Genomic DNA, 142,065 nt, shown 5'->3' with positions numbered 1-142,065 from the left:
GGGGAATTGCCACAGTCCAATAATCCTTTGAGTTTTCCTTTTCTGTATTTCCTTGGGTTCTGAATATCCTTTTTGAGAAAGAAGGTGGCGGGACAACGGAGGAATGGACTGTGAAGATGGCAGAATTAGCAGAGATGGCAAAATTGACCTGTTTGGTCAGGGACAAAATAATAAGTCCTTTTTGGAAACCTTCTATGGACATTTTGCTGAAAATGGAAAGAAGTGAAATGGTGATTTCTGGATTTGACAATTGAGAAAAGATGGAATAAGGGGATGGAGGGATTATTGTAATGTTAAGGAGGGAGGAGTGATAATGAGAAGGGAGGAGGGATAATGAGAAGAAAGGTGGAAGTCACTTCTCTAACTACCTTTTCCCCCCTTCTTTAATTGTATTCTTTTCTGCACTTTTTCTTTTCTCTTTTTCTTTCTTTTCTTTAAATGTTTTTGTATTTGTCTTTTAGCTATGTACAAGCTTGTAATAAAAATTAAGTTTTTAAAAAAAGAGGAAGAAGGAGGGGGGTATCTCCTGGGCTGGATTTAAGCCTATAGCATCACTCTGGTTTCGTGAGACTTGTTAGCTGGATCGTGGCTATCCAGAAGTCGGCTGCTGATCTGTACAGGATAAGAGGATTGAAATCCTATTCTGGAATGGGGAACAAGAACCCAGAGAAGTGACAAGTTGAGAGGATGAAGAAATCCAGCCTCTGGGAAGGGAGCTTGTATTTATCAATGGCAGATAAATGCAATAAGAAAAAGGTATTTCCTCAAAGCAAAAGATGGATTAACCAGAAAGCAAAACAACACAAGGAAGGGCCTTGCAGCCAATTTAAAGAATAAGCAACTAATCATAGTATAAGCATTGTGGATTGTGGTCCACATTGTGGATAATGGTCCACTCTATCAAGTAGGATGGAGTGATGGAAGAAACAGAAAGGTAGGCAACCTGGATTATCTCCTTCTCCCTAGCTTTGTGATTTGAAAATACGTTTCTCCGGTTGGTCTGTACCTTCAAAACCCTTAGATGCCCACACCAAAGCCTTTCCAAATGGGGTAGTCATTTTTAATTATAATTTTTAATTATAATTGCCATTTTTCATGTGGCAGGAGGGAGACATTATCCAAGAGCAGAGATGTAGCTCCCTGGCTGGGTTTGATTTGGTTTGGAGTAGTTTAAACCAAATTCAGTTGGAGGCCATTGTCTTCTCCAGCCTGGCCCCACCTGCTTTCTGCACAGGGATCCCTAAGCAGGCCTTCTCCAAGATCAAGGACCCCTAGAATGAAAGAGGTGGCACACCCCTGGTTACACCTGATGCTCAGAGAAGGTTGGGATGTGGTCTCCTCCTTAGTTGCAGATGTTGTCCTTTCCTTTTGCAGCCTGAACTTCAGCCTGTTCTTCATCCAACTGTGTGTCCCTGACAACTCCTTCTCATGACAGAAGTTGGGATGTGGACATCCTGTACCTCCCATTGCTGGGTTGATTGGCTGATTAGGTTTATAGCTACTCCAATCCCCTGCTGATCCTTTCTTCTTCTGGAATCCCTTATTACCTGCAGCATCTAAGGCCCACAACAACTGTGAGGTTGTACCCAAGGTAGATTTGAACCTGAGTGTCCCCAGGCCTAGTTCAACACCCTTGATCACCACCCTGCAATACCTGAACTACTGTTAGTTCTACCTGAATCTCAGGCTAGGCCGTTAAAGAAACCCAACAACATTTCTACCCAGAACAGGTAATTTAATGTCCTCCAGATACCTTGGGGGACAACTTCCATCAGGTGGAAAGATGCCGGGACCTATGGTTTGGAAACATTTGGAAGAGAATCAGTGGTACTCTCTTCTGCTTAGCTACTTTGGAACTGGGTTCACATGTCACCCTAAACCACTATGGGGGTCTTGGCTGAGCATGTCCTGGGGCTTAGCTGACAAAGAATGGTTTCAAATCATGGTTGGAGCTTGGCGTGAAATGCTCAAGGTCTCAGGCAGATATCTACACAGAAGCTTTTTCTTAATTCCCGGGATCTTGTCAATGTAAGCAGGCTTCTGATGCAGAGTTTGGGTGCCTTGCCAAGGGACCATATGTTCCCTGATGAATTTCAATGTTCAGAAGGAAAAGCCAACCCACTGGCCAGGCTGGCATTCAGCAGAAGGCCTTTCTTTCTGAATCAGAGCTAACAAAGGGCAGGCAAAGGAAGAGAAAGTGAGTGACAGGCTTCAGACTTCCCTTTCACTTCCTAAGACAAACGGCGCTTTGTCTGGGGGTCCAGAAAGTAGAAACCAAAAGGCTGTTGTCTTGCAATTTCTCCCTGGCCCTGAGACATGGCCCCAGGAAAAGACCAGCACCCAACAGGGTTGTGAGAAGCCCAGAAATGGCATGCAAATGCCAGGAAGACGTTGCCCAGCTTGATGTAATTGTGATGCTCGGGCTAATGTAAGTGGGGAGGGGGGTTCTTTCTGCAGTGTGAAAATGCTTCATTTGTTGTTTTGGCTTTGGGAGGTGCACATACATCCTAGAATTTTAGCATCTTAGCATCTTAGAATCCTAGCAACCTAGAATTGGAAGAGACCCTAGTCTAACTAGGAATGGGGCTGCTTGGTTCAGAAATGATCTGATGCATTTTGCTCCTGTAAGCATCCTTCAGACGTTTGGTTCTCCTGAAGGGGAAGATGCATATGAGAGAGACACATCCCAGCCTCTTCCGTTGGAGAAATGTTGGATTTCAACTCCTGCAGCCAAGTTAGAGTGTTGTTCCATGTTGTCATTTGCTGGCATGGGCTGAGCCTATCACATGAACTCAACCACTGTGGTTTATAAATCCTGGTTTCTCGTTCGGTGTGTGGTGTGCACCTTGCTCACCAAGCTCAGTCCAGACCCCACAGTTAAAGGCAACATGGCTTAGCATGATGGGTAAACTCAGCCATTGTTCGCTGTCCTGGGATGTGGCCTCAAGATGGTGGGGAGGGGGCTGAAAGCAGGAGGAGGACATGCCTCTGTTTTTTTCATTGCTATTTGGTGGCTCAAGGTGACATGAATCCGGTTCTGTCCACGATCAGACCGGACTCACCTACCTTCCCCTTAGTTATTAAACTGAAATGGTTCCCATGTGTTTCTCTGGCAACTGTGACGTCACCCTGCAGCTTTGAATGCAGGACATGCAGTAGGGACCCCTGCCCCACCCCGCCACCCCAAAGAGGCGAGAAGGCCCTGGAATTGAGGAGAGGGCTGGGTGGTTGCTTGGCAACCCGTCCTGGGGAATAATGCTCCCTTGTCTGCAAGAGACTTGCAGCTGGTGAATCGAAATGTGCAAATCCAACCTCAAGGCCGAGAGGGAAGCCCGCCAGCCCAAAGTCTCTTTGTTAACTGGGATCGAGATGCGGGGAGGAGAAGCCGGAGGCTGATGCTTTAATAAATAGACTTTTAGTTTCACTGGGGCGTAAATTCATCGACTCTTTCTGCCTTCGCTTCAGCTGGGGCAAGAATTCCCTGGGAAAGTTTCTAGGCCTGTGAAATTTACAAGACGCTCCAAGGGACTAATCCATCCATCCTTTCGAAAACAAAAACAAACCAAAAAAAACCATGCATGTTAAACCAAATGAAAAAAAACGTCTTATTCCAGGAGAGAAGCATGCCAGAAGCCTTGAAGCTAATTTCCCAGAATGAGGGTGGTGGAGACCGTCCTAGGCATTGGGATGTCATCAAGCTGGGGAAGAATGTGTTGAGATATAACACCTGGAGGGAAATATCTGGTGGTATATATTGCTGTATATCTGTATAGCATCACTGAGTCACTGCAAAATGAGGTTATTAACTTAATTTTTAACACGTGCATTGTGATCAAAGCATCATCAAACAGCTCTGGCAGAGCCCTTCAGTTGCAGATCGTAGTGAGTTGATGGACTCTCCCTGCTTCTGTCTCTGTATACTGCTTAATAATAATAATAATAATAAAAAATTAAACTTGTATGCCGCCCGACTCTCCACTCACAGCAACAGTAAAATTTACATTTATTGCTGACTGGAAACTCTTTATAGACTTTTTGCATGAAACAGGGAAAAAAAAAGAACTTAACGATTTGTGGTTTTGATGATTAGAAAAAAACTGGATAATCAAAAGAGAGCTTTTCTTTTGTAACCATGGAGTAAGAGATAATTTTGTAATCACACCTGTATTTGCTGCAAAGAAAATCGGAAGCTTCTTCCTTCCATTTCTTCTTTATCTTTTCTTTTTGCCCTTGGTCTTTTCTTTTTCCTCTCTTTTCCTTTCTTCTCTTCTTTTGCATTAGTTTTTGTTAGTTTTTTATCTTCTTTTTAAAACTCGTAATAAAATTTATATGAGGGAAAAAACAATAGTAAAACCTGCACCTTCCTTACACAATTTACCATCTCCATTCCAATAATGCACGAGAGAGATCAGGAGGAAGAAAGGCAAGATACGGGAGCTTACAGCAATGTTTCCTAACCTTGACAACTTTAAGATGGGTGGACTTCAACTCCCAGAATTCCCCAGCCAGCATGGCTTACAGGCACCTAGACGGCATTTTGGCTGTGGAACCGAGAGCCTTAAGGGCTGCATAATTTAGCTATCCCAGCAGGACATGCAGATTAATTAATAAACTTATTTTTTATTAAAGAAACCAGCAATTCATAACGGCAGCTGGCAAATCACTTCCTGGATGAACAGCCTTCCCCCCAAAATCAATTTCATTACGGTCCAGGAAAAACCTTTCTTCACAGCCTGGCATTATTAATAGTTGTTTCTGCTGCTTCAAACCATCTCTAGGTGAAGTTTCCCATCGTCCCGGGCATGGCTTGAAGACTAAGGATAACTGTGGGAGGGTGTGCGTGTAGCTGTAGCATCACTGCAAAATGAGGTTATTAACTTAATTTTTAACACGTGCATTGTGATCAAAGCATCGCCTAACAGCTCTGGCAGGTCTCTTCAGTTGCAGATCGTAGTGAGTTGACGGACTCTTCCTGCTTCTGTCTCTCGTTCAAGGTTTATGAATCAGAGGGTCCCACCCAACCGAAGGTACCAACCAACGGAGTACGAACATGCAGCCAACTGTGCCACCCACGCGGTGAGTTACACATGTGTCCTCCAGGGAGCATTCTGGCGGGATGAAACAAGGGGTCAGGTGGTCCTCAGTGCCCAAGTGGGACCTGGCAATCCATGATGTCTTTCTTCTCCAACCTGGTCACAGAACATTCTCCTTTCCTTCTCTCTTCTAGTTCTGGATTGTTCCAAGCATCCTAGGTAGTTCAGTTCTCCACATCCTGTCCGACAATCAGTGGAAGACAATTTCCGCATGGATCTATGGCTTTGGCTTATCAGGACTCTTCATCGTGTCCACCACTTTTCACACAATCTCTTGGAAGAAACGGCACTTAAGGTAATTCTCCTTAAATGAGGGTGGCAGCAAGGAAAGCTGATTGTCAGAGGAAGCCACATCCGATGCTCGGCCCATCTGGTTTGATTAGAGCTGCCAGAGTTGGGCTGCAGAAGTCTAGATAGCCGCCAGAGGGCAGCCAATAGATAAACCTCAGCTGTCTTCTCCTGATGATCTAGATCTGTTTGCAGCGTCATCTGATGGTGTTGGTTTAATGATGCTCTATGCTACTTGGCCTAAGTTCTTTGGGGTTTCATCCAGGGATTTTTTTCCACCTGCCAAGGACTGAGTCTCCCTATTGTCATATCTTCTCTGTCACGGAGCCCAGGGATTTATAACCTTGGGGTGGGCAACTTGAGATCCCAGCACCACTTGGTCCCGTAAGAACCCTTATATTGGAATTGGCAGCATATCTACCTTCCAGAACCTTTGAGGCAGGAAACATACCAGCAATATAGCGTGCCCTAAAATAGTCTCCAGGCAAACGTCTCCCAAGCTGAGCTTGACTCCTGGTGACTCCAAGGACACGTCCATGGAGTTTTCCTGCCAAGAGGAAGCAAGCTCTTCTCCGTGGCATTCTTTGGGATTCATTGGTGGACCACCAAGCCTTTGAGCACCAAGAGAAGAAGGGCTCTCCTGTCCAGTTCTAACCAGCGCTGGTCCTGCTTAGTCTTTTGAGATTCAGAGGTCAACCAAACAACACATCTCCCCTTCCCAAAGTCCAAGAAAAGAGCAGGAAACTCCAGCCAGGCCCAGCCTGGCTAACACAACCCTCCGGCAAGGTCTTGTGGGCCACGGCCATCTTCCTTGTGCATGTTGGAATTGCTTTGCCAGGGTGGAGGTGCAAAGTTTCAGGGGCAAAACGAATGAACTCCCCCATCCCCACAAACCTTGCCATTCCACAAAAGAAAATGAAACTGAACAAACCCAGGCTTTCTCCCCATACATATTTTGCAGGACTGTAGAACACTGCCTACACATGTTCGACAGAATGGTAATTTATTTCTTCATTGCAGCTTCCTACGCTCCTTGGTGAGTCCCATCAAACTGTGCATGGCCCTCCACTTTTCAGCAGGGCAATTGTCAGACTGCTGTCGTTCACCCCAGTGGCTCTCTTTGTGTGAGTGTCTGTGTGAGTGAGAAGGACCTGGGGTGAAGCTAGCTTTTCCATGTTTTTGTAGTATTTCAAGCAGCAGGTGAAACAATCTAAAACCACAGGATGGTGACAAGACTTGTGTACAGTAAAATTTGGATCTAACAGGCTCACAGTGCGGGGGAAGAAGTGCCTGTTAAATCCAAAACAGGCAGTCCTTGCTTAACAACCATCCGTTTAGTGACATTTTGGACTTAAGACGCTGCTGGAAAAAAGGATTTACAGCCGGTCCTCACACTTACAACCATCGCAGTGTCCCCAAAGTCACACGAACACAGTTTGGGTGCTTGGCAACCGGTTTGCATTTATGACCGCCATTTTCAACCTTCCCAGCTGGCTTCTGGCAGGCAAAATCAATGGGAAACTGCATGATTCACTTAATGACCACCTGGTTCGCTTAACACCTGCAATGATTCACTTAATGGCCACTGCAAAGACTGTCATAAATGTGAAAAGGTCACAAAATTGGATCAGATTCATTTAATTACCATTTCACTTAGCAACCGAAATTCCAGTCCCAATTGTGGTTGTTAAGCGAGGACTACCTGTATGGCACCACTGATGTGACTGATCTCATTTGTACAATCACTTAATTGATGTTTTTAAGTCATCTTGGTTGCCTGCATGCATTTCTAGCTGCTGTTTCTCTCCGTGACTCAATGTCCCCATTGTGCTCCCAGGCTCAACCTGCGGGAGTTGGGTCCCTGGGCATCCCACATGCGCTGGATCATCTGGATCATGGCCTCGGTTGGGACTGTCTACGTCTTCTTTTTCCATGAGCGGTGAGTGTGGGACCCTTGGCAGAAACCGATCATTCTGCTTGGAATGGAGCTATATCTTTTATTGGTATATACCGCCCTCTTGCGGAATATAATATATCACAGGGACAGTTCCTTTTTGTTTGTTTTTCATCCTTTATCATGCTTTGGTTATTGACAAAAGATAAAAATGTAATTTGAAAATCATGAACAGAGGGAACGAAGGCTTGCCCCACAACTCATGGCCCCAAGTTGCTCAGACAGACGAAGAGATCCCCCTACATAGCTGCACGTGTTGATTGCACTGAGGGAGGGTTGGCTTATGGGGCAGTGTGTCTTGTGACTCCCAACCCCTGTGGTTTAGAAACTATGGGTTATGGCTTCCTGAGGGATGTGAGCCCAGACAACTGGGATTAATTCAGCAGTTGGTTAAGCAGATCATGGCTTAGCTTGAGATGCAAACTACATCAGGGCTTCTCAAACTTGGCTTGGCTTTTCTTTTCCCAGGTACAAGCTGGTGGAACTCCTTTGTTACCTGGTAATGGGCTTTTTCCCTGCTGTGGTCATTCTCTCCATGGTAAGTGACCCAATGGAAGTGCAGAGTGGGACAATGTCCATAGAAGTGTCTCCCTCCTGGAAGAATCAGAAGCTACCTGATTTTCATGGATATTGGGGCGTCTTCTACCAACCCACTGACTCCCTCCTCTGCTTATCCTGGTTATTGCAGCCCAACACTGAAGGTCTGGTGGAGCTGGTGGCTGGTGGCATTTTCTACTGCTTGGGTACAATCTTCTTCAAAAGCGATGGACGCATCCCCTTTGCCCACGCCATCTGGCACCTCTTTGTAGCTTTTGGAGCTGGTACTCATTATTATGCTATTTGGCGGTACCTCTATCGGCCAGATGCTGTGGAGTCTAAAATCTCCAGATAGACAGTTGCCTTCAGGATACAAAGATGAAGGGATCAGGGAAAGGAGATCCTCCCTTCCCTCTTTTTGTCTCTTCTGAAAGGTTGATCTTGCTCTTCCATGTTCTTCAGGACTTCCAAGGGGAGATGGTAGTGGTTTTTAGAATGGACTCCTTCCCCAGTCTTGCCAAGGACCAAAACCCTGAAGGTGCAGAAGAACTGTGACCATGCTTATTGTTTTTCGATGAAGGTTTTGTTACACCATGGACAGTTAATGGGTCTTAGCGAAAAGGAAAGTTGGGAAACAACCACTTTTCCAAAAAAGTTGGAAACATCTGGTAAGTCTCAAGAGCCCAAGAACTCAACTGAGAAGCAAGAAATGATGCAAGAGGTTAGTAGGAGAGACATTGTAATATTAGCTAACAGAGGGTCCATCTGTTCAAGGGTTGTGTTCCCATTCTCCCTCCTACCACAAGAGAAGTGATCTGCTGGCCTTCTACTCTACCTCTCATGACACAGTTATCTGTTCCTCTCTAAGCAATTGCAAACAGATTGTGGAAGGACAACGGTCATGGTCTTGCTATCTGCCATTGGTTTAGCTTCTGTGAGGTCACAGATGGTACCGTCAAAGAGCCTTTAGAGATTGCTAAAACGGACGCTGTCTGGATCTCATGGACTTTTGCAGGAACCCCACGGTGGTGTCCTTGGGCAACGTCCAAGCATTTTGAAGGAACGACGACGGTGTTCCATTGCTGCTTACGACAAATAGCATCTGGATTAGATCTGAAGATTTAGGGATGAATAATACCTAGACTGTGAAATAGTCCTTGGTTGGTTTCTACAGCTTCCTGACACGTGATGCAAGCAGAGGATGAGCTGATAGATACGTTTTTCAGCTTTGCCATGGAGGATGACAAGCGAGAATTAAGACACGACAGTGCTGGTCCCAAAAAATCCCACCCAAGCAGATGCAAATCGATTGCCTCTGTGAGAGTGGGACCTTCATTTTTATTTCAGTCCCCTCTCTCCTGCCAAACTCTTCCCTTCGTACTCTTCAGGCTGGCAATGCAAAACTCTAGGGGGAATTTCAGCTCAGAGATACAGTACTTGCTTTGCGTGTAAAAAAAAGTCCAGGCGTAATTCCCAGGATTTCCAGCAAAAAGAAGAATGCGACCAAAGGTAAGAGCAGGAGACTGCCTGAGATTCTGGACTGTGAAGAAGTTCCTGGACCTTGGCTGCCGTTTCTCCGAAAGACCCCAAAGCAGAGCTTATTTTGTACAAAACAAACGAAATTATATGTAAAAACAATTTAAACCAAGGAACGTTGGTTTCTTAGCTTCCAAAAGCATCAGTGCTTGTCATTAGTTTCACCAGCCATTGGCAAAGCCAGGTTAACCATGGAGCAGGCCAGACAGAGTTCCAACATCTAACCTTCCTTTGGTTCTGTTGCCGTTCCTTGGGTTAGACTGTTCCCTGCAGAGAAATAAATGAAAATGCACTCCAATGCACTTTAGTGCTGGTCACTGAACTGCAATGCACTTTGAATCAAGCCACGCAAACATCTGCGTCATGGATTTGAAGCAATGGTGTCCAGAAGTGATTTTTGCTATAAAAAGACTCTTTCGTAGTGATGCCAACAAGTTCTTACCTTCTCTTCTATTCCTCATCCTAAGCAGATAGCACTGAAATTTCAGCCATGTTTCACATTTGGCCAAATCCATGTTCAACTGATTGCATTCCTGGTCATGCGTGCGGCTGAGAGGTGTTTTTAAACCACCTCCTTGCAACTGATGCAAACATTCTCTTGATGATGAAATAGAAGGTAAGACTGTAAGAGATCAGGATGCATTAAAAATGGGGTCATCAAACCAATTCTGAAGACCTCTGAGCATGTCACGCTGAAGAGTTACGGTGAGACGGTAGAAGGGTTCCTTCAGGATGAGATGGTAGAAGAGACCATGTTGCTTTCTATTCTCTTTTTCACATTCCCTATGTGTAAAAATTCCTCACAAATCCCAACTGGCAGTGTAAGCACTGAGCAGGCTCTGAATTTCGCTCTTGGTCTCTCTGTCAATGTTTACTTGCTGGGAAAAGGCAAAAATGGTCAACTGTCCCAATGTTCTGCAACAGTCCAGGGCATGACCCACCCCACAATTATGACTACCTCATGATGCTTCAAGGATAGACTGGGCTAGTGTTTCTCAACCTTGGCAACTTTAAGATATGTGGACTCCAACTCCCAGAATTCCCCAGTCAGGCATGCTGGCTGGGGAATTCTGGGAGCTGAAGTCCACATATCTTAAAGTTGCCAAGGTTGAGAAACACTGGACTAGACCTTTTGTATTGTCATAGACTTAAGGGTTCTTGAAGGCTGTTCGTACCTCTGGTGAGCCTGCTGGGTGTAACTGGCTACATAAGAGTTAGTATTCACCCCTGAATCACTGGCAGTTATGATTTAAGTCTTCCTCCCAAGGAGATTAACAGCCAGTTAAAAACTGGGTCCCTAATGTATGGCTTTCCCATTCATGAAAGGCAAAGGGGACTCTCCATCACGTCTAGTTCACTTCTGGTGGCTTCCTGTAGTTTTCCTGACAGCAATATGGAAGCTGTCTGCACTGCCTTCTTCCAGGATGGGTTTTCAAATTTCTACTCTAGCCTACAGCACTGGGATTCTCTAGTGGTCTCCCATCCAAATATTAACCAGGCCTGACCCTGCTTAGCTTCCAGGCTTCAAAGAGGCTAGCCAGGTACTCTCCCTTGCTGAGAATTCCTTTATCAACCCTTCATCCAAACAAACGTGGATTTCTTGAAATATCTGTTTTTGGCTATTTCTTATATGCTTTCGGTTTTGTGACCATTTTGTACTCTATAATCAGAGGAAAGGATGGGTTATACTGATTGTCCTAGTGTTTTGTACTAACTTTTCATGACTTTGTAACTTTAGATGAATGTCAGCGGGTTAAACCTTCTGAATGATTTTTTTGAAAAAGAAGTCCTGTATTTTAAACCATTTGTCTCTTGTTTAAAATAAGTATTTTATATTCAGCGCAGTATTATTTAATGCCAGTTGTAATAAAATCACAGTAGTGAAGATGGTTTCTTGTGGAATAAGATTTAAAGAATAAAAAAATAACTTCTTTGTGTTTGTATTTATTGTTACTGAGAATGGGGAGTAAGAGTTCTCTTGGGAAATTTTATAAAAGGGAGGCCATCATCAGCATGTTGATGATACTCAGTTTTATAAGTCATGGACCACTAACAATTAATTCTCATAAATCTCATGTAGAATTCAATTCTAACTGGAAACCATTGTTGGACCCTAACCATTCTTGTTCCATATTCAAAATTTGGGTTTCTCTACATACAGAACTTACATTTTAACTGTACGGCAAATTAAATTTCTACTACCGATTTAATGTATTTTAGTTAGGGATGTATACTGTGTTAACAAGATGTCTTTACTATAAAGACCTGGATTTTGTTTTTTTTTTAAACTGACATGTTATAATATCATAAGGAATTAACAACAATTGGAAAATAGTAGCCTCTATGATTTTTATAAAGGGACGCGGTGGTGCTGTGGGTTAAACAGCTGAGCTGCTGGGCTTGCCAATCGGAAGGTCGGTGGTTCGAATCCACTTGACAGGGTGAGCTCCCGTGGCTAGTCCCAGCTCCTGCCAACCTAGCAGTTCGAAAACATGCAAATGTGAGTTGATTAATAGGCACCGCTTCGGTGGGCAGGTAACAGCGTTCCATTTAGTCATGCCGGCCACATGACCACAGAGGAAGTGTCTATGGACAAACGCTGGCTCTTTGGCTTTGAAATGGAGATGAGCACCGCCCCTTAGAGTCGGACGCGACTGGACTTCATGTCAAGGGAAACCTTTACCTTTACTATGATTTTTATAACAGTTCATTCTCTGTCTCCACAGAAGGACCCATGTTGTATAAAAATCTTCTACTGCAGTTGATGTGTTTAACTCTCATTGTGGATGAATCTTGAATAGGTTTCCTCAAGAGTTTAACCATACAGTATATTTCTCTACCCTTCTAAATGTGATGGCTTCTTTTTTTATGCTAAAAGCTTCTGTATCTGATATGCTTCGTGGTTAAGGCATCAGGCTAGAAACCAGCAGACTATGAGTTCTAATCTCGCCTTAGGCACGAAGCCAGCTGGGAAACCTTGGGCCAGTCACTCCCCCCCAGCCCTAGGAAGCAAGCAATGGCAAACAAATTCCAAAAAACCTTGCCAAGAAAACCGCAGGGACTTGTCCAGGTGGTCTCCGAGAATTGGACATGATTTAACAGATCTTTAAAAAAGCTTCTTTACCTTTTTAATGTGATGGCTTACGTTTTTGTGCTAAAAGCATCTGCATCTGATGTGCCTTCCAGTGTTTTTATTGATTTTTTAAAAAAATTGTACGTTGCAACTCGCCTAGAGGTGGGTTAATAAGCAGCAGCACAGAATTTCTAAGCAAATAGGTCACACAAAGGTTATTAGAAGGGAAGATCGCTTCAGAGTCAGCTTTAAGGGTGATGTGACATTTATAAGCAGAGCGAAGTGACATCACCAGGGTGAAACAGTTAAGGCATGCCAGAAGGATGACACACCAAATGCCATGGGTATTTTATAGTTACTTGCTAGAGATTGGTCTAAATTTCTGCTTTTCCAGCTGCCCAAACACAGCTCCGCCTTAGAAATTTCAATTCCCTTTCAACAGCACCCAAACATGAGATCAAGTAAGGAAATCTCCACTGCTGTCTAATCCATACATAGGAAAGATCCAAGTTCCCACCACCTTGGAGAAAAGTTGGACGGGACCATTCAAATATCTCCAGGAAGGGTCCAGACAGGAAGGAAACCAATTCAGGGGAAAGATGAAGAAAAAGGCCTTTACAGAGATATGGAAAAAATTAGGAAACTGGAAAGTGTTGCGGTCTGCGTCTAAAAACATACCAACCCGGTTAATTAAATCTGCGTTAATACGAATTAACCCAGCTGGTCGGTTTCCCCTAAAGCAGCTGAGTAGGAAGTCAAAAGCGCCTGTGGGTCCAAGCGAAAAAAGTTGGCTGTCAACATTAAAAGGGGAGGAGGAGGAGGAGGAAGCCAGAAAGGGGAAGCGCACTTACCGACGTGCAACAACGCCTTTGGGGTCCACCGACGCTCCCCCAAATCACCAGCCTTCGGGCCACCGGCTTCATCGCCGGCCGCTTGTAGAGCTGCGGTACTCCCGGCGCACGTCTGAACGGGACCCTCGCTCGTGCAACTCGTGCCTCGTTGGGCTCCGGGAGAGAAAGCCAGCCCGGGGAAGGGGCGGAAGGAGGCGACAGCCCGGGAAGGCGGGCTGGCGCCTCCGGGGGGCCAACGCGCCCACGGCCGCCGCGCACCGCCCGCAACAACCGTCCGCACCACCAACGCGTGGCTGGGGCGCGTCCTGGAGCGCGGCGGTCGCCAGGCGGCGCTCCTCCGCTCCGCTGCCGGGACGTGCCGAGAACGAGCCGAGGCTCGGCTTGGCTTAATTCGGCTCGGCTTCGCTGGCTCGCCCGGAGCCGCCACGGCGCCGAACGGGGACGATGCCCGCCGGGCGGTGGCGGAGACCCCGGCGGAGAAGGTGAGTGGGAAGTTGCCGCACTTTGCCAATCCGGATCGGGGGGGAGGGAGGGAAGCGGAGGCGCGCCCCCTCCCCGTTCAAAGTGGGAGGCTGGGGTCGGTTTCCCTGGAATCGGATTCGGGGGAAGGGGGGGGAGGGAGAGCCACAGATAGGACGCATTGATAGGCCGGTCCTAGCCCTCCCCCCGCCCCCCTCCTCCAATTGGCACCCCGAACGGTTGCAGAACGATTGGGAGCGCTCCGCTTCGCCCTCCGAAGGGGCCGGAGCGCCGGGAAGGAGAGCGGCCACGAATTGGGGCAGACGGAACCGGAGCGGAAGACCTTTGGGGAGCGAAATCCCGGGGAATGGGGCGGGGGGCAGACTGCGGGGTCCCCCAAAGTGAAGTCACAAAGGGAAGCGAGTGGCTGGTGGGTGGAGGGGGAAGGAGGGGTACCGGGGAGATCAACCCAAGTGCCGAGCCCTCAAGGAAAAGTGGGGGGGGGGGTTGCCAAGGTCTGTGCCCAAGGCGGCCTGGAAGCCCTTTAAAGCCGATTTAAAAGGATTAGCACCTACTAGGATACTTGGCTGGCGCTGAAGGCTGCTTCGCGGCCACCTCGGATGTGCTGGAAGACGCTCCTGTCGGTCAATCAGAGCTTGGGGTTTTGTTTAGATGGAACTGGATCTGAGTTTGGAAGTTGGACGCCGGCTGTCATTCTGGTGCAACTGGTGCAAGGACACAGGGCAAAATGCACCCCATGTGGGAAGGCAGGCCTTGAAGCAGAGGAGGGCAGCTCTGGCAAGGCCCACCTGCCACTCTTCTGAAAGTTGGGTTGGGGCCCTTGTGTCCGTACCATCTGGGATGCGAACGGTTTCCCTAGAACCCAGCCCGGCACCTCCTATGCGCCATTGGGTTACGGCTGTAGCCCGTCCCCACAGAAGGACGCGTGGACAGTTGGGTGGGGACTGCAGGCGAGAGGGGCTTCTGCTTTGCTTCCTTCCAGGCTTGGGAACTTGCTCTGAAGGCTACCTGTGCAGAATTGTCTGGTCAGAAAGGTCCATGTTTGTTGGACAATTTTCAAGGCATCCTGTTCCTTCGGGGTAGACCTCATGGAGCAATAGGGAAAGACCTGTTCTGACATTATTGAGTTGGGGGGTGGCTTTTATTTCTGCAGTTTTGTTCCTCAGCTCATGGGTGTCTAGAGGAAATCGCACTGGGGCAAACCTATAATATGGTTACTCTCAAGGTCTCCCCATGGTGGACAAGAGGTAACCCAAGAAGTACCATGATGGTTGCATTTGAGAAGTGATGGGTGGAGAGGTCAAGATCCATCCCGAGTAGGTAGCAGTATCCAGCTGACTGTGGTTGATTATAGAAAGCTAAGCAAGGTCAGATCTGGTTTGTGTTTGGATGGGATCTCCAGGACTGTAGGCTAAATGAGGAGAGAAGACAACAGCAATAGGAAACTACTTCTATGCGTTTGCCAAAGAAAAATATATGGTCTGTCCATGTATTCACCAGAACTTCAATGTGACTTGAGATGATCTTTACCTTACCTCTTTAAATCCAAGATTTCATTCTGTATCTGCAGCTGGAATTGCTGGGTAGCTCCTCCTTTTGAGGGGAAGTGAAGAACTTCTGCCTGGAAACCTAGAAAACTATTAACAGTCTTCCCCATACAGGTAGCCCTCATTTAGTGACTGCCTCATTTAGTGACTGTTCGCAGTTATGACGGTGATGAAAAAGTAACGTTATGACCAGTCCTCGCATTTATGACCTTCTCAGGTCTGCAAAGCAAAGGAAAGCTGAAATAAGATCATAAGTACAGTTTCGGTTTCACTTAGTGACCACTTTGCTTAATGAGCGAGTTGCCAGTCCCAAGTGTGGTCGCCAAATGAGGATTACCTGTATCACCATGGTAGACTGGCTTTCTTCATGTCACAAGGCTGTAGAGGGCTTGGACTACAGCTCCTATCGTCCTCCAGCCACATGACCAAAGATCTGACCTTGAACAGGGATGACTTCCTATATTATTGTCTTCTCTCAGGTCTGCTGTATGGTCTTGGTTTTAAGAAGGAACGTTGCTATGAAGGATTAGTGGCATTATGAGAACAGGCCCTCAGTGTCAGTGCTGGGTGGGGTGGTGGTGTTAGGGTGGCTTCTGTGAAGTTGCCCAGGAATTCCACCCAGATCTTTTACATCCCCATGATTGCATAATCCTGCCTGCTCCAAAGGGACTGATCTGCAGAGAAGAAGTGGGACCCTGAAATTGGCCAATGTGTGGTGAATTGAGCAGGCAGGAAGATTGTGCAGGTGGTTAGCGGCAAAGCTGAGCAGGCAGATCCTCTGCAGCCGTGGTTCTCAACCTTGACAATTTTAAGACGTGTGGACTTCAACTCCCAGAACTCCCCAAGCAGCCATGCTGGCTGGGGAATTCTGGGAGCTGAAGTCCTCACGTCTTAAACTTGCCGAGGTTGAGAAACGCTGCTGTACAGACAGGATGAAACGAAGATGGGAATGAAGGTGGGAATCACAAGAGGAAAGCCCACATTGGAACATAATCGGAGAATGACATTTTCTGTGGGAAGTGAGCATGTGATGCAAGCGTTGCAGAGATTAGGAGGCACAAGGAGAGAAGATTTTCTTGCAGGCGTAAGCCATGCAAATGCGATTCTCTTCCCTTCTTTCTTTTTTGGTTCTTTCCCCAAAAATACGCACTCCACAAGAAGAGGCACAAGCCATTTGTTTATTTTTTGTGTTCATGGAAAGTGCAGCTAGGAACCCACACCCACCCACCCACACATGCACGCAAAGGAGCAAGTAGAAGCTTGTCTGGTTGTCATTGGTGACCCAACTTGGCTTAGCTGTGCTGGTGAGACTCTCAACGAGAACTTTCCTGCTGTCAGTTGGATCTAACTTGTGCCCTGGGACAGCGGGGGTGAACCAGACCATTGCTTGTCCTCCCCAAATGCTTGGACGGGGTCCTTCAGCTGGATCTAGATCGACGGTTGGGAGGTGACCATCCACATCTTCTGACTGTTTTCTCAGCGTTGGCTTTTATGCTGCAGTTTGACTCACGTTCAACAGGGGGAACTCTACCTCTCGCGCGGCTGCGCCCCGCAGACACAAGCACTCTGGTCAAGCCAGGATGGGGTGTTTGGGGAGGGGGGGGCAGAAACAAAAACCTCACTGGTGTTGCAGTGAATTTTCTCTTCCTTGGCTTTTTTGGTTTCTGAGAGGTTTCAAAACCAGAAGAGGCCGCTTGAGAAAAATGAAGTCCGAGGAAGGACTGGCGTCCGTTTTACGTGTTGGGGGCTTTGCAAGAAGCCAGTATGAGAACTGGTGCTTTGGGGGGCACGCGGCATCCCTTGGGCCAGGCCTGGGGGGCCGGCGCAGTGGCAGGTTCCATGGGACTATCCGTTCCCAGCGCTCTGTGCGATTGTGTAATTATTATGGCCGTAATTAAGCCTTCATTAAGCAGCCTTCAGAGACCGTGGTGTTCGGGAAGAGCCGGAACACAAACAATACATTCTTTTTGTTGCTGGGTTGTGCCTTTTGAGAGGCCAACAGCACAGCAGCTCGGTTGCCCGTGCCCGGACTGGAAAATCGTTTAAAATTCCTACGCCCAGCATGAATTTTTAAGGAGCCAACAAGATTCCAGCACCAGCCTTGGATGCTTTTTTAAATCCACGTCTTTGCTCCTGTTTTCAGCTATTCAGAGGATGGGATTTGTTGTTGTTGTTGTTTTAGCCCACTTGCTGGGTTGTGTTGGATCAGAAACCACTAGAGCCAGCTGGTTGGCCCAAGCATTATAAATCTTTGGATTCTTTTTTTTTTTCAAAAAGGGTCCTACTCTGAAGCCTTTTAGAACAGGCTTGGTCAGCAGAAAGAAAGCAGGTTTTTTATGCGGACGTTTTGCCAGAAACATTTCTGTGATTTTCTCCAGGGATTTGCAGAAGTTGACCCCTCCCCCTCCCACAGGACGGCTCTGTCCAAATGCAGAAGCTGCAGATTTAACTTGCAGGTACAGGCCATGCAAATTATGAATGTGACCCCACAAATTGTTGCAGACTTTGTCTCTGGACTGCAGTTTTGGATGAGGTAGAAAGGGGAGAGTGATTTAAAACACAGGGAGCAATGGCATTCAGAACTAGTTTAATCCGAGGTGCGGCCAAAAAAATTAAGAGGGCAACTGTGAAGGTGCAATCAAAGTTCTGTCTGTTTTTATAGATGTCAGAGCTTCAGTTGCACCATTGCGGCCACGATCTCGACTTTTTTGAGCACACCTTGGGAGTCTGTAATCTGCTACTTGTTTCAAGCCAGTGGGATAAGACCAGGGAAAAGGGAGGGTGGGAGGTTTTCCAAGGATGCTTCACCAGCAGCAAACAGTTGGATGTCACCCTGTTGCTAAATGCTTAGTTTGGCTAGATAGAAGGGCAGGATATATAATTTGGCAGAAAGCAGAGTTTTGCTTTGGATTCGTATTTCCCCCCTCCCCTCCACTTCCTTTGCCGTTTTGGAAATATAATGTTTTCCACATTGCAACTCCGGACTAACAATTCCTCCCTCTCTCCCCCCTTGCGTTTCATTTTCTTGCCTGCTTTTTTGTTCCATGAAGACAGCAAAGGTTTAATTGATTTCCATACACAAGGCAAAAAGCAGAGGGGGGCATATTAGATCTGAAGGCAAGAGAACCAGGTGCAAGGATGCCAAATGTAGCCCCTCAACCAACTGATTCATGACAGGGCCATCAGCAAATTATAGTTCTTAGGATGGCTAACCACACAAAAAATATATTCTATCAAATAATTATAGAATAAATGATGGGAAGCAGGGTGGTCACCAAAATAATATAATGTGCCTGACATAATCAGATCTGAGTACATGCCCATTATCTGGGTGGGAAAAGGGATCTGTAGCTTAATGGTAAAATGTATTTCGCAGGTAGAAACCTTGCCACGTAGAGTTGGAAAAAAGTCTTGGCCAACATTTTGGAGAGTGGCTGCCAGCCAGTGTTGGCAGTATTGGACTATATGAACCAAGGGTTTGATTTTGTAGAAGACCGTTTCAATGTTCATCATTAGAAAGAAGCCAGTTTTAACTTGGCACCTCAGCTTTCAATGTGGGCAACAGAAGCTAGATGGATTAAAGATCCAACTGAGTAGAAGACAAGTTCCTATTTATCTAAGGAAGATCTTGAGTCTGATACTTGAGATCTCCAGCAGGGCTGAAACAATTACTGTTTGAAAGCTTGGAGAGCAACTGCCAGTCAGAGTTGGGAACAGAGGTTAGATGAATGAAGGATCTGGACCAGCAGAAGGAAACTTTCTATTTGTCTTTAGAAGGACCCAGATTTGATTCTTGACTTTTGTTTCTTGAAAAAGTCTTGCTGAAATCTTGGAGAATAGTTACCAACCATTGTTGACTATTTTGGGCTTGATGGGTCAAGAGTTTAACTTGGAAGACAAATTCCTATTTGCCCATGTTTGAAGCTTGGTATCTCAGCTGCTACCAGTCAGTGTTGGCAATGAAGACTAGATGGACCAAGGGTTCAACTCAGTAGAAGGTAGCTTCCATGCTTTCATACCTTTGTGCTCACTGGCTGGAACACTGGACTATAGAAGAAATCTACTGTTTACTAACCATTGTATATAACTCAACTGTGTATTGATGTCACAAAAGCAACATGGCTATTGCAGAGGTGTGCAAGTTTTTGTGGGCTACATGCCCTTGGATGCGTACAGGAGGCTTCAGTTTGGAAAGCAGTATATGTATGCAGGGTGTATATATGACCAGATCAAAATTTAACTAACCTAAATTAAAATTAAATATAGTGAATGCACATATTTTAACAATTATCCTCTTCTGCCACATTAAAATTTACAATTAGCAACTATAACAATCTCCAGTGAGGGGGGCCCCAGGGACTACCCATACAGGTCTAAGCCTCTGAAATGCAGACAATTTGGAATGTAATCAAAGTTTCTTAAAAGAATTAGGGAGTAACAACAACAACATAGCTGGGAATGCATGCATGCATCAAGCAGGGCAACGGAGGCTAAATTCAAGGGGGACCTTGAATGCAGTCTGGTTTTAGAAGGTGACCTTTCCTGAAAGCTGCACAGGCACTTTGGAAAGTTGGCTTTGCAGGGTCTCAACAGGGAGCCAGGAAAGCTTTTTCTAATAGCATTAGAAGAAGAGGAACCCCTCCCCCACCACACACACTTGTGTGCAACCAAGGGTGCAAAAGATCTTTCCAGCAGCCAGCAGAGTGTGACATGTCATCCTGCCAAAAGATGTCTGCTGTGTATCTTAGGCAGATACAACCATCACTGAGTGCCCATGCAAGCACTGCCTGGAAAATCAGGGGGAGGGAGGTGTCGATTCTGTGTTTTGCTGTGAGCTAGACTACCATCTGGCTGATGGGTGTTTGAAGGATTTATCAAAGCCTGGATTGGAAGAAACCTCAGCATTGCTAAGGATCAGGGAAGACTCAAAATCAACATAGACACTTGCAAGATTGATGTCGGCCTTGTGGGGTAAACTGGGTAGGAATCGCAACCAGATGAGCGAATTCTACTTTATTGTGAAGCTACATTGACAGAATCTTGCAAGTCTGAAAGTACAAATCTCTGCCTGTCTCTGTTACAGCCCAAGAAACTAGGGAGGGCCCCTTCTGAGCCTCTTGACCTACCCATTATGCAGCTGTGGGCTATGCTGTCTGTTATCTGACAGTTCCCTTGGCAGTGTCTCTTCGCCTATCTCCCAAGGCCTTTCCCACAGCCCATTCCACTACCCAAATTTACTAGCTGGGGATATGAACGAACATATGAGAGCCTCATGCAGCTGAGTCCTTCAAAACCAGTTAGTGAGCATCATGGAACCAACGTTGGGGGAATGTATGGATGTTGGGAAGTGCCTTCAAAACCACACCACTCGGGTTTGGCACTCCGTACCCTAAAATTTGCCTCAAAGTGCTTATTCTCTAGAACACGCCTCCCTCCACCCTGCAGAAAGGCCTTGATTCCTGATAGCTAATTCCTACATTTGCCTCGTAGAGGAGGGATAGGCCATCTTAGCCCTTTGGACCAGAAATATTCTCCAAGGCACCCTCTGATATTGGTGCCAAATGTCAGTGATGTGCTGACTGAAGAGCAGGCTTGTGGGTTCCTGACACTGTGGAGCAGGAAACACACAGCTGTAGTGCTACAGAAATTTAACCAGGGGGAAACAAGGCAAACCAAAATCTCTAACTCCAAAGCATCCCCACCCTCCTCCTCCTGAAATAAAGAAGTATTTGTCCAGGTGTGTAATGAAGCCTTACCTATTTTTCATCCCGCTTACGTAGCCCCTGCGCACTCCAAACACGATGAGGGATCTGGCCAACTAAAGAGGGCTTTCTGTCAATGCCCAGCAACATCTATCTGTCTGTCTGTCTGTCTGTCTGTCTGTCCGTCCGTCCGTCCGTCCGTCCGTCCATCCATCCATCCATCCATCCAATTTGTCCCGCCCATCTCCTCCCTTCACAGGAGAGAACCCATCTGAACCCTTGCATTTATGGTTTGATCAGAGTCAACTGCCAAGGCCAAGTCCCCACATCTGCTGAATAAAGACTGTTCGTTCTCCCCAAAGTGTGACAGATAAAATAGGTTTGTGGCTAAATAGATAGTTTAATAATGTCAACACAAACCCTTAAGATACCATGGGTGCATCTAAGAGCATGATCTGTAAGCCGTGACATCACTGATGTACATTAGCAGTTCAGTTCAGAGATTGTTTTTCCAAATACTCCCTCTTCCGCACTCCTTGTTTGGGTTAATGGGGCTGGCCCACCTTCCTGAGCTGTTTTGGAAATGGTGGTATGTTGCTACTATTTCATCGTCAAGTCCATGTGGCACACAGGGTTTAATCTTTCAAAGCTGCCCGAGAGGAAGTGAATTTGCGAGCTGGCTGGGGGAAAACGGGGAAGGGCGCGCATCCAGAATGAAGAGTTTGACAGCTTTGCTGAAAACAGCAGCGTGCTTGGAGGTAGGGCGCAAGTCACCAATCTTTCGTCTAAATAATTGCCTCTCCCTAGATGTGGGTCATCCCTAGCTTCTGTCCACAGCCCAGCCCAGCTAGGCAGAAGATGAGCAGCGTCAAAATAGGAAAGTGTGCGGTGTAAGTAGATGGTTATAGACCAAGCGGTTCATACTATCCTGCAGAACATGTTTTCTAGGATGGGAATATCAAGGGACAGATGTTTGCATGTGGGAATGAATTGGGAGATTGTCAAGAAGCCAAGTTCTACATCCAGCAAAGTCATGATGTGGCTTCCCCTGCCTTCTCTGCCCCGCTCCCCGCCCCCTTTCCAGCCAAGCTTTAATATGTCCTTTGTGCTGGAAACTTTTAAAAACCTCATTTCAAATTGGTCTCAGACACCAGGCGGGGGGACTCTCTTTTCCTAAAAATAGAAGCTGCGATTTTGGTGTGTAATTGTACGTCCCTGCCAGCTGTGGTCTTGCACCAGGCAGGAGCTTGATAAAATGGCAAAGTGATGGCAGATACCTGACAGATTTCATTAACCTCCCAAGGGGGAGAAGATGTCCATTCCACCCACAAAGTGTTCTTTGGAATGTCCTCCGCATTCTTGGTGGGGGACAAAAGGCAATTTATATTTAGAAAGGATTCAGAGAAAGCATGCAGCATTATTAGTCGCCCTGCCTGGCTGAAAAATACCAACTTGGTCACCCTACGTTGGAATTTGTGTGTGCCGTGAGCCCAGGCAAGTTAAACATTTGCATCCAGACGATCCACATTCTGTATTAAAGAGAAAGGAGGCTGGTGCTGTTGGCATCAACGATGCAAGTAAATAAAATTCTTGACATTTTGTTGGGGGCATTTTTACACGTTGCCGGATCGATCTCCTCTTGGCCCAGAATCTGGCCTTTGTTTACAGTGGGGTAGAAGAAAGAACTAGATAGGAGGATGGGCAATAATTGGATCTGGATTTGCTGGAAGATCTCCAGATGGTTTCTTGCTGCATTCAACGATTGCAAGGACAAAATGATTTTTTGCCCTGCAGTGACATTGCTGAAAGGAGCAAAGATTGGGGCAACCCACAGGATGGGCCAGAACAACTGGGACCATTGTAATACTCGGAGAAGACACAGTTTAGAAGAAGGAGATAAATTTGGATCTGAGCGATTTTTGGTAGAGCAGTAAGTATTTAGCTCAATTATTCTTAATAGCAGCTGCAGTGAGGTTCCCTCCCTGCGTTATACCTCTGAAATGAAAGCAAAACAGACTCCTTGAGGAATAGTAGGAATGGATTAGGGAGAGAAGCAATTCCTACTAGTTCTGTCTGCCTTTTGAAATAGGCTTTGGCTGGAACCTTTCTGCGTCCAGGGAAAACGAATGAATCCTATACCTCTGAGCCCTCATTGGAAAAAATCTACCTTCCAGTCTGGAAAAAGGAACGAGAAGTCCAGGACTCAAAACATAGTAGTTGTACTTTACCAGCAAGTAAATGAGAAGTGGGCAAACTTTGGGTAGCTGGCAGCTACTAATAGCATTTTTGGCTGGAGTAAGGGCAGGCGTGGGTCAGGCAAGATGGCAAAACAGGCATGGCGACATTCTGCAGATGGTGGGGCTGAAAGTTTCTGGGGGCTAGTTTCCAAGCTTGGAGGGAGGTAAGAATTTATATTTGCTTGTTTGAAAAAAATACGGAAAGCCTGTTTTAGGGGTTGCGGTTTTCTCCTCCACATGGTTGAACACTGAGCAATGGGACTTGTGGAAAGTAGGCTTGTAGGCCATACGCTGCCCACTGCTGGTGTAAATATATAGGGAGGTATGGCTCTCCTTCAAAGGATTTCCCAATGCTTAAGAAAGAGGTGGAGTGTATGGTATGGTATTCGGAAGCCCTAAATCAGTGTTTTTCAAACTTGGCAACTTTAAGATGCTGGCTAGGGAATTCTGGGAGGTGAAGTCCACACATCTTCAAGTTGCCAGCTTTGAAAAACACTGCCTTAAGTGATTTCACCGTGCTTCCTCTTGTCCTTTTTGTACCGTCCGCAAAACAGTGTTAGCAAGCTGCCTCTGGGACACTAGCCAAACATAGGATCTTGAAGCCACCTGTGCTCCAGTGTTTTTGTTCTTTCTCTTTTGCAGAGGTTCTGAGAACATCTGTTGTTTGTTAGCAATTTGTCTCTTTTTTGACCTTCTGACAACCCTGCACAGTTCTGCTTTCTTTCTGTCCAGCCACAGCCCATGACGCCCTCCTGCGCGATGTTCTACAGGTCACCCTCAGCCATGTCGCCACCGTCCAAAAACAAATTCAAGCGACAAAGTCGGATATTCTCCCAGGTCTTGTACCGGACGCTGAGCTATAAGGACCGCAGCTCGGTGGCCACTTATTCAGGGGCCAGCAAGGAGGACCCATCGGAGCTGTCCACCCAGGTCTCAGCCCCTGGGGTTCTCAAGATCTTTGGATGCCACATCTGCGTGGGCACTCACTACAAGAGTGTCTTGGCAACAGCCAGCTCAAGTGCCCAAGAGCTGTTGAAAGAAGCCCTTGAGCGGTATGGACTCAGCAGGGTAGACGTGGGCCATTATGTTCTCTGCGATGTTGTTGGGAAGTTTGCTGGCTTGGAAAAGCAGTGGAAGATGGAAGGCTTGAGAATCCTTCGGGACAACGAGAAACCTCTTTTGATCCAGGGCCTTTGGAAGCCCCGGGAAGGGTTCTCTCGGAGGTTTGAGCTTCGGAAGAGATCTGAAGTGGAGGAGCTGACAGCCAGGGACAAAGACACCACCACAGCAGGTGAGGAACAGAAGATCTTTGGGAAGATGATACTGCTGTAAGGAAGGCTAAGATTCAGCCTGTACAGTATCGTAAGCCATCATGTGGTTTGAGCTTGGTGCACAGACTCCCGGGGGGCATATAAACATGTGGCTTAGACCTAGAGAACTGGGGTCATTCAAGCATCTACAGTGAGGCAAACCTGGGTGCGGATGGATTATTCAGCCAAATATGTAAGCCTAGTTCAACCTGTAACTAAGCTTTGGAAGGTGTAGCTAGAGAGGTGAAGTTCTGGGACTTCACACAGAGAGGTGGGATTAGGTTTTGGACTATGTGGGTGGGAGAATATTTGGGTTGAGATCTGGCCAGAGGTCCTTCTAATTCAGTGTCTTTCACCCTTGGCAACTTTAAGATGGGTGGACTTCAACTCCCAGAATTCCCCAGCCAGCCATGCTGGCTGGGGAATTCTGGGAGTTGAAGTCCACTCGTCTTAAAGTTGTCAAGGTTGAGAAACATTTCTCTGATTGGTTCACTCTCCTAGTCTGCCTTTTGCTGTTGGTGCGAGGGTCAAACATAGCACTGGGCTCCTAGGAGGAAGACAGGAATGCGAATCTGATACTTCCTTGGTGGAATCAGAAGGGGAAAAGCCAAACATTGTATTGCACACCCTGCAGCTTCCTTCCTAAAGCTGTGTTGCGCCATAGCAGCTAAGTCCTCCTTTTCCCCAGCCTCCCTGCTCTTTTCATTCTCTGGCTCCTAAAATGTGGGTGGTTTCGGAAGCAGAGGGCTGGTGCTGGATCCATTCCTTGCCAGTGGATAAGGACTGCAATGTAGTGGCAATCCCAGCAGAGTTTGTTCATAATGCTGCACTTCTGCATACAACAGAAATGAAGTTGAGTTGAGTTAATACTCTGGAGTCCTTGGTGCTCTCTGAGCTGGGTTGTTGGCTTGCAGACGTTTCATTACCCAACTAGGCAACACCATCAGTGCGAGGGAGTGTGGGGTTTGCTCCCTGTTTCTATACAGTAGCTTGGCCTGCCAGTGTTGGTGGGGTGTGGTTTTCTCCTTGGTATTTTCTTGATTAGGACATTGTTTTCTGCTTGATTCTTTGTCTGGTGTTAATCCCTGCTTATCTGGGTGTTGCTTGCTGTTCCGGGGCCACCAGTGTTGCAAGAACAGCGAAAACGCTTCTGGGCATGCCAAAGAGAGAGAAAGGACCACTGGGACTGCAGAAAACCCTGGCTCGTGATTCTACGGGTTGGCTGAAGCTGATTTAGTCTAAAAGCAGGTTTGGCTGCATCTGCTCACCGAGTGGAGTTGGAAGGGCACGATCTTTCAAGAGCAAGCCAGCTATGCTGAAACAGTGCCGTCTTTACACGAAGCAGCACTGTGGCTTTTAAAGTGGAGGATGCTCGGCTGTTGTAAACAAATACGAACAGCTGTAGGCCAAGTCAAACTTTGGGGCAAAAATAGCAGAGCAGAGCCTTTTGGTAGAACAGGAGTCACGTTATGCCCAGAGACCCGTGTTTTCATCTGCAGCCCGGTAGGCAGGCAGAGCGTCAATCCGCAGCAGCGTGGGAGGGAAATTCAGGCCCACAGCCTGGACAGAGAGAGGTTTAGAAAGATTTGGCCACATCCAGGAAAAGTCCTGTGTTTGTTTTTCCAGCAAAGCTTGGGGAGTTTCAACAGGACCTAACACTAGCCGCCTTTCGAGTGTGAAAACTCCCTTGTTGTTGTTGTTTTTTCTCTATTCCCCACCACCCCACCCCCGTTTGGTTTTTGCTATACAAAGTAAATACAGAAGGTTCCTTTCCTACAGATAAGGAAATCAAAAGTTGGGTTTCTTCAGTGGGAGAAGCTGGAGACGGAACGCTGAAGTTCATTTTTTTCTTAGTTTTCACTTGAGCCTTTCTTTGGGGTTGGTTGGTTGGTTTTCCCACAGGAGAGAACAGGGGAGAAAGAGTTGGTTTTGAGATCTTCCAGGCCATGGTTACCAACGGCAGAGGGAAGGAGAAGAAGGCATCACAAACAAGATGAATAATCCAGAACTTTAAAAAAAGATTTCTTATGTGCAAGCTTTGGCATGTGCCAGATGCTTCCCTGGGGCATACATAATGGCAAGCTATTTGAGGTGTGGGGATATGTATGATTAGAACTGATTTTTAAAAAAATGCATGGAAGACGACACAATTTAGGTTGGTCTTATATGCTAGACCAGTGTTTCTCAACCTTGGCAAGTTTAAGTTGTGTGGACTTCAACTCCCAGAATTCCCCAGCCAGCCATGCTGTGGGAACAGCATATAACACTGTGCTAGATGTTAAATTGTCCACCTGTGTATTTCTCCAATTTTGGCATCTCTGCCTCTAAGTCCCTCTAGAAATGGGATTGTATAGGTATATTCCCCCCCCCCAATGAATGAATGGAAGTTTAACTCCAGAACCAGCTCTATTATTCGACAAATGGGACAATCAGGCCTGTGCATAATTTTCCCATGCAATGGGCTTGACTAAAGCCATGAAGCCAGGTGGGCCGAAGAAGAATCTGTTGATTGTTCCTGATCCTTCTATTTCATCATCTGAGTCCCTCCTGTGAGTTGCTTTTAAGAGGTCACATTCTGGGGTAAAATATGGGATTGATTTCTAGGGTGAACTGGTATGTTGTACAGATTATTTAGATCAGGAGAATGATGGAAGAGGGAAAGATAAAGTAGCATCTCCTTTCAGGATGCCCCACCAATTAAAATTGGAGCTGTCCCTCTCTTGCCTCCAGCCATCCCATTTGGGGCTGCCTTAATTAGAAAAATCAGGGCTTCTGATCTCAGCTTCGGCCCCGTGCTTGTTTTGCAATGTAGATCAAGAAGGTTCTTCAACAGCTTGGACCAGTTGGGCTGCTGATGGATTGGAGGATGATTCCCATCCTCCCAAGCAACGTTTCTGGGGATCAGGGCAGTTGTGGAAAATGCCAGCTGGGATAAGATTTGCTGCCTGCATTGCTCCCCAATCAGAATTCAACCTCAGCTTTGACTCCAGGTCTAGACTAAGTCTGGTTTTTCAGCTCCTGTTCCTAGGGGTACAGAAACTTCTTTAGGATACATCTCAACCCTAAGGGACCAATATCCACATTTTCTCCTCTAGGCTTTGGTTTTGCTTCTTGGGAGGGAACCTTGGCCCCGCTGCATGGTGGCAGAGTTCCACTCGCTACCAGATGTTTCTGGTCCAGCTTGGCCTGAAATCTCTGCTAGTCACTGCTGTAGAATATTCTGCTTCTTTTTTGCCTAATCTGGAGACATATAAACAGTCCAGCAAGTATCTCTGCCCCTTCTCTGCTCCAGTCACCTCTTTAAGTTTCCCAGCAAAGGGAAAGATAGATTTTAAAGCAAAAAAAAAAAAAAAAATTAAGAACTGCAAGACCGTTCCTCACCAAATAAGGTAGATTGCATCTTGGACTCTAAGCTGTTTCCTTTATAAACGGGCTTGGAGAATTTTCTGGTCCTGACTTCTTGTCTCGTCCACAGAGGAGCTGAGTCGTTTCTTTATTCCTCCACCTTCTGCCAAGGGGGAGAGCCCCGTTCCTAAATTTCACATATCTCCAGTGAATGCAGGTTGTTTTTTTTTAAATCAACCCCTGAGGGACCGTGAGAAAAAGCTGAGAAATCTACTTTTGAGCTTTTGGTGGGGAAAATAATGAAAGCTGTTGCAGCAAACGGTGGTGTTCCTCAAGCCGAAGGTGATGCATTGCCTCTGGGGGAAAACAGCGGATAGAAGGTAGGAGAACGGACCACCAGGGCCAGCTGTCCCGTTGGGCAGAGAATGGAGGACAAGTTTTAGGACAAAAGGTGAATTCACACAATGATTTTTGTTTCCTCTCCCCACCGTAAGTTTGGCAGAGTTGGATTTTCCACCCCCAAAACTATTTTGGGGCTTCCTTCTCTTTGAACTTTGAGTCAGTCCAGCAATAAGGTTCCTTTGGTGGCTGAAGAGCAGAGATTTCAGAGACCGGAGTGTTTCACCTGGGGAAAGAGAGGGAGAGATTCTTCCTCTGGCTTTGGATGCTTGCATTTACAAGCCTTGCATGCCCTGTGGTAGACGCCCCCCCCTCTCTCTGAGAGACGGTGTGGAGAAGTTGATTGTTTCTTACCTCTGCAGCTAATGCGCAAAGTTCCCACTGCAGTCAGCAGGTCCTGTCAACCAGCCAGTGTCCTGGCAAATAAGCTTAGCTTAAGCTGGGGAGACTGAGACGCTGGCAAGCCCTTGGTTCAACTTTGCGGTAAGGCATTTATCTCCTCCAACCCTCCCTGGTGAAGGAGCAGGTCATTCTCTGTATTCCAGCTCTGGCTTATTCACTGTGATTCGGAAAGAGGGGAGGTGAGGGCAAGGGAAGAAGAGACTTTTAAAAAAATTTTATTTTCCCCATAACATAAGACAGCTGTTAAAGGTTGCTGCACAAGACCTGAGATTGGGGTGGGGTGGGGGGTGTAAGAAGAAAGAGAATAGAGTTGCTGAGAGGGCACAAGGGAATCTGGAGATGGCTGATGCAAGGGCGGGCGGACAAATGTCATTTGCATGGCCAAGCCAAATGTTTCTTTTGTGGTGGGGGGGGGTGTGTGTAATCTGTCTTGGAATATATTTTTGGATTTTTTTTTTTGCTGCATGGCTTGGGCGGGAGGCCGAAACAGAGACCAGGAATGGGAAAACATCTTTCCCTGGCTTGAGTCTGATGACAGATGAGTGGTCCCTTCCTTTTCCTCCTCGACCATCCCAAACTTTTTTTTTTTAAAATACGTATTTCCTAAAGTTAAAAATCTGCGTTTCTTTGGGATTCTGCCATTCTAAAGAGCAAAGAGGTCCAAGTTAGCAGGAAAAAGGTAGAGGTCCGAGGATGTTCCTGTTGAAATTGGCATGAGTTGACTTGGGGAGGGGGTACCCACAAAAAGTGGAAAGTGGGGTGAAATGGGGTAAAACAGCCATACAAAAAATGACTCCAAGTTCCTCATTAGACCTTCTCCCTGGAATTGTGCCTTTTTTCATTTACCTTTAATTAAATTCAGGCTCACGGGGCTTTGTGTATTTTCTTATCTTGGTATTTCCCACCAGACCTTTTTCATTGTAAATGCATCAGTACAAAAGCCAGTTCACTGAAATAATAATAGTAATAATAAAGAATAATGGAACATCACCTAACTAATGAAAGGGCAGTTAAGGGGCAGCTCTTTCCTAATTCTTTAACCACACTGAAATGAAAAGAAGGGGGCAGAGCTTGAAGCAGGAAGCTTCAAGTTAACATTGCAGGTGACCTTTAATGGACTGGACCGATCTGTGAATGAACTTTGTACAAGCATCACGACCTCTACGTTGGGCCAAGTGTGTTGTGATTTCAGCTGATTGTGGGAAAGCACAGCTAAAGGGTTCCTCGTTTCTAATGAGACATGACATTAATAAGTACCCCATCTTGAGTATCCAGGAGGCGGATGGATGTTGAGAACGACCTGATGTTCTAGGCTGAAAAATGGGCTGCAATTAAGCAATTAGTTATTAAGGCTATTTGGAAAACTTAGTAGGTTTTGTTAAGTTTATCACATTCCCTTGACTAGGAAGGATATATACATTTTAAGTTAAAATACTTGGATAAGGAAGCTTTTCTTAGGTAAAAAATTACCCAGCTATTCTATAGGAATATTAAGGATGGCTGAAATAATGTTTAGCACTGTTCTTCACCCTCAAGGCTCAGAACTGGGAGTTTCACAGAAGTGGTCCCTGAACCGGACTCAAGTCTTCTGGGGACTTCATGGACATGTCCATGACGTTCTCTAGGCAGTGATACAGAAGTCTTACCTTGGCTGCCCTCTCGGGTGTTCTTCCAATGCTGCAATCCAGCTTGCAGTCCTAGGATCTCCTGATGTTTCCCATGTTTCTGGCTTAATTTTTAAGATCAGCCAGCATCGGTGAGGTGCATCCATTTAGCTGGGCTGTCGTCCTTCCTTCCAACAAGTTGGGAAGTCATGCCAGTAGGGTCGGGTGTTCCTTATGGAATTCTTTGCCACCAGAAGGGGTGATGGCCAGCTCTTCCAAGGGATCTCAGGTGTGTCTGTATGGAACCTCCAGGATTAGGAGAAATGTATCATGGCTAAGGAAAGAAGCCTCCAGGCCCTAGGGGGCAAGACAGGATGCTGGGTTAGATGGCACACATGGTTAGATGGTTCTTTCACTTTCTTACCTTCCAGCCTTCCTCTTCTTCCCCAGGAATTAATGCCCAGGCCCGGAAGCTCCAGCGCAACCGGACCAAAGGCACGATGACCCTCTTGACGGCTTGCCACACTTCACCCCCCAGTCTTAGGCGCACCGTCAGCGAGACCAGCCTCAGCCAGGCAGGCCCCCCGGAGGACCAGAAAGAGGAGGGGCCCCTTCGGTGGCACTACTCCACGCTGCCAGAGACTCTCCGGTGCCTGGAGGGGGTGCCAGATGGGCGGGCAGCTCCTGCTGAGGAGCCAAACGGAGTCAACAGCCTGAGGGTCTCGCTCTACCAGTCCCCACATCTTCTGCTCCTGCAGGGGTACAGCCAGCAGCATGTAAGTGTCACGTCTCTCCTGAGGCAGCCTTCTTCAAGTTCTGCCCCGCTAGATGCCTTGGACTGCACCTCCCATTATCCCCAGCCACCCTCCAGGTGCGTTGGATAGCCATGCCCATGATTCTTGGTGGCCAGGATGTTCCCTTGGGCTGGGGTTCCCTAGACTGCAACAATAACTGTCTTTAGAGAAAGATTCTCTAAAGGTTCTGTGACCCCCTCTCTCCAGAAGGGTTGGATTACAGCTCCCATTACCCCCAGCCAGCATCCTTCCCTGACCTATTCTCTAGACCAGTGTCCCTCAACCTTGACAACTTTAAGATCTGTGGACTTCCCCACAGCTGGCTGGGGAATTCTGGGAGTTGAAGTCCACAGATCTTAAAGTTGTCAAGGTTGAGGAAGACTGCTCTAGACCACAGTTTCTAGACCACCCTCCTATTCTCTAGACCACTGTTCTCAACCCCCTCCTTTCTCAGCCAGTATCCATCCCACCCAACCCCAGAAGAGGCCCATCATCCCAGCACGTTTGGTCGGAACAGCGGTCCTCTGTCTGTCTGTGGGAGGGAAGCTCTGTGTTGCTCTTGGTAGCCCTCTGGTTGGGCTGTGAAAGGGAAGTCCTCTCTGCAGGTCCCCTGAGCTTGGCATGAGGGTCCCCCAGCCAGAACAGGTTGCCCTGGGCTCAGCCCTTTCCACCTGCTTGTGTCTTGGACTCCGCAGGACAGTCTGGTGTACCTGCTGAACCGCGAACAGCACACGGTTGGCCAAAGGACTCAAGCCAGCAAGCCGAGCATTAGCCTTTCGGCTCCAGACATCCTTCCTCTCCACTGCACCATCCGGCGGGCGAAGCTGCCCAGCCGTTCTCGCCACCGCTGTGAAGAGAAGCTCATCCTGGGACCTGTCCCAGGTGCCAGCGTCTCCGTCAACTTCTCCGAGGTGGGAAGAACGGTTGTGCTCCATCACGGCGATCTCATCTCCCTCGGCCTCTCCTACCTGTTCCTCTACAAGGACCCTCTCAAGACTCAGCTGTTGCCCACTCAGACCCTGGTGAGGCTGAAAGCCATGCGCCGGGCTTCTGAACTGGAGCTGTCGTCAACCTGCAAGATATGCGGCAGCCATTTCAGAGACAGGGCCTCCTCTTCCAAGAAGCAGGAGGGCCAGCCCCCCTCTGGCCGGAAGGGGGGCCGGAGGAAGCTGCACCTGGAATTTGACAAGGCCAATGAAGATCTCTTGCTGAGAAGAATCCTCACCCTCATTGAACCCACAGGAGATGACCACAAATTGGCACCGGCCTTTTTATTGTGTCTCTGCATCCAGCACTCTGCCACCCACTTTGGGCTGGGAGAGTTTGGGCAACTGCTCCTCAAGTCAACCAAGATGATCCAGAAGAGCGTGTGGGTCAGTAGCTTTGTTATTGGCTAAAAGGGGGAAGTGGGGGCTACAGGTAGTCTTTGCTTAACAACCATTATTTTAGTGATGGTTTGGACTTAGGATGGTGCTAGAAACCTGACTTGTGACTGGTCCTCACACTTACAACCGTTGCAGCATCTCCACAGTCACATGATCACGATTTGGGCACTTGGCAACCGGTTCACATTTATGACTGTCGTTTCCCATGGTCACGTGATCGCCATTTTTGACCTTTCTGGCTGGCTTCTGGCAAGCAAAATCAATGGGGAACAGCATGATTTGCCTAACAACCACACGGTTAACTTAATGCCCGTGGTGATTCACTTAACGGCCGCCACAAAAAAAGGTTGTAAAATCGAGTCGGATTCGCTTAATAACCACTTCGCTTAGCAACCAATATTCTGGTCCAATTGTGGTCGTTAAGCGAGGACTACCTGTATGTAGGATTAGCGATTTGGGCTTTGATGGTGTGGCATCTGGAGTCCTTGTCAGTTTCAGTCCTTGGCTGCCTCTTGCATCTTCTTGCATTTAGTTCCCCCTATCCATGTCAAAATGTGCATGGTTTCTGAATGTCTTTTGTTCAGGAAATGCAAGCTACTTTACACAGATCACACTAAGGTCCTCGTGTTTGTACCCATTCCACTGTAAGCCTTTATTGTGTGAGTCCTGTTCTCAAAACATGCACTGTTGATCACTTTTATATATATGCACTGTTGATCAGTTTGGCTATGTTTTAAAAAGCCGTGTAATGGAAAGTCGTGGTTTGCCCAACGGCTTGAATTCAGAACAGCAGTCTCAAGATCAAAACCCTTTCGGATGGCTCAGAGCAGCCTCTTTCAAATGCCAAATGCCCGTTTCAAACTTGAAGCAACCGTTTTGAATTAACAGTGGGGCATGTTGAATTCCAAACAGTTTGACGTTGCAATGCTTTGCATAGGCCTCTTGTCCACCAGAGTTAAGAGAAGTGCAGACACGGGATAGAAGCTGCATTTTGATGGCCACGCTCATTTAGGCAATGCGAATTGGGTTGGTCTTCTTTGAGATGTAGATGAAATCCTTGGTCATCCGCATAACTGCCCCCAGAAATGGAATGTGTGGGTCAAGCATAGAAATCTCTGAAAAGAACCCTAATTCTTGCACATAAATGGTGCTGTTTTGGTTATCCACACAACGGGATACAGACACACACAGCCTGGAGATCAGAGATAGATTAGTCTGCTTTTCTATTCCTTTATGTCACTGGCATATATTTTATTTTTATTTTTGGTGTGTTTCCTGGTTCTAGGAGAAAACAAACAAGCTGGCAGAAAAGCAGTCATTACAGTAAGTTTTCTGTATTCACATTTCTTTCAAAAATGGGTCACCTCCATGCAGGGGTTAGGGACAAGGTCTCTGAAAGATGGCATCTTGGCCTATGCTCTTCCTCTTCAGAATCTTAATCAAGGGCCTTTGGAAAATCCCTTCATCTAAAATCATTTAGTTGGTGGTAAGACAAAACAGGGCCTTCTCTGTGGTAGCACCAGAATTTGGTAATTCTTTTTAAAGGGAGGCTCGATGAGCGTTCCTGCTTGATGACTTTTAGACCATCGATTCAGTGCTTTTATTTCTCTTCGCTTTTATTATTGTGCCTCTTATTGCTCAGCAATCTTCCCGTGAGGTCAACCTGACTGTCCATACTTGTTCCCTAGAGTAATCCTAGAGATCTAGTCATGCATTACACCTTTGCCTAAGTATTGTCTATTAAAAAATCCTGCCCGTCTTGGTGTAGAGTTTGCATCCCTGTGGAGAAAAGTTTAGGTTGGATTTTTTATTGCTTGCAACAGCTGATGCATGAAAGAGACCACGGTCTCTTTCGGTGAAGTGCAGCCGCTGTGTTTTCCTTGCACACACAGATCCCTTATCGTGTTTGAGCAGCAGATGTTCACGTATCAGATTAGCAAATGTCCTTACCTTTTTTGCTGTCCTGTATGCAAAGGTTTGATAGCGGGACCCCAGAATAAACAGAAATATCTTCCGCAGGATCAAACAGCTTTGAAGAGACTTTCCGCTCAGAAAGGTTTGAGTTACGATTGCAGCATTTTAAAAAAAATCCTAAGTGGAAAAAGAAATCCACAAAAAAGTAAATCCAGAGTTTCCAGTCTTCCTTAGATAATTGGAGCAATCCTACCAGATAACTGGGGGGTGGGGAGGTGGGGGCTGTCACTTTAGCAGACCTCATTGAAATGGAGAGGGCAGCCCTCTTGGTTTGACGTTCCACATTTTAGAGCATCTCTCTGCTGGCATTTGTAGAAAGACCAACGGTCTGATAGCTATCACTGATAGAACACAGCAGGCATGAGAACAGGGCTCATGCCTTTAAAAAGGGATGAGTAGGGAGCATCAGTGCTGCGTAGGGATAAGCGAAGGGGAACAGTTTTGTGGGGAGACCCAGAGACAAAGCCCTGCTCAGCCTGGAAGTTCATTGGTCTTACCTTTTTTAAAATATATTTAATCCATTCAATCATGTCTGATTGTGGGAGACTGCCTGGACCAGTCCCTGCGGTTTTCTTGGCGAGGTTTTTCGGAAGTGGTTTGCCATTGCCTCCTTCCTAGGGCTGAGAGAGAGCGACTGGCCCAAGGTCACCCAGCTGGCTTTGAGCCTAAGGCAGGACTAGAACTCACAGACTCCCGGTTTCTAGCCTGGTTCCTTAACCACAACACCAGACTGTCTCTCTGGTCTAACCTACTGTGTTGTTTTAGTAGAGATGTGAAGGGCTATGCCACACTGCAAAAGAATTTCCCTATTTCCTTCCTCCCCGCCCCCCCCCCCGTCTTCGCCTCTCTAGCAGAGAGGGGAGGACCCTTGAAAAACGGAGACACACCAGTTCTGTGGAGTATTCTGCAAAAAACAAATCTTTGCTTTGCTTCACTCCACCAATCCTCCTTATAATTTCAGCCGAGGTTTCTTTCAGTTCTCCTTGCCTATCCTGGCAATTGATGAGCTGTCCGGTCAGAGGAAACGCCCTCTCCCATCAGCCAATCTCACAAGCACTTCTCGGTCCTCAAACTGACGACCAGTGAATGGAACCAACTTTTCTCATCTGGCTGAGAATTTGAGGAGAAGTAATTCCAGCTCCTTTGGAGGGGCATGAGGGTGGCTGATGTTGAGCTAGGGCGTTTCCCCTTGTAGACCAGAGCTGGAAGTCCAGAGAGTGAGCTCAACTGGCCGGCTTCTCCTTGCAGCTGTTTTTGCCACAAAACGGTCTTCTGTTCTTGGCTCCCTTCCTTCCATTAAAAAAACCCAAACTGGTAATAGTATTTGCAACACAATCTTACGCAGGTCTTTCCGGAAGCCGGTTCCCCTTAGGTTCAACCTGGGCTGGTCCTCAGAGGAAGCATGCTGCAATATTTTGATTCATCTCCACCCCGATTTTTTGTTCTTTTTATTGGTGGAATTGCATTGCTGCCAACTGCAGCTCACTGGGTTGGCCTTGTGCTTGTCCCTAACCCACAACCCAACGTACTTCCCAGGGTGGTGGCTGGGGAGAGATCTGTGTCATGCCAGGACAAATGCCTTGTGCTGTTAGGAAGGGTGGTATAGAGATGAAGTAGTTTGATGACAGAAATAAACCCAAGCCCAGTATTTTCTGCTCAGGCCAACAGGGAGAGCAGGGACTGTTAGAAGACTGATAAGCAGAAAAACAGGCCAAAAGTGAAGTGGAAAGATGGTTAATTTGGCTCCCAGGAGAAGGAGACTGCCTGGGTGGCCCTTTCAAAATCCTTCTCAGTCCCAGGAATCTGGCGGCACAAAGATCAAATTCCAAGCTGCAGTTGAACAGGCAGACGCTGCAGGACGCTGCAAATGGAAAGTGGGCTTTGCGTGTGAAACTCCCAGTGCAGAAATTGCAACTCGACCTGTGCAATACTTGAGACAGGTGTGAGAACCGCAGAGGGCAGGACCTCTTGCACGACTTGGTTGGCTGAGCACAAAGTCGTCAACAGAACATTGATTGAATGGCCAGAAGCTGATTGCCTGGGATGACTAGAAATTGCCTCCAGTTTTGCAGCCTAGGAGACTGAGTGCAGAGGAAAGCAGGTTGCTGAGGCTGATACGGAGAGCGACCTGTCACTTCGTGGCTGGGTCAAATTGGTCATGTAGCCGAGGAGAAAAATCTTTGCTCTGAGAGTGCTTGAAAGGGTAGAATGAACCATTTGTCCAGTTTTAGGAACAGTCCCTCCTTTGCTAATGCTTTTAGAAGAATGCGTGACTAGAAGAAGTCAGGCTGGGAATTTTCTATCTGCCTCTCATAATTTTCAGGCTTGGCAAAGTAGAATGTTGCTTGCAAGCCATGGTCTGTCCAAGTGGAAAAATTGTCCAAGGCAGATCAGTAGCTGGATGCTCCATATTTACATCAGGGGTGCACGATCTGTGCTGCTCAAAAGCCTTGGATGTGTCCTCCCTGATCTCTTCTTGCCCCAGATTCCAGCTCCTTTGGGGAACGTGCACCCCAGCAGACAGGCCCTTTGAATCCCCCATCTTCTATTCCCCACCTCCGCTCTCTGGATTGCAGATAGATGATCCACTCGGTCAGATTAAGCCCGCTTCATCCTGGCCACACGGGATCAGGTGAGCTGGTCCTGCAAGCTGTGCAGCAGCACAGATCTTGCTATATCTGGATCAGAAGAGGGCAGCCTCTGCGTGAGCAAGATCCATAAATAGACTTGCTGTTTTGCATGGGAAGCTGAGATGGTCAATCCATTAATTGCAGGAGTTCCAAAATTTCCAGCAGAGTTGTTCTTGGCTGAAAGCAGGCGCAGAGGCAAAAATCCCACCCTTCCCAACCCGCTGCCTTCCAGATGTGCTAGGAACATAATGCCCAAAATAGGACCAAGCGGGACTTCTGGGAGTGGTTCTCCCAGCACATCTGGAAGGCAGGTCCAGGAGAGCTCTCGTAGCAATGTTAGACTCCTTGGGATGCCTTTTAATTCTTGGTGTGTTTTGTCAGCCAGGATCCAGCGTCGCTTTCCCGCTTTACCATCACAGACCTTCTGCCCGATCTTCAGCACGTGCTTTTCTGGATGTCCAACTCCATCGAAATCCTGTATTTCATTCAGCAGAAATCCCCCGTTTACATCCAGAACATGGAAGAGGAGCTGGACATCAAAGGTAAAGGGTGGGAGGTCCATTAATAGTTCTGAGGTGTCAGTAATGGCTTCCTTGAGATTCTGATGGAACTGGGAAGTCAGGTAGGACTTGACTTTAATCCAGTGCCATTTCTAGGGGTTGGGGAAACTGGTGGTCCCCCAAACATTCCTGAACTAAACTTCCCTCCATCCTCAGCCGACAAGGCCCATGGTAAGTGATATTAGAGATGCTTTGCCCCTTGGTTTTATGAACTGTGCCCCGCCTGGAGATTTATTGTGATTAAATTGGGTTATAAGTGAGTAGAGATCTCAATAAAATTTTGGAGGGTCACTATTTCCCTATCTCTGCTGTGAAAACAGCAGCTTTGTGGGCTACCAGCTGGACCACGGAAGGTCATACAAGGAAAACACATGCCTCTTTTCAGTCCTTTGTTGATGCCCAGCAAAGAGAAATCCCCCCCTCAGATTAACAGAAACAATTCCCAGTGTGAGGAAAGCGAGCTCAATTTGGATGAACACTGGCTAATTCCTCAACTGTATGACCTTCTGTTATCTTTGCTGCTTCTCCTCCTCCGTGCCCAGCTTCATCCCAGTGGGAAAAACAGAGCAAACAAACCATGTTCTGGATGCCTTCCATGTTTTTGTCCTATCTCAGTTCCCATGCTGATAGTACGGCAAAGAAGGTCAAGGCAGGAAAATTCAAGCTCTGCTACGGTTTCCAATCAACGTTCAGATCCTCCAGCAAAAGAGGAACCTCCTGGCAGAGTGAAGGGGGTGTGTGCTGGGGAGGGTCAAAAAAGGAGGTGATAAACTCCAGGAAATGTAGGCCCAGGTCTCACTTTTGCCTCTTGCAAAGGAGTGAAGGCTTTGGAGCTGTGTGGAAGCACTTGGGGATTCTTCAAGGGGATCCTTAAATCTGGGGATTCTTCAAGGGGATCCTTAAATCTGGGGATTCTTCAAGGGGATCCTTAAACCTGGGGATTCTTCAAGGGGATCCTTAAACCTAGGCCTTAAGTCCCAGGTTTAAAAATCCAGTTGAGGAAATCTGACTTTGAGGACTCCTGTCTGAACGGGCTTGCTTTCCTCTTTGGTTTCCATTGATATTGTGGGTGGTTGAGTTTGGCTTGTTCTTTGAGGTCTGGATAGCACTTAGAAAAGTTAGGGGAAGTGAAATAACAATAACAAACAACAAAGGTTAGTTTGGAAGTGAAATAACAACAACAACAACAGGTCATGATCATAACACAGGCTTGAGTATCGCTCTTGGCTGTGCTGCTTGAAACCACCAAGGAGAACCAACCCAACTTCACGCATATAGAAGTAACATATCAGGGATAATGTCGGTCTAGAGCAGTGTTTCTCAACCCTGACAACTTTAAAATGGATGGACTTCAACTCCCAGAATTCCCCAGTCAGCATACTGGCTGGAGAATTCCGGGAGTCGAAGTCCACACATGCTGGCTGGGGAATTCTGGGAACTGAAGTCCACACATGCTGGCTAGGGAATTCTGGGAGTTGAAGTCCACCTACCTTAAAGTTGCCGAGGTTGAGAAACACTGCTCTAGAGCACGGGTGGGGTACCTGTGGCCTTCCAGGCATTCCTGTACTGCGTTTCCCAGCATCTCTCCCCCTTTCTTACTTCCCTCCCTCCTCAAAGTAGAACGCTAGCATGTCAGAAGGAAGAAAACTTGTTTTCTAAAAGCAAGGCTCCGAGTTGAGCTGGACCGATCCAGAAGCAAACGCTTGCCTAAATCTCCACATATGGGTTGTGTCTTTCTTCTTTCTCCAGGGTCCAAGGAATCTCTCTTTTCCTTGACCATCACAGCCAGCGAGGAAGCCATGACCGTTCTCGAGGAAGTTATCATGTATACTTTTCAGCAGTGTGTTTACTACATCTCCAAGGTACATCAACCCTTGCTGGCTCCACGGGTTGGGGATTTTGGCCAAGTCCCTTCATTGAATCTTCCTGCCCAGCTAAATAGAAGGAAAAACAGGAAGGTGTGTATTGCAAGGAGGCTAAATAGGAGGCTAAAACAGGAAGGTGTGTATTGCAAGGAGAAAACAAGCCCATGTTTGATGCTAGCTGTCTCCCTGCAAGGGTGTGGATGAGTGCCTTGTCACCTAGAGGAGTTCTGGAAAATGGTAATTCTCTTGTTCGGTCCGGAATTGACGACAGTCACCTCCGTTGCAAGTGGAGGACCCAGCTGAACCTGGATTTTTCACTAGTTCAAGCAGAACTGGAGAAAAAAAGGTTTAACCCCACCACCAACAACAACCAGGCCCATGGAGAAGGGTTTGAACCAATAAGGAGTTTATCTCTGATCTCCCCAAGATAATTAAATTTGTCTATTTATTTGGGGGGTTATTTCCCAGTTGCATCTTTTCTTCTCTTTGCCTTGTTCCATTTCAAAAGTTGATTTTAGTGCATCTCAGTACATTTCCAGCCTTTTGCTTCTTGCATTTGTTCACCTCCTCTTTTCATCTTCACAACAACTTTGTGAAGTCGGCCTGGTGGGAGACGGTAAGCCGCCCAGATGAATGGCTGGCTGGAGAACTAAATCCCAGCCTCGTTTCACTCAAATTCAGCACACTCCCAGTGTTTACTCCAGCAGTTAGAGAACGGTGCTTACTGGTTAAAATATTTGCCATCTACTTTTCAAGAGCACACATAGCAGCTAACCAAAATAATCCAAAGCAAGATCTTACGAAGTGCCGTCTCTGTTTAAAAGAAAACTGCAAAAAATACAGTAAATGGCCTTAGAACACAATCCTCTGCAGCTGGTGGAGACTGGGAATGACAGTCTGGGTGCTGCTTAGTTCTTGCTTGTTGCAAACTAGCATGTCAGGGAAAGGGTGATAAAGGTTTTCTTTGTACGGGGAATTGAAGGGTGTCTGGGAAAACAATCGCCATTCAGAGCACCAGCTCACTTTGTGAAATGTGTAGATCAGCATTGGTGGTGCAGCTGCAGAAGAGAGAAAAGAGGAGAGGAGAAATGGCTGTGTCAACCGATGACAATTTGGTTGCACAGACGGCCGCCCCGTGCCCAAAGATGCATGAAAGTGAAAGGGTGAAAGCATCGTTGCCCACCTGCAGTCTCCCCCGGCTGAGGGAGCCATGCACGGCTGCAGCCATCCTAGCTAACCCCAATGAAGTCTAAACTAACAAGCTTTCTAGGGCCAATTTTCTGCAAAGGTGCAAACCGGCGACAGTCTACAAAGCCCCATTTGGGAAGAGGCAGGAAATTAGTGGAAGGACGCCAGGCAGGCGAACGGGAAAGCCACAGATTCAGTCAATAATATTCCTGGAAGAACCCAGTTCTGCCCTGTGCTCCCTCCTCTTGCAGCTTTTGTGGGATAGTGATTGGCGTGCTGAGCCCGGAGCAGAGGGAGACCCGGTTTCAGATTCTTATTTGGCCACAAAGCTTGCTTTTAAGTCCTCTTGGCCAGGGCCGCCTGGCGCTGCAGGACCGTTGTGGAGATAAAAGGGAGGGAGGGACAAGCGGGACATGTGCCCCGGGCGCCACGCTCGGGGGGAGGTCCCAAAATTAGCGCTGGGGGGCGTCAAAATGGACGTGGAATCCATGTTTGCCCCGGGTGACACAGACCCTAGTTGTGGGCCTGCAGGCCGATACCTCCCTGATTCGGTGGAGTGTAAAAAGGGGGATGAGGTCAGCCGAATCAGACTCGCAAGGTTCTGCTATTATTGCCCATCTCCATAAAAGCAGTTTCAGCCTTTCTATGGAGCTGATTTCCTGGTCTGGTCCAGGAAATCAACCCCACAGTGGGGCTGGTAGAATAGCATCCCACGCTGCTTGAGGAAAGGGTGGGATAGACGTGCCAAGATGCTCATGAGTGGGGTTGAAACCCCTCAACAAGGGCCAAACAACCATGCCTGACGTCTCCATGGCTTCTTGGGATAGAGAAGAAGCAAAATGCAGATCCTCTCAAGCAGAGTCAGAGGCCGGAGGCGTTGAATTGGATTGGGAGGTGGGCAAACCCTGGGGAGATGCCCCTCCTGTGCTCCATGCTGTGGACCTGCCCAGTATCACATCTGGGTCTTGCATGGGCGCAAGGACACCCCCACGTATCTCCAACTGCCTCCTGACCTTGTTTGTTTGTTTCTGGAAGGGGCGAAATACGTTCAGATTTTTTTATGCAGCAGGCTTGCTTCTCTTTTCTGCTGTCTCTGCCCCGTGAAACATCTGGATTGCGAATTCCTTGGGGAGAAGCCTTTCCCGTCCCCCCTCTTTCGCTCGCTTACGTTTCTGCTATGCGGCAAACTGCTTGGATGGCATTCATGTTCATTAGAATGCGCTCTCAAATCCACTCTGGCCCCAGAAGACAAGGAATTTCTGGCTGCCATTTGACCAAGAGGGGGAAGCAATTCAAACAGAACAGGCAGTGTGCAAGCGGGAAGAAAGGAGGCTTCTGTTGCGAGGACGGGTGACGTCCTGCCCGGGGAGGAACTTTACCGTTTCAGGGATTGACTTCTAGTATGGGGTGAGACTCGAGCCTCCCCCAACTTGGAAGGCTGCCCAGATTTTTCTCCTTTCACGTGTTCTTGGTCTTCCCCTCTCCCTTTTTTCCTTGTGGCGTAGAATAAGTCAATTTTCCAACAGACTCTCCTCTATTCTCCAATTGGGCAGTTTCCTCCCAGCTGGACCAGTGAGAAACAGGGAGGCTTGGAAATGAAATGTTTGCACATTTCAGCCATTTATGAAAGAAGAGTCATACGGTCCCCTCGTGCACAAAGCTCTTGGCTTCTTAAGACAGAAACTCTCCTTCAAGCTGAACTTGATTCCTGGTGGCCACATGAACGCAGATGTGTTGTTTTCTTGACAACAACATGGGAATGGTTTGCTGTTGCGTCCTACTGGGATGTTGTTTCAGTTTCCTCATTCAATCTACAATCCTGAAACCTCCTGGCAGTCTACAATCCATGTCCAGCCCTTCTTAACTTTTCTAAGAACAGTCAAGATCAACTGGGTGCTGCCACCTGCAAAATTCCTCAGTTTTTCAGTCTGTATCATTTACGCAAAGATGTGGGATCTAATTCACTTATGTATTGCCGAAGTGGGCCAACTGGTGGTTCTCCAGAGGTTCCTGCACCACGGTTTCCATCAGCCACAGCCAGCAGGGCCAGTGGTGGGGTGCTGGAAGCTATAGTTCAGCGATATCTGGAGGATCACGTAGCCCAACATGGGTTTCTATGGGAATTCTGAGAGTTGAAATCCACCTATCTTAAAGTTGCCAAGGTTGAGAAACGGTGAGCTAGACTATAGCCTACAGATGTCAGTAGGAGTTCCCCACAAGGGCAAAGCTGTACTGGGGACACATTGGGGCAAGATTCTCTCCCCCAGCTTAACCTGTAATTCGTTCATCAAGGCGGAAGCAGAAGATGTTCCCTGCAAGTTGAGTGGCCTGCATGAGGTGCAGGAGGGTGGAACACAAATAACCCGAAGCCCTAAAGAAATGCTGGTTTTCCTCTCCTGTCCTCTTTCTCAGTCTCTGTATGTGGCTTTGCCCCCCTTGATGGAATGCAACCCCTTCCAAAGTGAAGGCCGGGAAGGTTGGCTCTCCTCACCCCTGGTGCCCAAGGAAATCCACAAAGTGGTGCTGATTTACCAAGCTGCCCTTGACCTCCTTCATCAGTATGATGTCCACCCTGAAGTCACCTCCCAGATGTTTGCCTACCTCTTCTTCTTCTCCAACACCCTCCTCTTCAACCAACTCATGGAAAAAGGTGGGTCGCTTTCCACAAAGGTGGGAACAGTTGGCTCATCCTTGCTTGGGGAACTCATAAAACCATGGGGCACTTGGCTCCCTCTTCCAGTGACCCTACAATGCAAAGGATCAGATGGCAGCATCTGTCTTTTGCTTCTGCAGAGCTTGAGGGACTCTAGAAATACGCTGGCCAGATCCATCCCTGTTCTTGCTCTCATATCCAGGTCCTTCTCTGGGCTGTTTCCACTGGTCAAAAGGGGTCAGGATCCAGGCCACCCTGCGTCTCCTCCTAGAATGGGCCCAGAGTGTAGGCTTTGGGCCACTGGCAGACCAGTTCTTCAGCAAGCTGTCCAGCATCGCAAGCTTGTTAGCCACGCCAAGTTCTCAGCTGCTGCAAGTAAGTCTTCAGAGGGCACAGGAATTTTGCATGGCTGGTTTTTTGAAGGCCACACAGTCAAAAACATGTGTCGTCTCACAACCAGGTGTGGCTGGCTGCTTAAAATAGTGGAGGGCTGCCACAAACATCCAGAAGTTCTAGGATGAGGAAGATTTGGCCCGCCACTCTTCCTAGCCCGGGTTGTTTGACGTAAGACATCATTGGCTTCAGGCACTCTTCCGTTGAGGCCATCCGGTATTTACCCCCTCATCAAGATGGGTCATGGATAGAACTTTTGGTGCTGTCCCACAATGCAATGCAACACAACCAAAAGGGAAGGCCCAAAGGAGACACTCTGTCCTGGCATTTCTATGACCTCCGGCCCACCTTGCATTTTGAACTCAAGGAAGCGTTGTCACAACCGGCGTCTCCTAAACTGATTTTTCAGTGGTGCAAAGCCATGTTTGATCTGTCATCAGCACAGACCAAAATCTGGGTTCTCTGTGTACTAGGAATGTGTGCCACCACCTTGGAAATGGGGAAAAAATTCCCACAATTTATAACCCTTACAGTACTATTTTTGCATTTTTTAAAGGCTGCTTGTTTTAGTCAGCTGTGATATTTTAAAAAAATATTTCCAATGAATGTGTCCGTTCTGGTTTGCAATGGGGCTCTTCTTTCTGGGGAGTTTTTAAAAACCTGCATGTTAGCCTTGAGATCGGTCCCACTGACAAAACGTAGAAATAAAACAGAGTTTAAAAAACAGAGTTTACCGGCGGCTTCCTTACTTTGCTCAGATGACCTGGCCAGTCTTGAGGAGCGAGTTTCCTGCCTTGAATGCAGCGCAGCTCAATCACATCCTGACCCAGTACCAGGCTTCATCTGCCATGGGGTGCATACCTGCTTGGCAACCCAGCAACAATGATGCTCTTGCAGCTGTGAGGACAGGTGAGGCTTGAGATGATGTGACTGGACTGGCTGACCTGGAAAAACTCAGGCTAAAACCATGGAGAAATTTCAGCAGAAGGTCCATTAACAGGTCCTCCCAAACCTGTTGGTTACCAAGAAAAGCTGAATTTTTGGTTGGCAAAATAACACGGCCCTCAAAGGTGCACCCTGGGGATCATCCACAACTCCCCAGCATCCCTTTAATGGGGATGTGGGGCAAAACAGCTGGATCTTTTCTACATTTGTGAGACATCAGGGGCCAAATGGGTCCCACTCAGCCTGTTTAGGGGCCCCAAACCTCCCTCCTAAACTGGGCCTTTCACATGTCCCACTTTTGGACTTGACATGCAGTGCAAAGATTGATAAGAGTGTTGAGTTGATGGATGTTGTACCCCACACAATCTAGGAACAATGCACACGGCCCACTCCAGCCTCAATTTGGCACCCCTCCCCAAAAAAGCATCCATTCCTTGGACCTTCAGGATGGCACAGATCAAACACTTTTCCCCTTTATCCCCTTTCCCCCCAACAACTGGTATGTCACATTCCCAAATCCCCCTTTCAACTCTCCCATGCCTAATAGTAATAGTAATAATAATAAGTCTCACAGCAACAATTAAAGAAAGATTCTCAAGGGTTGACAAAGGTCTGCAGAATTCTATTGGGACCTTTGCACTGAGAAAGAGCTAATGTTCCTGTGTTCTTTGTTCCAGGAAAATGCTCACCTCCTTTGTAAGCAAAGTGTATTTACCATTTATTTATTTCAGAAATGCATTTCTAGATTGTTATTTATTTGGTATTTAATGTATTTAGCAGCACAGGAATCAGATAAGCCTTCTGGGGTCTTAGAATTAAAGATTCCTCGGGTATTTTGACTAATGCTTGTGTGAAGCGTGGCATTCCACCTGGTTTTCGTACAAGGGAGCCCATAACATCGCTTGACTCCCCCCTTAATTGTCTTAGTGCATGAATGTCAGTTGTTTCCCGTGATGCTCTCATGCCAGGAGAGTGAAAATGGTTAGATGACAGAAGACTGCTGCTATGGAAAAAATGTCTTCTGCTTCCAGAGCAAACCTCTGCAGTAACTATTTCCATCCAGGGATAGTTCTGGGTCAAATCCTCAGAACCCATTAAAAGTTTTTTTGTTTTTTTTAAATAGCCTGATCATCAAACCAATGATGATTTTTTTAAATAGCCTGATCATCAAACCAATGATGATAGTGGAAGCTTTCTTGCAATGTCACGGAGGATTGTTTCACCAGATGGTGGGTCCAGATGTGTTATTCCGCAACTCCCATCATGCTCAGCTAACATGGGCAAGTATAGTCTATTTCAGTGTTTCTCAACCTTGGCAACTTTAAAACCTGTGGACTTCAACTCCCAGAATTCCCCAGCCAGCATGGGGAATTCTGGGAGTTGAAGTCCACACATCTTAAAGTTGCCAAGGTTGAGAAACACTGGTCTATTTAATGGTCTGCTGGAAGCAGATGCCTTTGATGGAAACCTGATTCCAGCATAGACTGAAACAAAATTGAAACATAACAGATTTGAAAATTGAAATTTCAACAAATTTGAAACTAAATTGTTGGATGGGGGGGGGTATCACTTGCAGATGACATCCCGGAGTCTTTTGATAACCATCCCCCCATCATGCTGCCCACCGGAGGGTTCAAGGTGGACCTGGAGACCGATCATCTTGATGACAACATCTACCGGCACCTCCTCTACATCCGTCATTTCCTGTGGAGTCTACGCAGCAAAAGCCCCCACTCGAGTGACTCTCCGGAAGGAGAACCCCCAAAGGTAATCCCATCTTTCAGTCTTGAAGTACTTCAAAAATTAGGTTCTGCCTTGGTTGGCTTAAGTCAGCACAGGGTGAATTTTAGAAAACTATAGCTTTCTTCGAGTCAAGCTGGGTTGAGGGCTGTCCCAAGGATAAGGCAGGACATCAGGAGAAAAGTCCTGGCGAGGGAGAAAAGCATAAAGCAACCTTTTCAAGGGGAAGAGTCATTCTTCTTTGTTTTCATACCTTCTGCTTAAAGACTGAAACCATCAGCTGCCAAATGGCACCCACAGGGGAGCCTGAGACCATTGTGGGGTCAGCCGGGAGCGCCTTTGACTGGACGGATGGCAGGCGGACGATGAGCTGCGAGAAGCCGAAGGTGGAAGGGAACATCTCCCTGGTCACCAGTACCAACGGAGCCATCCCAGACTGTGGGACTTGTGAAGCGCAGCTACCGAAGGCTTTCCAGCAGCAACATCTTGAGGGCATGAAGGGAAAGAACGGGACCAAGGCTGTGTCCATTGATTCCTCTTGCTTGCTGACCCCACCCAACACGCCCCTGATCTTTGACCCCATCGGTCTTGAATTGCCCCCAGAAACTACTCCTGGGAAGGACACCCCAGACTCTCGGAGAAATGGACTCAACGGCACCAAAACCATGACTCAGGAAGGTACGAAGGACTGTCATCGGGATGGGATGGTGCATGGTTTGACCTTCCAGCTGCGGAACGTGCTGGAAGGAAACCTTGCTTTAGTTCTGGGGTCAGCATTCTTGCCCAGACTGGTGGTCTTGCAAAGGCAAGAAAAGCCCAAAGCTGGGATCGTATCTGGATGGATATTATGCTCGAGTTCATCCATTGCACGAAGCTCCATTTGTTCAGTCTGCGTTTAGCGTCAATGCATGACCTTAGCTGTGAGAAAGATCTCAGCCAACCCTGGCACCAGGTGGGATAACCCAGTGGTGGAGCTTTGTAAGTTTGCACTCCTTTCCCGGCAGTTTTCTGTCCATTGCCTTGTAAGATTGATTTTCCATATTGATCAATAGCTTTTTCTAGCAGCGCTTATCTACTCACAAGCTATAGCTATGGAGGTCATTTTCTTACCTTCTCATTCTGCCACACTTTCTGACTGCCAAGGGGAAGAAGAGGCCTACCTCTTGGCTTGCAAAGCAACTACAGGTAGTCTTCACTTAACAACCATTCGTTTAGTGACGGTTCAGACTTACAACGGTGCTGGGACAACTGACGTATGACCGGTCCTCACACTTACAACCGTCACAGTGTCCCCGCAGTCACGTGATCACGATTTGGGCACTTGGCAACCGGTTCACATTTATGACCATTGCAGTGTCCCATGGTCACATGATTGCAATTTTGGACCTTCCCAGCCAGCTTCTGGCAAGCAAAATCAATGGGGAACTATGTGATTCACTTAACAGCCATTTGGTTCCCTTAATGCCTGTGGTGTTTTGCTTAACGACTGCTGCAAAAAAGGTCATAAAATCAGGTTGGATTTGCTTAATGACTGCTTCGCTTAGCAACTGAAATACAGGTCCCAATTGTGGTCATTAAGCAAGGACTACCTATATGTCTCATTGCTGGATGGTGGCAGCTGGGGAGGATGCTTGCCAAGTTCATTTGGAGCAGCAGGAATCCAGCCTCAGAGCTGAAGATGGGCTTGGTGGGTTTGGACACTCCTCCGAGCTTCCATCTGAAAAGTTCTTGTTCTTGTAAAAAAGGAGGTTGAAGTTGAGAGGCCCGTCGTCCCTTCTCTGGCCGCGGTGGAGCTCCGGCTGAGCCGGGCCTGCTTGGACAACAACTTTAGGCCGGCAAATTTGTTGGAAAGCTCCTCCCCATTCCGAATCCAGCGGGTTTCCGCTAAACACCACACATGTGCTGAAATGGCCCCCAGACGAGTCACTGGTGGGGTACATCATGGGGGTATCCAGGCAGACCAAGCTGGATGGTCCATGCCAGGGAGGCAGGAGCAGCAGCCCTGTGGGGCCCTCTGGGCAGCCGCGGAAGCCCCTGAGTGCTGAACAGGGGACCTCTACTTGGAGGACGGCTGTGCTTTGAGAAGGCTGCTGCTGTCCAGCCTGGTGGGCACAAACGGGGGGCCTTGACAAGCACGACTGTCAAGCGGCCCAGGCAGAGTCCGGTGAGCCCATTCAAGGCCTCCACAGCAGAGACTGCCCTGAGGCTCCTGTTCCCATCCGGAGGTGGGCCCCTGGGTCCCAGGGCTTGCGTTGCTTTCCCAGCACCACGGAGAGATTCTGTGCTTTGGGGGAGCAGCAGATCTGTATTTAAGGCATGTTTTTTTTCCAAACCTCTGACGTTATTATAGTGAGGGCGATTGCCTGCTGCTGCTTTTATAAAAATTGCTTTTGCTTCTTTAGCTCTGGGCCATTTTAAGCAGGGGTTGGGGCTTTGTACTCTGTATCCCACTGTGTTAATCGTGCCTGAAGCAGCCTTATCCATCTGAGCAGAAAGAGGGGATGGAAATGAAAATAAAATACAAAAATAGAACACAACCCTCCACAACTCTGGGGGTGCATTGGAGCAAATCTCAAAACTGCACATGATTATGCAGGTTAGAAATCCAACTACAGGTAGTCCTCGCTTAATGACCACAATTGGGACCAGAATTTTGGTTGCTAAGCGAAGCAGTCATTAAGCAAATCCAACCCGATCTTACGACCTTTTCCGCAGCGGCTGTTAAGCAAATCACTGTGGGCATTAAGTGAACCACGTGGTTGTTAAGTGAATCACTCAGGTCACCATTGATTTTGCTTGCCAGAAGCCAGCTGGGAAGGTCGAAAATGGTGATCACGTGACCATGGGATGCTGTGATGGTCATAAATGCGAACTGGTTGCCAAGCACTCAAATCGTGATCATGGAGATGCTGCAACAGTTGTGTGAGGACCAGTCATAACTCAGTTTTTCAGCACCGTTGTAAGTCTGAACCATCACTAAATGAATGGTCATTAAGCGAGGACTACCTGTGGCGCTGCGGGTTAAACCGCTGAGCTGTCGATCGGAAGGTCGGCGGTTTGAAACCGCGCGGCGGGGTGAGCTCCCGTTGCTCGTCCCAGCTTCTGCACACCAAGCAGTTCGAAAACATGCAAATGTGAGTAGATTAATTGGTACCGCTTCGGCGGGAAGGTAACGGCGTTCCGAGTCGTCATGCCGACCACATGACCCGGAAGTGTCTATGACAACGCCGGCTCCAAGGCTTAGAAACGGAGATGAGCACCGCCCCCTAGAGTCGGATTCGACTGGACTTTACGTCAAGGGAAACCTTTACCTTTACCTTACCTGTAGATCCAGATTGGGGAGGCTGGATTATGTGATGAGAAGGAACTGCCAATAGTGTGGATGTTTATAAAAGCACAATCTGGTCCATTTTTTCTTCTTGGCCTCAGGATCTTCTCCCACCCCCTATGACTTTCCAACTCCTGCTTCTTCAAGTCGCAGCTCAGCCACCGATGATTTCTGCTACGTCTTTGTGGTGGAGCTGGAAAAGGGACCCATCGGCTTGGGGATGGGATTGATCGATGGCTTGGTAAGTAGCTTTTCTGGGTTAAGGGATGCAAAGCCTCTTTCAGAGCAAGGACCACAATGGTTCATAATAGCTTGCAGGGGCCACAGGCCCCCAAAATGTCTGGGGCCAGGACAAAGCCCCATTTAATGGAAACACCCTTCCGTTTGAATTACATCAATTAAAGACGGTGACTCCGCTCCCTTCCACGTCTTTAATCATTTCCTCCTGTAATAGTTTTGGAAAGGACTGGGGTCCCCTCGCAAAGCTTGGTAGAAGGCACATGTGGCCCCAGGGCCACGCACTGGGTATGTCCTGCTGCTTTAACTTAGGTGTTATAATCCATCCCCTGGTCCTGAAGGAAGTTGGTAGGAAGAATCTTCAATTTCTACTCTATAAATGAGGTGGAGCAGATGTAAGCGAGGAATCCCAATCTCTTCTCCCAGGCAGCATCCGCAAAAATGTGCATCTCCCTAAACGAGAGCCGGAGCCAGAAATTTAACAGACCTCCAGCTTGGCTTGTCTGCTGTTTTCCTTTTGCTAATGAACAACCTCCAGGGTCTATTACATCCTTCTTGGTGGGAAGCTAAGCTCATGAGCTTTGCCACGTTATAGCTAACAAATGAGAGAAACAAAAGGCACGTGGGCCTCCTCACAGCTGCATATGGTGTGACCCTTCCAAACTTAAGTCATGGCATCTTGAGAGGGAGAAGACAACGGTCTCCTTTAGGCCGTCCGTCTTCTACACCTTAGATTAGGTCCCATCATCTCCCTGCCAGGTTGCCATGCCAGTGTTATCTGTAGCCCGACATTATAGGCTCTTTGATTACCACTGGACTAACAGCGTTCCTTCAAAAGATATCTATAGGGACAGAAATTTTGAAACACAACACCTCCTCTCCTCTTCGTACCACAGAAACCTTGCAGTGTTCTTCTGTGAGGAACAAGGTGTACGATGGCTAACCTCAATGTTTCTCCCTGCTGGCCTTGGTCCTAGGGACTGCTGGAAGGTGTAGTTCGGCAACATCTGCTTATCAGATGGCCCTTCTTGAGCTAGTGCTCTGCAGATGTGCAGGACTAGAATTCTTATCTTCTTCCTGCCACCAGAGCTGGTGGGAGTTCCAGTCCATCACGCTTGGAGACTGCTGGATTGAGGAAGGTCTTCAAAAACCGTCTGATTTAGTAAGAACGGATGGAAATAAGATAGCAGAGAAGATCTGGAGCTTCTCAACCTTGACCCCCCGAGGATTTGCTCTCTCTCTTAGCTACTCTGCTTGTTGTCACCTAGCATACCAGGCCTCATTGTTGTTCCTCCGCTCTTCCTACCCTCTTTTGCAGCATACCCCTTTAAGTTCTCCTGGGATCTACATTCGGACTTTGATCCAAGACAGCCCAGCAGCAGCAGATGGCAGACTCTCCATTGGGGACCGCATCCTTGCTGTCAATGGAACGAGCCTCATCGGCTCCGATTACCAGAGGTATGGGCAAAATAAGGCAGATGGGTTTTTGAGTACCAAGATCTGTGGCATTGACTTCTCTGTGGCAGCTTTTCTGAGAGAATTCTGGGAATTAGTTTGGACAGCTTTGGAGGCAACCAAATTTGGGAATGTGCTATCCCAGGTCTGCACTTGCTAAAGGATGTTGGTTTATCCTTCCTTTCTCTCCAATAGAAATATTGAATGTCCTTGCAAATCGTGGACTTGGGGGTAATTTCTAATTTCCAGAGCTATATGTGAAAGAATTCAAACTCTGTACCCAGAAAACCCAATCGTTGCATAATTCAGTTTTCAAGATACAATTGTTACACCCTATTCCAAAGGCAGAGAAAAAAAAAGTCTCGCGGTCATGTAAAGACTAACAAATGCATTATTGCAAGTGGATTGCAATCCAGAAAATTAATTTGTTAGTGGTCTTGCTGCAAAGGATTAACACGGCTACCTCTCCGGAAAAACTTATATATAGGGAAAGGTTGCTCTGTGTCTTAAATCTTACTTGAAACTTTTTTTTTGATCTGTGAATTGTTAGCCCATGTTTTCAAGCATACTTTTGCCTTAGATGGACTAGAAACTTCAAGAAGATCAGTGCTACAGCTCAGACCACATGTTATGGTCAAGGGAGAATTCAGGTCTTGTTTGTGCACAAGGGAAGGCTGCATGTGTGGACAGATCACAGCAGATCTTAATATTCCAGAGAGAACTTGCAGATTTCTGTAGCGCTTAATTTGTGGCGCCCCATCCTACATTCAGCTGTCATAAATGATGAAAGACTCATGGGAGAAGTGATACACGCACAAAGGATCTCATGCGTCTCTCATCCTTTTTAGCTGTTTTTCCTTTCTTCTCTTTCAGCGCTGTAGACCTCATCCGATCTGGGGGAAAGAAACTGCGCTTCCTGGTGGCCAAGTCTGATCTGGAGGTGGCCAAGAAGATCAGCTACAGTTCTTCTCCTTCTCCATAAAAACTGGTCAAAAGCGCCCTTTTGTATTCATCTACCGTTGAAGGTGCTCCAAGGGTAACAGAGCAAGCTGGTGGGACCAGCAGATGCCACACCTGGGAAGTTTAGAATGCTGCCTGGAGTTGCGAATGGTCAATTTGTGCGTGTGTGGAGGGAGGGGGACACAGTGCCATGGTATTCTGAGACCCAGAGGTTGTCCACTAAGTGCCCCAGCATCAGTGGCAAAGCGTTTTTCAAAAGGACATAAAAACTGATCTTCTGGCAACTCCCAGTACTGGGGTTTGGAACAAGCCAAGCCCACCTCCGCTTTGTTTTACAGCAGTGAATTCAATCTGGGCCACACGGCCCTTATACAAAGGACTTTGTATAAATAAAAAGCTTGCACTGACCCCAGCTGGTCATTCCAGACCTGCTCCTGCAGAGGACTTCATTGCTTGCAGGTGTCTTGGTTTGCTCTCTGGACCAACCTTTATTTGTTGCAACTACTGGTCAAACGAATGGACTTTAAGGGTACAATATTGAGCGAGTGGATTTCCATCATGCTGACTGGGAAGCCCTGGAGATTTTAACGCTGGTGTGAGGCTTGCTTTTGCCCTAATGGTCTCTGTATTCAGCTCAGAATGGTCTTTGTCCGGAACCAGCTGCCTGCTACGGGGTGCGGAAATCAAATTAGGAGACTTTAACTAGGTTTGGGAAATAAGAATTGCATGCTGGTAACCAAAGATGGATGCTTTATAAAAACATCCCCCTCCCTCCAGTTAAGTAACAAGTTGCTATGTACATAAGAGAAAGTGGGTTATTTAAAAAAGAAAAGAATGGGTGTTCTCTCTTGCAAATGCGGCCAGTTGACATGCAGGATTTCTGCCTTTGGATCATTCTGTGTGATAAACCGAAAGCAGTATCAGGTTTAGCTCTGGGAAGTAACATTACAGGAATGCTGGGTCGCGATTAAGGGGGTTAGATAAAGACACCTTCTGGCTGATCATTCTTAGCTTAGCCTACCTCACAGCATTTTTCAAGAGGGCGATCATATCTGGGCTGCAACAATCCAGATGACCACTAGATGGCAGCAGATACACAGACCACACTAAACCTCTGCTGCCATCCAGTGGCTGTCCAGAGATGCAGCAGTCAGGAAAAATCATCTGATGTCTGCCTGTACAGAAATCTTAACGGGGCAGTGCCTCTGTCCGTTAGCATAACACATTTGAAGACTATTCTCCGGCCAGGACATTCCATTTTGGGACTCCTTGCAGACAAAACTCATTTATGAGCTTCGCCAGAGTCTGAAAGACCAGCGACCAACGCCTAGGCAGGTGATGACATTCAAGTACGACTAGACTCAAATTCAAATATTTTCATCTTAGGAACATCAGATGGTTTGAATTGCTGAGGACCGACAGCCAAGAGGATTGCTCAGCTCTTCCAACCATCACTGGATGGACGCCAAGAGCAACAGTCCAGGAGCTGCAACTTTGTCAAGGCCACGCTGCCCTCTGGTGGGCTGCTCAGTCCCGTTGCAATCAGAAGGGGAGGACAGTGAAGGACTTCCAGTCCAGACAAAGACAGATGGGGTGTGTGGCCAGTAGCCGGGCTGCAAAAATAGTTCTTGAAATGGATTTTAATTTCTTAGCTACCCAATACCTTTCCTCCCATCTACCAAGGGCTGCAGGAACATAGACAATTAAGATCACGGCATAAAAGAGTTCAACCTTCCCCAGCCTTGGTGCCCTATCTGCTTCAGTTTCAACACTGCTTCAGTTTTACAGTGCTGAATTTTTCGGGATCAGGGCTATCTGGGGAATTCTTGGGAACTGGCAATCCAGCTCAAGCAGCTGGAGGGGGCCTAGGTTGGGGGATTCTGGAAGAGTAGCCTTCATGTAATCTGAAAGGTGGGACGTGGAGGAAACCAGAAGTGGCTGAGAGACCCTGCTCAAAGCAGCAAATTCAGGTGGCGTCTGCGCTGCTAGCTTTAAAAGACACGTAGAAGTGGATGATAGGGCGAAAGGGGTGTGGGCAGCCCCTCCAAATTTGCTGGATTTTCTTCCCCAGCCCTCTCCTGTACCCAGCTAAGCCAAGGGTCGTTCCGTCCTGTGCTAAGGCCAAGTTCTTTGCAGGACTCCAACCAACAGCCATCTCTTCTCTTTATCTCCAACAACAAATGCTCAGCAGTATCTCCTGTGGCTCTTCCACCATTCCTGAGCCACAAATCCCACCCCCTCACAGCTCTGGTGACATTTGACGAAGTGGTAAAACAAGATCCGTAGAGCCAACCAAGTGATCGTAAACTGGCCTCCTGGGGCTCTGCTCATCCACCGAGACACAAGAGAAGTTACCCTCGTCCCATGATCATTTCTCGAAAATCGAAGGGGGAAACAGAGGCTGCCACTCGTTTTCCACAGAATGAGAACCTCTGGCTTGCAAGAGCAAAGGGCAACTGCCGTCCCGGGCTTGTATTTCTTAATCTGCTCTGCATCTTGGTGGGGAATGCATAGAGTTCTAATACTGCAAAGGACGTTAGGTGGGTGGATTCTGGCTGCTACCTTCTGTGCTGAAGAATGCAATGAAGTAAAATGAGAACCAACTGGATCATTGTGTCCAAGTCCGTGCTTCCAAACCTATTTAAGTGGGGAGGGGGGACAAGGAATAACCAATTGGGACTAACCTACTATATTGTTATAGTCAGGCATGGAATGAGAGCCTGTAATGGTATGTGGGGAAGACTCTGGGAGACTGGGCCAAGAGACACTGCCAAGGGAATGGTCAGATAAAAGACAGCATAGCCCACAGCTGGATAGCGGGTGGGTAAAGAGGCTCAGAAGAGACCCTCCCTAGTTTCTTGGGCTGTAAAGGAGATGCGGGGGGGGGGGGCGGGGGAGAATTGTACTTCAGACTTGCAAGATTGATGTCAGCCTTATGAGGTAGACCAGACAGGAAACACGACCAGATGAGCTAATTCTACTTTATTTTAAGGCTACATTAACAGAATCTTGCAAGTCTGAAAGTACATTTCTACCCCCCTCTCCTTTATAGCCGAGAAACTAGGGAGGGTCTCTTCTGGGCCTTTTGCCCCTCCCGCTATCCAGCTGCGGGCTATGCTGTCTCTTACCTGACCGTTCCCTTGGCAGCATCTCTGGGCCCAGTCTCCCAAGGTCTTTCCCACATGCCATTACAGACCCCCATCCTTTATCTGGACCCAAACTCAGAAGGGGGAAGGAAGTTGGTACTTGAGGGATTACATGGAGTTTGTACTTCTCCCCCTGCTACTGGAAATCCAGAGGCTGCCCCCGCTCCCCCAAGGCAGAGCTGGGGGGGTTCCTTCATTGGGCCAGCTCCTTCCCAAGGTCACTAATCAACAAAGGACACTTAGCGCGTAACCCAGCTAAAACGAGAGGACACACATACCATTAATGCTTTTAATAAACCAAGGTGCAAGATGCATTGAATGTTGGCCATCAATTGTAAAGCCGCCCAAGTATGCCAGGAGACATTCTCAGAAATGGAGAAGGCCCAAGCAAGATCTAACCCACAGGAAGCGACCCTTAATATCCCTGTGTTTGTCTTGAGGGCATCCTCACCCAGGAACAGATCCAGTTCCTCCTTCCAAAAGCTGGCTGGTCATCTTCATGGCAAGCAGCAAAGGGATGTGGGTCTCCTGGTGACTGGAGTCCTCGGATGACGGTCTCAGCACAAACTGAGCCACGCTGGGCATTTTCAGTAAGTTCATCAGCTCTGTAGCCCGGGTTAGGATGGCTTCTGCATCTTCAGCGCTGTACACAGAGGAAACGGCTGGGTTCTGGATAAATATCTTCATCTTGGACAGGAACAGAGACACTCTGCAAGGAGGCCAAAATAAGTCACCTTGAATGGGCAGCGTGGGTTTATAGAAGCAATACTGGGGTGGGAGCAGGCATTCTGGCAAAAGTCACAGGAAGCTGCTTATTCTACAGCAGGTGACTTTAATCACGCTCCGCCAAACAAATTCCAATGTCCATCATCTTCAGCCATGGTCAGGAGTGATGGGGATTGGAGTTCTATCACGGCTGGAAGGGTACAAGTTTTCCACCCCAGAGATAACTCCATGACATTCTCAAGACTGGAAAAAGATTTGCAAAAATCTGAGGTCATTCATTCCAGGCCCTGATACTTGAGAACCTGGAGTTTAAATCTGGGAATGCAATGCATGCACTCTGAACTCACATAATGCTGCCCTAGAGATCAAGCGCTGTGTCCCCGCAAGCAGATGAGGTAGAGAGGCTCATCGGGGCCCATTCAAACCTGGGGATCAGGTCCTGGCTGCGAGACGCTAGCTTGGTCAATGCGGTCATGAGGACCGCAATCACGCGGGGGGAGTACTTGGGGATGTTAGCCGAGGGCCGCAGCTGGGTGATCTCGAAGAGCATGGCTTCCAGAACCTCAAAGAATGTGTTGATCTGCTCCACTGTGCACCTTTTATCATGCGACACTGATGCATATTCACCGATGGCCCAGACCTAGAGGGAGACACGGCCAACGGGGAAGGAAGTGCCCATCCAGGCCCCCTTTCACACTTGAAGAAAGCTAGAAAGGGTACGGCACCTTCTCATGGGGTTGGCCAGCTGTGGCTGAGTTGCAACTGCTCAATGGACCAGGTTGGTAGGATAGAAATTGAACAGAATCACCAGCACCAACGCTCCCAGCTGGCACGATCAACAGGGAGGGAGGCTGGTAGTCCTAGCTCAGCAAGTTCAGAAGCATCACTGAATCCAAGGATGACTTTAGCTTTCCTTATGGAAAAGGACTAATGTAGAGGAAATTTGGGGGGGGGCGGCACTCTCTGGGACACGCAGGTATCTCCTTACCACGTGAGTGAAGAGGTCCTCCTTGGTTTGAATGTTGGAAACTGTTCCCGAAAACTCCAGAAGTTGCTTGGACAGCTCCACTACCAAGGAAGGGTGCTGCCTGCATAACACCTGTAGCTGGGAACTCATCACCCTGCCAGGTAGAGAGAGAGATTGAGAATGCAAGGACCCTCCCCAAAGAGAGGCAGGGTGTTCTTGGCACGACCCCAGACCGAGGTTCCAGCAGAGGACAAAAACTAGGTTCAGCTTCTGAAGATGCTTCCCGCAGAAGCCGGTCTGGGCCGATCCATCTGAAGCTCCTGTCTCAAAAGGAGATGCGTCACAGCTGCTTTCCTGGACAGCCTTCCCCTTCAGACACAGGGTAGTACTTTCAAGATGACGTCGGGGATGAAATCAAGGCCATTCAGCAATTAGGATGTTGGGCCAGTATCTACCCTCAGCTCCTGGGCCAGCCTATCACTCTCAGCCCAACCTACATCACAAGGCTGTGGTCGTGGGGATCAAATCAGAAGAGGGAGGACTGTGGGAACCACTGCAGGGAAACATAAACCTTTGAAAACACCCAACGAAGAAATAAAACAACAAAGGCTGTTCGTATTATCAAAGGAGAAAGAGTCTTAATTAAAAAATAAATAAATCTAGGGCAGGTGTGACGAGCTTGTTTCACGCAGGGCTTCACGCTGCTACCAGGCTGAAAAGGAAGCATTTTGCCTTGCTCTGGAGTCCCTATTTCTGCTGCAATCTCTCTCTCTTCTGACTTAGAAAGGCCTCTGCTCACCTGAATACCTCTGCCTTGAACCACGGGATCTCGTAAAGTTGATCGCTCCTCTCGAGGGCTGCCAAAGTTAGTTTGTTCGCAAGCACTTCATCTGCAAACTAGAGAAGAAATTCAGAAGAGGCCTGGGGTCATCCTAGTATTTATTTTCGTTACTTGAGTGATAATGACGGCAACCCATTGCGGCAAACATTTTCCTCCCTGGTCTCTTTCCCCTTTTTGCTTGTAAAATTAAAAAGTTAAAAAGGGCTAAAAAAAAATAGTCTTTGGGCAACTCTCCTGCCCACACTGCTTTTGGCCTTCCTGCAGACATCGTGTTTGCCTTTCATTGGAATCCACCCAGGATTGTTGTGGGAAACCCGGCTAAGGTCTTGAATGCGTCCTACCGCTTGCCGTCTTAAGTGCTGTGGCTATTTTGGAAATAGCTCTTTTTGCAAAAGAAGGAAAGAAGACCCAAGACTGTGATCCACAAGCCACGTTGGAATGCACGAAGTGCTCCTTTGCTATTGTTTACAAAATGGCTAAGCATCGTGACTATCTAAGGCCGATGTTTAATTAAAAGCCACAATGCTGCAGATGTTGTCTGGCATGCCCAAGTAAACAAACCGTGAATGTTGATTCCTGGGGTGTTTCAAGGGATGAAACGCTGGACAGGGACCAGGAAAATCTGAGTTCAAATCAGGTCGTTTTTATCTGACGTGGCCAGCAATTATCCAGCTGGAATGTTATAGCCTTGGCTGTAGAGATGCCTCAACACATCCTAGGGAAAACCTCTTGGGCCATACAGGTAGTCCTCAACTTATGACCATTCGTTTAACGACGGTCTGAAGTTACAACAGCCTTGGAATGGGTGGTTTACGGCCTGAAAAGCACTTCCGAGCATCGCCAAATGTCGCATCCCCCCTTGCAGTCACATGATCACATTTCAGGCGCTTGGCAACCAGCTCACATTTATGGCCAGTTGCAATGTCCTGTAGTCACGTGATTGCGTTTTGCAACTTTTTTTGCCATTTTCTGGCAAAAAGTGCCCATTGGAGAAGATGGATTCCTTTAACAACTGCGGTGATTCCCTTGACCCATGATTCGCTTAACGACAACCATAAAAATGGTCATAAAATTGGGTCCAGTCACCTAGGTGACTCAACTTATGACCACAATGACTTATGGTGGAAACTCTGGTCCCAATTGTGGTCGTAAGTTGAGGACTCCCTGTATGGAGATGGGCATTCCTGGAGAAGGAATCTTACCTTGCACACCGACCTGAAGAAGAGCTGCAGCAAGACTGGGACACTCTTGGCACATTGCCCAACACGAGGGTTACTGGCCATGGACCCCAAAATCTGCCGGAGGGGAGTCAGCCTGCTGACAGCCAAACAACACAAATCACAATTCACAACACAAGGCTGTGTAAATTAGCCCCATTGAATAAAAATGACTTCATCTCAACGGTACCTGCCAGGGTCACTGGGACTGGACTCAACCCGCAGGAGATAATGGAAAAGGCCCCTATATTGTGGGTGGCGGAAGGCTTCCAGGCACGTAACCGGCTTTGAGGCTGGATCCATGGCGGCCCTCTCAGATAGGGGGGCCAGAACAGACCTAGTGAGAGATTTAAGAGAATACAGAATACGACGCACCAGCCTTACCAGTTGCAACATCCGCTAAAACACGCACACACAAAGAATTTGGACGTAAAACACAGAGGCACAACCTACCACCCTCCAGATATTGCACAATTTCAGCTTCCAGCGGCCCAACCGACGGTGGGATGCTGGGAATGGTAGTTCAACAACACCCGGAGGGCCACCGCAATGGTCAGCCCCTTCCCCTCCTCCTTTGAAGCCTGTCTGTGCAGCTTGGCTTGCCCCTTCTCACAAAAAGCTTTGCCCTACCCGGTCCACCAGCGCCTAGACCTGGATCACAGGAAACCCCTTCGGGCTTTTCCGTCACAAGAACCGGAACGGAGATGTGCCTTTGCAAGTTGATCGGCGACATTCAAGTTTACCTCAGCTGGGTGTCCAGTGCAGCTGTTAAGCAAGGGAGATCAAGCAGCAAGTGGAAGATCTCCAAGGCATTATCTGGGCCAAGCAGGGCTGGTAAAAGCTCTGTGTATTCAACGATCAGGGGAGGGCTGTTCCATGCCAGGAACTGCAAAGGGAAGCGAGATGAACAGCCGTGAATGGATCGATTTCTTAGAAGATCTCAAGAGATCCTTGCCCTGAGAAGAAAGCAGAGCAGATCCAGAGACACAGACAAGGAAAAAAAAAATCCCCTTGGGGAGTTCTCTCCACCCCCACGTGCAATGCTGCCTATGGCTTGCATCGGCTTGGCCAAGCTGGTCCTTCGGATGTGTTGGATTACGACTCCCGACTTCTACAGCACACCCCAGTCTTTTGGCAGGCCTTCCTCTGCCACGGAGCGACAGCCCTTCCCTCAAATAGCACACTTCAGAGATGGAAGACCTGAATTTGCTGCAACGTCTCCAGCAATTAAAGTTTCTGCCGGGGAACACTGGAATTCCAACAGGGTAAGATGGGGGGAAGCTAAGTTTTCTAACCAAACAGCTTGCAAAGAACTTCCAAACTTCTGCCAAAGGAAGACGGGCTGCAGCTGAAGGCAGAAAGCAACAGAGGCGGTTTGATGTTCCCCTCTTGGCCACTTGCTACAGAACGGGCAACTCTGGGGGGGAGGCAAACTGGGCAGAGCAAGGAGGAAAAGCCATGGGTCTGGGCGGGGCCGGGAACTTTTGCTTCTCCTGAGTTTTCAAGATTTTAAAACTCGATCAGGACTATTATCAGAAAATGTGGAGAGAACGGGTCCATAGAATCCCCAAGAATCGGACATGATTGAACGGACAGCACCATCATCAAGCCTATTGAAGCTCGGCTAACCTTTGAGTGTGTTTCCCAGGCTAAAATCATGGTAAACCATGCTGCCGGGTTTTGTTTGTTTGTTTTTTTGGCAAATCTGCTCTTTTCTGGGGTTCTTGCAGAAACGTAGAAGTTACGTGACCTCAGCTGGTGGCAAGGGCACCTGCAGGAGATGCGTGGGTGTGTGTCAAAACTGGCAAACACCTCCTGCGGATGCCCCTTTCTTGGTGGGGGGGCGGAAGTTCACAAGACCGGAAAAGTCAAGGGCCTGGTACCTTGAACAGATTCGGGGTGCTCTGTCGGAAGATGCTGAGATTCTCCGTGAAAAGTCCAACGTTCTGCCGGCAGAACTGAAGAAACTGGAAGGCCAGCATGAGGTTGTGGAAAAGCTGAGCAGGAACCTTGGCGAAGAGGTGCCGGTAAACGGCTTCAGAGTCCACAGCTGCTGTCTCACCTGGGGGACGAAGAAATGCTTTAAATACCTGCACAGCTCCAGACCAGGCTGAACTGGACCACAAACCCCCGCCAAGGCTGATGCCAGGAGTGGGCAGCCCGAAAGTCACCGCCGCTTGTCTGCAGCACAGGCTGTGCCCCTCAAACCTGGCAAAGCACCAAATCACAGCAATGACACGTTTTGCTTGACCCTGAGCCACAAAAAAAGGATAGGGGGAGTTTTCATCCCCTCTCCCCAAAAATGAAATATTTCAAAAAGGGGTTGATGATTAAAAAACAATGTTTTAAAAAGAGGCCCCTGGCTGCAAGGTTGGAAAACCCCAACTTTCCTCTCTGACTCACTGTGGTTCAGAAAAAACTGGGCAATGGGAATCAGCACGCGGGCGTAGGAAAGATCCCCGCTGATCCGGCCATGGAGGTTTTTCAGGCAGGAGAGCGAGCGGTAAACGTAGGAGGAATCTTGCCGGCAGATGATGTCCATAATGGTGACCGCCTCAACAAGACACTGGAAGGGTAAGAGAGGAGAAAGTCCATGCCTTGCCCCGTTCTTGGCCCCTGCTAAACTCTGCTCGACTCCCTATCCCTCTGAGATACTCACAGCTTTCTGTAGCTCCCCATCTGCTTTCTTCAGAGCCCCTGATGGACAAAATTAACTGAGCTCAGACTCCTGACCGCTAGGATGGGGAACCCTCGGCTCAAGGATCCGGTCCTGCCCGCTATTTTCATGCAGCTTACCAAAAGCAAGTGTGGCGGGGGATTTTGCCAGGCAGCAAACTCTACCCACTTCGATCCTAAACCCTGCTTAGTGGCAGGAAGAGTGGGATATACAGGTAGTCCTTGCTTAATGACCACAATGGGGACGGGCATTCCGGTTGCTCAGCGAAGCGGCCGTTAAACGAATCCAACCCGGTTTTATGACCTTTTTGCGGCAGTTGTTAAGTGAATTGCCACAGGCGTTAAGTGAACCACGTGGTCATTAAGCGAATCACGATTTTGCTTGCCAGGAGCTGGCTGGGAAGGTTGAAAATGGTGATCACATAACCAGAGGATGCTGAGATGGTCATGTAAGGGTGAGGACTGGTCGTAAGTTGTTTTTTTCAGCACCACTGTAAGTCTGAACCATCACTGAATGAATGGCTGTTAAGTGAGGTCTACCTGTATATTGGCTAAGCTGCCAACTCCACCCAATGTTGGTCCTGCCCCCGCCCCCCAGGAAAAGGGCTGCGCTCACGGCGATTGCTCTGCTCCAGAAGCCGCTGGCAGTACTCAAAGGCCTTTTCCCTCAAGCGTTCCCTCGGAAGGAGGAGGCGGCCCGAGGTAGACGTGACGGAGACCATCGACACCAGGGACCCATCCACCTCTGACTTGTCGTCTGTAAGGGGAGAGAGGAGGTGGGGCAGAGCAAAGGGCACCTCTGGGCTGGACTGGCAAAACAAGGTGAACGAGATGCATTCAGACGGAAGGACGGACTTCCCATTGCCTGCACCTGTGGAAACCTCTCCATCTAGAAACTCTGGAGAAGGTGAGGTGGTTGAAAGCTCAGCCTCAGAAAAGCTGACCCTAACCCAACATTCGTATGTGAGTCACCACTGGTGCATTTGACAACCTATCTCCAGGAGAAGACTATCCCAGGGACCCAGGCTGAAGTCTACCCTTGACCATGAAGGCTCACTGATGGCTTGGGGTCGGTCACCTCTCCGTCTACTTTGGAAGGTTGTTGCAGGGGGGAAACAAGCGGAAGGGACAACAGGTGCATCGTCTTAAGCCCCTGAACTGTGAAATAGACAGTTGTTAAGTGAATTGCCACAGGCGTTAGCGAACCACGTGGCCATTAAGCGAATCACGCAGTTCCCCATTGATTTTGCTTGCCAGAAGCTGGCTGGGAAGGCTGAAAACGATGATCACATAACCCCAGGATGCTGCGACGGTCATAAATGTGAACTGGTTGCAAGCGCCCAAACCGTGATTACGTGATTGGGGGGAAAATGCCGCAACAGTTGTAAGTGTGAGGACCAGTCATATGTCGGTTTTTTCAGCACCGTTGTAAGTCTCAACCATTTCATGTGTGAAATAAGACGTATGAAGGACTTGTGTGCAGAACTGCAATGGGCCATGGCCTCAGGATCACTCTACTGCTCCCTGCACTGCAAGTGCCTGAATGAGCCGTCCATATTCCAGTCAGGGATCCAGCAGCCCAGGTTGAACTATTAAGCAAAATAACCCCCTGCTTAAGGCCCCAAGGGAAGGGGGGGCACCCCAGAGTTTTTTCCCCTAGCGATCACGCCCTTAACTCTTTCCCTGCCACCCCCAATGTTAGTCAAATGTTTCGTAATCGTTCTTATCTGCCTTGTTTGACTTTAATCTGCATTCTTTAAAAAAGGGTTTCTTAGGCGCGGTGAGGGACTGCGGTGTACAATTTATTCTTGGCTGCTGCGTATTTTAATTTTTTGCGTGATTGTAATGGTTTTTATTTTATTCTTAGTTTTGTTCGCTGCCCAGAGTCGCTTGTTTGAGATGGGCAGCCATACAAATTGAATCAATCAATCAAGTTTAAAAGTCTGGTTTGAAGGTGTAGTCAGATAGCACATTTGTTTCTGTCTCAAGGTATGAGAGTACCACTTCCATTGAGGAGCACCACTGTTGGGCTGCGCTAGGGCATCGGCTGGCCCTAATCCGGACCTGGGATCGAGCCTAAGTTCCCAGAACAAAAAAGCTGTGGAATAAATCATCCAGAGAGACAACAGGCAACCTCAATAAATCATCCTGGGAGACAACAGGCAACCTCATCAGTCTCACTGACTTTGGTTGTGGCTTCTGGACCTGGGAATTCCTAGATGAGAGAACAGAAATCATGTCCCCCACCCCACCCCACCCCAAATTCCCACAAATTTTGCCAGTGTTTTGACAGGAGGGAGGGCCGGTCTTATCCTGGAACACAAGAGTCCAAAGCCTTCCGTGGATCTGGAAATTCACATTTCTCTTCCATGCAGGCTCCCCGGAAAAACCCTCACCTGAACTTGGATTGCTTGTGCCATCACTCCCGTAGCATAACAGCCACTTCCGCAGCATGGAAAAAGCCTGCATGTTGAGCCATTGGTCCTCCGTATAACTTTGGCCCACTGAGAGCACGGTGAAGAAGTCGGTGGCCACCGTGCCGTCTACCTCAGTGACGGGGCCAGGCTGGGAGGAAGGCAAAAAGCAGGTTAAATGGCAGGATTTTCGGAGGGATAGTAACTCCAGGTTTAAATGCAAGGAGTTCCAACTCTCTGCTAGAAAAGGGCAGGTTCAGACATGCAAATATAAAAGCTCTGTAGGATCAAGCTGAAATCATAAAGTGCAGGATCCTGATTCACAGAACGGCCTCTGAGAAACGCACAAGAATTTCTATTTTACCTACCTACCTACTTATCTAATCCATCTCTCTCTCTCTCCTCTCTCTGTCTCCTCCATCTCTCTCTCTTCTATCTATCTATCTATCTATCTATCTATCTATCTATCTATCTATCTATCTATCTATCTATCAAATTTATATGGCTGCCCATCTCACAATAAGTGACTCTGGGCAGTGTACAACAACTAAATAAAACAATATATAAAAACAATCATCATTAAAAACACAAAACAGTCATTATTAAAATACAAACCACCAGGTGCAGGAGAGGGTACAGTCTGGTTTACTAGGCTGCGTCCTTCAGCATGTGACCAACAGAGGCACACTTTTTAGCTTCTACTGTTAATTCTGCTTTTCTCTCTCGCTACCATGCGTGTTCTCGGGCTGCCTCTCAGCAGTGTAAAAGTCATGTTATCTTTCCTGCTCTTTAGTGGTCTTTTTTCTCAACTAAGAAGGCCTCAAACTTCCAACAGCTGCGGTGCTCCTTGTGAGTTTTAAAGGGGTTTTGCATTTTCACCCACTCCTCCCTCCATATCCGATTTCTGCCGTTCGAAAGGCTTGGGGCAGGAAACGCAAGCCCAATGAAGCAAAAATACAACGTCAGCCGTAGATAGCGATTTTGGGTTCGATTCACTCTCTCTTCCCTGCCACTCTTTTACAGGGATATTTATGCTGGCTCTCTCACGCACAGGTCCCAAGGGGACCGAATAATCTTGAAGCCGAAAAAGGTTGAGTGGGGGAAGATTTTGGACAATGCATGCCAGCTGCAAAGGATGTTATCTTTGTGCTGGTGAGTGGTGCGTGCAATTGGTGTGCAAAAAAAAAAGGGGGGGGGAATATCAAAACGGACTATTTCATTAGTTCTTAGTTTGTTTTCACACTCTGAACATTTGATGGCCTTGTAAAAACACCACAGCCATTTCCGAGAAGAAAGTAGCTGCATTTATTTTTATTAAAAAATCCCTTTCCTCAATAACCTTGAGCTAACTTCCCGGGTTTTTCAGAGTGTGGTACAGGTAGTCTGCAATTTATGACCGTTCGTTTAACGACAGTCCGAAGCTATGATGGCCTCGGAATGGGTGCTTTACGGCCTGTAAAGCACTTATGAGCATTACAAAATGTCGCACCATCCCTCTGCGGTCACATGATCGCATTTTGGGTGCTTGGCAACCAGTTTGCATTTATGACCGGTCACAGCATCCCTCAGTCACGTGATCGTGTTTTGCAACTTTCTTGCCGTTTTCTGGCAAAAAACGCCCATTGGGGAAGCTGGATTCACTTAATGGCCGCAGTGATTCACTTAATGACCACCATAAAAATGGTCGCAAAATTGGGTCTGGTCACGTGGTGACTCGACTTTCAACTGCAACAACTTATGATGGAAATTCCAGTCCCAGTTGTCGTCATAAGTCGAGGACTACCTGTATTCCCGTCCGGACTCTTGATCCCCCATCAACTCCCACCCTGCTTCACCCTCTCTCACGATCCTTTACGCCAGCTTCTCTCAACCCAGGTGCCCTTAGGTGTGGGATCCAGCTTCCAGAATGCTTCAACTTTCAGACAGTGTGGCCTTTGCTGAGAATTCTGGGGATCAGCCCCTACTTTTGGAGAGCACCCAGGGTCTGGGACTTGCCCTCCAACCTATCCATGTACCCCCAGACAGAGAGACATTTACATGACAGACTAAACCTAACTACGGTTAACAAAACATAATTCGTAGATTTACATCACACGCTATACCCAACCCAATAAGCCATATTATTGCTTTAAGTTTTGGCTTCTTGAGTTCTACACACACACACGCACACACACACACCGAACCACAAACTATCCGAGTGCATTTTGTGGAGTTACTCAACTCCAGCCACGCAAAGCAACCTGGGGTGAGCCGCAACAGCGTGGTTGAATACCTGTCTCGCTCTTGGGTTGAAAAAGCCACCGGTTGCTGGGGACACCCCTTGCTGGAGGCTGGCGTACCGCAGCCAGTCCACCATCCTCTTGCTGAGCAGGTTGATCTGGTCTAGGGAGTCCAAACAAAGATGCGACTAAAGAGGCTGCAAGCTTGTATTAGCAACTCTAATGTTTTCTGCCAGACAACTCTTAGCCCAAGCGTCCCATTGCATGCAGGCAAGCACCCCTTCAACCAAAGTCTGACTGGTAAGGGTTGAGAAGTACAGAGATAGACCTTAATGTCAGAATCATTAGGTAAACATCATCTTAGTCCTGGGAGGGAAGATGGGGTGAGAAAGAAACTCAAGATTATCCTGCCTTGATTCAGTCTGGTATAAGAGAGGGCAGAGGGAAAGTCTGACAGGTTTTCAGGATTCTGTTATTATACCCTATATCAGCCTTTCTCAACCTTTTGAACCTGGAGGAACCTTTGAAATCTATTTCAGGCCTCGGGGAACCCCTGCCCATTCAGGCTCAAAGATAGGCCGGAAGTTACGAAATAATTATACTCATTTCATGGGTAGGCCTGTATACGTGCATTCACAGTGTTCTTAAACTAAAAATAAAGAATGAAACTTTCCTGTTTCATGTGAAGTTGCCCAAACTGGCAATAATTTTTTAAATAAATCGTGATCTCCCAGGGAACCCCTAGGGACCTCTTGCGGAACCCTGGTTGAGAAACCCTGCCCTATATTAATAGGGTTCCAGCTGTCCTTGTTATCTGTTCCCTGACCTGGCCTACATTGAGGGTCTGACAACAGGCCACCCCAAATTCACCTTGCAGCTGCTTCTGCCCCTGTTGTTTGGAGGGAAGACAGCGTTCCCTGAATTGTATTAGGGAACCAAATAAACTAATCTTCTCCCTAAAACCCTAGCTGAGATGAAGCCAATAGAGTTGGTTGAACGTTGGGTCCGTGCACTTAGCGGGGCACATTCATCAAGCTTTAAATCTCTAGGCAACCTTGGCTGATCTAGAAAGTTAAGCAGGTCAACCCTGTTCCTCCATGATGAAGGACCCGCTAGGAAGGTTCCTAGTCCTGCAGCCTCGATCACAAAGCTGAAAAGACACCCTGATTGAAAGCAGTGAGCAGTATCTTGCTATCCAGAAGACAGCATGGAGATGTCCATGTTAGTCGCCTGGAGATGAGCTCAACTCACAGCTGTTTTTTAATGTTTAAGTCCATCAGGAAGTAACCAACAGCCCCCCAATGGACTCAATTCCCCGAAACAGCAGATGGGGGACCCACTGACACAAATCTCCTTGACTTTTCCCCTTTTATATCGATGTGTGTTTTGCAGCCAAGCTCCACTAGAAGCTACCATTAATTTTAACCTTTTCCTCAAATTCTATGCTCTCCTCCCCCACCTATTCCTTCTTTACTGTTAGAATTTTGTGTTCTTTAACCATGACCATGGAAAATGAGTAACACTGATCTAATGACTTCTATCTATTGTTTTCAATGGGAACTAGTCAATGAACTTAGTCTGGATCCAGGTCACAGTGGCGAGTCTTGGCTAAAATGTGGGGTAGACTTCGGTCCTATTTCAAGTCCTACCTAACTTCTTTTATTTCAGTTTCTGCTGGGTAAAAGAAATCTGTTGCCCTAAAGATCTATGCAGTAGCTTTGTGTCTCCGCTTTTTCCTGCAAAGGATCTTCCTTGGTGTAGTCATAGCCTGCAGAAGTGATAATCTCACAGCTTCTAAAAGACTGCTCCCGTGCCACTCTTCCTTAGCAATTTTAACTAAATTGAGGCAGCTGTACTAGAATGTTTACTGATTTCCTGAGCCTCGCTGCATGGACAGGCAACGTGGTATATCAAGGTATTTTAGAAACAAGCCTTATAAACTTCAGCCAAGGAGTATGAGGACTGTACTGCAGAGCAAATATCCAGAATCTTTCGCCATGCAACATTGCGTAACAGAGTTTTAGAATTCAGATATTCACCTTCGTTAAGGCTCAGTGGTGCAGAACTGATGACTTTCGACAGCAGGGGGAGAAGAGGCCGTGCATTCTGATCTTCAGGAAGCCTGCCTTCCAGAATTTTCACCACATGCTGCCCCACAGCTTCAATAGTTCTCCTTTTGTTGTACTTTGGATAAAGCAATTATTTAAAGCAACAGTAGGACTGAATAAAGTCAGTCAGAAAGCTGTCTGAATTCTGGAAATGCATTTTAAAGCTCGCACGCCTACTTAAAACCCTAATGCAAGAGAGGCTCTTTAGTTTCTGTAGCTTTCCAGAATTTGAAAAATATCCATTCCCGCCACATGGGGGAGCTTAAAGAAAGCATTAAGAACATCCATTCAGCAACTGCTTTTATCGTGTCCAAAATCTAATGAGGCCAGAGGTCCAGTGCAAAACAATAGCAAAACTGCAGCCTTTCCAGAAAAAGGAAATAGCAATATTTTAATATGCAATATTGATGATTGTTTTGCTGTCTTAATCTTGATTACACAGGGTAGGACTGTAAGCTGTTAAGAGTCAGCGAACCATTGGAGCAGCACGGATTGATTAAGTGCCATCAAGTCGTTTTCAACTCCTAGCGACCGCATAGGTCAAATTGAAAGAAGTAAATTAAAAATAATAATAAACACGCCTCGCTTACTTGGGATTGCACGGTGGAGAAAGCTAGGCTCAAGAGCTTGGTGTTCCGAAACCGATCCCAAGGCAGAGATAAATCATCCCCAAACGGTATCTCTCTCAAGATGGCACTGCAAAGTATCTGGACTTGCTCTGGAGACGTCGGTAGATACAGGGTTGTCTGCAGGAGCTGGACAAGCCTGCCCTCCAATCTGCAAAAAAAGTAATCAAAACAAAGAACAAAAACGGCAAACAAAAAATAAGGAAGTTTAAAACAACAGAAACGCTTAAACAATATACCGTCTACTCGATGTTTTCCCATAAAAACCTCCCCAACAAAAGGCGCTTCTGGGTCTAACCACAGTGGCAGTGCTTTCACTGAATTTTCCAGATTTCCCCCCATGGCTGAATTTGATGAACCACAAATTCCTGATTTCAGATCCATGTCTTAATTCAATGAGGATCTCATTTCATTTTTTTAATAAAAAAATTACGCTGCACAGGTATTGAAAAAAGGCCATTTTCTTCCCCAAAAGACAAAAAGAACTAGCAAATCTGATTAGGGAAATAAATTCCATGAAGTACAATACAAGTTATATTCAATGCTTTTCTCACTCACTTCCGACTATATTTGGTGGCTGAGACAATAAGAAATAATCTTTGCAAGGAATCAATCGTTTCGTTTCCAAAGTCTTGATTTTGGAGGAAGCCTGAGATCCGAGAAGTGAATTTCTTAAGCTCGTCATCCTGGATCTCTCTAACGGGAAAGAAAAATATACAAGTCAAGAAATGCCACGTTTGATAAAATTCAAAGTCAGGTTTTTGCCAAACACCCCACGAGTCGATTTACAAGAGTTTCATAGCAAAACGTATGGTGCACAAGACAAGATGCTAGCTTCTATTCCCAATAGTTCCAGTCCGTGGATTTTAATTAGCAGGATGACTATGCTACTGATGACTTCAGAGATACAGGTAGTCCTCGACTTACGACTATTCATTTAGCAACTGTTCCAAGTTACGACGGCGCTGAAAAAGTGACTTGTGACTGGTCCTCACACTTAACAACTGTTGCAGTGTCCCTGCAGTCCTGTGATCACCATTTGCGACCTTCCCAGCTGGCTTCTGACACGCAAAGTTAATGGGGGAAGCCAGATTCACTTAACAACCACGATTCACTTAACAACCATGGCAAAGGCCATAAAGTTGGGCGTGACTCACTTAATGACTGCCTCACTTAGCAGCAGAAGTTCCAGTCCCAACTGTGATCGTAAATCAAGGACTACCTATACAGTTCTGTCAGAATAGTAAGCATAGTAAGCATTGGAGGCAGCAGAAAAAAATGTTGAAACAGCTGGACAGAAGGCTCCATATAGGTTGGAGGGCAACCTATATCTTGAATGCTACTTTTGAAACAGGATAATATATTTCACATCAATGGATGCAAAAATGGGAGGTAGTATGGAACAAATTATTTGCTGGAGGAGATCTTTCTCCCTTTGTCCTATAATTCATGGCTTCCCATAATAATAAAGGCGGGATAAAATATTTAAATAAAAATAAAATCCCCCCTGCGCTGGGTTAGGCGGATCAGTGGCTTGGCCCGATGAAAGTGAGCTGTTTTTATTATGACAATTTTATTGTGAAAATCCAGCTAGTCTGGACATCCTCAGTTGATTTAACCAATTAAAGCAGTTGAAGGGCTTTAGTTTTGTTTTTTTTAAATCGTTAGGACTGAAACAAAAAGCCATCTTATTGATTGGTATTTATTATTCAAATTTATATAGCCACCCAACTGATATATAAGACTCTGGGTGTCTTACAAACAATTAAAACCAATATAAAAGCAACAAAAAGATCAATACAATTTAAAAACAAGGGGAAAAAAGCATATTAATATAATAAAATACATAAAACTTGCAGCCGGGGTCATCCTATTCATCAAAATGATCAGTACAGCCATTGTGCCGGCTCCACCACGCTCCGGGGTCCCCATGCCCATTGGCAAAACCATGTCTTCAGGGCATAAATAAATAAATTTATTTTAGAGTAGCCAAAACAAATTGGAGGGCAACGCACCCAGCACAAACGCTTTTATCAGGAGAGCTGGTTGGGTGCAGTGGTGAAGGCATCAGGCTAGGAACTGAAGGCTGTGAGTTCTAGTCCTGCCTTGGGCACAAAGCTGGCTGGATGACCTTGGGCTGGTCCCTCTTTCTCAGCCCTAGGAAGGAGGATGCAAGGGCCAACCACTTCTGAAAATGCTGCCTAGAAAACTGCAGGGACTGGTCCATGTAGGTCATCAGGAGTCAAGCATGATTCAAAGGCATTGTCAGAGTCAGTCTGATCTACTGGTGACAATGCTGGACCAGGAACAGGACCAAGACCAGGGAGACCATGAGTTCTAGTCCTCCTTTAGGCACCAAGCCAGCTGGGTGACCATGGGCCAGTCCCTCTTTCTCAGCCCTAGGAAGAAGGCAAGGGCCAACCACTTCCGAAATCTTGCCAAGAAAACTGCAGGGACTCACCCTGGCAGTTACCAGGAGTCAAGATTGACTCGAAGGGACCTCCCCACACACTCCCCCAGCACAAACACTGTTACCATAAGCTAGGAGGTGGTCCCAGCAACCTAGCACCACCATGGGAAGCTGAACACAGAGGAACAGAAAGAGGAACAAACATTCTAATTCTAATGGGAATTGTTTTGAAACAGTTGCTCTCCTTTGCTGCAATATGCAATGGGTAACTTCCACAGCTGCCCCCAATGACCGCCAGCCCCAAAGGACGACCCTGCAGCCCTCGAAACCAGCTTAGCCGGTCCTCCCGGAGCAGCTGTCTCCGCGGGGCCATCTCCCCCAGCTTGGAGGGCCGCGTTTGCACGGCACCCTTCCTCCAGAGGAAACCACCCCGTCTCCTCCGCAAAACCATGTTCCTGCTGCAGAACCTGCCTGGCCAGCTCGCAATGCAGGGGCTGCGGCCCCACCGCCCCTGAACAAGCTAGGGGAGGCCGCCACCCCCGCCCCAACCTGGAGGTTGGCTTATGCCTGGCTCAGCCAGCTGGGCAACCTCGGTTTATGCTTGGCAGGGGGCGCAGAACCAGAAAGTGGGTGAACTGAGCAAGGAGGCTGAGCCCCTGCGGCAAAGGCAGGGAGAGCTCAGGGGGACCCCTGTGCTCCAGGAGGGCGGCCCGACGACGTTTCGAACAAGCCAGGATGAATCGAGGGATCCCTCTCGGGGCCAGCAAGCAGACGGGAAGCTGGCTTATGCCACCTTCCTCCTCCTCTCTCCCCTACCTGGCCTGCTGCAGCAAGCTTCCCGTCCCCGCTGAGTACATCCCGCCCTTCTCCCTCCCCAGATCCGGGGCTACTCGGGGGGAGGAGGAGAAAGAAAAACCCGACGAGAACCCCGCACCCCCGCCGGCGGCTTTCACGCCCGGCGAAAGCCACCTCTGCGCATGCGCAGTGGTCCTGGCCTCAAATCCGCCCGGGCTGAGCGCAAGGCTCCCGGGCCCAGCGTTCCGGGCGGCGTTTGGGCTGCTTTGCAAAGGAACGGGTTGAGGAGGAAGAGGAAAGGGAGAAAGAGGGGTGGGTGGATGGGGGTCTTTTCATTCTTGGAATAAGCTGGCTGATAAGAGGCAAATCAGGAGGAGGAGGGATGTAAGTGGCTACAGCAGACAAGGAACACGTGGATGCAGGGCATTAAATGCAGGGTTCCTTCAATGCCCTCTTTCCCAGGCTGGAAGCCTTGTGAGGTAGACCAGCCAGCTGGGAGTTTTGGAAGTTGTAGTCCTGATGCATTTATAGACTGCCGGATTGGGGGAGGCTGAGACATCCTTTGTCCATCCCAGGGTTTCTCAACCTCAGCAATTTTAAGATCTGTGGACTTCAACTCAGTCAATCAAATCTGTATTATGGTCAGAGACCAGCATAAGGAGGGTAGGGTACAGTTAATTAAAAACCATAGAATATACATCAGTGTCTAAAAAAAATATGAAAACTAGAAGGTAATAAAAATATATTGAAACAGAAAATTCGTTGGTTGATGACCTATACCATAGATTTAATGAGCATCTAGTTTGCCATACTAGAGTGCTCTGTAATTTGATAGTCTTCCACATACTAACCTTTATGCTCCCTTTTAGATTCTGTTAGACTCTTGTTTTTAATACTAGTCCCTGCACTTATTTTTTGCAAGATTTCAGAGGTGGTTTCACAGGATGCACTCACTACAAAATGACCAGCCATTATTTTAACCTGGTTCACTGAATGAACCCAGATGCCTATGCTTGAAATCTGAAATTCAACAACTATGCACCAATTTAGCTAAAAGTGGAGTAATAGTAGTAAAGTTTAACTTCCAACCATTTTGCTTTCTCTAGATCATGCCCATTGTCTCATCTGTAGGTGCTGCTTACAGCAAATTGCTTTTTAAAAGCTTGTCGGTGGTTTTAATCTACCCCTTTTCAGCTGAGATTTTTCATTCTCACCCAACCAGTTGTTTTAATTAACCTTCTGAACACAGCAAGCTTCAAGCAAGACCGCTTTTTCTAGGCCTGATGCACAGTTCATTCGGCTGATAGGCACTCAGAATCTGAATGACATCCTGGCTCAAAAGATCCAAGTTTGTTACATCTCTACATTTAAAATCAGCGTAACCCATGTTCCTGGAAACAACGGAGTTGTTCAATGCCATGAATTGACTCTTTGGTTTTCACTGATTGGCTTTTAATATTACACATTTTTCCGTTAAGAAAAACAAAACTGTGATCTCAATTTGAACATCAAGTAGAAAAATAAACCAAGATGAAACCTTAGTTCCTGAGCTATCTCAGGCAGGGTTGGTGTTCTGTAGGCATACTGCTTCTAATATCTAACATTAGATATGTTAGGAGTATTAAATATAATATTCAGAAAAATATACTCAGCAGCTTTATTACCTAGTAAGTGTGTGCCCAGGATGACAGCTTAAAAACGTATTTGCCCAGACATCACCTGTCCCTTTGTTACATTTCCTCTCTGGCACCTTAGAGCTGAAATTTAGACTGATGTCCACGGAGCGTTGTTTTTGCCAGACAGGTAGCCTGTGACCTCCAGCTGTTTTGGAAACCCTCATCACAGCATCTGTCACAATTGGCCATGCTTGCTATAGTTCAGCAACATCTGGATTTCTACAGATGAGCTACCTGACCCTGTGCAATGAAGGGCACTCTATAACAACAGGCAAGCTTAAAGCACAAACTTACCAACAAGCAGAAAACTTCTCACGTGATGGGGAAGGATGCCACAGATCAAGATTCCACAAGGAAAGTCGACAGTCTGAAGGTTCAGCAGACTGCTAATCAATAAACCTTCTCTGCTTCACTTTCACTACCATCAGCCATTGGTCTTGGATCTGCATATTTCCATTTGCTTTAGCACAGTGTTTCTCAAACTAGGGAACTTCGTAAGTTGTGCGGACTTTAATTCCCAAACTTCCTGGCTCGGGAATTCTGGGAGTTGAAGTCCACACATCTTAATGTTCCCAAGTTTGAGACATGCTGCTCTAGCACTTTGGGGGTGGGGACATAACATCTGTCTGAAGGCATGATGTAAAAGGAAAAGGGTTTAGAAGGAGAAAAGGGGAGGGGGAGCTCACTCACCCTTCCTTAAATTTAAAAAGTGGTTTTTATATAATGAGCTGCTGAATACAGTTCAGGCAGAGGGTCTCTCCAAGCCAGACGGATTGCATCAGCGTTGCATCTCCATTCTCTTCCTGCATGAAATAAATAAAATAGTGGAAGTCTTGACACCATTTAACCTTTTGTGAACTCTGACCAGACAGGGTGAAAAATCGCCAAGAGTACTTTTGCATTATACATCTGGAATTTTAAAAAATGCTAGGAATTTTTTTTTTTTTTAAATGTTAATGCTTCCCACTGAGAGATATATTGGTATCTTTTTTTAAAACGAGGATTTTGGTCATGTCTCTTTCCAACCTCTCCTCTAGGAATTTAAACGGCAGTATAAATGCAAAGCATGCTTTCTAGAGATGGGGTTTTTTTGGCAGTGACTTGACATTATGTACAATTTACTACTGGCCTTTTCTCACCACCAAGCAGAAAATCTTCCCACATTGCCACAGTTCATCAAGAGCCTAGAAAGGTGGTTGTCTAAAGGTCTGGTTTATTCTTTTTTTAAAAAGTCCATTTCAAAATGATTGAGACCTTTCCATTTATTCAAAGGAATCTCTTTCTGACAGTAAATGGAATTGCATAAATATTGTCTGAGATAAGTTTCCGCAAACTGGACTTGGCTAAGGCGAACTTTGCAGTCACTGGGAGCTGGGTGGCATATAAATGTAATATATTATTATTATTAACCAATGTTGCTGAAAATAGAGAGGTTGAAGGATCTAGCTACCAAAAAGACCTTTCCTTTCCACTAACTGCACCCACCTTTAAATAATCATTTATTTCTTCTCCCCACCCCAAGTTGTTATTGCAACCCTGTTCTTATCATGCTTTTAACGTGCCTTTTCCCTAACAAGCTGAAACTGATTCATGTGGCTCTCTTCCTTGAATTTTATCACAACCACCCTGTGAGGCAGGCTAAGCAGACTGAGAGATCACGGCCTGCTTTACACGTCATCTTGTAATTAGTTTAACCATGGTTTGCTGAACAAATTGCAAGTAGCTCGATTCACACAACATACTTAGCATAAACCAGGCACAGACAGTCGGGCATCCGAAGGCTGCCTGTGGCCCCACCCCACCCCCAAGCCTTGGGGACAGCTGCTGGATCCCCTCCAAATGTTACTCCCCGTTTATCACTTTTAGCACGAAAGAAGGACATTATTAAGACCGTGGGCAGCTATTACATTAACTGTATTTAATTGAAGTTGATTTTAGTTACATCTCAATGTAAATTAAAGTAAATCAAAGTTGGCTTTTGCCCAGACCCCCACCTAGGTTTTGGAATGCAGCTCCCTCCAGCACAGCATTAAAAAAGAACAAGTGCCACCTGCCATCCCAAAATTCTGCACATCGATTTTTGCAAACCACAAGGCATTCGTGGGCTCCATCAAACCAAGCAAATTATCCGACAGCTTTGTGCAATATCCCAACTCGTCAGTAACTTAACCATCCAGCCAGTGGAGCAATTAACTAAAGCCCACATGTTGAAACCCAGCTATCAAATCACCCCCATTTTTCCACGGCCATGCCCATCGCTCAGAAAGTTTCTCATTTTCACCTGCGTGTAAACCTATTGTAATGAGCCACCCCAAATCCTCTCCACTACAGCGTCTACCATTAAGAGACCCCAATGCCTAATTTCCAGCCCAGAAGCCTGAAGAGCGAGCTAAATCAAACCAGACTTGGCTCTCGCTTGCGACAAACTGAAGAGCTCGTTTCCCCAACTTGATGCAAATTCAGGTCAGCAAGTTGCCACCTGTCAGATTTATGCCCTGACGTTATTAAAATGTTGTGTTTTTGATATGGAAATCAAGAGAGAAAAGTGCTTGTACAAGCAGGTTGCAAACTGAAGCTGTTTCTGTGTTGGTCCTTTCGCTGTACTTAAGAGGACCGAAATTCAGCTGGGGCAAATGTTCCATTACACGTCATTCTTCGAGCGGAGCTTTCCGCCAAAGCGAAGACGTTTACATTTTGGTTGAAATTGACTGTGTCATTAATACAAGAACTCTGACCCTGGGCGTTTGGCAATTAAAAATGAAAACGGGTTATCACCTGCACAGCAGGACTCCACGAACATATTAAGCATTGATAAATGACCTGTAAATTAAAATGCAAGGATGAGTAACAGCCAGAAAGTTACCCTTTCTCTAGATTAAGTGCATCTGGGAGAAGGAACAATGGACAGTTATATATTAGGGTGCCAGGAACATTGCTGTCAACATTTAGTCTCAGGAAGTAGCTCACTTATATGCGGAGATTCATTTCCAAATATCTGCTTTAAAATGGGTTCCAAATGTCAAAATTTGTAGGAGTTGATCCTCAAGATTCAACAGTGCGAAGCAAGCCAAAATGGCAACAACCAATCACACACACACCCCTTGCCCCACTTCAAACATCAAAGCAAGAAAACGAATACCATTGGAGTAAGATCTTTTAGTTACATAAAACAGCCAGTCAAGTCGTGAATTATTTTTTAAACCAAAGAACCAGCAACGTGCCCCCCACCCCCCACAGGAGCATCCCAAAACCCAGCTGGATCAGGTTATTCGACAAACCATGGCTAAAGGAAACTAGTGTTTACTCCAAGGTCTATACCCAGTGACAAATTGCACAGGATCTTACAAGTTCAGGAAAGAAAGCAAACTTGGGCCTGAGCGCAAAAATCTGCTTCTGCAGTCTCTCTGGTCTATCAAGCACCAGCATTAAGACAAAACACCAGTCAACAGCAACCTTGTGTTGGTTGGGAGCTGTCCTTAGTACTTTCTGGGTGGCCAAGGTCATAAAGTGTGCAAGAGACCTGGTTTATTTGGGGGGGGAGGGGCAGGGTGGTGGTTTTGAAAGGAATTGGGTTTTTGGATGGATGGCCTACTTTACACTTGACTCTACCAATGACTTATTTCCCACCTCAAAAGAGAAGGGAACCATGGCACCAATTTGCTGGAACTCCAGTCAGAGATGGAGCTTTGGGGGGACGGGGGTCTCAAGCTCCCCTCCCCACCTTATAGCTTGCACTATAGCAGCAAGTTGTGGCTGCAGCTCTTTTTTTCCAGCTTCCTGCTACACCTTCCAGTTGGAATCAATTTGCTTGCTTTGGGCTTCCATTCTCATCACCTCTTCACCAGCCAGGGGGGTCTGCAGGGAGGAGGGTCAAGACAAAATCAAGATGGAGGCCACGACCCTGCAATTGAAGCCCCACCCCCTTTTTTTGCAGGCATTTGGACCCCTGCAAACGCCCCTGGCACCAGCTGGAACAAAACCATGGGGTCAGATAAATGGCTAACGGTCAACTTGCAAAATAAGCCCATGCTACTATCCTTAAATTGTGATGTACAGGTAATCCTCACTTAATTTTCATTCATTTAGTAATGACAGTTTGAACTTATGACGGTGCTGAAAAGAACGACTTACAACCGGTCCTTGCACTTATGACCATCACAGCACCCCCACTATCACGTGATCACAATTTGGGCTCTTGGCAACCAGTTCACATTTAAGAACATCGCAGCATCCCCTAGTCACGTGATTGTCATTTTTGACCTTCCTGGCTGGCTTCTGGCAAGCAAAAAAATGGGGAACCGTGTGATTAACAACCATATGATTCACTTAACACGCACAATTCACTTAACGACCACAGCAAAAAAGGTAATACAATCGGGTCAGATTCCCTTAATGACTGCTTTGCTTAGCAACCAAAATTCCAGTCCCAATTGTGGTTGTTAAGTGAGGACTACCTGTAACTTGTTCCTGCATCTCTGCCTGCTGTTACTTACAGCTTGACAAAAGAAAAATCAAGGCCATCTGCTTGCTTGCAAGGGCTTCTGATTCACTGAACATGAACTGGGGTATGGTCCTGTGTGGCCTGACACAGGGCCACCACCTTTGAAAAGATCAGCGGGGGGCACAGAAGCCGCCAACCTTCCAGAGAACGGAAGTTATCACCCTACAGGGACTCTTTAGGGTTATGATTATTTGCAAAGGGGCAAAACAAACAAACATACAGGAGGGTTTAAGTCAATGTCTCTCAACCTTGGCAAATTTAAGATGTGTGGACTTCAACTCTCAGCATTCCTGCCATGTTGGCTGGGGAATTCTGGGGATTGAAGTCCACACGTCTTAAACTTGCCAAGGTTGAGAAACACAGGTTTAAATGCTTAAACAAAAAGTGCTGAGAAGACATTCGGTTTAACCAACAGTAATTAAATCTCTTTCTGCTATTCCTTTTCTTCCATGGCCCCCGTCTGGGGTGAGTTTTTAGCACCCAAGTGCTGCTAAAGTCAGATGAGGCCTATATTTTTTGAACATCAGCAACTTTTTCGTTTTGATTTTGCCTTATTATGGCCCTCTGAACTCCCCCGTGAAATGTCTCCTAATAGGATTCCGTTCCACTTTATCTTCAACTTTGGATCCGCCCTTATCTGGGGTTCCAAACTTGCCCTTGGAGGTATTCACCAGGATTACTGGTTTGCAAAGAGGAAAATGGGCCAAGATTCCCTTCTCTTGCCCATTGTGCAGGAAAACTACACTCTGAAGTGAGCAAAGGCATCGTGTCAAACTGCAATGATGGTGTTGATGGTTACTTATTTATTACATTTTTACTCTGCCCTTCCTCCAAGCTCAAGGTGGCATACATGGTTGTCCTCACCCCCTTTGTCCTCACAACAACCCTGTGAGGTAGGTTAGGCTACAACAGACAATGACTGGTCCAAGGTTACCCAGGGAGTTTTGTGGTGTTTGAACCTGGCCTCCCTAGATGTAAGTCCAACACTCGAACCGTAACAAAACCGGGGGGATCTTAAGCTCCTGGGAACAGTGCTGCTGTCCTTAAAGGTTAAAAACGTTAAAAATTCTATTCCTTCTCTCTCAAAATCAATCAGCGGGAACGACACCAAGGAACCCATTTGGTTGCTTTACAAGCTTGCAGGGACAATTCTTAAAACGCCCCCAAGTTTCGGACCTTCTTGTTCATAACATTGTTTTAATTTAACAGACAATAGTTTCAAAAGACGGAAATAAACTCTCTCTCTCCAAAAGGCAACTGTGGGCCAAATGCTGTTTAGCTCAGCCATCCCAACAAGGTAGGCTGTGACTGCGATTCCCAGAACCCCCGCCTGCCCAGTAGGCTGAGAATTCTGGGAATTGGACATCTAATGCTTTTTGAAGCCCTCCGATTGGGATAAACTAGCTTTCCTGTGCTCTGGTACCACAACTTGGGTGGGGTGTGAATCTTAATTGTCAGAAAGTGAGTTGGACTGCAGAAAGGCCAAGGGAAGGAAACACAGACAAGTACCTGCCATTTTAGCTGGCAGTTACCAGGGTATTGCCTTGTCCTAGAGAAACTTTTTACTAATATTTTTTCACGGGCTGGAGCTCCGAGATACAAAAGGATGCACGGCTCTTCGAGAGTGAAAAAATAAACCTGTGTTTGAGGTCAGAAGTTCCCACCTGAAGAATTCACGTCTCCGTCCTGTGTTTTTAGTATCCTCATATATAAACCACCACACGTAAAGGAAAAGAAGGAAGGGATGAAAATTAAAGTGGCGGGGGGGTGGGGGGGTGGGAGGGGAGAAAGAAATACCCCAGCAGTCATAACTATCAAAATTGTCTGCATTTCTTTTTGAATCTAAAAAGAAAGAAAAAGGAGGGAGGGAGAGGACACCTCCGAAGTAAAAAGCGGAAGAAAATCCTTGGGTCTAGAGAGATGGAGATTTTGCCCAATTCATTTGGCACCTCAACATTCTTGACAAACGCTGGCCTGTCCTTGAAAATGTTCAAAAGGAGATTAAAAAAAAAACAGAACAGAAAAAAAACCTGAAATCATCAAGGTGTGAACAGTTGCAGGGGGAAAGATTTCTGCTAGGGGGGCAAAAAAAAAAAGTTTTTCCCCCCCTAGAGCCTAGGGTGCCTCTCCAAGCATCCGGCTCCCTCATTCCCCAGCAGACTGTCCTGATGGGGCTGCAGATGTGATGACACCAGTTTGCAACGGGGCGACGGCTCTGGGTTCTTCGATTCGGGGCCGCTTGACGTCGGGCTCGCTCAAAAGCTCGTTGGGGTCCTTCACCCCAGCTTCCCTCGTCTGGCTGATGACCACCGGAGTGGATGAACTCGCTTGAGCCGCAAGAACCTGCAATGGGCTGGTAAGGGCTGGGGCGAGAAAAACGAGAGAGAGGGTAAGTCCTTCCGGGAGGTATCTGGCAGGAGAACTGGCAGGAGCCACGCTGAGCCGGAGTTGCACTCTACTTTCTCTATTGTTCCTACCATATACAGAATCTTGCCAGACTAAAGGCACCCTAACTGATCTAAGGGAAAAATACTCCTGGAACTCTAAGGTGGGGCCCGCCTTTCTTTGTCCGCTCTCAATGCTGTGAGAATGTTTACCTCCCTGGAATGCGCTCTCTCCTTCCTCAGCTCCGAGATCCATCACATCAACCCCCTCCGCAGGGACACATTCCATCACATCATCAGAGTCTACTTTCGCAAACCCCCTTTTTAAATAGCCTTCTTCCCACCTGGTGAACCAGGGAGGGTCAAGCCTGAGACGCTTTCTCAAACTACATTTCTGCCCTGGACTCAAATTTCTTTTATCTGACTGCCGTCTTGCTTGTGGCTCTTCCTCCTGTTCAAGGTTATTCCTTTTGTCCATTACAGGTTCCTTGTGATATATTGAGACCATAGGCCCCAGAATTCCTATGCCTTCTGAATTCTAGGAATTGTTTTTCTGGCATACCAGGAAGATGCCAGGTTGGGGAAGACTGGGCTAAATCAGTGCCACCTGAAGTGGCGTACAGCACGGTTCCTCAACCCTGGCAACTCTAAGCTGTGTGGACTTCAACTCCCAGAATTCCCCAGCCAACTTTGCTGGCTGGGGAATTCTGGGAGTTGAAGTCCACACAGCTTAGAGTTGCCAGGGTTGAGGAACCCTGGTTTACAGGATTTCTGCCATACCAAAACTGTCAGGCAAAAGTAATGTGGTTCTTTCAACTCAAACACTAAAACCTGAACATGGTAGGCTTAGAAATGAAGCTACTGGCTTGCTCAGCCTGCAAGCACAGAGGGTCCAGGAGCACAAGAAAAGAAACTTTTCTCCCAGTTGCATTCAGGATAGCAAATATTAAAATTAAAGCAACTCTTTCAACTCTGGACTTGTAAACACCAGGATATTAACAGCAGAACTCGATTTTGGCAGTTATATGTAACCTCTTCCCTGTTGTGATCTTGTTCTATCTACGTTTATTGCTTAACTGGTTTTGTAGAAGGTTTTAATTATCGGTTTTCTTGTAGGCCGCCCAGAGTCACTTTGTGTGAGATGGGCGGCCCTATAACTTTGACAAATAAATAATAAATAAGTGTTATAAGGCGATGACCCCCGTTCACCCATACTGGTAATGCAATTTCCTTGGTTGCTGGGCTGCCCTGGATACTTTGCACTGCATCCCAGTTTCCCTTAGCACAAAGATTCTCAAGGCATGCAAACAATGGGGCGGGGGGAGGAGAAACGATATATACCATAAGTCCCACTGGATAAATTGTTTGTGGGAATGGCATGCTTTCCGTTTTGCGTCACCGTGCGGACAGGTAGCTGGTGCTGTCCAAGGGCCATGGATGTGGCTGGCTGGAGGATGGTGACTGTCTGTCCTGGCACACCCTGACCCATCTGGCTGGCAACTGTCTGGATGACCCGACTGGCAGTTGGTATCGCAGCAAACGCAATGGTTGGTTTCTCATCCAATCCTACAGTCAGAGAAGAGAAGAGACATCATCCACCCCAACTTACCAACCTGGCAATGCCATCTGCGTTCCCGTCAGAAACCTACAGTGGACGGTTATTGCTGTCCTGACGTGCACACACATGCGCCAAGACACTGCAGGAACTTCCTTCACTCCGTTCTTCTTATGATGTGCAGAGAGAGGAAGATGGGGAGATGGGCATGAGGGTCACACGGACTGGCTGGAAATTAGAACCGGACATCACTTCTAGGTCACCCAGCAAGACGTTTGCTTCCCGTTTCCCCCGGATCAAATTCCCACACCATGCGACACCAAAATGTGGTTGGCTTCGTTGCAGCTCGCCATACTGGGTGAATCCAGCCCCTTCTGGATTGGGAAGCACGGTTAGTGGTGCGAATGCAGCCAAATGAAGTTTATTTAATCAACCACTGCCTGTCACACAATGGCTTTAGAGCAGTGTTCCTCAACCGTGTCAACTTTAAGATGGGTGGACTTCAACTCCCAGAATTCCCCAGCCACCGCTTTAGAGCAATGAGAAATCTGTGTCCAAGGTAAAACACACTTTAAAACAATTGGCAAACTTGGCTGGAATCAATTTAGTAGGTGCCACGAGGACGGCTGGAGTTCTCGGCTGAGGAAACAACACTCTTAGTTTTGAGTGTCCAGTTAATTAAGCAGCCTTAAACAGACCTGGAGAAATATGCCCAGCCATGAGCTAAACGAGGGTCTTTGCCGTTCTGGGGGCAATCTACTATCTCGAGGCTCACCAGCCAAGTCCAGGACGGCTCCGGCTGTGTCATGGGTGCTCCCAGCGGGCCCCTGGTTGGTCAGGATGTATCCATTGGCTGAGTTTGCAGAAGTCGTCACGACTCTGACCATTGTAACAGTGGGGGCTTGCTGGACCACGTGGACTGCGTGGCCTGAAGGCTGCTGAGAGGTCACGATGGAGGCAGGCAGGTAAGCCACAGGTTTGGCCACCAGCGCAGAAGGCCTGGGAGGAACAGCCATGATCACTGGCTGGGCACTTACGGGGGATCCTGAAAGAAAGAAAGGAAGGAAGGAAGAGAGAGAGGGAGGGATGGAGGGAGGGGAAAAATTTCTTTTTGAAAATGCTTTGGCACTTTGTTGCTCATGATATAGGCAGTCCTCACTTTAACCACCACAATAAGGACCGAAAAATTGGTTGTTAAATGCTGCGGTTGTTAAGCAAGTCACCACATGACTGGACTCGATTTTATGACCATTTTTCACAATGGTTGTTAAGTGAATTAAGGGGTGTTAAGCGAATCACGGCAGCCTTTAAGCAAATCCAGCTTCCCCAATGGACGTTTTTTTGCCAGAAACTGGCACAAAAAGGTCGCAAATCACGATCACATGACTGCAGGACACTGCAACAGGTCGTAAATGCAAGCTGGCTGCCAAGTGCCCGAATTGCGATCACGTGACCGCGGGGGTGGTGTGACGGTTTGCGATGGCTGTTAAGTGCGAGCACAGGCCGTAAAGCACTTTTCCCGAGGCCGTTGTAACTTTGGACCGTCGTTAAATGAGGATTACCTGTACTGTTTTTGGCTATTTTTCATGGGATGTTACTAATGCTTGTCAGTTGTTTTGAGCCCACACTCAGGAGTCTAACCGGGTGGCAGAAACTATGGATAGAGCCCAGCTGCACGCTTGCTCTCTACAAATGGCACCCTTACCAGGAGCACTTTGTGAATATCGATACTCTGGAACAGAAGCAAGTTTTGGGCCAAAGTCATGGTCGTGTGGAATCGGGGAGCCCTCTCTTGACACACACTCTGGAGTCTGTAGGCCACTGGTGCGAGGAGAAAGCAGGCCGGGATGAGTAGGGGATGCGGGGGCGCTCCTGGAAGAGAAGAGAAGACGTGCAAATCAAAGCAGATGTTCTGGTCTGAACTACGAACTTCGCAGTTTCAATGTGTATTTACTGCACTCGTCCTCACCTCTTAATTTTACTAAACTGAGTAGCTAGTCCTCAGCAACCCACTTTATAACTTACTGACCTCATATGCTCTGCTAAACTGAGCCAAATGTGAGCTAACCAAACATTAAATAAAATCGAGGAACATGCTGCAATTGATAATGCAAACGCAATGCTGGTTTAATTGTGACTTAGGGATACACCTGCAACTGCTGCTAACTGTAGTTATTGCTTGCCACTACCTCTTGAGCAGGGCTTGCAGCTCTTCAAAACCTAGTTAAAGAGGCAACTCTGGTTGATGCAAATGTAATAGTATCTTGTGTCAAGGCAGACACAGCAAGGGAATTTGAAGGCAAAGCATGTACGTCCCAAAGTTGTGTCCTAGAGGTGTGTGAAATATTCTGAATGCACAACACTTGGAGCTTAAAGAAGCTGATCTGAGTATTTTTGGCCTGGAACAACCCCCTCTCCCCCAATATTGGGGAGTTTCGTCCCAAATTTGGCTACAGACAGAAAACTGGAAAGTTACTGCTTCCTTTGTTTGCTCTAAGTTTCTATTTTTCATTAATTGTTTAAATCATCCTCTTGGCCAATTTTTCTATAGTTAGGTGGTGGTAAGCATCATTCACAATGGACAATCACCCTGTTATTTTGGTGGTCCTTATATGCTAAAACAGCAGAGCAAGGGCTTATTTTGAGTTTCTGTTGTTCACAACAGTAGAACACCTCAAAAGAGTTTTAAGTAGGATTTCTCTGTTCTGAGCTTAGAATTTTTTTTAATTTTCTACTCTGTGCTACTGTCTCTCCTGGTTTTCAAGCAACTGTGCAAGCATGAGCTTTAGGCCCCCACATCACCAATATCCTGTATGTTCTTCCCTATCTCCCACTCCAGATTATTGATCCGTGCAACAACAGACTGCTTGAGAAATCTTGGCTTAATATTATTTCACAGTAGTCTGTCCGTTATGTGATCAAAACTGGACCACAGCCCACAGCCCACACCCCCGAAGTCTACAAGCTGCCTCTGAAACAGGTACCCAGCATTCCCCTTGCCCCTATAATGGAGCTCCCTATTAACTTTTGTCTGTTACACTGAATTTACCGGGAAGAGAGAGGTCCAAATGGGGTTCGGAAGCAGGACACCCCCCTTTGTCTCCGTTTTCGGAATGCCTGCTCCACCAGCTTGCCTTCCGAAGGAGGGTCTATCCTCCAAAAAGATCCTTTTCCGGGTTCTTCTTGAGAACGGGGGACTTTAATAAAATACCGGTTCAAGGACAGATTGTGCCGAATGGAATTCTGTAGGAGGAAAATGGGTTATCCAAGATTTATTGTTAAAAAAACAGAATGAACGAGAACCGTGCCATGAGCAACCCTTACCTGCCAGCCTTTATCTGCTGTTCTATAATACGGATAATGCTTAGTAATGTGGGCATAGATTCCACTTAGTGTTAATTGCTTGTCCTGAGCTGACGAGATAGCTTGAACAATTAGCTGGGCATAGGAATATGGTGGCTTGGACTCGTCCTGTGGACCAGAAACACAAACACAAAGACGCAAGGGAGTTTTTAGCAGCTTCACAGTTCATTAATAATTTAGGCTGGAGCTTGTCTAACAAGATCTGAGGCAACTGAACAGATGCCTTTCAAGGTAAGAAAGGATTAAAAAAAACAACAGCAGCAGCAGAAAACCCATTTCTCCAGGAAAACTGCCCACTTTTTCATTTCTAAACCCCAGCTGTAATTCCTCTTAGCCTCAATCACATGTCCAAACAGCCAAGGGTGGAAATATAGGCTACCATCACCACCATCATTGCTACTGTGTCTTGAGAACACTTTTACTGGTTGCAATAATGTAGGTGGACTTTTGGATTTCCTGAAGGAGATACTAGCTAACCCCTGGAGGACAATGTAATACCAGACTAAATGGATTATTGATCCGTGCAGCTACAGCCTGCCTGAGAAATTTTGCTTTAAAATTATTTCTCACTAGTTTGTCAGAGTGAGGCCAGCTTTGGACATAATATGAAGACTTTCAGAACTCAAACCCAACAGGGATTTGAGGCTTTGCCACACTGGCCTGGAAACACATTTGGAGGGTGCCAGGTTGGAGATAGCTGGTTTAATGCCTTGCCAATGCCAGGATGGAAGTTCAGCCTTCTGAATCCAGAGTGATTCTGAAGTTAGGCTGGGGCAATTGAGGGTGGGTTGGAGAAAGGGAGGAGGGCCACATGATTGCTTTCCCCCCTATTCCTGCCACAGCTATGAAAGTTTCTCCTTACCCCCTTGGCCACCCCAAAGTACAGGTAGTCCTCACTTAACGACTATTTAGTGACAATTCAGACTTACGACAGTGCTGAAAAACCTGACTTGCAACCAACTTATGACCACTGCAGCATCCCTGCAGTCACATGACTGCAATTCGGGCGCTTGGCAACTAGTTTGCATGTACAACCATCACAATCTCCCGCGGTCACGCGATCACCATTTTTGACCTTCCTAGCAGGCTTCCAGCAAGCAAAATCAATGGGGAACCACGTGATTTGCTTAATGACCACATGGTTTGCTTAGTGACCATGGTGATTTGCTTAACGATCGCAGCAAAAAAGTGTCATACAACCGGGTTGGATTCGCTTAACAACTGCATTGCTTGGTGAGTGAAATTCCGGTCCCAACTGTGGTCATTAAGTGAGGACTACCCATATTGCTTCCTCAATGGAGGACAAAGAGACTTTTGGTGACAGCAGCCAATGGGATGGCCACCTTGGGAGTGGCAGCAGAGGACAAAATAGGATAGCAGAAAAAGTGGTAGATGTTCTTCTCTCCCTCCTTCCCACTCCTCCTCTACAGCACCTATTGGGGAGCAGAAAGTTGCCCAGATCCCACTCCCTCAAGGTGTCTCTGGATCCCAAGGTGGCCATCTCCTTGCCTTGGCCATCTGTGCCCCTCACCCCACCCCACTGACCCAGCCTTTGCAACGTTGATTGGGAAAGGGGTCTTACAACCTTTGGGCTGTCTCTACCAGAGACATCCGTCTGCTGCTCCAAAGTAGCTTTCGCTGCGTATTCGGCAGCCAACTGGAGATCAGAGGTAACGTTGTGGGTGAAGCGATATCCCGAGGAACCAGCACCACGAGGACTCGCCGGGCAGGAATTAGGAACGCTGCAGGGAGGAAAGAATGACACGTTAGGGCTGTGGACCCCACTAGCCCTTTGCAAGGCACTGAAGATGTGATGATGGTCACCCCAAACTGGCCTGCTCCTCTTACATTTGATGGACTAGTTGATTGACATGGTTTATGTAGCTGTCCATCTCACAAAAGTGACTCTGGGTGGGCTTACAAGATTAAAATGGACAAACCCACTCAGCACAGACCCCACCCCAGCACCCAAGGATAAACAGTTGACCTCGCTCACCATCAATAGTAGCAAAGCCCATCTATCCACCTGACCCAAATCTGGGGAAACAGCCTTTGTCACTACTGATGGTGAGCGAGGACAACTTTTTACCCTTGGGCCCGGGTGGTGGTGGTGGTCCTGTATTGGGTGATTGTGATTGTCCGTTTCAATCTTGTAAACCCACCTAGAGTCGCTTGTGTGAGATGGGCAGCTACACAAGCCACATCAATACATCAATTTATTTATTTTATTTATTTGGCATATTTATATAGCTGCCCGTCTCACAAGCATGTGACTCTGGGCAGCATACAACGCAACAACAGCTAAAAACTCTGTAACATTTTTTAAAAAACCATCAAAAATAAATAAAATACACATATAAACCATCAACCAAACAAACATACAGGCAATCAACCCAATGTAAGAGAAGCAGGTCAATTTTGGGTCCCTATCATCAGCAACAGGCACGCACATCCTGAAAAAAAGGGGACAGGAACAATCCGTTTCATCTTTAAGAATTTTACGTACAGGATTTTCAACCGACTTTTCTGCTGAAGAGCTCTCAAGACAGTTAACAAACCTAGTCCAAACCAAGATTAAAACCACAATGTCCATGTAAAACCACGGATAAGGAACCTGTGGTCCTCCAGACATTTACTCAACTGAAATATCTCTAGTTAGCTATTCTGTTTTTAAACTGAATTATCCTCCCAGAATTTCCATCAAGTGGATTAGGCTGAAAGACAAATCAACCTGAAAGAGAAACTAAGACAAGACCAACCAGCCAAACTTCTGAGCCCTGCAACAATTTGACCTCAAGACCACTTCTTCAACTTTAAAACCTGATCTTGTTTCCTTCCCATTTATGAGAGGCTGGATTTCTAAGAATTATAGCCTGACACGGGCGTGGAGTGCAGTATTGGTTGATCTAGCTTCAAAGCAAAGCTGTTTTATCTACACCTCTAGACAGTTTCCGGTTCGGAGGACGTATCTTCGCCGCCTTATTTATAAAAATAATAAAGGTGGGATAAAGATCAAACAAACAAACAATAACTGCATAAATAAATAACACCCAACTGCAAATTGGGAAGGGAATGGTGCAGAAGGAAATGGAGTATTTCACAAGTCTCTACCATGTTCCATTCCCGGATCCATGAATTTTGCACGTCCCTAATGCCTACCAAGATTTGCTAGTTGCTTCTTGCTGTTTCTTAATTTCTGAAAGCTGCATCACAGTTACATAAAAGTAATCTGCCGCCCTTTGTTCCATCAACAAGGATGTGTTGTTTTGGGGATACGGAAGGCCACCCTTGGCCTTTTACCAGTATGCTGGACGCCTTGTTTCAAAACCGTTGGCAGAGTTTTGAAAACCACTGGCCTACTCCAGGTGATTTTTGCTTGGATTGATGTTTAACTTATTAACAACGGTAAACAGATGATCCTACCTCGCATACTGAATGTTTTGTTTTCATATAAACACTGCAACTCAGTGGCCCCTTCTGAAAACACTCTGGAGATCACACCTTTTAATTTTTAAAAATTATTTTTAATAGTGGCATACAAACAACTACAACATCAACAGGAAAAATAAACCTGTAATGGCTATACAGTGAGAAAAAGTCTACATGTATTGGTGGTGATTAAAATAAACTAGATATAAAAAAAGCATCAGCACGTGTTTCAAACGTATATACTCCAAAGCAGATATTAAAGCTAAAACACATTCAGAACACCATTTGTCAAAGTCTTTAAAACCATCATTATAAATCAACTGATTTAAGTAGTTAATCCTTGTTCAACTCCAGTGTTCAAGAGTGTTATCTTCCCTGCAATCTTCAAATTTGGTTTATTCCATAATATCAATTTCTCATGTGATTTTGGATCAAAATTTAACTGCTTACCTATTAAAAGCCAAATATGTCTAACAGCTCCCAAGGCTGGACTGGAGGCCACCTCTGGGATTTTTGGCAGGAGGGCGTGAGGAGTCTAGTACCTCAGATTGCTTACTTGTGTCCCAAATTATGGCTTGCTTAACCCTAGTTTACTGAATACTCCCATTTATTGAACAAGCTAGAATGATCTGTGTTTACACAATGGCTTTTATCAGTGCAAGAACTCAATTATTCTTGCTGAAGGTTGGCCAATAATAAATTCAGATCTATGGATTTTCAAAATGTAATTCTGTTGCATAATTAACCTTACAAATTTGCAGCTGAGTTTAGATCTGCTGATGATTAAATTATCTTTATTGTTCTCATGGAGTTAATGATTCAGCAAAGGCTGGGGAGTAACATGACAATGTTTAACCAGTTAAACTGAGCAGATCTTTTCAGATAGGTCAAACTCGGTTTGTCCGTTCACTACAGATCTCCAGCTGACTAGGTTCACGCATTACATTATCCCACAATGTAGCTTCTTGGATTCTGGCTTAGACTACTGGGTAAACTCATCACTCTGGTTATACAAACCACAGTTTGTGGCATAGCATGTTGTGTGAACCCAGAAAGTTATCTATCTATTTATTTATTCATCTGTCAAATTTGTCACTGCCCATCTCCTCCCATCCGAGGGACTCTGGGCGGTTTACAACAATGTAATCCAAAAAACAATAAATCTATAATAAAATTCCAATATAAAATACACTAGAAAACAATTTAACAAAACTGCTAAATATAAATAAAATCCAGATGGCCGTGGTCTCATTCAGTCATTGCGTTAGGGTTGATTCAAGCCACGGCCAGGCCAACAAGACCTTAGAAGATGCAAGTCTGCTCAGCCCTCATTTTAGGAGAAACGGCCAATGTTGTCAAGTTACAGCCTTTGCATCTGTTGCATTTCAATTGCTTTCTTGGGTGAAAAAGCGTGCAACAAAGCTAAGTGCCACAAGATGGCACTCACAGAACAAGCTGCAAATCCACAAGAAAACACACACACTCTCACGCCAAAAGAACAAAATAGAACGTAAGTAATGGCTGCTTAAACTCCTGGCTCTCTCAGAAAAATGTGAGGTCTTTTGTAGGAGGGTTAAAAAGCAAGAAAGGCCAACAGTGCTCAAGTTTAATCCGAGGAGGACCAGCTTTCAAGAGGGCCAGACTGCAACGGCACGATTTTGCATGCAGGGTCGCCTTTCCAGGGGCATCTACATGGAATGGTCAAAAAAAGTCACAATAGCACCCGGCTATTGACCTTTTTGATTAACCCCTTCCCACAGACACCCCCTCACGAAAGCTATGTTTTTAACGGTCTTCAACCTTCAGGGGCCAACAAGCTTTACAGCTAAAGCAATATGCAAACTACGTGGAGCAGAATGCCATCATGGGTGAGTAGTTGTGAACATCACCTGCCGAGATCCCCCATTAGCTCACCACAGGCAGGAAAGCATCATAGTGGCTTTAAGGAAATGACTGAAGCTTATCCAATGCAGATACAATCCCACATGGACCAGAAACCGTTTCCCTGTGGGAAATAACTGACAAGCAACGTGGAGAACCCCAAACTGAAAGATACGTTCTTCATGGACGTTAGATGAACACCTTTCTTCTCTTTCAGATATATGTAGCTTCACAGCCGGCCCCCCTCTAAAACTGGTCCAATTTTGGCTTGCAGATGTGATCTGATTCTCAAATATTTGCAGTAAGAGCTTCAGAAAGAATTGAATGTTGCTAGAGTCACAGCTGCAAGAAGCGTGGCCTGCTGGGGTGAACTGGACAGGGAGCGAGCTTCACCCGTCCCAGTTCTCTTAATTTCTGCAACATTTGGCTGAAGAACATACACCTTGCGCTCTCTATCAAGCAACCGATGCAACTCAGCTACCGGAAGAACAGGATCGTGATCAAAGGCAGAGATCACGTAATCAAACTGACTAGCCAATGGCTGTATCATTCTCTTCCTTAACCAGGTGCCCTCCATTTCTGTTGGAGGTCAACTCCCACAATTCCCTTTGGCCTAGGAATTCTGGGAGTTGACGTTCAACATCTTGGGAACCATGAACAGCATCTAAGAGAGAAGTAGCTAGGTTCCAACAAGACAAATTGGACCGAGTTTCCTTCTCCGATGAAGAATGAGGTCCACAGAACAGACTAAGGATTGCAAGATTGTACAGGGCAGGGTCAAAACCCCCAGGAAAGAACCGGACCAAGGTCTTCTCAAGGCTGCGTTTTCCACCAGCAGTTCTTTAAAAAAAGGGAGAGGGCCCATCCAAAATAAGTCACTGAACCCTCCCCTAAAAGGAGAAGCCTTGAATTTTTGGTAGGCACGAAGCCAACGGAACCAAGGCTGCGCCCATCTTTCTTTGCAAGTGACATGTTGTGTAGGGAACAGGCTTGCTCAGTTGAGTGCACACCTTTCATCACAGCTTCAAAAATGTTGCCCCGGAACCTCAAAATGTGCTGCAGATCTAGACAACCACGCCCAGAAAGGGCTTTCCCAGATCGTTCCTGGGAGAGAGTAACTGCAGCCTTCAATACCGCAGTGGAGCCAGCTACCTGCTGGGAACGGTGTCTCTGACCCAGCGTGGCTGCATTCCATTCACCACAACACCCATCCTACATCTGGGGAGTAGAACGGCAGCAATTGCTAACGAGGTGAAAGGTGCTAGAGTTTATCTTTTCTTCATGGGCTAACACAGCGTTTTTCAAAGTTGGCAACTCACAGATGGGTGGACTTCAACTCCCAGAATTGGCTGGGGAATTTTGGGAGTTGAAGTCCACCCATCTGCGAGTTGCCAACTTTGAAGAGCAGTGGTTAACGCACCCATCTACTTGGGGCTTCCAGCTGTGGTTTCTCTCCAACATTGCTCCTTGCTGCAATTCTTGGGGTGAAATGCTAGCTTTGGAGCAGGGAACGTTAAGGTAGGATGCTCACCCACCTGGTTCAGGTGCCGAAGTTCAGAAAGATCATCCAAACCCAGGGGCTATCTCAACTTAATTCCCGTTGCAAGCTTACACAGATCACTCCTTCAGTGCTGCTGGGGTTGAACACTTTCTATGGCTTGACCGCACGGATCCAGGTGGCTCAATTTTGATGAGATCTGGAGGTTTCTGGGCCAACTCTTCCATCCTTACAGACTTAAATGCATGGAAAGACGTCATCAGACTTGGGAAGCCTTAATGATGTTTCCAGCAGATCAGATTTATATCTAGTAACAACAACAGGACAACCAATGCTGCCTTTGGATGATCAGCTTTACGTACATAAAAGAAATGGAGATAAATGGGCCGATGTAATATTGTTAGGTACCTTAAGTAAATTATCTTTTTTTTCCAGTCCATCTCCCATTATCCCAATTTTAGAGATATGAAGGGATGCATCTACATCTACAACTATATCTATACCTCTATCTACAGGTAGTCCTTACTTAATGACCATTCATTTAACAATGATTCAAAGTTACGACGGCCTCGGAAAAAATGCTTTACGGCCTGTACTCGCGCTTATGACTGTTGCACACCATCATGCCACCTCTGTGGTCACATGATCGCAGTTTGGGTACTTGGCAGCCAGCTTGTATTTATGACCAGTAACAGCATCCTGTGGTCATGTGATTGCAATTTGCGACCTTTTTTGCCTGTTTCCAGCAAAAAACATCCATCGGGGAAGCTGGATTTGCTTAATGACCGTCCTAAAAATGGCCGTAAGACCGGGCTGGTCACGTGGTGACTCACTTAACGACCACACCACTTAACAACCAATTTTCTGGTCCCTATTGTGGTCATTAAGTGGGGACTACCTGTATATCTCTATTTTAAGGGATATATGAAGTGCCAGAGTTAGGCACTGGGAGGTCTACCTCAGTGATGATGGATTTGAAGAACAGGATTCTCCATCATGTTGCATGATGGCCTCAAAGAAAGCCAGGAAAAGCTCCAAGCAAGCATGCAGATCTGGGTGAAAAACACAGCCCCAGAATGGTGGAGGATCTCAGCAGGCTTGCCAGTATGAAGCATTTTAAGCCATACGAGTGCCGGTCGTCTTCCCTAAAAGAAGGCAGCACTGGGTTTAGCTCCCCGTGATAACAGAAGGCATACCCACACGTTGCATAACCCAGGGGGGGGTGGGCAGACATCTCTGAAGACAAAGCAACGCGATTCTATCGAAGGCACCGAACGAGCCACAAAGCTCCGTATCCGCCTTGCCTGTCCTGTCTCAGGTTGAACCTGAACGCATTTAAACCGGTTTTTTGCCTTTCGCTCCTCGGAACGCCTGTTTCTATCTATAATGGGCTCTTGTAATCCAGCGTTCTTCTGTTTCTTGTGGTGCCCATGAGAAAACTCCCCAAATTTAGTTGAGATGCTAATGCAACTCCGGGGGAGCATCTTTTGTGATTTCTGGTTACAATCTCTATTACTTTCTGCCCTTCTAAGTTTGCTCTGGTTAAAATGTTCCTGAGCGCAGGAAGCCCGACGTGACATTCACTAATAATGGTTTATTAAACCACAATGTGACCACGTAGCGATCTACATTCCCATCTGCTAACGTTTTGCTCCTCTTTCTATGCAAACAAGGGTTACATTTTTGATTTTGAACCTGCTGTTGCGGTTTAAAGCTTTCAAAAAACCCAGAATTTTAAACTTGGTTTGTGATCCTGGCTTGTTTATATGCATAAACCATACTGCTGGGTCTGGTTAGCAGGCTAACCTATTCTCTCTTGATTTTGTTTACCTGTTAAAAGTAGAAGCAACTGGCTTGTGTCTTAGGCAGGCAGCCCAGTCCCATTCTGGTTTAATAACCAGGTTTACAAGCTTGGGTAGTGTAAAATGGCAGCTGCTGAAGCAGGGTTAAAAAGCAGTATTTGGGGGGGCACTTTATGGTGAGACGAGGTATGTCAAGTGCTGAAAAAGGAGCGTATAAAACAGCACAGAAATATAGGTAACATTTTAAGATTACTAAAATGCCACCACTGCTGGTTGGGGGAAGTATTTGTGTATTTTGTACCTTCAGCATCAAAAAGATACCTGTGAAACACACACAGTACGTGGTTGTTTGCATGCATCTATGTGTGAGATAAGAGACAGGCATTTGCCCTGAACCTACCTTCCTTTAATTTTTTTTAAGGGGGAGGGGGAGGTCAAACCTAAAAACTGGTGTTTTTGCTTTTTTAAAACACGAAGCTATTTAAGGAAATCTTCAATAGTTCAAGACTGCAGGGAATCAGCGAATTAGAAGTAATATCCAGCTGCTGATTTGCATACAACGGTTGAGCCTTTAGTGAGCAACTCCCACTGCACCCCGCCCCACCCTCTGGTTTTGTAGAGCAATTTAAAAACTGTCATTACAGGAAGGATGAATACAAGCATATTCCTTCAGATTTATTCTGCTCTGTGTGGAAGAGGAATGCCTCGCCCCAGAATTCTGCTAGGACATCATTTTGAATTTAGCAGCAAGCACTGTTGCTTTAAACCTAACCTTCTAGTAACCTTCTAACTACTTAACTTAACTTGAGCCACCAAAGGCTGCCAAGTTTCTAGCAATATCTATGGCTTGCAGAAATCAGTTGATACCGTTTTCTCACAATTCAATGTTTCAGGTTTTGTTTTGCTGGATTTCCAATGCCGTACCTGTGTTTCATGGATCAGGGGCTGCAGATAAACAGGGAGAACGCTTCTGGAGATGCTGAATTGGAACAACAGGGCCACCACTGTTGTATGAATGATTCCTCAAAAGGGGGTGGGAGGCAGTTGTCCTATGCAAGCCCACCTAAGCCAAGATGTGAGAACTTCAAGAAATCTTGTCAGTTCGAGTCGGACTGGAGTCCAGATGATTGCGTCCATCCAGACGCGGTGGCAGCTACATAAATGATTTCTACCAATGCTGGGTTGAAGGATGATGGTTCAGTGTCCTGGTCTGTCCAACAGCCCTAGACTCCTTGAATGGCCTCCCATCCAAGTATTAACTGGACTGGACCTCATTTCATGTCAGAGATCAAGTTTTGTCTTCTGCTTCTGGCCTTTATTCATTGGATAAAAAAAATCTGCATTTCAATCATCTATCTAGAGATGTGGAAATCTGCATTTCAATCATCCGAGTTGTGGAAAAAGAAGAAATAAAACAAAAACAACAAAAACCCTTGATTTCTGGGGACCTCTCCCTGGGCCTTCTTTTCCTCACCAAAATTGGGAAAACTACATGACCTCCCACCCAATATAAGAACTGCCCGGTCACCTCCATATGCAGGAAGCTCTTAAAAATGTGGCTTTTTAAACATGCATTTGGGGGCTGAGATAACAGGTACCCGAGTTCATAATGAATATTTATTTGTTTGATGAGATACGGGGCTAAGTTTTTATGATTATCCTATTATAAGCGTTGACTGCATCGACAGATTGGCAGATCTTTTTGAGACTGATTGTTTCTGATTTTTTAAAAAAATCACTGTGTTGTTTTGTATTTGTCTACTGTTGCTTGTCAGCTGTTTAGAGTCAAATGATTGAAGCCACATAAAAGCACTTGTAATACGTGTTTTAGAAAGTGATTTCTAATTGGGATGTTTTAGTTTTGGCATCAGAGAACCACAGCTCCACCCTATAACAAGGGGAAGAACATCTGAACGAGTAATTTGTCTCAGTCCAAGCAAATCTTCTTAGAATCAGACACCTATCACGATGCTAAGATGCTTCATTTCTCAGACGCAGAGATGAAGACTGAACAGGCAATGCCTAACAGCCAAATCTCCATGCCATGAATCTTACTTTCCCTGCCTACTTCAGCTCTTTTCCTAAAAATGTGAACAGCTGAAGGCCAGAAGATATAACTCTATTTTATGACCATATGGATGGCTGGTTTCTTCTGTCTGGTTCAACTATGCTTTTATATTTAATAAATATACCAAACATGATAATTTTATGAGTATGCTAAGGCTTACATAATGCATTTTATGTTCTTCAAGTAGCAAAATTAACACAGATCAGTGAAGGGTGCTACAAGAATCATTATTATACTGATTCCCAGTTTTTCCTACAGTTTTTCCTGGGATCCCCCCCCCCCAAGAAAACTCCCAAATTTTTAATGTTTATACAGTTATGTAAGAAGAATGAAGAAAAGTCACAAAACTGAAAACTGTTCACCCACAGTGTTCACCGGAGCAGCCTAATCAGGAGTGCAAATTACCCAGAGCCAATTAAAAAAACCCTGAAAGAGAGAGGAAATTATAAAGTTTTTGGTGCCACCTCTAAGAAGTCTCTTGCTGAGTGGCAAAACTGCTGCAAGTCAGAATGTAGGGACAAAAGATGAAGCTTGCAAGGAATCTTTAAAAACATAGCCAAGTTTATATACGAGCAGAGGGTCCTTCAACTTCTTAGATCCAAATGGAGTTTATGCCTATTGTGGGAACATCATTTTTAGACATTTTCACTTTAAAAAAAAGCTCACTGCAAGCAAAACTTGTATAACTTGTTTCTAACTGGACTCTCTTTTGGCAGGGAAATTTTCACCCTTTTCTTTGCAAGCAAAATGGGTAAAGTTCTACCTCTTTTTTTAGGTTCTAAAGCTTTATTAATATTTTTCAAAATATAATTAAAATGCAAAATACAGAATATAGAACAGATAGAATACAGATCTAAAAAAAACAAACGAAAACAGTGCAAGAATAGATAGAGAGGTAGAAAAGACAGGTGACTTCCGACATTCTACCTCACAGATATAAAAGCATATTAAAAAGTTGATCTCTCACCCTTAATAAAACTTTTAAAAGCATTATTTCTCTCAAAGCAAACCATTTTATCATCAAAACCCAAAATCAAAGCTTCATTTTTGTCTGCTACAAGGAAATAGTCCAAAAGTGGCTTCCAGGCAGAAAGAAATCCAACAAATACCTTAACTGGATTTGTTTCTACTTGGCAAAGTTCTGTCTCAATCCATTTCTAACTGAACTCTTTTTCTTCTTGTATTATTTTTTTTCAAAACAAGACAGCCGTTAAAAATATGTCTCCCATCCCCACCTGCAGTTTTAAATGGTCGCAACCCATTCTGCCCTTTCATTTTCCCTTTGGTTTGCTCACAAGGTCAACCGGCTCCTGAACAAAACAGGAAGGAAAAAGTGGATATACCAACTTGCATTTCGAATTTTCAACCCTAAAGGGCTTATTATTCACACCTTATCTCTAAAGCCTTGCAACACCCAACGTTCCTGCCTTACATTTTCTGCAAAATCTTGCCTTGCCAGTGGTTTCTATTTTGGCAGTTTGCAGACAAAGCATGATCTCACTGCAGGATGTTTCTACTGGCATTTTACACCCAGCCAAGAGCAGCTTCCCTCCCCTCCATGTTCTACAAAGAAGTAAACAGAAACATTAAATACCCCCACACACATGCTTTCTTTTTTATTCTGTTGCTTGAAAAATCTCGGATTCAAAAGAAAGGCTTAACATTTACAAAGCCAACTTCTCATGGACTGGAGCAAAAGGTAATCATTGCCTTGGCTTTCAAGTGATGGAACAGCAACTTAAGATTTAAGCAATAGCCTAAGGAAAGGAAAAAAAAAGAGAGAAAGGGGGGAAGGAAGACCAAGGAGGGGGTAAAAAAGGGCAAAGAACTCTTAAAAGCAATCTTTCTTCACAGAGTTGGAACGGTTGAAATTGGTTTTTTTTTTTTTTTGAGGTGCATTAGCCTTTGCTAGGTTGCCAGGCAGGGCACTTTTCTAATAAATAAATAAATAAATAAAAATCTCCACCGTCATGCTTTTGATTGAAAAAGTAGAGCGCTGGAAAAGAGGAGAGAAAACAAGAAAAGGAAATTAACAAAGAATCCAAAATCCCTCCCTCTGAAAGATTCGGGCTAATCTAAGCCCAACACCCCCTGAGATGGTACATAGTCGGTCCATCCATCCACCGATTTATTGTTTTGACCACTGGTCATAACAAAGAAGATAAAACCTGCACAAAGGTGACCAAACGTTAACAAAATAGATTAAAATGTACAAAAATCAGTAATAACATAATCCGCCATCTCCACGTTGGGGCTGACTCTGAACTGAGAACCACCATCGGACTGATGGTTTTTCTCCAGACCCTGCTTCAGGTAAAAATTTGCTGGATTAAAAGTTCAGGAGAACTCGAAAGCCTGCATGCATTTTGGCGTTGCGCAGATTGGTTTTGATCAAAGGGCACTAACTTTCAATCTTTTTTCCCTGGAGACCAAGACAGTTAGGGATGCCTTTAAAAATATATATAAAACGAAAAGCAAAAAACAGTTACGGCAGGTCCAGCTTGCAAGAGCTTGCAAGAGCTACGAGGCACCGCAGGCCAGGGACGGCCTTACAGTATTTGTTTTGAACAGCCTCCTCCGTATCATGTTCCAGGAAAAGCTGGCCCTTAACTTAAACAAAACAAAACAAACTGGGGAAAAAAAAAAAGTAATAATAATAAAGCTGGGAAGCGCCTGCCAGCAAGGGAGGGGCGGTCTCCGATTTCCAAAAAGGAAACAAACTTGGGATCCCTGGAAAACTTTCTCGGGGACCAATCAGGAGGCAGCAGGACGAGGGCGCACCAAATTAGGCAAGCGAAGGCTGCCAAAGGGGGTGGGGCGGGTGGGGGACAGGGAAGGGGAGGAAAGCTGATCTCATGAGAACAGCTTTCCAGCACAACCAGGAGGGGGAGGGACCCAAGGGAAAACTTTCCATCTTCTAGCGGGGATGGTTGGCATTCCTCAAAATGGCATGTGAAGCCGACAGCCTTGAGAAGCCAGCATCTCCCCTCCCACTTTGGACCAACTGGTTCTCTCCCCCCTCCCCCGGTACAAAAAAAACGGTCTGGTGCACCAGGGCACAGTGCCTTGGAATATGGAGGCTCCGTTTTGCCACGGCTTCCCCCTTGCAGCTCTGCAGCTGTCAATCCAAGCCGGCCAGCCTTCGTTGAGAAAGGGGGTTAGGCAACATAAATGGAGGGATTCCATCTCAGTCCGACAACGTGGCCTCCCCCCCCCCGCCCCCATGACTAGCCAAACCAGAGTCAGACCCCGAAGAAAATTGGAAGGAGGGCATTTTCAAAGCTGCTTTTTTACTTTTACTTTTAAGGAGCATCTTATAAATCAGTGTTTCTCAACCTCGGCCTCTTTAAGCTGGGTGGACTTCAACTCCCAGAATTCCCCAGCCAGCGCATGCTGGCTGGGGAATTCTGGGAGTTGAAGTCCACCCAGCTTAAAGAGGCCGAGGTTGAGAAACACTGCTATAAATACAAGGATCCCAACACACGGAAGGGAACTGATCTCATGCGTTTCTGAGAAAAAAAAAATCAGGTCTTGTTTATACACCCAGTGACTCCTCCCTGCAGGAAGGAGCCAAAAAAGGAAGGCATGAATAAATAAGTAAGAAAGGCTGCAGGAAAGGAGAAAACACCTCAGGGCTCTTTTGAGGCTTTTCACCAAGCTCAGAAAGATCGGCATTTTGCACCGGCCCAGAGGAAGTTAAAAGGGTTGGGTGACTTGTAGAACAAGGGCTGCAGCGATGTCCCAGGTTAATCCTCTCCCCCTTTTGGGGTGGGTTAGGGGAACAGATTTTGGGGTGGAAGGAAGCGGGGGAGGAAAAGAAGGAAAATCTCGTATTAAGGCTCAGTATGGGACAACCCACTGCTCTGGCCCCACCTCCACCTTAACCTCTTTTGGTCAAAAGGAAGGACGCTAAGAGGCCAACTCGAGGCAGCTTTTAAAGGAGGCTCCCTCCCACCTTTTCCACTTCCATTAAGTGCATTTCAAAACGGTAGTAAAGATGTTGGGCTTAGCAGTGGCCTGTGGCTCCCGCCCCTTTTCGCCTTGCTGTGTCCCACCCCAGGCCGAAAAGCAGAAGACGGATGCTGGATGCTATGAGATCAGGTGAGGCCACCTGCTGAGGTGGCCCAGGCAGAAAAGTCTGCAAATTGTAATTCCAACACCTCTAGCGGAGCTTCAAGTGGAGCAAAGCCGATGTAGCCCAATTTGGTCCTCCCTGACGCCCCAGCAGATCTCCAGCGTCTCAAGTTCAGAAGAGACTCTGTACTTCCCAAGTCACTTGACCTCTGCGGTGGCAGATCTTGAGTCTCTCCCTCATCCAGGTTGGAAGATGACTCGTTTCCCATCAAGAACAGCTGAAGCCTGCATGTGTCAACATTGGATCTAGGGTGTGGCAAGCTCAACGTATCACAGTTTGGGGCACGTGATGTTTGCTTCCTGGAGAAAGTGAAGTCACCACAGAAAGAAAAACACGCAGCAGCCTTTCCCTGTCCAGCTTCAGCACCACAGTTCCACCCATTCCTCCTAAGAAGGGTGGCAGAAGATAACTGATGGCTTTATACCTTCAGTTTCACATGACCTTTGGCCAACTCAGTCTCTGATGTTACACAAGATCATAAACTTAATCTTAGTCTAGGTTCCCCAATTCTCACAGATCAAGGCTCTTTCCAGAAAACCTGGACAGACAGCACGTGCATTTTATTACCAACAGCCTGAGGACGATCAAGCAAACTCAAACATTTGCAACCGCCCTGCCTTTAATTGCTGGAAGGGGACAGAAAGATGGGTACCGTCCCCGGCTAGTCTTTCAAAGATGGCATCTGCTTCCGGCATCCCCCTCCAGAAAATCGGAGGGAGACGTGTGGGGAGATGTTAATTTTGCCTGTTGAATAAAAGGACGGAATTACAAATTTTGGGAAAGGTGAATTGGCGTTTGTTGATGTGGCACGTGGCGCATCGCGGGAGATCAACATTGCTTACCTGATGGTGCCAGTGGGAGAGGGCAGGGGACTGACCAAGGTCCGGAGATCCGGCTCCGGAATGTGGATCTTAAGCGGCGAGATCTGAGGGTAGAGCGGCCGGAGGGGAGGAGATGCCGTTTCCTCCCTCACTTCCTCTCTATGGTAGAGCGATGTGAACTGGATTTTGATGACTGTGCTAGGAAATCGGATAATGCATCTGAGGAAAAGAAAAAAAATGGTACAACTGAATACGTCAAACATAAATTCCAGTTAAGCATCAGGCATCGATTTAAAAGGATGCAGAGTTGGAGTGCGCTGATGCAGACTGCAGCTGCGCCGGTCCCAAACTTTAGCCTGAAATTGGCACATCCATCAATGGCGCTTCAGGGGTACAATTAGCAACGATTAGCATTCCCTGCTGATGTGGAGTCCTCCTTAAAATAAACACGCTCTTCTGTTAAACAATGGATTTCTCCCAATTTTTCCTGAGGAAGGTAGCTCCGCAGCCCACAAGCCAGGCGGGGTGAGCATCTGTCTCTGCTCCAAAGCGGAGCATAGAAAGCTAACTCCAGCTTTGCAAACAGGAGCAAAATTCAAGCAGAGGTGCAACAGGGCCGACAAATTTGGCTGAACCAGGACACACATTCTGAAAGATTCCCATTTCCTTTCTGGAAGCAAAATGTTATCATTCCTACAGTCCCAAATTAAAATCCTAAAGTAGGAAATGTCATACTCCTGCGTGACACTGAGGACACATCCTGTGTTGGGTGCCTCACCATTCAACCAGCATCAGGGTCTGAGCCTCTGAATGTTTCTACTTGATTCTTCCAGAAGCAGAACATGAACCAAGCTAAGAAACTTTTCGTCCTGACCCGCAACATTCATATATCTGGAAAAATGCTTTCGTTGTCTCTCTTTTTTCTTTTTTGACTAGCATACCTGCTAGCCAGAGAAACCTATTTTCCAGGAACAACTCAAACCAACTTACATCTCATTCTTCTTTTATCAGTATTGACGTCCAGTTGGATATGGGCCACGCACCCATCAAACGTGAAATCAGTACAGTTATGACAGACGATAGAACACACAAGTCAATTTTCTGCCAGCATTTTTTTCTCCCCAGGACCATGAAGAACTGGCAAGGTTATTGTTCTATCTCTACAGAGGCCACCTTTGGCTGCAATTCCAGTTTGGGGAATTGAGGCATGGGGATAGAACAGCAGAACAAAAGAGATTTCTTGCAGAAATCTTTATTTTGAACACTCAAAATAATAGCAATGATAACAGCAGCAGCAGCAAGTGAAGTACCCTCTGTTAATGATTCCAATTAAAGGATGGAACAGCCTGATGGGACAGGCCTGATTGCAATTCTAGAATTTCCCTGTTGATGTGGTTTTCCAGATGTGCTGGAATTCCAGCTGGCCTGGAATTCTGGGAGTTGAAATCAGATAAAAATGACCTCAGTGGTACGGGGGGATGAGGCCTGCTACAGAGTCATACCCATCTTAAAAAATGTAACTTAAAATATTAATGCATTATTTATTCACCATTGCATTATTTACATTTATTTAATATTTAATGCTTAGACCAAAGTTAGGGGCAGACCTTCTCAACTTCAAAAGAACGTTCCCTGTGAGTGGGGAACTTCCAACTCATTTATTTCTAGTTTAGGTCAAATTTCCGAATGTCGGGTTCCAATCCTGCTCTTTCTGCCTTCTCCTTTCTCACGTCCCTGAAAGTCCCTTGATGGCCGAACCCTTTTCCAGATTCTCAATCCATTCCAAGGGGAAGTTTCCACCCCAGCCAAACTGACCACCTCTCACTTCTTCCCGCAAGCTTTAAGTGACGAAGCCCACACTATCGCTGCTCCACACATCACAGAACCGCGTTACGGCCGTGATTAGCCTGCAATCTTGGTTTCACGCTCCTTGCCCCAGATAACCTCTCTCTTCAGCCAACCCTCTGCGCCCCAATTCCAAGAGGCATTTTTGTAACCCAACTGGAAAAACCCTTCCAGATGAACCACAGGAGTGAAAATCAGCAATGTTCTAAATCATAATAATAATAAAAAAGATTTAAAAAAAGAAATGAAAACCAGCAAGATCCCAATTCACAAGTGTCATGTCAGAAGAGCGTAAGAGAAGCGATGGAGCTCAGAAAGCAAAATGGAGGAGGAACTTCTCAAGGAACTTCTCCCCCGATTGACCCCCTCTCAGCAGGCGCACAGGGGGTCAATCGGGGGAGAACGATGACTGCATCCTGAACAGGGAGTGCTGTAGTAAAACACAACTCTGGTTTTGTGAATCCCTCCTGCAGAATGTTCCAAACTCAGCTGTCACTCCTGGGAAGGCGTGCAAAGCCAGAACAACAAAGGGCCGTGCAGAAGAAAAACAGCAGTGCTAAAAAACGGAGAAGCAGGAAGTACAGAAGATAGCGTGTTTTTCTTTACTTAAGGGAACCGCTGAAGAAGAGAGAGGAAAAGAAAAGAAAAATAAAAAAGCTGAAAGCAATCTGAAAAAGCCTCTTCGCCCACTGGCCCCAGCCCCCCTTTTTTTTGTTTTTACAAGCACACTTTCAACAGCTTGCTGGGCAGCGGCAGCTCTAAGCAAGACTACTTAAATAGGAAGGGTTCCATAAATTACAGTGAAACTGTAAATTTTACCGACATCTTAACATTACTCATTCCTCGGAAATATGTGCATTGCAAGGGTTTGTTTACACCCAGGGATTTCGCAGCGATTGCAGCAATGTTATCTCTAGGCCATAAGCCTTGTTTTCTAGCCTGGTGAGTAAGCACTGGGGGATTCTAAAAAAGACACCCCCCTGCTGATTCTGCATCGCGGAGTGCTGCGGTTTTCGCAGCTCAATTACTGAATGTAAATTATCTTCTTCCCCTCCTCAGGCCAGGCAGAGACACGCACTTGCACTTTTGTCTACCTGTTCAAACCGAGTTTGGCAAAATGGAATTTCTTTTCAAAGAGAGCAGAATTTTGGAAAAATTCTCACAGGTCGACCGCGGTGTTCTTGTGCTTGTTAATAATAAGATGGTCAAGGGGACTGTTTGAATACAGGTAGTCCTCGCTTAACGACCACAATTGAGAGCGAAATTTTGGTCGCTAAGCGAAGCAGTCATTAAGCAAATCCGACCCGACCTTTTTAGCAGTGGTCATTAAGCGAACTATCACAGTTAAGTGAACCATGTCGTTAAGTGAATCACACAGTTTCCATTGATTTGGCTTGCCAGAAGCCAGCCAGGAAGGTTGAAAATGGTGATCACGTGACCACGGGATGCTGTGACGGTCGTAAATGTGAACCAGTTGCCCAAAACCAGAATCATGATCACATGGCCATGGGGAGATTGTGACAGTTGTAAGTATGAGCACCAGTTGTAAGTTGGTTTTTTCAGCACTGTCGTTAAGTCTGAACTGTCACTAAACGAATGGTCATTAAGAGAAGACTACCTGTATGTTGTCTTTCACTGTATGGGTAGGTCATGATTAGTACCAATTCGAATCATGCAATATTCGATTTAGTGCAGACTGTAAATGGATACCAGGTTGCGTTTCACGCAACCCAAAATTCAGTTAAAGTGAGGCCAGCGCGTACACAGTTGCCACTGGGGTTTTAGATGCTGATAATCTTTATGCAAAATGGAGAAAAGGAAGATTCTGTCAGAGGAAAACAAGCAAAGGAGTTTGCTCTCAGGGAGTCTGAAAATTCCTTTTGAGCTGCAGAAGCCGTGAAGCAAAAAATTATGGATGCTGACCTTAACCTTGATCGAAGCATGCAAATTTGCTGGGATGTGGATAAGGCACTCTGCGCCTACCAGCAAACGGACGAGGATTTATAGAAAGAGAAAACAATTCAGTCTACTCTGCTAGAGACAATAAAGATCTTTTGGTCAGCGTAACCTTACCTTTAGGGAGGATATTTAGAATTTTTGTTTTGTTTTGTTTTGATTTTGCTTTCTATCACTACTCGGTGACTTAACCATAAATGTATATTCTTTTTATCCATGACTGTAATATTTCATTAGTCTACATATAAAAATTCAGGTTTTAGAATTTCCACGGCCTACTTCCATCAAGCTGGAACCAACTACCCCATTTTCCATACAAGTATCACTCCAATAGCTGGTACTACGAGGGGTGGTCCTGCTCTTGAGCAGCTGCTGGAGAACTTCCCCACCCCCCGAGAAAGCTCGGAAAAGAGGCCATTCAACAATCCCTGCCCACAAATTTGGTGGGGACTGTTGAACGGGCATTCGTACCCAGCTGTGCTATTTTTCTTCCACGGCAAAATCATGAATGGCACTAGTCAAGAAAAGAGCCCTGTGGAATTTCACCGTATCAGATATCATTCCAGGCTTTTTGTCATTCCCCTTGGAAGCCCGGGATTGTTACAGAGCAGATAAATTCATTGCTCAGATTATGGAACAAATCTTGCCAAATGCTTCATTTTGCGACCAGCTTTCCCTTGCAGATTGAGTGGGACCAGTAAAAATCAAGAGTTCTGAGCTCACTATATCCAATTCTATTCTGCACAAAAGTACCTTTTAATAAAGGCCCCATTGTCTTTCCGCATACCAAGAAACCCAAATCTAGACACACCCGAATTGACATTGAACTCTATCCTAATATTTGGCCTTTCAAGTAATTCCATGCCCTTCCTAAGTACAAATGCGTTTTACCAATCAACCTCTCTTAGCTGTGGTTTAAAAAGAAATTTTAAAAAGTCCAGCATTTTTTTAAAAAATGCATCCCTTGGATGAAATTTCCATTCCCCCTAGGCGACTACAGGAAGCTTTTTGAGCATGCATTAATATTAAAGTATCTCATTTTGCCTCCCTTAGACAGTTATTTGCTGCCTTGATAATGGCACATGACATCTGGACACATTTAACAGCCCAAAGCTAGATTTGTCTCATCTGAGTATGAAGAAAAACGACAACAAAATGAAATACAGCAGTTTATTTTTTGCATTCCAGTTGCAATATTTTGGCCAATCTGGAAAAAAATCACATTTGTTCTTGGCCTGGAAACTCAGCACTGAAAGCTCTTTGGCTGAAAGGAACGCTCTAACCAAACCTCAAAAGGCTTGAAATAGTAAAGTCCCTTCCCAGCCTTCAAGATAGCATTTGTTGCTGGGACAAGCATGTTAGCAAACAACTGATGCATGCCCAGTAAATCTGCAACTTGTCAGCTAGGATCTGAAATATTTAAATAGCTTCATGCATGATGTCACTTCGCACTCGTTCTTCGAATCGGTTCTCAAAAATCCTTCTTGGTGGTTCCCTTGGCAATTCTTTCTTATGAAGGCTGAATATATGGCCTTGTGGTTGTTAGATGGGTTGCTTTTATCAGAGAACCTGTTGTTGACCACATTTCATCCTCAAGTCCTTTAGGACAAGGATGTCTCTTTCTGCTAAAGTTAACCAACAGAAGCAAGATACATATGATGTCAACTCTCCTGCCAGAGTGGAGAAATGTCTTCATCCCCAACTGGACTTGGAGGTCAGAAGACAGCAAGTCACCTGACCTGGGGAAAACTGGACATTTCCTCCAGCTGTAAGAGGCTTGTCTATGACACGCGCAGACCCCCACAGTCATCATCTGACCCAGTGCTTCACAATCTGGTGCCTTCCAGAAGTCTCCCCCTCCTTCTCACTGGGGAATTCTGGAAATTGTAACGTTAGCCCATCTGGAGAACTCCAAACTGAAAGCTCTCTGAAACCTGAATACATCTAGCCCATTCAAAATCACAACCACACGATTTATAACCGACGGAGGCCAAGGACAAGCCAAACAGCTCAAACACCCGTCTGATATCTAAGAGTATCTTCAGCAATCTTGTAGAACACGAGAAGTAAAATCAAGGTTCTAGCCCATGAGGTTACACGAGGCGAAGTCTTCTACCTCTGGTAGGCCATTTGCTGTTTTAGCATAGCCAAGCTGACTGTGCTGTCACGTGTCTTCCACCATGCATGTTCCCTTTCCAGGAAGAACAGGGCTTCTTCTGCACAAATACAGTGAGTGTCAGCATGCAGACACTTTGTTTTGGAAATACTGGGCAGGGTAATATTGTCCTAAGATTGCCAAAAGCTGGCCACAGCCGTTATTGACCACTTGTGGTGTATCAGCCAGGGAGAAGTTCCAAGCAAAGCTGAAGGGAACAATTCAGCCGAATTGTTAAATACAAGAAACAGCTGCTGAAGCAACTACGGCCATAACTCTGATGAGCATTACGAAAGCCCTGAAAGGAGGGGAGGGGGGGAAGGGAACCAGGCTTCTGAAAAGAAACCGCTCAGATGTTAAATCTTAAATGGAAATATCTTGGAAAACACCATCATGCTACTGGAATGCAAAATCCTGCCTATCACGCCTTGGGAGGCACCAAGCCCCATGGGTTATTTTTTCAATTCAGGCCTTCGATCTTCCAGAGACCACCCAACACACTAATCATAGTTAGTTTTCTGGTTTAGCACACTGTGCAGTCCTAGTTTATTCTATGGCATGGTGTGCAAAATGAGAACACAGGGTTAACCGAACAACCAGTTAAGGTAAGCATGGATGGATACACACACACACACACACGTGTGTTCAATCATGTCTGATCCTCGGAGACTGCCTGGACGAGTCCCTGCAGTTTTCTTGGCAAGGTTTTTCAGAAGTGGTTTGCCCTTACCTGCTTCCCAGGGCTGAGAGAGTGTGGCTGGCCCAAGGTCACCCAGCTGGCTTTGTGCCCAAGGTGGGACTAGAACTCCCGGTCTCCCGGTTTCTGGCCTGGTGCCTTATGGTTATATTAGGCAAGCAAAATCAAGGAGTTATCTAAGCCATTTTGCCTTCAGCATGCCTTACTATAAACGTTTTAATGTATTGCTTAGCCAGTTAAGTGTCTTCTGAGCTGAGCTCAGCCCCTAGGGACTATATGGGTCAATGAAGCTTTCCTGGTAACAATATTTTATCAATCAATTAATTAATTAAATTTCTCTGCCACCCATCTCGCACACGACAACTCTGGGTGGCTTACAAATACTAAATATGGAAGCGTATTGCAAGAGTCATTGCAATATGAGTTGGGCAGTAAAGAAATATGATAAATAAATAAATAAAAATAAATATTTCGCCATTCCCTTCTTCTCATTCGACCTCCCATCCTGCATCCAGGTATTCAAAGGGCCTGGCCCTGCTTTGCTTCCAAGGCTGAATTGGTCTGCCAGGTGCCATCCTGAATTTACAAATTAAAGGGGGTGGGGGGTGGGGGGAACTGCAGGAAGAAATCCATTTCAACCAGGGAGACAGAAAGGGCCAGACCTACTGATGCAAAACTGTCAAAACCCTTGCACAGTTTCCAAGGGTAGCCTATTAAGGACGTCTGCCTCAAACTGGAAGACGTGAAGGAGGCACCAGGCAGGACTCTCTTGGGAATGCAGGGGACAACCGAGAAAGGTCTGTGGAAACGTCCCCAGGGGAGCACTGGAGAGAGAGAGTGCAATACAATGTCTTTGCAAAAGCAAGTAAATAATCCAGAAATCAAATCTCCCTTGCTCTTTCAACGTCAGCCCAGCCATTCTTAAGTCCCTTTCCCATCAAAGCAAGGACTTTGGGAGCCCTCAACGGCATGGGGGTAATTCACTGGCTGGAAGACCATCGGGCCGGACTCCCCCTGACATTAACTTAAGCATCTCTTCTGAACTTCCTGATTGCAGACCACATTCCTGGACCATGAGGTACAAGCTGGAAAGGCCAGGAGGGAGGTGGGAAAGAGCTGCAGTTTCACACTTGGCTACAGAAATGCATTCAGTGCTGCTCCGTCCGCCCCCCACCCCCACCCCTGGCGCTGATTTTTAGCAGTGTTGGATTCAAGGAAGAAAAATATTTAACAATCACTCTTTCCTGAAATAGAGCCTGCACTCATTCCGGTTCCAATTCCATCACATTGTTTAACCGAACAAGTCATAACAACAACGTGTGGCCAATGCTCTTCCTCCCAAAGTTAACATCAGCATTAAAAAAAACAACACACACACACACAAGAAGTTATTTAAAAAAAGGAAAAACAACTCTGTGCTTTCCCAAAGGGAAAAAGCTTTGTTTTACTATGGCTTCAGCTGCAAAACACTCCTTTCCTCATTTTCCCTCCAGGTGGACAAGATAGATAGGCTATGATTTGGGGTTGTAGCATGGCAACTGCTGGATGGTATTCACCAAGTCTGACCTGCCTCCCACTTTATGCCCTTAACAACATTCAAGCCGCCTTCCCCTTGCTTTGCAGCAAAGCTGCTTTATTTAAAATACTTAAACGTAGTCCTTGACTTACGACCACAATTGGAACTGGAATTTCCATTGTTAAGCCGTTGCGGTTGTAAGTCAAGTCACCATGTGACCGGACCAGATTTTATGACCATTTTTATGATGGTTGTTAAGTGAATCACAGGTAATTAAGCGAATCCAGCTTTCCCAATGGGCATTTTTTGCCAGAAAACGGCAAAAAAGTAGCAAAATGGGATCATGTGACCATGGGATGCTGCAACCGGTTGTAAATAGGAGCCAGCTGCCAAGTGCCTGAAATGCAATCATGCGACCAAGGGTGTGTGTGCGTGTGCGACTTTTGCAACGCTTGGAAGTGCTTTACAGGCCGTAAAGCACCCGTTCTGAGGCCGTCGTAACTTCGGACCATCATTAAACAGTCATAAGTTGAGGACTACCTGTATATGCCACTTTTACCCAAAGCTCCGAAGCAGGGCACAATATTTTCAACGTGCTACAAAGTTAATGCAAAATTCAGAGATAAAAGCAATCCTATTTTAACTCAACTTCCCAATACACATATATAAAAGAAGGGGGAAACCACGTTCACCTATCACGCCAAGCTGTATTTTGGTGCTATATGAACACAATCATTGTACCTTCTTTATTTATTTATTGCATTTCTTCACTGCCCATCTCTTACGAACGACTCTGGGTAGTTTACAAGCGCATTAAAACGATTTTGCAAAGCTAAGTATAACAATTTGACCCAATTCCAGTTGGGATCTAGAGTGTGTTTAACGTATGCAAGTGTGATCCCTTTCCCCCACTTACCTGCTTTGTTTTCCTCGCCAGTAGTTCAAGGAGAAAGTGCAAATAAGCACGCTTCTGCATTCCATCAAGAGTTTCCAGATTGCTTTACCCACTGGCAACCTGTCCTTCCCCTTAAGGAATGTAAGGATTGTACGCTGGGGGAGTAATGTCACTACACACCACAAGCTTTCAGCAATCAATGCCTGCTCGATAAAAAGGACAGCAACAGGGAGAAAAGGGCCATGTTCAGAGCCTTCCTCGTGACACCAAGGCACCACTAATTACTTACACCTCAAGATATATTTTAAGAACCAGCACAAGCCCGTTTTCATCCCCAGAAACCTGAAATAAATTTGACAAACCACACAGCCCAACTGTTTACTGTGGGATCCTCAGATGTCCTCAGCAAGGTAATACGTACTCGATCACATAAAAGTTAATGCAGCTTCAGAAGGTTGGCTTGCTAAGCTCTAATGATGTCCTTGGACTCAACTTTTAGGAATGCCAGCTCCAGGCAGACTTGTTGAAAAGTGTTCTCTTATGGGACAACCTCCACTGCAGATTTTAAAGGGGTTTTCGGAGGAAACAGCGATGGTGCGGCCCCTCAATCTCCTTCACAGAACTTCATTGGGTTGAGAAGATGGTCTCCAGATGAAACGATCTTCTCTTTAACACAGTTGCATTCCCCAAAGGAAACTAGAGCGAGGAACATTTCAATCAGATCCTAGGCAGGAATATTTGCATGCCGGTTTGATGACTCAACGAAGACCATCACAGCCTTTTCAAAGACGGCCGTCGTTAAAATTTGGCAGCGGCTTGGTGTCTTTCCATCAATGGCAACTCAAGGAAACAAAAAGAAACAGTTGCGTGGTTGTGTCTGATTTCAAAACAGCTGTTGCGTAACACTTCATTCATTCATTCAGGAGTACTTGCGGTAGACACAGCTCATCACAGTCACTCCCATGTTAAGCACAGAATGATCTGGGGTCAGAATTCGAAGGGATGGGAGATGAGGAAGCAACGAAATCAGGATGGCCCAGGCATCATAGGTTTCTCAGGAAATCTTCTGTGAAACCGTAGTCAGCCGACCGAAAACTTACTGGCTGGGTTCACGCGTTGCACTACTGGGGAGTATGCCACTCTCATCGACGTGAGGGAACGCCGGGCTTTGTGCGGCAAGTCCAAGGGTCCGTTCAAACAATGGGCATGGCCAACGCTTTGTGGCGTAATGTACTCTGTGAACCCAGCCTGCGTTTGGGTGAAGCAGAAGGATGGATGGAACAGATACATCACGTGAAGGGATGAAAAAAATGCAACGAAAAACGCAGAGTCACTGTCCTGATTACCAGGAAATACACTGAGACAATGACTTGGTCTCTAATATTTATTAGTAGTACTTAACAAGAATCCTAACAAACTGAGGAAGCGTGGGAAAACCCCGCCATATAAACCCCAAAGGTTAAGGCGGTCCCGATCTGTGTCTCTTTGAATGGCTGACCAGTTCCTCAGTGCTACGCATGCGCTTGACAGTCTGGGTGGGAGCCCCCTGCTCGCCATCCTTACTCATGACAGTCACAACCCCACAAGCATGTTCTCTGCTAGGTGGAACATGCCAGATCAGTGAACCCTTCACCGATCTACTCCTAGTCATATGAGATCCACCTGCGTTCCATAGCAAAACGATTCCCATCTGTTGTTCTGTTCTGCAGAATTCAGTTCTTAGACGGTGTGTGTCCACACCTGTGGGCAATCTTCAGCCCACCTAAATGTTCTCAGCATTTGGTACACGGCACTTCCTCAGAGCTGAAAACAGCGGCGTGACTTTCACAGCGATCTGGGAAAAGGATCATCTGTGGCAACTTCAGAGAACGCCTAAAACCAGACTGTGCTCCTTGGGAACAGCGCAGCCGTTGTTCCTAGTATTTACAAAGCACTTGGGATTTTGTATTTGTAAGAGAGAAAGAGAGAGAGAGAGATGGGAGGGGGTTATGTAGAGCTGGCTCAAATAAAATCTTATGTTACAGGTAGTCCTTGCTTAACAACCATTTGTTTAGTGAGGGCTCGACTTACGACGGTGCTGAGAAAACCGATCTATGACGGCTCCTCACACTTACAACCACCACAGTATCACGCGATTGACATTTTTGACCTTCCCGGCCGGCTTCTGGCAAGCAAAACCAATGGGGAGCCGCGTGATTCGCTTAATGACCACATGGTTCGCTTAATGCCTGTGATGATTCACTTAACAACCACCGCAAAAAGGGTCATACAATCAGGTCAGAATCGCTTAATGACTGCTTTGCTTAACCAAATCCCAGTCCCAAATGTGGTCACTAAGCAAGGACTACCTGTAGTTGCAAATAACCAATCAAATGTGAAGAGGATGAACCACCATTCTGCATTAAGAAGTCAGCTGGGTTTGCTCACCACCACACACCACACCACACTTCGCTTAATCATGAGAGTTCAGCCAAGTTGCTGGAATTACAAACTCGTTAGCCTCCAAACACAATGACTGTGTCCAAATAATGTGTGTTCAGCCACAACCAAACCATGGTTCTGATCTTACCCCAATCTCGGTTATCGCATCTTAAAAGAGGCCTCCTCTTGTCTGAAAATAGAAACTGCCTACCTATCACCCATTTGGCTCTGGCTAAAAGCGAAGTGGCTTTGTGCTACGTTCCAAACACTTCAAATTAGCCAGCACAACTCCTTACTTGGCTACTAAGACGCATCCGCATCTGTGAGCTGTCTCACAACAGGGAACGGATTTGTTTTTGCAATTAGCGCGCTCTGGAAACGTGCACAAGCACCTCTTGGTTGCCCTAAGAGTCTGAACCTTGCAAAATGCAGTTGCCCATTATCTGAGCACAAAAAGATCACGCCCCCCCACCCTGGTTGTCCTCTAACCCTGGCCATTTCTCCTTTTATAAGAGTCTTCTAACTCAACTTGCCCTGATGACGTTAGCTACTGGGGTAATGAAACGTCTGCAAGCAAATAACCAAGCTCAGACAGCGCCAAGGATGCTGGAGCTTTCCTAGGGTATAATAAGACCCGATTGCTGGGGTGTTTTTTTGGTGATTCGGTTTTAGTTCTTCATACACAAGTTTTTGTTTTCTGGCAATCTTGAGGGAGATGGGGGCATTCTCTAAAGCAGTGTTTCTCAACCTTGGCGACTTTAAGATGTCTGGACTTAGCTGGCTGGGGAATTTTGGGAGCTGAAGTGCAGACATCTTAAAGCGTGCTGGCTGGGGAATTCTGGGAGATGAGGTCCACATATCTTAAAGCTGCCACGGTTGAGAAACTTGCTCTAATGGATCAAAGTAGCTGCCCACAGGTTTTGCATATTCAGTACGCTCTGATACACTCCCCTTTCCAGGAGGCTGAGGGGGACGTCTTTGCCCAAGGCCACCCATCACGCCCGCAGCCTTAGCAGAGATGGAAAACTGGGGAGACCACGTGTGCTCCAAGCCTTCTGTTAACCATCAGCCTCAAGCGAGCAAAAACTAAAGTACCCGATATTTGGAAACGCAGAATGGAATGGCGTGTAGTGCTTGGCTATTGCCTTCTGTACCCTCCCTCCCAACCTTCCTGTGTCAATAAATCTTAACGTGGCTGTTTGAACAATGTTTAATAATAAACAGACTTAAACAGAGAAGAGAATAGGAGTCCTGCAAACTCCAAAGACCAATGCCTGGGTCTTAGGCGAATCACAAGTCGTTCCAACTCCCCTGGGGTAAGATTCTTTAGATTCTTTCAAGACTGCAATGATTTTTGCCAGCAGGTGGTTCCTGGGGGTTCTCCATTTAAGCTCCCTCACTAGCAAGGCAGAGACAAGGAGGCTACTGAACCTGCCTTGGAGACTCCAATTTGTGCTTCCAGACAGAAAACAGAAGCTTCTGTGATTTCAATTTCAGAACTTGAGGTCCTCCATATTTATCGCAGCCCATCTCAAATGTCTGGGTGTACAGGAGCAGAGTTCTCTGGAAGGGTCTCAGCAGGGAAATTAGTTTAATGTCCGTAGCACAGCTTCTGGTTCTCCCAGGTAAATGCAGCTGTTTCTATCCATGTATTTTGTGTGTGTAGGTACTATTGATTCTGGAAGCCAGGTTGAAGCTTGGCTAGCAACACAAACACATCTGCAACTTGCGGGAAAAGAGGGGTGGGCCAATCCCCCTCTAACAGCTACTGGTGGCCCAGCATGCCAGGCTCAACAATTCTGAAGATAAAATAGTATTTAACGCTTAAAACTCTACCTCCTATAATTCCTAGTCAGCCTGTCTTGGCCATGCTGATCGAGAATTAAGAACTCAATATTCTGCTAGAATATCTGCAAAGATCTAGATGACCACCAGAGGCCAGCAAAGAGATACAGAAAACCCGTAACACTTTGCTGCCATCTTCTGGTCACCTGTATGTTTGCACCCAAGATCTGGTGGCCCTAAGGGAAAGGACCTTGGGAACATTAACCACAGAGACGAAGCTCGCACAACACCCTAGTTCATATACCGTACATGGTTTATGTTTGGTTCATACAATACATTCAGCCAAAACAAAACACACTATATAATGGCTTTACGAAATGCATACGTCCAGCCTATGCTTGTTCAGCAAATCATGATTAAAACAAGGCAAAGTTTAGTAGTACATGTGAAAGCTGCCACCAGGAAGGCAGCAAACCCAGTTTGCAACCTACAGTCATCCTGCCCAGCTTGCAAGATCAAGACCTGGTTTACACCTTGCAGTAAGCTTTAGTTTGCTTACCCATGATTTAATGAGCAAAACAAAATGGGCAGAGTTCACACAACACGTTAAAGAACAAAATGATTCACAAACCACAATGGATGTGTTCACACAACATGCTAAGCCATAGTGAGTATATCTGGTGTCAGCTTACAGACTGTGAATACCCCCTTATTCAAACCTGCAATATTTATGTTCTGGGGCCAAAGGAGGAAGGAAAGAATTCATTTACAGTATTATTCTTCCACTGCCCCAAAGCAACTAAGTTTGAGACCATTCATATTGTCTCTTCTTCCCCCAAGACGTAACAAAAGAATATCTAATATTCTTGGACATAACGATCTGCTTTGGCATGTAGGAGCGAAGGAAGAATTTTCCATTTTATAGTCTTCCCCAAGTCTTCAGGCACTTTCACACTCCAGAGGAGCAAAATGCAACCATTTCCTCAGAGCCCAGTTCATAAAGTAGCTTAATAGCAAAATCTCCAAGGGAGAGTCACTGTGTTAGCATCTTTGCTGGATACACCAGACTGGTTTAATTGTTATGTAAATTACACTTGCTATGCCATCAACTTTCTTCTTAATGGGCCATTCATCACTGCAGAGTTTTCTTTGAAGGAGCCAGCTGCTCTTCCTCAGAAGTCCCCCCACCAACATTTCGGATTCTTTTTTTTTTTTTAAATGTGGAATTACCTTGAAGCAAATTAGAGATACCTGCAGAGAAATCTCACATTCACAAGCTCATTCTGCTGGTCCATGCCGGTGGGAAGTAAAGTAACCATTAAATAGATTCAAGGGAGCTGACAGCTCTGATTCACAAGCCGGTTAATCCAAACTACCTGAACAGCTCTACAAACAAGGTTTGTACCTGCTGCACTTTAAATCAGTGTTTCTCAAACTTGGCAACTTTAAGATGGGTGGACATCAACTCCCAGAATTCTGGGAGTTGAAGTCCACCCATCTTCAAAGTTGCCAAGGTTGAGAAACACTGATTTAAACAAAACCCACCACAATTCTGCTGTAGAAGAAGCCGAATTGTGCCAACCACTGTAAGGGACACCAGCGTGCCCACATGTGTACCCACCAAGTTTCCTCTTTCACAGCAGGCAATATGGAATCATGCAAAGGGCTCCATAACCAGATGTTGGGTTTCAAGCATAGGGTTTGACTACTGCAATGCCCTTGATGGGGTGGGGATGCTGGAAGCTCCCAATTCATGCAAAATTCAGCCTCTTAGAAAAATCTCTGTAAAGGCTCCTAGGGAACACATTACAGGCAGTCCTCGCTTAACGACCACATCTGGGACTGGAATTTCGGTTGCTAAGCGAAGCAGCCATTAAGCGAATTGACCTGAGTTTATGACCTTTTTTGCAGCAGCAGCAGTAAAGCGAATCACCGCAGGCGTTAAGCAAACCATGTGGTTGTTAAGCAAATCACACACTTCCCCATGGATTTTGCTTGCCAGAAGCCAGCCAGGAAGGTCGAAAATGGCAACCACGTAACCGCTGTGACGGTCATAAATGCAAACCGGTTGCCAAGTGCCCAAATTGTGATCACATGACTGCGGGAACGTTGTGACAGTCATAAGTGTGAGCGCCGATCCTAAGTTGGTTTTTTCCAGCACCGCCATAAGTCTGAACCATCACTAAATGAACGGTTGTTAAGTGAGGGGTATCTGTACTACTGTGCTAAAAAGAACACACTGGCTGCCCATTTGGTTTTGTGTAAAAGACAAAAGGCCTGGTGACTATCCCTGGGTCTGGATTCCTGGAGGATCTCTACTTATCCCCTCTCTTCCCATTCACTGAGACTCGAAGAGGTTCAAATGCAGTTACCACGGCCCTGCCTCACGTCCCCCTCCAGTTGCCAGGTTCTTCTGCACACATTCTTTGCTCAGCTGAGGAATCTCATCTTAAAAAGCCCTAAAACACATCTTTTTAAAGAAGGCTTTTCATTATAGACGATGCTAAACGAAATGCCTTTTGCACTCCCTCTGCTTTTATGTTGTTACTGCAGAGATTTCAGTCATGCTTGACAGCCTTTAATAAACATTCCCCTTAAAAAGATCAAGTGGTCCTTTCTGGGTACACCGGCTCACTGTTTATAGAAGCCACGACTACGGTTTTCACAGACATGTGGTGGTGAAATGGAGGAGGGGATCTGAGTAAGGCAGACGACCGAGGGCACTGCCCTTGCCTGATCCTGAAAAGCTAAGGAGGGTCCGAGACGGTTCTGATGGGAGACTAGCAGGAAGTCTCTAGGGCTACAACAGGGAGTTGAAAAACATTTCAGAGGGCAGCAACAGCACCCGTTTTGCCATCCAGAAAACTGCACGTGCCCACAAAGCCTCCAGAAGTTGAGTTGGACTTGAAGGAGACCTTCCCCTACTGCGTAAGACCTCCATGTGTTGGGTAGGTAGGCCACCATGAGATTTCAACACCTTTACAGCCCTGTAAACTAACTTCGAACAGTTATTAAACAAATGGTTGTAAATCGAGGATTACCTGTCCATCCCCCCTGGTTCTCTAGAATGGAGTCTTTCCTAGTTTTCCTACCCCAATACAATCCTGAAAGGTAGGTGGGCTGAGAAAAAGCGACTGGTCCAAAGTCATCCAGCAAGCTCTGTGTTCAAGTGGGGGTGGTCCAACTCCAGTACGTTCATGTTACCCTACCCTGGTTTCTGAGTTAATATCCCACTCCTAGTTTTCCCACATGTCCTTTATTGTAAAGACACTGAGTCAAAGAGCTTGGAATTCTGTCCATCATTTTCCCGAAACTGAACAGAATGGGGCCAAATTTGGTGGAACAGGAAAAGCCAGGAAAAGGAAGATTAGGGTTGAAAATGGGCCCGATCAAGCTGGCAGCCGTGGAGAAAAGTAACCAGAAAAAAATATTTCTTCAAGGTAAAGGCTTGGAAGGCTAGGGACTGTAAGCCCCCCACCGCCTGATCACATGGCCCAAAGTAGCATACAGTTTCCCAGGGCACACCAACACATAAAACGTAACACAACAGGAGAATGGCAACGCACATACACAGACCCACAGGATGTTACTTCATTCCACACAAAATACAGATGCCTCCTATTGATGCTAGGGCAATTAGAAAGAATTCCAGACGTCCTGCTCTGCCTCCTTTCCTGACTTTAACTCCTAAATATTTTCGTTGTACTGCAAGGCACTGAATTTCCACATGCAGCCTAAGATCCCGCCTCCTTTGCCCATTTTGACTGCACGCACCAGATGGATCCCTGATTAAAAAGAATCACCACCGTCTGCAAATATTGTCACACCCACCAGAAAGCAAAACCTGTTTTATTTATGCAGAACAGGGTTCTTAACTTTTCGGTGCGATGGACCCCTCTGAGGCCTACAGGCCCTTCTCAAAAAATTGTGAACTTGGCTGCAGTGCTACTGAATCATCACCTCGAAAAGCAAGCAGAATAGAAATGGGAATGGGATTGTCCAGAAGAAACCACAGAGAAACGAAAAGCGTGGCAAAGATGCCCAATGTTACACGGATATGCTCTCCAAAATGTTTTTAATGCTTAATAAAAAACATGTGCTTTATGAAGAATTAACTGCCCAAAGGAATGCCCAAGCAGACCCCAGTGAGTTGTTCCAGAAACAGTCTTTAAACAAAGAGGCTGATGCGGAGAAATGTTCTTGGATGTTAGAAAAGGAGGTACCGTAAAAGTGTTGCCCGATGCCCAACGCACACTTTGAAGCCATCAACTTCCACTTCAGAAGGAAAGCTTGCTGGGTTAACTCTACGATTTGCGAGGTCCTGTGAGACTGGCATGAATTCTCCCAAACTTAAAGGCCATTGGACTGAGACCAAGAATAGAATTCACATTATCTACATCATTGTTTCTCAACCATGGCCACTTGAAGATGTGCGGACTTCTTAAAGCATGCTGGCTGGGGAATTCTGGGAGTTGAAGTCCCCACATCTTCAAGTGGCCAAGGTTGAGAAACAATGATCTACATTAAGGCAAGTTGTCTCTCTGCTACAGAATTCCTACATACTGAATTTTGAAGATACCCACATCCGAATTTAACCCAAGAATGCCCAACCTTTGGGAATTGGTGGCCCCATTTGAAGTACCTGCTGGGAGGGCTTGTCCATTCCCAGCATGGCTGGCACAAGGGAGGGAACTACACTGATTTACTGGAATGCCAGCTATCCCTCCCTTGAGCAAACTGCTATTACTTATTTCCCATTTTTTAACATTGTTTAGTACAGCAACCTTCATAACTTCTATATTGTGTTGAGGCACAGACCTTTAACTATGGTTTGAAGAAAGCATGATGCACTAAACCAAAATCAAACAAGCCACATTATTATTTAGTGTGACTTGTAAACCCAACCATTGTTGTTTGTAAGCCATGTGTTGTAGCATAGCACACACACTATGTGAGCCCAGAGACAGTTTAGCATCCAAGACTGGAATTTTAACCAGTGGTGCAAGAAAATGGTGCTTCCTTTGAGTAGACATGCTTAACATAGTATGCCGGTAACAGAACTGTGACATACAAAGCTTAAAAATCAAACAAAAGGGTTAAAACATGGTGTAAAAATGGTTTCTTTCATTCTGGCTTAGCCTGTTGTGTGAACCTAGCCATGGTGTTTTAGAAGCCATGGTGTAAGGCTTAGCACGTTGTACAAGACCAGTAAGTCATGGTTTATTCAAGTAACTCTGGTTAAAAACCAAGGTTGACTTTGGTGTGTGATTTAAGTTAAGGCTACCTTACATATAGCCAACAATTCAGTAAACTATGGAGAATTAAAGTACACTACAGGTAACTAATCAGAGAAACTTGACCTAAGTCAGAGTTTCTCCGCCAGGGTTCCGTGGCATCCTTGGGTCCCGCGAGAGGTCACTAGGGGTTCCCTGGGAGATCACCATTTATTTAAAAAATTATTTCAAATTCGGGCAACTTCACATTAAAGAGTTAAGTTTCATTCTTTACGACCGTGAATGCATATAGACAGGCCTACCCATGAAACGAATATAATCATTTTGTAACTTCTGGCCTATCTTTGAGCCTGAATGGGCAGGGGTTCCCCCAGGCCTAAAAAATATTTCAAGGGTTCCTCCAAGGTCAAAAGGTTGAGAAAAGCTGACCTAAGTTGATTCTCCCTGCCCTCTGCACACCAAGTAACTAACAAAATATGCATGGTAAGCCATGCCAGCTTTAAATTTTGAATGTGTAAGGTACACAAGTAACTTTTCTTAATTCATTTGCCAGGCTATATTAATAGCATAAAACTGCAGGAAGTGATTTATATTGTTATACACACACACACACACACACACACAACTTTAATACTGAAAAGGAGACATCTGCAAAGCAATTGCATTGTGCAAATCCACTTCTTCCCAGAAGACTTCCCCAAAGGAGATGGAAGCTGCATTCTTCGCCAGGGAAAGCAACAGAAACAAACTCAAAAACTTTTGTGACACGCAAGATATGCTCCTGACCGCAGATGCCACATTTCCATTTGGAACTGGAGACAGGAAACTGGCCTCTTCACATCTGCTGAGGGCCAAGGCAGGGCTGTTTCCATTAAGCATCTCAGGACACCCCGCCGCTGGTTCTGTGAACACACCACACGGAAGCTGCTCACTCAGCCAGAGAACGCACACCAAGTGGTTTAATGCAGTGCTGGACCTTTGGAGGGATCCATCCCAGAATAAATAGAGCTAGCTGGAGGCCACCCCCCACCCCCCAGTTTAACTACCATCTACAGCATTTCTTTCTCACCTCATCCCATCTTCTGAAGTACATTCTAAAGTTAGATTCTTTCAACCCTTCTCGTTTTATCGACTTACTTATATGGCCACCCATCTCAAATCCATGATTCTGGCATGGATTTCGAGCAACTGTGTACAGAGAAACTGAGTAAGAAGCCTTGCTGATGGACCAAAGAGTCATCCAATTCAGAAAGTTGTTTCCTGCCAGAATTCCCAGACAGAGTGCTACCGGGAAGCTTTCACACAAGGCAGGAAGATGTTTCTCCTAGTTGGCCAACCCGATTCTCACCCAAACGTAGAAGTTTGGGTTTGTCAGATTTTGATCTTAACTTATTGCAGCGGGCTGCTGCTCTCACATTCGTTCAGTGTTTCAGTTTCACATCCTGCAATTTGCCCAGTCAAATGAACTTGGGAAGCACAGAAACTGAGCAAGATTAAAAGCCGGGATGCCCCACAGAGGATTTATCGGCTTGCTTGGAGCATCTCTACCTTCAGGTGCACACAGTCCTCTCTACAGCCCAAACACCAAAGAAGCCTGTATGATACTGAGCCAAACTGAAGCCTCAATTTCTGTAAAATTCATAGCCTTGGTTGGAGAGGAAGATGGAAACTGCCACAGGTCTTTCAAGACACCAGACCACCGTAACATCCCCACTTGTATCATCCTTCTGACATAACCTTGGTTTGCTGCAAACGACTGTAGCATCCAAGAAAGCTTGCTTTCGGACATTTTTTTTGTTAAATCTTGCAGCAAGAGGACTAGTATAAACGTTGGGGTAAAAATAACGGCCACTGGCGTTGTGTGAAATGAGCAACCTATTGAGGACTCCCACACTCATTGTACCAAAGGCAAGAAGCCTATTTCCATGTCTAACAGTCTCTGGGGATGAGAATTTCAGGTTAATTAAGAGCATTCAACACCATCGGCTTTTAGAGACCCGTCTTTCTGCTGACTTGGTTCTTCCTGTTCTCGAGGAAACCGCTTCCCCCGTGGTAATCTGGCTTTTGCTATCGGGCCTCCCTTTTAGTGATTTCACATTTGTTATTCTTTGCTCACCGTTCTCATTGGCGAAGTGTACAGGACCACACAACAACACAGCTGGGGAACTTGAATCCTGCCAACTCGCACTGAGATTTATCACTGAGAAATATAAACTAGAAAGGCACAGAAGACGCCTGCTGTGGGCAACCACCATTTTTCCAACTCAGCAGAAGGACGGACAATAGAAAGAAACCCCCTCCACCCCAGGGATTTTCTTAACAGAAGAACGTTGATGACCCAGTCAGAGAAGAAGAAGAAGAAGAAGGAGAAGGAGAAGAAGAAGGAGAAGGAGAAGGAGAAGGAGGAGAAGGAGAAGGAGAAGAAAAAAGTCTACCTGAAGTGCATTTCCTAAAAACACAGAAAATCCGGGCTAATAATTAAACGCGCACCATGATGATTAAAGGTGTCCTTAGAGCCTAATTCTGCAGCTGATAGAGCCTTTGACATCTCCTCTCTGCAGGCGTGTAGATAACTGGGGACATCTCTACAATATAAATACGGGGAGTTTAAGTCTTAAATATTTTAAAATATTGATCCTTCCAAAAGGGTCAGGTTTTTGATTTGTTAAAATAAATCGCTTGCACAAATGCAAGACAGGGCGGTGGACTAAGGGTTCATTTTATTAGATCTGTGTTCCTCCAGAAAGTAAAGAGCACATTCTCTTCCCCAGTTGTTCCCAACAACTCTGTAAGGTAGGCCAGGCTAAGAGTGAGCAACTGGCCAAAAATCGCCCAATGGACCCTGATCTAGGTCCAACACTGGTCCACTGGTCACAAGCAAAGCTTGGTCACTAGTTGGTCTTGCACAATCACTCCTGTTTAGCTTTTCCTGCAAGCTCCCTTAAGCCATGGTTACATCCAAACTAGCTTGTGGCTGGTTGTCTGTTTAACAAGCCAAGATCCATGATAAACTCTGATTTCAATCTAGGCCCAAGCAAAGAAAATATTTCGCACTTGAAAAGGAAACCTCGTTTTCAACTTTTTGATCCAACTGTTGTGGCTCAAACACAGAATCCTTGCTGAAATAGTCTATTTATAAAGCCTCCCTCGGTATTCCAGTGGAAACGCTAACGCAAAATGGGCAAGTATTTCAGCCACACGGCTTTTTGTCCTGCCAAAGGACCGCACAAGCATTCTGCTGAATGGCATTTAAAACACAGCCATGTGTAGGGAAGTATACACATGCCGGACGTATAAGGTGCACACGGAATTTATTTTCCTGCAGGTTTCCCCCCCCCTTGGGCAGTTTGTTACAGAAAACAGAGATGTAGAGTTTGCAAGCAGAAACAAGTAATTATATCCATGTGCCATGTGTTTGGCGAGATTCAAACAAGCTTCAAGTTTATGCTTCAAAGAGAAAGGCGCCATGTTTTGGGCCTGAATGTGAACATGCACTGAATGCAGGATAAACTGAAACTGTTTACCTGCAAGAAAATAAAGGGCAAATTCCATGGGGGGGGGGAGAAAGGAAGAAGTGGGGGGTAGGAAATATTGCATCATCTGCTTTACAGCTCGAGAGGGAGGGTTCTGGAGTTTATTTACCCTGATCATAAACAGCAGCTGAGGAGGCTTTTTACTCTGCAGAATTATTAGCAGCACAGAAATCACAAAGTAAAAGCTTTCCTTTTAAGGACTTGGAAGGGGAACCATGTCCCCCCCCACTCTAAAAACAAATCAAACTCCCCCCCACCCTTACACAAAGACAACTTAACTTTTCCAGCCTCTTAATTTGGCACCCTTTACAACTTTAGCAAAGAAATGCACGCAAGCGCGAACGAACGCCGCCCGCGGGCTCTCACAAAGGAGAGAGGGAAAGACAGCCATGTTTTACAAGGAGAAATTAATTGCACTGATAAGAGTCCCGGATTTCTGTGTTTGGAACAGAAACCTTTCCAAGCCCAGATGCCTTGGAGAAAGCAGGGATCTAGGGGCGTATCACTAAATAACCAAACACACGGAAACTGCCTGCAGTTACGTAACTTCATTCAAAATAGAGCAATGATTAATTTGGAAGCTGGTGAGCCAAAGCCGTCAGGCCTGTGGGTTCCAGGTCTGGAAGATGCCCTCTTCTGCCTATCCTTTCCACATTTATCTTATGGCCAAAGGGGAGGGTCTGGCCAGCAGCAGCAGCACCACCTCCAGGCAATATATAAATGATTCTAGGACAGTTACTGGGAACACACACTGAGCCAAATCTTCTTGCTTCATCATTATTCTGCAAAAATTGCAAGGATCAGCTGGAGGATTATCTTGGGAAGGGAGGGGGAGTTAGCAAACTCTTAGGGATTACTGCTTCCTTTCGCTGCTTCCAAAGCACGTGTGTGTGTGTGTGTGTGTGTGACACACACACACACACAGTCCCTCTTTCCAGGTTTCCCTGAAACCGAGTTTGAACACTCACTCAACCACTGTGACACGCAACGTGGAAGCTAGGTACCAGCAGGAACTCTTAATGATGCCTACAAGGAAGTCAACAGGCTGGGCTCCCAAATTTCACCAAGCCACGGTTTGCTTAATCCCTGGTGGGTCGACTCACCCCCGCTGGATATGCGTACCCATTTCTGCTGAGCCATAAACCATGGTTTGTCAACGACCAGCCAAGCAAGACTCACTTTTCTGCAGCCCCTCAAGTGAATGAATGTGGTCTGTCTCTGCAGAAGGAACAGCACATGAACCATCACACGGCTTATTCACCCTGTATGGGCCAAGCAACTTTTAATTTCGCTTTATCTACCCAAAACAGATTTGTGGGATCCAGCTGTTGCGTCTTATCTGGCTGGGAAATTCTCCCCCCCTCCCCAAACCAAGATCCCTTGAGGAATCTTCATGCATGGTGTAATTCATATCCAAAGAGAAGAAAACTCGCTGCCAGAAATTTTATCTTTAGTCACCACCAATCAACGATGCTGTTTTGACCAGGGAGGTTTGGCTGTCTTGATCATTCTTCAGGAAACCTGCGTTCCTGCTGCCTAAGTCAATTTTTCCCTTCCAATCAGAAAATGAATTCCCTTCTTACACATTTGGACCACTTTTTACACAATTATTCCCCACTCCAGGCAACCTGATAGCTTCTATTCATCTACAGCCATTAAGATGTGAGGACTTCAACTCCCAGCTATGCTGGCTGGGGAATTCTGGGAGTTGAAGTCCATACATCTTAAATTTCCTGAGGTTGAGAAACACTGGTCTAAAGAATCATCTTCTCCCCCATATTGGTGTGTTTTGGTTTACCAGGCTCAGGCAGACGTGTTCGCACAACTCTTTGTTCTGATGGCAGCTTCATCTTGGTCTATTGCACAAACCACAATGGGCTGGGTTCGTGCAACAAGCAAAACTGTTTTTGAGGAAGGAGAAGACAGACTGAGATCTTCACCCCAGTCTTCACCAGAAATCTGTAACTTTAAGAACTGCTATCTGAATGTGCTTTTTAAAATCTTCTTTCCTCCCCATTTCTGTAGCCTAAGGACAGGGACTGGCTTTTGTTTGTTTGCATTTATCTCTATGGCAGTGTTTCTCAACTTTGGCAACTTCAAGATGTGTAGACTTCGACTCCCAGAATTCCCCACCCAGCATGCGAGGAGTTGAAGTCCACACATCTTAAAGTTGCCACGGCTGACAAATATTGCCCTACGCTATTGTTGAAGAGCAGGCCACAATGTTTTAAATCAATTTCCTGCCCCAAAGAGCCTGCTCTTTCGTTATCTGAAGGATTCGATTTTCCAAAATTTTCCAGCACAGCAGTTCCAGCTTTTCACATTCCTTCGTGGCTCTCTGTTCCCTTTAGAGAGAATGCCAACATTCACGGTGAAGGCCTGGGTCGTCCCCCCCACCCCACCCCACCCCACCCCATCAATGTTTCTTCCCTCTTGAAATTAAAAATGGTATCTATCCTTCCCCATCTCTTTGAAATCCTCTCTTTGCTACAAGCTGGGGAATTTTACTCTTCCAATATTCACTTTAAATACTTCCCTCCCTTAAAACACCCTTCCCGCCCCCCCTTCATTTACTAGTTCCCCTATTACACGGTTATAATTAGCTCCAAGGTCCATCCACTTGCAATCCATTTGAAATCCTGGGTGCTCTGCTCTGAAATACCCCAATGCTACACTCCTTGGGACCCAGACTTAGCAAACTACAAGCCCCCACCACCACAAGTTATCTCCTGCCTAGAAAAAAAAGCTGGCTTTGTGTGAACTGCTTTCCAACAAGTTTCCCCCCCCCCGCAAAGGTTATGAATATGAACTAACCCCAGCATACCAAGGCAGATATATCCAGGGTTGTTCTATAAGAAAGGTTTTGCGCGGTATGATCCGAATATCCCCAAGTTATTCTCAACATGTGCAGTATTTCTGTTGTGTTTTCCTGTCTTTTTCCAATCTCCCTGGTGTGGCGGTGATGGTGCTGGATTAGGAGCAGAAAGATCTCCCTCTCTAATCACCCCCTCCACTAGAAGTCGACACGCACTCCGGAAAACACAGGCAAACGACTTCCGAAAACTTTGCCAAGGAAACTGCACAGAGCTGGCTCAAAGGACGGTACCAACAAAACAGCAAAATGACACACGCTTTGTATTTAACATGCCTTTCCGCAACCAGGGCCTGGAATGGCAAAACAACAGAAGGGGGAAATGGATGCAAGACAAACCAGTTTCGTATTATATCTGAATTTGATTAGACTACAAAGCAGTGTTTCTCAACCTTGGCCGCTTGAAGAGCTGTGGACTTCAATTCCCAGGATTCCCCAGCCAGCCAGGCTGGCTGGGGAATCCTGGGAGTCGAAGTCCACACCGCTTCAAGAGGCCACGGCTGAAAAACACTGCCATTAAGCATCTGCAATTCATGTATTATTATGAGCAATGTAGTGCCAGTGGGTAAGAAGAGCACAAGGAAGTTAAATGCAACTACCAGGGCTTTTTTTGTCCCCCTCCCCCTCCTCTGGAAACACCATGGTTGCATTCAAACCTCTCACAAAGCCGAATTGTGGATTTGTTTGCTTTTGGCTTGGCTTGCTGTTGATTAAGCTGCTTAGGCTGCTGGCAACCGCTTCTCCCCGGTGCCCAGCAACCCCCCTCCTTGCCATTTGCAGGCTGAGATCGGCGGCCCAGCTCAACAGCGAACCCGGTCCGCTCGGGAGCTACGGACCCCAAGAGGACCTGCTGCCTAGTGGGCGGGTCTGGACTCCACCACCACCTCCTTCTTCCTAAATAGATCTGAGATGGTTGGGTGCAGGAAAAAAACACAGAGCACTCTGCTGGGCAGGCTGGCATCCCCAGCATCCATCTCATTTGTCCTGCTAATTAAACAACTACTTGTAAGAGCAAAGATCCAATAAAAGGAAGGGCTTCAAGCTCTGTGCACGGATAGTCTTGGGCCAGGTTTGGTCCTCAGTGCAAAGCGCCAGACCCCTCAAAAAGGACCACCTCAATTTCCCTCTTTTCCAAGCCGACCTCTAGACCAGGAGACGCCCCACCTGGACTTCTCCAGACCCAAGGCCGATAAACCCCCATCGTCTTTACTCCCCCCACCCCGCCAAAGCACCCCAAAGCCCAAGCCATTTTAAGAGACCTGCGTTTCCTGGGTTCAACCACCACGCTGAACCAGGCCGAAACACCAACCAGCCACTGATGGAGCATATCGGGTGAACCTATCCGCAATGCCATTGCACGGTCCATGTTTTTGGACACCCCACATCAGGTGCGAGCGCAGCTCCTGGGTGCTGTTATCCAGTGTTTAGCGCCTCAAGTGAACCGAGCTGCCCGGTCCACGGGTGCCCATGTCCTTTGGAAAAGCCCCTCTCGGGAGTTGGGAGCAGAAGTTTCAGAAAAAAATAAAACATTCCCCCCTGCAAGGTAGGCCTGCCTTCCTTGCCAGACAAGCCAACCCCAACCTGGTTTTCTTCTCTGAGGGGGGCACCCCCTCTCCAGAGGTTCCCCTCGCCCGAAGGTGGCTCAATTCCCAGACCCAGAAAAGACGCTTTTCTCCCTCCTCTCCAGCTTGCCCTGAAACTGCCCGGCGCTCCCAGGCCCCTTTCCACCAAGCCCCCTTCCCCACGACCACGTCCCCACCTCCCACCTCGGCCCGGAGCTTCCCCGGCCAAGCGAGAGCCTCCCGGGCCCCCGACGCGCGTTCCGGGGGCAGCCGGGCTCCCCTTCCCAAGACCGCGACTTCCCGGCCGTGATTTCCCCGTGCGCAACGAGCCGTGTCAACAAACCCTTCCGCTCCGGCCCAGACACGTGTCCGCCCGCCCGCCGGAGCGGGGCTTCCCCGCCCTCCCCGCCAGCCCCCGGGGACGCCCCCCGGCGCAGTGCCGCCCCGCGCGCCCGGCAGCATCGCCAACCCGCCCGGCGGCGGGCGCCCGGGCCCGTCCCCCGCCCGCCCCCGGCCCGGGACTCACTGCGGGGGCAGCTGCAGCGCCGGCCCACCCCGCCGCTGGAAGGCGCCGTCCACGAAGACGCCGTTCTTGCCCAGGCAGCGCAGGAAGAAGTGGGGCGCGCGGAAGGCCAGCTCCAGGTGGCGGCGCGAGATGAAGCTCGAGTGGCCCATGTGCACGTCCACCGCGCCCTGCGAGGAGTTGCGGCCTATGGTGACGGCCGCCTGGCGCATGAGGAACTCGAAGTCGCGGCCCTGCAGCCGGGCCAGCGGCGCCGGGAGGGCGGCGGCGGCGGCGGGCAGCAGCAGCGGCGGCGGCGGCGGGGGCGGCGCGGCGGGGCTGCCGGGCGCCGAGCGCAGCGCCAGCGAGGCCCCGGCGCCGCGGCCGTCCTCCTGCCCGACTTCAGCCATGTTCCCCGGCAGCCAGCGTGCGAGCGCAGCCAGCCAGCCAGCCAGCCGACACCCCCGCCGGCCTCCGGGGCGGGGCCGCAGCCGAGGGGGGAGCCGCCCCGCGCCGGAGCCGCCGCCGCCGCCGCCGCGCCCGGCCCTGCCTCTCCCCGCGTTGCGCGCGCCCTGGCCGGGGGGGGCGGCTTCGCGGGGGCGCCGCGGGGCGGGGGCGTGCTGGGCCCGGGGCGGCCCCGAGCCCCGCCGGCGTCCCGCATAGGCTGCCGCGGGGGTGTGACCCGGGGAGGCGCGCACGGCCCAGCCGGCGCAACGGGCGGGAGGCGGCCGCGTGGCCGGGCAAAACAAACACGGCCGCCCGCGGCTGGCCCGGCGCCCCTCTGGAGGGAGGCGGCGAGTTCGAGTTCCGCGCCTCCGGAGGGGCGCCGGCTTGGCCGAACGGGCGCGCCCCCTGCCCCGCGGGGCTTTGTGGGCTGTCTCGGCGCGACGCAGGAGCCCCGGGCGAGGGCAGCGCCGCGTTACAGTAGCTGTCCGGACTGGCTGGGGACGATGGGAGCTGCAGTCCGAGTCGCCTTTGCGAGGCCAGGGGCGGGATCTTGCCCCGCTCCCCCCCGCGGGGGCACCTGGCGCCTCCGGGCTGGCAGATGGGCGGAGGGGGAACAGAAACCGCGGCGGCGAGAGGGAGGTTGGCACGGATGGAGCAATGGGTGGGGGCGCGCTAGCGTCAGCCCGGGGAGGGCCCCGTCGTGGCAGCCCTTTCTTGCACGCCGATTTGGAAAGGAGGAAATGCCGTTATGCAACCCTCTGGCCGGGAGAGGGGAGCGTGCCCTTCCTGGTCACGCTCGCGCTGCATTCACACGACGCCTTCCCCTCCTGGCGGGTGCACGTGTCCGGGCTTGCAAAAGGCCACGGGTGCACCGCGGGCGGAGGTCGCGCGACCCTGTCGTTGAGCCCCAAGGCAAGAAACCGAAGGCAGGTTGTGAGAATGCAACCCTTAGCGCGCTGACTTCGCTGAGCGCACCTTTCCGTTGTGCAACGGCTGGTCTCCGTCTGTCCGGGCCGTGCCTTGCCTTGCGAGGCACGCCCGGGCTGGGCGCGTTGCAGCGCGGCGGGCGCCCGGCTGCAAACCAGAGGCGCCGGGCAGGGCGCGGGGAAGAGCGCGCGCGCGCTGCGCAATTGCAAAACGGAAGGCGAGCAGCGCGGCTAGCTGAGGAGCGCAAGTGCCAGCAGGCCGCGGGCAATTCGGGGGGGCGGGGGGGGCTCCTCTCGGGTGCCCCGTAGGCGTGAGACGTATTAGTGCAAGCCACGTGGCGTCGGAAAGCCCTTTGGGTTGGCCCTGGTGGCGTCCCCCTCCCACGGCCCTTTTAATTTAGAGCCGCGTGTTTCAAACTTGGCCACTTGCAGTTGGTTACTGCAGCTCCTAGAAGTCCCCAGCCAGCATGCCGGGGAACTTTTAAGGTGGGTAGGCTTCAACTCCCAGAATTCAACTCCCAGCATGCCTGGCTGGGGAATTCTGGGAGTTGAAGTCCACCCATCTTAAAAGTGGCCAAGTTTGAAAAAAACTGATTTAGAGGAAAAAGGGATGATGTTGTTATTGTCCCCACACCCACCCCTTGGTTCCTTCATGTTAAAATTGCTAGATGCAACTTCGCTCCTGGGGTTTGAAGGGGAGGCCCCCTTTGCAACAGGGTTTAAAGCTGCAGACAAACACATTTGAAAGTTCAGTGGGCAACTTAGCGAAAGAACCCTACTGTTTTTGCGTTGGGGAATGACAGCTTTAGGTGAGTGGGTGGCCCCCATATTAGCCAATCTGTTCCTTTTTTTTTCCTGCAGGGCCCCTGGCATGGGAGCTTAGACCTCTGAAGAGGGTGAAATGCTGAGAACAAATGCAGTTGATTTATTTTTCTCCCTGGGCCCCCTTCCTCTCAAATGATGGTGTGTGGGTGACGGTGCCTGCACAGCTGGGCTTTGCAGCTGTATTTTTTCGGGCAGTGACAATAATACTGATCGGTAGATGGCTGTTTTTGCAGCCACGTGCCTCTTGACTCAATAGAGGGTTGTTCCTTCCTGGATTTTAAGTGCCTTAAAAGGCCCTCCATAAAAATAAACATTTTGATAAGTTCGTAACTTAAATAAAAATTCCTTCCATAGTAGGACTGGGTACCTTGTTAGTGATGATAACAACAGGACGGTAATCCTCGTACCTTTTAATTAATTCAATCCTGTAAGTCAGTTTGCATAGATATTGATATTCTTTATTTTTTTTTTAATAGTTAAAGCTTCTACAAGCCAAACCTATGAAGGCTATCTGCTGTTGGCCTTACGGATGTAAATTGCCCAGGTGGTTAAATAATTCAGGCCTTTAAAAAGTGTGAAGGTAGGGGAAATGCCACTACAATTGCTTACGGGGGTCAAAAGCACCCTAAATATTGGAATAGAATAACCCAGGATGGATAAGGTCCATCCTTGGCCATCCGTTGGTTTCTCATGGTGGCTGACCAAACGCCTCTGGGATAAAGCTTACGAGCAGGTTGTAGAGATTCCCTCTTTTCCTCCTCTTGTTCCTTGCCTCTTGAAAAGCCATGCCTAGCGGGATCCCGCCCTGTAGGACTGGCGTTACACACCAAAATGCGGTTGGTTGGTTGGTTTGGATTTCACATGTTGTGCCAAGCTAGCTCTTGGGGTTTATTTATAAGATTTTTTTCCCCATCTGCCAGCTTTATGATTGCATTGGGCAAGCATCCAAATCATTACACAAAACTATCGGGCCTACTTTGCAAAACTTCCAGTGACCATTAGATGGCATCAGAGAGTCATGGGAACCCCCAACTCTCCTGCCATCTGGCAGCGATTTGGTGTTTTGCAGCCAAGATCTGCCCCCAGAAGCCTGCTTAGGGGGCCGTGTCTAACAGGCCAAGATCTCAGCAGGGGCCTCTTCTCCCTTAGGCCAGCTGTTGGAACAAAGGTTGCAATAAAGCAGAAAGTGCTCTATTGACCGGCCAAAAGCAGAAGAACAGGTTTGTATCTGGCCTGGTGGAGCAATGCTCTGCGTCGTTCTCTATGCACTCATTGCATGGCGGGGAGGCAGTTCCCAGGCCCTCTGCGCTCAGAGATGGGCCCACATAACATCTTTCAGAACGTCCTGGAGTGACATAGAAATGGGTGGCATTTAAAGGCCATCTCAGAGTCGCTACGCAGACCTACTGCTGTCCTCTGACTGTTACCCACCAGCCCAATCTTAGAAGGTCCCACTCGCAGATCCATCTCTTCTGACCCGAAACCTTGCTGTTTATCTTTCCAGCAACCCATCCTCTTTTTTCAAAAATAGTTTTCAGTAAAGCTTTTAAACAAGAAGATAAAAACTAACACAAACTAATATAAAGTAAGAAAGAAAGAGGAAAAAGAAATCAGAGAAGAAAATGCAAGAAAAGAAAAAAAAAGTTGAGGAAAAATAGAAAAAAAAGGGAAAAAGTTATTAAAGCAGTGGCTTCTGATATTCTTCCCAGCAATTATAAATACAATCTATTTTAATCTCTCTAACAGTATGTTGTATTACTCTTCTTTCTATAATCTATCCTGTCTAATCATCAAAACCATAAATCACAAGGTTTTTTTTTTTATGGAAAAAGTCCATAAGAGGCTACCAGTCACCAGTAAATGTAGATAGTGTCTTTTCTCTAATTGAAAAGTTAATTTTTCTGTCTCTGGGCATATAATAACATCCCCTCTTCTGTAGGATAAATGACTCAAATCAGTGAGTTGGTTGCCCCGTTTAACCTTCGGGCGAGGTGGAGGAATTATGCAGGTGTTCCTTTCCAGTTCTCCATGGGACCAGAAATACTATTTTCGCTGGGGAAGAAGCTTCCGTTGGGTGGCAAGATGCATTTTCCCTGTTAGCTAAGGACATCTAACATGACATCTAACCCCTTCTCCTAATGACTCAAGTTTGACTCAATTAAAAAATAAAGCGGGGAGCTGAGAAGGTGTCAATGTTGTGCAAATAAAAATGCTAGGTGAGGATAAAAGAAAGGCACTCTGTCAGTGGCTGCCTTTTCTTCTGATTAATCACAGTAGGACACCGTCAGGGCTGCTGCAGAGAATTGTAAAACCAAACCACACCCCACTTTTGCTGATTCTGGCAACTTTAAAGAGTGTTGTGAAGTTGCTCCATCACCTTTCCAAAATTGCTAACAGGCTATGAAAGAAGTGAGTCCATTTTTCATCCTAGATCACATTTTCATTATCGTGATTATCGGTTCTATCCTTGCCACCTTTTCCCAAGATTTTATGAAGTTCCTCTAACCTGCCAGACTGTCAGATACTTTTAAAACATTTCGGTGCATCCCAGAGTGAAATACGCACAAAAGAACAAAAGGACGGGGGTTTACAAACTTTTACATTCTTTTTGTTTTAAAAAAAATTAAAACATTTTGTAAAATGCACACATGATGGTGAATGTATTTTTACGTGAAAGAAAAATAGAAAAACAAGGTCTTGGGGGGGGGGGGAAATCCTGGCTTCTGTTTGTGTGAACAAACAAGGTCTGGTATCTGAAAATCACACTATGAGTTTTGCAGCTTGGAATTTTGAAATTTTACACCCATCAAGAATATATTACCACCTTTTTAAAAAAGTATGTTCAGAATTAGGAAAGCTGCATAATCTGTTTTTTGGTGCCAACTTTTTTTTTTCACAGTTTCTTTTTTGCCTGTTTAATGCAAACATACTGGGGTAGGAAATCTTCATAATAAAACGTTTTTATAACAATATTACAAATGGTTATAAATGAATATTATAAGGGACGTAGAACATTTTTACAATAAGAGCCAAACAGGAAGGGGGGAAAGAGAAAAGGGGGGCAAAGAAACAGCCTCTTTCCTTCTGCTTCGCTCTAACTAAGTGAAATAAACTGCATTAAAGTGTGTTAAAGGGAAGGGAATCTGCGCGAACAAATCTTGTGATTTCTTCTCGCCAAAAAACAAAACAAAACCCTCTACTGCATTTTTTTACAACAGCTGTGAAACAGTTATTAGCACTATAATGACAAGGCACCATATTACCAGCCTGTGCCAGCTGCAAAAATCATCTGTTGCCAACAGATTTATTTACCTAAATTAGTTAAAAAAAACAGACTCTGTTCAGATGACAAGTATGTTGTTGAGTTTAAAACTGAATTGACTCATCCCTCTTTTGGCTGGAGCCTCAGAATTGCCATGGCAGCACATGCCCATGTTTAAAATGCAGGCCAAGAAGGAGGCCATTTTTTTAGTGCATCCAGAAATGAGGCTTAAGGTCAGTAGAGGGCACAGAAGCTGAGTTTGGGAGGATCATGGTCATCTTTCAAGGATGAAGTTGTTCAGGGATATGTTAGGGCTACTGAAGTGTTTCTCAACTTCAGCAACTTTCAGATGTGTGGACTTCAACACCCAGAATTCCCCACTGGCTGGGGAACTCTGGGAGTTGACATCCATGCATCTTAAAGTTGCTGAGGTTGAGCAAAGCTGGGCTCTCTTATCTGGGCTGCGCCACTCGCGTTGTCCACTGGATGGCAGTGAAGGGCCAAACACTTTTTGGTAACTCTTCTCTGCCATCTAGTGGTCACCCATAATTTTTCAGCCCAGATATGGTAGCCCTAGTAGCCAAGATCCTTGGGATGTGGCCTGCAGAACCCCACCAAATGTGATGGAATCAGGAAATTACGACATTCACGGGAAATAATCATACCAACGCTGAAGGCCTTTAATTGACATTCAAATGTAAATGACATTCAACCTGTTTTCATTTTGACCCGGCCTTCGGATTCTTTCTGGTCCCACCATATTAGGGGAGCTTTTCCCTGCTTAACCAACAGGAAAAAGGGACGTCCCCCAAGGACACTTGGCCGAAGGGGAGGAAGAGAAGAAATGCACAACGAATGGAAGGTAGCATTAAGTGGGCATAGGCTGCTTAAGAGAACCCACTCTCAGTCCCGCATCTTCTCCACTAGGTTACACCGGCTCTCATGTGTAGCCTAGTGGAGAAGATGTGGGACTGAGAGTGGGGAGACCTGGTTCTAGACTCCCCTCAGCCACAGAAGGCTCCTGGGGGAGTTTGGGCCAGTCTCGCCCTCTCAGCTCAAGAGCCAAGAAGGTTCAGTGATGAAGGTGACTGGACTAGGAGAGGAGTCACCCAAATTCTAGTCCTTCGGCCCTGGCCAGAAAAGCACTCTCTGTGTCTTTAGGTCAATCCCTCCCTCCCAGCCCAAGAACCGTGGTGGGGAAGTGGGGAAGGTGCTGGACTGGAGCAGGGACATCCAGATTCTGGTCCTGCTTCAGCCATGGAGCTTCCTGGGGGACCTTGGCCCAGAGCCTTCCTCTCAGCCTAAGGACCAGTCTGGTCTAGTACTGAAAGTGCTGGACTAGGAGCAGGAACGCCATTGCTTAGGCATGGAAGCCAACTGGGTGACTTTGGACCTGTCCCTCAGCTCTAATCAGCATCGTGTTCTGAGACAATCTGGCTGAAAAATAAAACGTCATGTGGCATCGTGGGTTGATCGCTTTGCTATGTGAACTGCAGCAAGTGCAGTGCAAAATCAGCGGATCCTCTAACTGTGTCCATGAGTTCATAGATGCTCTGTCTATGAGTTCATTCTCCATAAGTCTGCCTTGGATGAGGCAACCTGTCTGATAGAGGATGGGCGCTGGCAACAGGAGACAGGGCCTCCCAGTGTTGTCTGAATGCTGCCCAAGCAGGGGGCTGAGTCCTAAGGCTTCACGTAGCCCCCAAAGCTCATGTTTGCGGTGTAGAGAAGTATGAAGATGGCCTTGAAGAAGGAATTCAGCAGCTTTAGGGAAAGCCCAGCTGAGCCCCGGAAGAGAGGAGTGAGTGAGAAAGAATGTCAAGATTGCCCCGTGTTGATTCTCTTTGGCATCAGATGGGGGAGAGAGAATCTCTCTCGGGCTTTCAAGATTCTGTTGCAACAATGAAGTAGAACTATAGTAGGCTGGGGAGCTTGTTTCCTGACCTGGCCTCCGTCCAAGGGCTGGCATGCAGTTGATCACCGTATTGAGCCAAGGTGCATGAGGAAATGATGCAGTAAAGTAGGCTTAAGAGAGCTTTTAAGAACTAAAAGTTTCTCTTAGGGAAACAATGAAAAACAGAAAAAAACACCCCTGGTTTCACCCAGGGGACCGGGCCCCAGATAGTTTCATCGCCTTTCCAAATCTCAGACTGTGCATTTCAGCACCTCAGGATAGCTTTGGAACCCTACAGGTATGCCTCTGATATGGATTGATTTATTTTTTTAGGGAGCATCTGACCGCCGACGTTTGGCCACCATCTTGGTCTCTTGCAGCATCTGCCATCTTAATAACTCTGCTAAATCAGTGCCTGTGGTTTAGGTCGTGAAGGATCTCAGATGACAGATTTCCCCCCGTAAAAGGAAGATGAAAAAATAACATGGCCAAGAGCAGAAGTGAAGATGGAAAGTCACATATTGATTTGAAATCAGCAGTCAAAACCTTGCCTGGAGGGCCCTTGTTGCATCCAACTTACTGCAGCGATACGACCGGCTCTTCCTTCCGGGGCTGTGTTCTACCGAAGCTCTGGATAAATACGAGGCTGACGGGGAAAGCTGTTACAATGCCCTGCAAACAACTGCCTTGAATGATTAATTCCTTCCACCGTTGTTTGGCTGGGTCTTGCTTTTTAGCAAAGGAGGTCGGAATGCATGTTGTTCCAAACGAGCGGGGCAAATGCCAGACGCGCGGGACGGAGCACCGGCTGGGTCATTTCAATCAAATCCGCTCTTGGCATTTATTTTCCGGAGCCTCAAAGCATTTGCAAACCGTTGCTGGGCCCGCTTTTTATAGTTGCTGTTTTCCTGGGTAGAGAAACGAGGAGGGGCGGGAGGGTTAGTGGGTGGCTGGCATTGCAGTGAACTCCTGGGGATTCTGGGAGGACCACTGCTGCAGGCCCATCATCGTTATTGCAGATTTCATTCCAATTCTGCTTCAAAGGAAGGAATAAATGGATTCATTCATTTTCTGCCTTCTCCTTTACCAATCTCAACAACTTCCAACGCGGTCTCGCTTAGCAGTGTGCAGCTACAGGTAGTCCTCACTTAACAACCATTTGTTTAGTGATGGTTTGGACTTATGACAGGGCTAAAAAAAAGACTTATGGCCGGTCCTCAAACTTACAACCATTGCAGCATGCTGCAGTCACATGATAATGATTTGGGCACTTGGCAACCGGTTTGCATTTATGACCATCACAGCGTCCCGTGGCCACATGATTGCCATTTTCAACCTTCCCAGCCGGCTTCTGGCAAGCAAAATCAATGGGGAAATGGTGTGATTCGCTTAACAACCACTTGGTTCACTTAATGCCCATGGTGATTCACTTAATGACAGTCGCAAAAAAGGTCATAAAATCAGGTCAAATTTGCTTAATGACTGCATCACTTAGCAACCAAAATTCCGGTCCCAATTGTCATTAAGTGAGGACTATTCGTATTCAGAGGCTGAACTCCATCTCCTATCAGTTCTGGCTTGCTTGGTTCGTGATACTGAAAGTTTGGGGCTGAGCGCTTGTAACCAATTTCCAAAGCATCTGGAAATCTGAAAGGGACCCTTGAGAAAAAGCATTTCATGTGCAGTGCTGGGATGCAGTTAATCTTGTCACTTCTCACCTCCAGTTGGGTGCTAATTTGACTTTTTACCTTCAATTGGGTGCTAATGACTTTTTGCAAAGCCCTCTTCTTTATATCACCCTCTTTCAGATTTGTTTTCAGCCCAAAGATGTATTTTTTGTGTGTGTGGGGGGAGGATTATTTTAATGTGCAAAAAAGTTTGATGAAAATCCATTCTGCTGCTTTGGAGTGATCAGGGCATGGAAATAACATCTGGTTTAGAAGGGAAAGAGAAGACATTTCCCTACCCCCAATTCTTTGCTCATTAGATTCAGGAGCTAGGAAGAAAGCAACACAGTCTAACGCATTTAATTTGGCCTGTGAATGTTCTCACCTGGAAAACGGAAGGGTCCAAAGGCATTCGGCCGTGTTTGGTTATTTTTGGAGACCCTGAAAATCAAGGAATTGAAGCCTACCGTGCAGTAAAGGGAGGAAAGATGGAGGGGAAAAAAACAAGAACTAGTAAGGTGAGGACAGACCTGAATCCAGGAGCTCAGCGTCAGAGAAACATTGAAAGCTGTTTCATACCCAGTAAAAGCAACAGTGAGTTTAGCTCAGCGTTTGCCAATAGTTAGAAATGTTTGCAGGTGGTGTCTTTCAGCGCACAGGCCACCAAAGCCCACAATTTCTTTAACTTGCCTCAGGATTCTTCACCCTTTATATTCCCCTTATACTGTCATCTTTTCATCTGTATCTGCCATCTATCTATCATCCATTCTCTCTCTCTCTTCTCTATCTCTTTATCATCTATCTATCATCTGTTATCTATCTATCTATCTATCTATCTTTATTTATTTATTGTATTTATTTATTGATCAGTCGAATTGACCTTATCAATAGAGCAAGATAAAATTAAAACATAGAAAATATAAACAAAGCATAATCAAATAATAGGGAGGGATACAATAATAAAACAAAATACATAGATACGTGATCACAGTACACGGAGGCAGTAATCAGGTGAGAGAGTCGCCTTTACAGGGTACCCTGTAAATCAGGGTACCCTGATTTGTTCAGTATATTGGGATCTTAAATCCCCAGCAGTCAATATGAACATAGCAGTTCTGTGTACAATATTTATGGAGTCCTCGATGCTCTCTGAGCCTTGCTGTTTTCTTGCAGACGTTTCATTGCCCGACTAGGCAACACCTTCAGTGCGAAGAGGGAGTGGGCCTTGCTCTCAGTTTATATGCCATGGCTTGCCCTGCTTGTGTTGGTGGGGGTGTTGCTCTCTCCTTGCGAGTTCTTTGATTGGGCTGTTGTTTGCTGCTTGGTTGGTTGGCTGGGTTAATAGTTCCTTGATTAGGGTGTATTGTGCTGTTTGATGGTTCCTCTGGTGTTAATCCTAGTGTTGATTTTTGCACATCTGGGTGTTGATTGCTGGCAGGGGAGTGTTCTGGTCTTTTGGCTTTTCTGTTGTCTCTTCTGAATGGTATGTAAGTGTTGTTTACCGCTATGTGTCTGTTGATGGCTGCTTGGTCTGAGTGCCAGGCTTCCGGGAATTCCCTGGCGTTTTTGCATTTGGCTTGGTCTAGGATGCTCACGGTTTCCCAGTTGAAACTATGGTTGAGTCTGTCCATGTGCTGTGAGATTAAGGAGTTCTCATCGTGTCTTCTGACTGCTAGCTGGTGTTTGTGGATGTGCTCCACTAGTCTTCTGCCCGTCTGTCCTACATAGTGGCTGTTACAGTCTTTCAAAACCACGGTATATAAACGGAGAGCAAGGCCCACTCCCTCTTCGCACTGAAGACGTTGCCTAGTCTGGCAATGAAACGTCTGCAAGAAAACAACCGGGCTCAGAGAGCACCGAGGACTCCGCAGTTCAACCCTGAGCTGCAAATATTCGCTTCGATTGGTACAATATTTATGTTATTACCCTGGAGAAAATAAGACAATCTAAAATTTGGGTCCCAATAGGCAGTTCTTTCCAATAGTGGAGATAGATATTTAAGCCTGAGAGATGCATATGGCTGACAATTAAACAGGATTGATACCTATCAATCATCCACTGTCATTTCTCATATGTATCTTTGGAACAAATCCTGTCTGATCAGGATGTATCATTTTGGTTACAAAAATCATTTATTTATTTTTCAAAAACTCCTTCCTCCTCCTCTTTTCCCCACAACAACAACCCTGCCATACAATTTGTACAGTATGTACGAAGTGGACAAAATGTACAAAGAACATCTCAATTGACCTGTGACTGACAATGGTTTTTTATCTGTTCAATCGTGTCTGATCCTCAGAGACTGCCTGGACCAGTCCCTGCGGTTTTCTTGGCGAGGTTTTTCGGAAGTGGTTTGCCATTGCCTCCTTCCTGGGGCTGAGAGAAAGTGGCTGGCCCAAGGTCACCCAGCCGGATTTTGTGCCTAAGGCAGGACTAGAACTCACAGACTCCCGGTTTCTAGCCTGGTGCCTTCACCGCTACCCTAAACAGGCTAGATTTGTCTTTTACTTTATGTAAAAACCTCAATAAATAAAGCTAAGTAAGTAAGTAAATAAATAAAAGGCCCTGGAAGAGGAAACAGCTGATTTTGGGGGATACCCAGTACTGGGGGGTTGTCTACCCATGGCAACAGTTCCCACATCAGTGACAAGTTGTAAGTTTCAACCTGCGGCGTGTGTCCTTTGGGGAAGATGCGTTCCTGAGCCTGCAACCCACTGCCTGTCCAGGAGGGGGCACTGTATACCTTTGACAGACTTCTTAGCGCATATTTCCTAAACAGGCGCTTTTCTGCCAGAGCCAAGGCAAATAATGGAAGGTTTAGCCAAAACTTTGCTTTGGAAGGTAGGGGAGTTAAAATAAGATTCCAAGGAGCACACCCCTGCTTCTGAGGACCAGGGGGAGAGCTGCGGCCCCTCTGAAAAGCAGATCGCACATCTTCATCCTCTTTGCAATTCTCAGCATTTCAAAAGGGCTTGTTCTTTCTAAGGCTGGCCGCAGCCCCCTGCGTTATGGTGGAGGGAGAAATTGAGAGATTTTCCAGACTCATTTAGGAGAGATGGGCAGGCCTGCAGGCCCCTTTTCTGCCAAAATCTCCCTCTCTGTTTTGGACCTTGGGCGAAGGTGTTTAGGGGGCCTTTGTGCTGCAGGATATCAGTGGGGTTAAGTAATTTCAGAATCTGGACAATATTCATATTGGGAGGGGAGGGGACACTTCAGACTGGGGCCAAGGGCATCCCCAGGTCCAGATGGAGTGGCTGTGGCCACCATCTTGACTCTTTTGACCCCCACCTCTGGGTGCCCCTTTTTTCAACAAGCGTGGGGATGAAATGCAGAGGAGAAACCACAGATGCCTCCTTTGGAAAAGGAGGACAAACTCTAATAAACACCTTGAAAGAATTCAGGTTGGTATTATCCATGGCTGCAACCATTTGTTTATTTTTTAATCGCTTGCATTCATTAAGCCTACCCACTCCAGTAGACTTACTTGCTTAATCCTCGATAACTTGGAAAACCCTACTGCCGCCTGGAGTTGCCTCCTGCGAGAGGGGTGGCCGTATAAATGTGAGCAACAGACAAATAAATAAATAAATACTAGGAAGGATTCCACCCCCCACCCCCAAGTATGAAAGGGCAAGGGCAGGAGGAAGCTTAACCTGGTGGACTTATGTCTGTTGATGCCCTCTGGAAGGCAGAGAACAGCTGCAAGTTTCACCCCTACAAGAAGGATGAATTTCCCCCACCCCACCTTGCAGGAACTGGCATTTTAGAGAATAATCTTGCATACAAGTCGTAGGCTCTCTCTTTAAGGAGATTGCCTGCCGCAAAGCAAATGATGGGATTGTTCTGAGTGTGGGAGACAAGAAAAGTAGTCCAAATGTTATGAATGTACTGGTACCAATTCAATTACTTGGATTAATTAAGTACTTGCCCATCAGGCTCAGAAGATCTTCTCAGCATCAAGGTTTGCCTGCACGGTGATCACAAAAACAGTTGAGGCATGAGAAGGTAGATTAAAGGGCAAGAGGAGAAGGGCATAGTGATTAAAGTTTTTTTGAGGGGGGGAAGAATCTCCCTTATTCTGCAATTTTCTGTGTTCTGATCACCAAGAGGGACCCCAGGCCCATGGAAGTGAGGAGTGGAGGATTATGCGTCATTTATGAATCAATATTCTGGGTGACCGGAAACCCGTTATAGACTTTTTGCGTAAAAATGAAAAAAATGAACTTGTGGTTTGTGGTTTTGATGATGAGACAGGATAGATTATAGAAAGAAGAGAGTGATGATGTTACTTCAGAGAGAGAGGTTAAAAGATAATTGTACTTATAACTGCTGTGAAGAATATTGAGGG

General features: G+C 46.7%; 4 protein-coding genes across 8 annotated transcripts in view; 2 read left to right on the top strand and 2 right to left on the bottom strand.

Moving 5' to 3' along the window:
• MMD2 (monocyte to macrophage differentiation associated 2) overlaps window positions 1-9,484 on the top strand; it is a 14,229-nt gene extending 4,745 nt beyond the window's left edge. Inside the window, exons 2-7 of one of the 3 annotated variants that reach the window (XM_063314926.1) lie at window positions 4,995-5,076; window positions 5,228-5,388; window positions 6,343-6,417; window positions 7,219-7,320; window positions 7,804-7,873; window positions 8,024-9,484. In XM_063314926.1, the coding sequence (XP_063170996.1) occupies window positions 4,995-5,076; window positions 5,228-5,388; window positions 6,343-6,417; window positions 7,219-7,320; window positions 7,804-7,873; window positions 8,024-8,227 (694 nt within the window). In that variant the 3' untranslated portion in view covers window positions 8,228-9,484. Of the gene's footprint in view, window positions 1-4,994; window positions 5,077-5,227; window positions 5,389-6,342; window positions 6,418-7,218; window positions 7,321-7,767 lie in introns of all 3 variants that reach the window. The other 2 variants (XM_063314927.1, XM_063314925.1) reach the window with 2 other exon arrangements.
• A 4,212-nt stretch (window positions 9,485-13,696) lies between these two features.
• On the top strand, window positions 13,697-53,044 carry RADIL (Rap associating with DIL domain). Its single transcript, XM_063315024.1, has 15 exons — window positions 13,697-13,814; window positions 23,941-24,589; window positions 30,809-31,134; window positions 31,848-32,525; window positions 33,823-33,860; window positions 37,523-37,683; window positions 39,451-39,563; window positions 43,167-43,404; window positions 43,610-43,782; window positions 44,559-44,709; window positions 46,322-46,512; window positions 46,752-47,163; window positions 49,915-50,054; window positions 51,369-51,508; window positions 52,379-53,044. Exons 2-15 carry the CDS (start codon window positions 24,040-24,042, stop codon window positions 52,485-52,487), a joined length of 3,420 nt encoding a protein of 1,139 aa, XP_063171094.1. The 5' UTR covers window positions 13,697-13,814; window positions 23,941-24,039; the 3' UTR covers window positions 52,488-53,044.
• A 2,875-nt stretch (window positions 53,045-55,919) lies between these two features.
• On the bottom strand, window positions 55,920-72,731 carry AP5Z1 (adaptor related protein complex 5 subunit zeta 1). Of its 3 annotated transcripts, none has more exons than XM_063314590.1 (17): window positions 72,632-72,727; window positions 69,964-70,101; window positions 69,370-69,556; window positions 68,711-68,855; window positions 66,725-66,834; window positions 64,435-64,603; window positions 62,655-62,795; window positions 62,022-62,059; window positions 61,766-61,928; window positions 61,246-61,424; window positions 60,106-60,248; window positions 59,553-59,699; window positions 59,348-59,462; window positions 58,104-58,201; window positions 57,326-57,458; window positions 56,763-56,977; window positions 55,920-56,320 (listed from the first exon to the last, which is right to left on the bottom strand). In XM_063314590.1, exons 1-17 carry the CDS (start codon window positions 72,670-72,672, stop codon window positions 56,059-56,061), a joined length of 2,424 nt encoding a protein of 807 aa, XP_063170660.1. In that variant the 5' UTR covers window positions 72,673-72,727; the 3' UTR covers window positions 55,920-56,058. The 3 variants fall into 3 exon arrangements, with proteins under 3 accessions (XP_063170660.1, XP_063170661.1, XP_063170662.1); XM_063314591.1 differs by having other exon boundaries at window positions 59,348-59,459; XM_063314592.1 differs by lacking the exon at window positions 56,763-56,977 and having other exon boundaries at window positions 56,108-56,320; window positions 72,632-72,731.
• A 3,450-nt stretch (window positions 72,732-76,181) lies between these two features.
• On the bottom strand, window positions 76,182-129,148 carry FOXK1 (forkhead box K1). Its single transcript, XM_063315023.1, has 9 exons — window positions 128,721-129,148; window positions 101,745-101,942; window positions 87,675-87,831; window positions 86,051-86,197; window positions 85,776-85,969; window positions 84,432-84,598; window positions 83,502-83,771; window positions 82,513-82,737; window positions 76,182-81,150 (listed from the first exon to the last, which is right to left on the bottom strand). Exons 1-9 carry the CDS (start codon window positions 129,104-129,106, stop codon window positions 80,933-80,935), a joined length of 1,962 nt encoding a protein of 653 aa, XP_063171093.1. The 5' UTR covers window positions 129,107-129,148; the 3' UTR covers window positions 76,182-80,932.
• Between the last annotated feature and the right edge of the window lie 12,917 nt (window positions 129,149-142,065).

This window comes from Candoia aspera, chromosome 14, assembly GCF_035149785.1.
Source record: "Candoia aspera isolate rCanAsp1 chromosome 14, rCanAsp1.hap2, whole genome shotgun sequence".
Classification (NCBI taxonomy): domain Eukaryota; kingdom Metazoa; phylum Chordata; class Lepidosauria; order Squamata; family Boidae; genus Candoia; species Candoia aspera.
The sequence above is the reverse complement of the archived record's forward strand: the minus strand, read 5'-3'. Positions and strand labels throughout refer to the sequence as shown.

What these genes read in the sequence shown, in the direction of transcription:
- RADIL (XM_063315024.1), top strand. Translation starts at nt 24,040, where the DNA reads ATGACGCCCTCCTGCGCGATGTTCTACAGGTCACCCTCAGCCATGTCG. An exon ending in GCAGAAAAGCAGTCATTACA is followed by an intron (nt 33,861 to 37,522) that starts GTAAGTTTTCTG and finishes GTGTTTTGTCAG; the next exon opens with CCAGGATCCAGCGTCGCTTT. An exon ending in AGAGGAGCTGGACATCAAAG is followed by an intron (nt 37,684 to 39,450) that starts GTAAAGGGTGGG and finishes TTCTTTCTCCAG; the next exon opens with GGTCCAAGGAATCTCTCTTT.
- AP5Z1 (XM_063314590.1), bottom strand. Translation starts at nt 72,672, where the DNA reads ATGTACTCAGCGGGGACGGGAAGCTTGCTGCAGCAGGCCAG. An exon ending in AGCTTGCTGCAGCAGGCCAG is followed by an intron (nt 70,102 to 72,631) that starts GTAGGGGAGAGA and finishes CTTTCCCGTTAG; the next exon opens with AGAGATCCAGGATGACGAGC. An exon ending in ATGGGGAGCTACAGAAAGCT is followed by an intron (nt 61,929 to 62,021) that starts GTGAGTATCTCA and finishes TTACCCTTCCAG; the next exon opens with TGTCTTGTTGAGGCGGTCAC.
- FOXK1 (XM_063315023.1), bottom strand. Translation starts at nt 129,106, where the DNA reads ATGGCTGAAGTCGGGCAGGAGGACGGCCGCGGCGCCGGGGCCTCGCTG. An exon ending in CTGGTAGAGACAGCCCAAAG is followed by an intron (nt 86,198 to 87,674) that starts GTTGTAAGACCC and finishes TCTGGTCCACAG; the next exon opens with GACGAGTCCAAGCCACCATA. An exon ending in AGCCGTCCTGGACTTGGCTG is followed by an intron (nt 82,738 to 83,501) that starts GTGAGCCTCGAG and finishes CTCTGACTGTAG; the next exon opens with GATTGGATGAGAAACCAACC.